Below are 144,179 nucleotides of genomic sequence, written 5' to 3' on the forward strand. Positions count from 1 at the left end.
CAGGTTAGAAGAGCAGAAAGTATAAACACCCTACCTAATCACTGGAAGTGATGAGGTCAAACTACTTCTGTATATTGCTTCCCGGATCCACCTATTCTAGCTCCTGAGGACACAGCACCATATGAGACATTGATTTGTTTAGCACATCCTGAGTGACAGTGCACCGCTGGTGAATGGTGCCATCCCAGGGCTGGCGTTGTTGCTAAGCCTTCAAAGTATCAGGACACCTGCTTCTTAGTGTTAGAACAACAGTATGAATCATGTGGTCATGAGCCCACTGTTGTATTTTCTTTTCAGTAATTTGGTCCTTTAGTCAGAAGCAATACTGCAGCAAATATTATGTCGGATATCGTATCAATAGGTCGTAAGTCCTAAGATGGTGGTACCAACAGAGATGCCACAGGTGACATGGCCAGATCCCTACTTGGAGCAGGTATCAATTCTTGTAAGGACCAATTGCTCTATACTCCATGTTAGGAGGTGTCCAGTGTAAACTCTTCACCAGGTAGATGCCTGGTAAAGGCCAGGGCAGCCACACAGAACCCCATGCTCAGAAGAACCCACACTTGGTTTGATATTCTGCTGTCTTGAAATTCTTAATAATTTCTGAACATGGGGTCCTACATTTGCATTTTGCACTGGGCCTCACAAACCATGTAGCACTTCTATGGCTAGTCTTGGAGAGAAGTCCATGCCATTGGCTTCAAGAATATCATCCATTCCTGCAAAAATGGACCAAATGTTTATGGTCCCATTGCATAAGCACCGATGTGGTTGAAGATAGAAGCTGGTCTGACATCCACAAGATGAGTTGTTCCATCCTCCTGCTAGTCCCAGTCTTCCTCTGGTAGGTATTAATACTGGATAGGAACCAGTTATGCTTCCATAGAAAGCCCTCTAGCACTCAAACTCACTTTCCTCCCATGGTGATCTTTGCTGCCAGGTGATACCAGCTCAGACTATATCAAGTCATCAAAGAATTTCTAATAAATTTGAAATTCAACAGGGAAGAGGTCAAGTTCCTTCCCTTTGTTTTCAGGAAACTCAGTGACCCATATTGACCCCCTCCCTGGAGACAAGTCATGTGCCTTCTGAGAGGCAGCCAAGTTTCAAAACTCCTATTATAATAACCTTCCCTCAAGGTAATGGGCATAAGCTTACCTAACATTTACATTAGAGACTACCTAACCCGCCGAGTGACTTTTCCCAAAGCAATATCTGCTCCTAATGATGCCTTCCATTTCCACCCCCAGACATATTAGAACTGAAGCCTTTCAATGGCAACTTTTCTTGCTTTAAACAAACAAATAAAAACAAAAACAAGAAAGGGCCCTCACCTGGAGGCATTCCACTTTATCATATTTACAAGATTGTAAATGGTATGATGAGCCATATTAGGCAGTTAGAATTGGAACTTGAGAATTTCAATTAGAAGAAAGACTCTGCTTACATTTTTATTTGGGGGGAAAATGACTCTAACTGCTATGTGGAAATTTGGATTTTAAAATAGCATAACTGGAAGCTGAGATATCTGTAAGAAGGTTGTTGGAAATTATGATAGGTAGGACCCATGAGAGTAGAGAGACCAAGATAATAGAAATAAGTGAACTGAGTGAAGAGATTTAATCTACAGGACTTATTTGTCCATGGGACATGAAGGAGAAGCAGGGACCAGAATAGAAATAGACACCCAGGTTTTTGACTTGGGTAACTGGACAAACTCAAGTTAGCCACTCACACTAGAAACAGCGGGGGTGGGGGGAGTGGCTGGTGGGAGGAACAGATAATGATCCATTCAGTTGGGATCCTTGGGTTTGGGTGAAGCAGGAGGGCGTTCTAGCCATGCTCTGGATTGAAACCAGGACCCCACCACCATAATACAGGCTGTCTATCGCTAACTGAAGGAACATCCAAGTAGACATTCCAAAGGGCAACTGAATAAACGGGTCTGGAACCAAATAATAATGTCTGTGCTGAAAATATGAATCTATACATTATCAGAAGACAGATAAGATACTAACAGAGGCTATGGGAAATGGATGAGCTATTCCAGGGAAAATGGGTAGATTGAAGAAATAAAATGGCCACTATCAGGGCCCTAAGAAACACCAGATAAAGGGAAAAGAGTCTTCATTAAAAACTGAGAAAGAATGGCTGGAAGTAGGAAGTATCCATGAGATCATAATATTATAGAAGACAAGATGGTATAATGTTTAAAGGAAGGAGAAGTTGTCAACAGAGTCAAAAACAATGAAATAAAGTCAGATCTGCAGCCAGGAGTTCATTTCCCGCCTAGACGCCTTCAAAGATTCACCTTTCCCAACAGAGAAATATTCATAAGCATAATGTAACTGTCGGTAACTGCTCAGGGAAACAGAGGACACATTAAGTGTTTTAAAGAGAGGGCATTTCATGCTATGGGTTGGTTATGTAAGTGCCGGAAGGCTGCAGGGGCAAAGAGGGAACACGGCAAACCTCTAGAGAATAAGAACTGCAGAGAGCAAACTTCCCTTCTAGGAGTGAGGAACCTAAAGGACAAAGACAGTGTTCCCAGAACTAAAGAGCTGGGGATTCAGACTTCTTGGCGGAAACTCCGGAAAGCTGGGACTCAGGCCATTGTGGGAGAAGAATCCAGCAGCGCTTTGGATTATCAAGGGATTTTCAGGCCCATCTGGTGAAGGATCAGGGGGCGGCTGGGTCCCTGGTTGCCAGTGGAGTAGCCACCCAACGGCTGCTGGCAACCCAGAGGCACGCAAACGTGCGGCCAACTCGAAAAACATGGACATGCATAGCGAAGGGGGAGAAATCGCTTTCTCCTGCTCTCAACTCTCCAGCCTCTTTCTAGCGCCTCCCAGTGGCGGAACCTCACAGAAAAGCAGCAGGCAAAGGAGTCCGGGAAATGCAATTTGCAAAGTCCCTGGCCCCGCACCACAGATATGGATAAAAGGCTCGATTCGTTGCTGAGAGATAACAGATTTTTTAAAAACCAGACCTCGTGGCATGTAAGACCCTGTGTAATCCGCATCCGCAAAATGATGTAGCTTGAGCTGGAAAAGGCAGCTTTACCATTGACCAGCTCTGCAAACCAAGAGCGAGTTACATGCATCCAAGCTCCTCGTTCCTCTTCTGCAAAATGGGAATTCGACAGTTCGTGTCTCCGATTGCACTCCATATATGATCCTGAAAAGTCTCCTGTTCTGCAAAAAATCACACACTAAAGGTAAAAGGACTGAAGGGAGACATAAAATTGGGCAGGTCTCTCCAAAGCTGAGAAGCTTTGCAACCAGAGCACAAGGAAAACAATAGTTGGAATCTCAGGAGGTAAGTCAGAGGCTGGAGGCAGGTCATTCAGTACACGTGAAGGCTGCTTAGGGGAATATTTTTAAAACAGAAAATTATAGAGCGGAGATGCTAGCCTGTAGCAGGGAAGGGAATGGAGACAGAAGCCGAGCTCTGAGCCGCGGGAGCAGCCGTGAGGGCAGACAGAGAGGGACGCGTACCCGCCAGGAGCCAGGAGCCTGTGCAAGCCGGGCTCTCTGAAGAGGGAGCCCCGGGGCAGGCTTTCATTTTTTTTTTTTTTTTTTTTTTAGATTTTATTTATTTATTTGACACAGAGAGAGAGATAGCGAGAGCAGGAACGCAAGCAGGGGGAGTGGAAGGGGGAGAAGCAGGCTTCCTGCCGAGCAGGGAGCCCGATGCGGGGCTCGATCCCAGGACTCTGGGATCACGACCTGAGCCGAAGGCAGACGCTTAACGACTGAGCCACCCAGGCGCCCCTCATTTTTAATTTTCTTAAAATAGAGCACAAGGGGCCCCAGCCGAAGCTACAGTTGTGCTGAAGGCTTTCTCATTTCCTGCTGAAAGTTCTAATTTTACTGCTGCTCTTCCAATTCCCCTTTGGGGGGGGGCGGGGAGGGATTGCGTTTCAACCAGCCCAACTTCATTGTACTGAAATCACTCCCCTCGTTTTCCAATCATGTGTGAGTTAGGTGTTATCGTAACACATATTATAGCAAAACAGACTCTTCCAATATCCAGAGTTTTGTGAAAAGTAAATAGGAAAGCCTATGAAAAGTGCCAAGCAGAATACAGGGCCCCGAGGATCCTGTTAACATTAGCGCTGTTGTTCTTAGGCGCCCAGCATCTTCTTCAACTGCTGTCTCTGGGGCAACCTAAGCTCCAGCCGACCTAGACTACTTTGTAGTAGCACCTGCCCCGGACTCACGCAGTCCCACACTTCTGCATGGCTCTTGCCTCTACCTAAACTGTCCCCCATCCCCACCCCAAGCGGGCTGGCTAACTCCCCCCCCCCCCCCCCCCGCCCAGGCTCTCCAGCCTAGGCTCCTAGAGACACCAGGCATTGCTCTCTTGAGCACTTACTACCAACCAGATTTGGAGCGGCTGGAGAGCAAGCCCTGTGTCTCACACATCTCTATAGCCCCAGGGAAACAAGATGCAAATTTGGCTGCTGACTCGGTTACCAGGCGGGGAGTAGTAGACAGTAAGCCTGGGATGAGATTGTGGAGGGCCTTACATGCCCATCTCTGGAATTCAGATTTTATTTGGTAATGCTGGATGCCTTGTGAATGTTTTTGGCAGGAATAGTCAAAACTGGCCCTCAGAGGGATGAAAGCAGCATCTCTGAGTTAGATGGACGGGGCGACAGAAGACTAGGAGCTCAAAACAGCTTAGGAGGCTTCGGGGTGAGCCGAGAAGCCACAGGGGGAAGGAGAGAGGATTGAGTGTCCCAGAGCCAGGATCTTCAGGATTGGACACTTGTTTAGGTGGGAGAAGAGTCAAAAGTAACTCCCAGATTTTATGCTTAGGTTTCTAGAAGGATAATGACCCTGTTTTCAGTAAGGGAGGCCGAGAAGAGTTCACTGGGAGTGTGAAGAAGTTGAGTTTGATTTCACTCAGGTGGTGTTTCATTTGCTAACAGGGAGAGCCTAGATTTTAGCTCCTTTCAGCTCAAGTTAAACTGTACAGGTTAATAAGTCTTAAATGTTGACATCCACAAGCCTCTCTAGTGGCAAAAAAAAAAAAAAAAAGTCCTTGTGGCCCCCTCCCTCTCTCCCTTGACTTTATACTGAATGGACACAGGTTTTCCCCACTATCCGAAAGTAGAGAGTTCCTATGAAAACCTTTCTAAATGGAAACAGCATAAAGCAAAGAAGCAATTACCATGAATTTTTATGAAAGCATTTTTGAGCTTTCCCAGACCCCCAAAAAACCTCTATTAGGCTTTTCTGATCCATAAGAACATATCTTGCCAACAGGTGCCCAGAATAAACGGAGATAAAGCACAGAGGCTCACAGACGCGGTTCAAAGCTATGGTGGCTGGATGTTGAGATTTCTGAGTGTAGTTCCAAGGGAAGGCGCTTGGTGGCGCCACTCTCCCTGCTCAAGGTGCTCACTGCCTCTGTTTAGGCTGGCTGCAAAATACACTCTGAACGTGATTTTCACTTTTTGTCTTTTTTTTTTTTTTTTTTTTGTAAAAACGAAAATCCTCTTCGGATTTCCTTCGGTTTTCAAAAACAGGTACTAACACTGGTTTTTCATAAAAGTGAGGCGGCATAACGCAGACTTTCGAAAACTGGGGGGTACCTGTGATGTCTTTCTAGCCACTTGCTTGTGATCATTTCTCATGACGATGGAAAAAGAGGTTGGGGTGAGGGTGGGACCATTACGCTGAGTGAGAAGGGCTAGGGACAGAAGTCGTGGCAGGAGATGACAGGTGAGGCAGGAATGACAACAGGTCGGGAGGGACACAAGGACGGTGCAGGGTCTCTAGACTCCAGAGCCAGCAGCCTGCCATTCCAGCTCAGCTAGCGACAGCATTAATGAGGCAAAGAGCTCCGCCACTGTCTTCAGACTGCTGATGTCATCCTACCCACAGCAAAAAAGTCCCAGGAACATAGGTCTGTCTCTGCTTAAGAAGCATTTTTTAAGTTAAAAAATATTACACCAGTAATAAATGTTCGCTATAGAAAAATATTCTCATCACCCCCAGATAAATGCTGTTTGATATTTGGTCTTTTATCAGAAATGTTATATTCTTTGTATATGGGTGAATATATGTATTCCCCAGATTTGGGGTGGAAAAAATAATGGGCCATCTTCTAAAGTCGTTAATGAATGGTTTCCATTCACCATTTCCATAACTGTTCCATGACCAGTTTGGAGTCTGAGTCTGAGAAGCCTGCCGACTTTGACAACCCATCTAGCTGAGGCCCTGGCGTGACCAGGTCAGCTGCTTGCGGACTCTAGCTGCACGCACCCCAAACGAGGCAGCTTTCCCTTGAGTAGGTCCACGGGCAGAGTTTCAGCCAGTGGAGTCCGAGATGCCAGCAGGAAGGCCCCAAGTCCTTGGGACTTTCAGGCCCTAAGTGTGCTCCAAATGGGTGGACTGCGGTGGCAAGCATTTCGCAGGGGGCTGGGGGGGGGGGGGGGCCCGCTGGGGAGGTTTGGTGAAGGGAGAAGAAGGAAAAAAAGGAAAAAAACTCTCATGTGAAAAACGCCCCCTGGGCACCAGTGCGGCACTGCTGGGCCCTCCATATGAACCAACCATCTCCTTTATATCAGACGTTCAGAGGACCCAGGGGAGAGGCCTCTGCCTGCATCCTGTTGGTAGGCTGGAACTTGAGACTGAGGCAAATGTCCTTTACTCGGAACTTTTCCGAGACGCCTGAAGAAATAGAGACGAACCAAGGGTCTAAAACAAACTCCTTCAGAAGAACTGCAGGTGGCGCTGTAGTCACTGCAGGCCTGAGCCGGCAGAGGGCCGAGCACCGACTGTGTGAAGCTTCTGTCTGCCTTCCCTTAGAGGACCAGCAGGTGGCAGCAGAGCACAACGCAAATCGGGGGGACCAGCCCGGGACTGTTTCCTAACTCCTTGGAGGATTTGGAATCCAGGGATCTTCTGTCCTCACCCACTGCCGTTCCAGATCTCGCACCCCAGTTAGGAGAGTATACCTATGAGAAGCATACTATTTGATAAGCTGCTTTCCATATTTATATGCCTTTAGACCCGACTCCTTTCCTTACGCAGCCACTTACTAGTTCTGACTTGTTGGAAAATGTACTAAGCCCCCATTTTCTTGCTGGGGTTATTAACCGTTATGAGGATTAAAATAGAAAGATGAAGTTAAATCACCAGCGCTCTGGCCACATGGAAAGTTCTCTGTAAATGCTACTGATCTTGCCCCATGCAAGACAACACAAGATGAGGTGAATAAAGAGATCATCCATTATAGGGAGGGGTGTTATTTCAAGTTTATAAGACATAGAGAAAATGATTCTCAAATCAGAATTTTCTTTGTTAATTTATTTTTAACTTTCCTGGGCAATGCAAGCAATGTCAACACTTCTTTGTCCTAAACACTTCCCTCAAAAATTGATTTTGTTCAATGTCACAGGTAAAAATTTACCAAAGACCTACTAAGCCCCAGGTGCTATCATAGATACTAAGGGTACAAATATAAGTAAAACATTTGATTTGTTAATATTTTCTTGAAGATTTTGTGTCTATATTTATGTCTGTGGTTTTCTTTCTTGTAATATCTGTCTGGTTTTGGTATTGGGACATTTTTAGCCTCTTAAGATGAGTTAGGTAGTATTTTCTCCTCTTTTTTTTATTCTGGAAGAGATGATACAGAATGGTGTTATGTCTTCCTTTCAAGTTTTCAAGAACTCACCAATTAAAACGTCTGGGCCTAGAGTTTTGTGGGGGGGGGGGGGGGAGATTTTTAAGAACAAATTGAATTTCTTTAATAGATTTAGTACCAGTCAGGTTAACTCTTTTTTTCTGACTAAGCTTTAGTAGTTGTTTGTGTCTTTCAAGGAATTGGTCAGAGTAACGCAAGTCTCCAAATTTTGATTATGTTGTACCACTGTGAGCTCTTGAACACAGAGCACAGGGAGCAGAAAATAGCACCGAGGAAAAGGCTGTGTTTGAGAAGCACCCAGCTTGAGAGGTGGCCAGGAGCCCTATGATTCTAAGATTAGGCTTCCGGGAATTCAATATGTATTTATTTGGGGAAAAAATGATGGGTTTACTTTGTTTCAAGCACCGTCCTGGGCATTAAGGATATAGAGTTGAAAAAACAATGCCATGCCCTCCTGAAGCGTATAAGCTAATATGGAAGTGAAATATACAAGCAAAAAAGTAAGCAAAATAAATATTCATATGATTCTATTTAGAGAATAGTTTAAAAAAAAAAAGAAGAAGTCACAACGTTAGGTAGTTTGGTCTTGGATGGTCTCTCTGGGTGAGGAAATGAATTCGAGGGGAGCCAGGCCTGAGGTGAGTCAGTGAGGCATGCAAACAAACATGGGGGGAACAGGTACGAAGTGAGAACCAGACTCTCATGTTCTGATAGTCTGACTCTACAACCTTATCCAGCTGAATGTATTTGACCTCAGGACAGGATTTTGGTGTGTCCTTTTTTTGTACGGGGGCTTCTTTAGCTTCCTTCTCTTTTTAGGAGAAGCATGAAAATCCTAGTGCCGCTCATTTTTCCATCTATACATTTCTGCCACATTGGAAGAAATGTAGCTTTTTTATTTCTACAAAAACACCAGACTTGCTTAGGAATCTCCACTTCTCTGCTGAGAGGAAACAATACTCTCTCTGCCTTTCGCTATCTGCTCTTTCCCTCTTTCTCACACTTCTCTTGGCCTCGGAAAGCTAACCCGTACGCACCGTATCGACAGGGCTCCATATGCCTTCTTTCTCGGCTGGGTCTGAGTAGCTGAACGTCCGGAAGGAAACGAGGGAGGTGAGGAGAGCGATGTTGAGGTAGTTATCCCTTTGGCTCTCTCCCTGCATAAAGCCAAAAGTGTGTCCCTCAACTGAAGCCCGGTGCTCCTCTCAAAGTGGCTCTTTCTTTTCTATGTTCTCTGGTGGGAGCTCAGTCCACTCATCTTTTTGGGCTTAGGGGTGGTAACAGTTTGGCTGTTATTTTCCTGACATCCTTATGAAAAAAAAAAAAGTCCAAAGTCTTAGAGATATAGGTAAGTTGGAATGGATCTATTATGTGCAACCTGCTCAACCATCTTTGTCATAGCCTCAGAGCACCAGAGAATTGTCCCTTCACCAGTGAAAAAATGTCCTCATGAAGGGGCCCCTGCCTCCTTGAAGACCTCTGTGGTGACGGTCCTCTGAGGCTGGAAATGACCGTGCAGCATGATGCAGTGGAGCTGGGTTCCTGACTATGATGGGGAAAAGAGGATGCTGGCCGGCGGGGGCGAGGTGTGGGCCCTTAAGAATCAGTGATAAAGTGGCACAAATACCTGAGGAAAGAAGGAAGGAAAGATAGGAAGTTAATCAGAGTGCTTAAAAGTAGCCTTAAACTGGCAAAAGAAAGCAGAGAGCTAGGAAAATAAAGAACAAAAGAATGAAGATGAACGCATGACAATCTGTGTCTTTTCTCATTGAATTTGGGTGGGAAACTGTCTACATTTCATGCAGTCCTTTACTTGGTTGCAAGGTCTTGGAGGGGGACTGTCACCTTCTGGGAGACCATCAGTTTCTAGAAGATAAGAACCCTCAGCTTGAGATCTGGTAGGAGCACCCATGGCAGCTCCCAGGTCTTTAATGGTGGCATTTATCTCTGCATTTGTCCCTAGGGGTGGGGCAGTTCCAAGGGCTTCCACTTGGCCTTTCTCACAATAACGGCTCCCACTCCCGGGTCAGAAAACAAACGTGGTGATTCTGACAGTTACAAAGAAAGTCTATTCCCACTCTGTAATCTGGGACTGGGGAAAGAAACACAAGACAAATCTGAGGCTCAGGCTAAGACTCCATCTCTCACTGACCCCCTAAACTCTAACCTGTTGAATGCAGGGGTGTTTCTGATCTCTGGGAATCAGTGTAAATTCAGAGCCATGGAAGGACTGAGTATTTCCCTGTCCCCAGTGCGCCATTAGTTTGGCAAATGGCCACAGTTGCTCTCAGTTGAGGGTCTTTGGTTCTGCAAACTGACTTATTTCTAGGAACTCAGTAAGAAGCTATGAATCTCTACAATAGGTCCTCATATCTTCTCTGCAAACCCCCAATTTTTCTTTCTATATATGTCAAGCCGCACCCTACGAGGCTCTCCATCTATTTCTAGAGACCCTGTGACCAATTAGCCACCACTACGCTGTGGTTAGAACAACCCAGCAGTTCTGTATTCCCTATCAAGTTAGCAGATATGATAGCACAGAGGAGGGAAGAATATTTTTGGTTAAAGATCTGAGGATGAGCCCAGTCTTAGGCTGGAACATGAGAAATCCCTGAGGATTATTAGAGGTCCCCACCATTTGGGTTTGTTGATTTCGAGGGAGAGGTGGTGAATTTGTGGTAAGGATTAAGGCTTACATGGTAGTGTCTATGTCAATAAAAAATGTGCAAGGTTATCCTTGAATGGAGAAATTTCTCCTGGTGAGTTAAGACAACATTTGTGTTATTGTTTGATAGAGTCAGTTTAGCCACATGCTTACTGATTTATTTGCTGAAGAATACAAATTGTATCTCACTCTGTCCTGGGTTCCATTTCTTACTTATTGGTATCATATGGTGGTTCCTCCGTGTAAGTCTACACGTGGCAAACCCTAGGTACGTTGTTATTTTCTCTCATGGCTTAATTCACAATGTGGGCCTGTGATTCCTGGATCTTAAAATTCATGTCTTTCATTCCTCAGCATGATGCATGAGCACCTGCCTTAGCCAACTCCTAGGGAGCCACACTGCGGTACAGGTGAGTTTGCCTGGAGAGCTGATGCATAACCTAGCTATCATAAAACAGACAACACAAACCTACAAGAACACCATCTTGGCCTGACTCAAATCAAGTCATCTAAAGCTAAATTTCAGCTTCTGCTAACATCTTGCCATTACTACAAAGCCAATGGCGACATTTTCCGATTTGTACATTCCTTGGCACATGCCTTCCAAAACCTGCTACTCCTTAAGTGCATAACATTTCCAAAGTAATGATCATAATTTGTTAGCTATTTTAAGTAGGATTAACATTACATATCTGCAAGGGATTTTTATTTTATTTTATTTTAAAGATTTTATTTATTTATTTGACAGAGAGAGAGAATACAAGCAGGGGGAGTGGGAGAGGGAGAAGCAGCCTTCCCGCTGAGCAGGGAACCCCATGCAGGGCTTGATCCCAGGACCCTGGGATCATGACCTGAGCCGAAGGCAGACGCTTAACGACTGAGCCACCCAGGCACCCAGGGATTTTTATTTTAGAAAACTAATTGTCCCATGTGTAATGTTTTAGAATCATACATTTTTCTGCCTTTAGGTGTATAGATTTCTGATGAAGTTAAGGGTGATATAGCTGACTTGCATCTCTTATACCCCCAGGTACTCTCTGGCATGAATCTCTTCTTTCTAGGCCTGATTTTTCTCTCTAAAAATTTTCTCTCTTCTACAATGCTCTACTCCCCACAGCCAATGCACCTCTATTAATCTCCTTATTCTCCAGCACTCTTGGCCTACACATCTGGCTGAGCTATTGAATCTAGCTGGAAATCTCAACTAGGAGCAGTTTCTATGGCCAGTCCTTACGACCACAGTCTGCAGCACAGACAGTCTTGTTCCAGGCAATGCTGGGCACATATTGCTGAAGTTGCTGCAAGGGAATAGAAGCAGTCAATTTGCTACAAGGACTCTAATGGGTCAGTTGCCCTGGAGAAAATAATTAACATTTCTCACTTCAAGTGCCCTCCACTGCAGATCAAACACATCCCAGCTCAGAAGGAATAGTCACCTCCTGTGTACCTCTCATCCACTTCACCAAGATTTCATTTCCTTACAGCCATTTTTCTACTTAACTAAGCCTCGCTTATTAGATATGAATCATCCCTTCCTCCAATGTTTGGATGACATTGTGAAATTTACAAGCTGTACCAGTTCGGTACTTCGGTGGATAGGGGCTTTAGAGCACATGGCACTCAAGATGACCTTCCACCTTAAGTTCCTGCCCAACCCCAGGCCAGGGAAGAGGCAACAGGTGATTCTTTGTGCAGCCATAGACCATGACAAGGGTGACAGGCATCCAAGCTTAAAGGACTGCATGCATATCAGTAGTGCTGGGAATTACTGAAACTAATTATACTATCTTCTTCTGTTATCTAGACTGGGGAATACAGAGCAGATCTTGAATCTACACATATTCAGAACTAAAGATGCCACCAGAGCCAGGCTGAGTGGGGGTTGGGACAGAAATCATGAACTTAGCATCTCCTAGAACTGCCTCAGGCTCTGACAGGTAGCTGATTCCAGTTCCCAGCTCCTGGCTAGATCAGAAGTAGTTGGCCAGATAGGCAGGGGCTCATGGATCATCGCTGGAAAATGAAGAGGGGCAGACGTAGAGCCCGGCCTTTAGTCTTAGGGTAATTCAGAAGATAATTTTTGAAAGTAAATCTAAAGTAGTCTCATTCATTCTATGAAATAACTTCAGTTCTACAAAGGTGAAAGATTTCACATTCAGTTGGAACCAACTAAAAGAACTAAGTAGGGAAGATTTTAGCACATAAAAGTTTCTTAAGTTTTGGAGATGTGTATTGGTTTTGAAATAGGTTGATAAAGTAACTCTTTTGCAACTTCATCATTCCAACATTATAGGGAAACATACCACAGAAGATCTAGCTGGCTAAGGTTATTTTCTGGAAATAAATACTTCTTTCTTTAAATTGACATAAATATCCTCTGAAATCAAAAGAGTTTAACTCACTCAGAAATATGCAACATCTAAAAGTATAGGATGGGGTCTAAGACCGAATAAAGTACAATCCAAAGATATCTATATACCTAAAGCAGAAAGTGGGTAGACTAGATATTCTCAAAAAGACAGACATCCCATTGCAAAACATCTACCTCTCAATAAAAAGTTAATGAAATATTCAAGGTCAAAAATCTTGAACAGGAATGGAAACCAAAAAGATATGAAAACAAAAATTCAGATAGTAAATTCAGAAGATAAAACTATAGAACACCTAGTTAATATTCACTTGAGTTTCAAGTGAAAAAAATATATATTTCATGGGCCATACTTGTACTAAAAAAAATTATTCATTGTTTATCTGAGAGTCGAATACAACTAAGGTGGTCTGTATTTTATCTGAGAACCCTATCCCTGAGTCAAATGGTTAATGTTTATTCAGTACTGGGAAATGAGGCTTTGTCATTGCAAACAGTGGGAGCTAAACCTGAGAGCTTCAGGCAAAGCTAGGACCCTCTTTCTGTCCAAGGAAACCAATATAAAAATTTGTCTACATCTCCTATACATCTCTGGGTAGAGAAAAAAAATATGTAGCTCTAATAACTCTCCCTATGAGAACATGGAACTGGGATTCAAATTCGTACTTACAATATGGTGGATGAAACTACAAGCTGAGAAATTAAAGTTCTAGAAGATTGGTTGGACCCCTGGTATCAGGCAGAATATGCAAATCCACTCTAAGGAAAGCATCCTTAACCCAGATCTTTTTAAGTTTCCAAAAATGAAGTTCAGCCAACTGATTCCATAATTAAAAACCCATAATTAAAAAAAAAAATACAAGAGTAAAGAAGTCACTATGAGTTAGAGCTAGCAGAAATAATCAATTTAGAAGAACTAGGACTTCAAATATTGGCATTATCTGCTACAGAATATAAGATGATTACTAAAAAGTTACATTAGAAATAGATATTGAGGGGCGCGTGAGTGGCTCAGTCGGTTAAGCGTCTGCCTTCGGCTCAGGTCATGATCCCGGGGTCCTGGGATCAAGCCCCACGTTGGGCTCCCTGCTCAGCGGGGAGTCTTTCTCCCTCTCCCTCTGCTAGTGCTCATGCTCGTTCTCACTCTCTGTTAAATAAATAAATAAAATCTTAAAAAATAGATGTTGAAATTTCAAAAAAATAAACATTGAACAAGATATAATGAAGATGACCAGCACATTTGAAAAAGAATTACTCAAATTAAAAAATGTCATTGAAATTTAAAATTCAGTAACTGTTTGGTAAGGCTAGGCTGCTCTAACAAAAACAGCCAATGATAACTCGATGTCTTAAGGGAGACGAGTTTATTTTCTTCTCTATATAATAGTCTGGGGGAAAGTTCAAGGGACACATTGAACTCACTTCATCTGACCACTCAGGGATATAATGTGCTGCTCTGTATCCTCTGAGTCCTTATTTTCTTCTACATTTTGGGGAGCGGGTTATCTTGGGTTCCACTAGTCAGAAGGGAGAAGAGAGAACAGAGCAGGTATATAGCTAGGCCTTACATTTCCCTCCTGGAAGTGGTATACATCTTCTCGGAGTTATATGGGTAAGAACTTAGACTGAAGTGTGCCCCCTGGCAATGTCTCCTCCCACCGCTGCCGACCCCAGGCAAACTGTGACCTACTTTCTATAACCATAGATTACTTTGAATTTCCTAGAATTTTAAATAAATAAAATCATTTGGTACCTACTCTTTTCCTTTTTTGGTCTGGCTTGTTTCACTCAGTACAATTATGCAGAGATTCGTCCACGTTATTATGTATATTAGACTAAGCACCTTAACTGCATTTCACAAATTTTGATATGCCCCTCAATACTGTCTTTAAGGACCAAACTTTTCCATTTTCCTCCTCTGCATTCCTCAGAATTTTGGCTTGGTTTTCCAGTCTCTGTGGTTCTGATACTGTCATCTGTCGTTCCTGCTGACTCTCCCTAATGGGATCTGTGTCCTTGTGTAAGTGACTCGGTCAATAACCGTGGTCATAACCCAATATGTTCCTTGGAACTTTGAGGTCTTCTGGGTCTAGGCTGAAAGTCGATTTACCCAGAGACCATTTGTATTTGCTTCTGTGATGGATCTTAAAGGCTCAACCAATCTGGGGCTCCTGAATGTGAATATTCTGCTTGTGTGTTTCTGGACCACACAAGTGGTATAAATTCGTGCCCAAAATCCATGTGAATGAAAATCTGAGGATAGAAATCTGAGTGGATACAAACCTGAGGGCAGGTAGCTCCCCCCCCTTTTATTTTTTCTACTCAGTCCAGAGTAGTGGCTTAATTAGAACATAAGCCCCAACATCTTCCTCTGCTGAGCATGATTTTATCTTGTTCACTTCTGAGGTTCTCTTTTTATGAAAGGTCTCCCTACTCTTTTTCTTCTGACATGTTTCCCTCTCAAAACTAGGCTATAGGTCATGGAGATCAATTGATTCCAAAGTTACTTGGGATTTCCTTCAATGTAGCCATACATTAAAATGATTTTTTAACCTATCAATTTTTAGATACGCTATACTGAGAGAGATTTCTCAGAACATCTAGTATACCATATTGCTGGATAAAGAAAGCTTTTATGTTACTTTTGAGAAGCAGACACGTGTACAAATAATAGCTATTTGCTACTAGATAGTTGTTTTCAGGTGTTACAATAGGAGAATTAAAGCAGTATCTTCATGTCCTTTAAAGTGCACCATGATTTCCAAATGCCCTATACTTGAACAAATTCGATAATCACTGGTACGTTAAAGAGAAAAAGCAACAATTATTGTCAGAGGTCTAGTCCTTTATATGATAACCATGTATTTACTTTGTCAAAACTGGGGCACTTATAAGAATGAAAGGGATCATTATATATACCTAAGGAAAGACTTGGACAGGCACAGTGGGATGGATAGTCACCCTACTTATAACCCCACATCTAAAGCATGAAGTTTAGAGCACTTACCACATTTCTATTCCCTAGTATCAAAGGTGGATTATGGGAGGAATTTAATATTGCAGCTATGATATGAATTATTTGTCTCATTATTTAGGAAGATACAAGTAACATTTCCCTCCTCAAATTTTTAAATTTTTTTTTTTAAGATTTATTTATTTATTTATTTGAGAGAGAGAGAATGAGAGACAGATAGCAAGAGAGGGAAGAGGGTCAGAGGGAGAAGCAGACCCCCCGCTGAGCAGGGAGCCCGATGTGGGACTCGATCCCAGGACTCCAGAATCATGACCTGAGCTGAAGGCAGTCACTTAACCAACTGAGCCACCCAGGTGCCCCAAATTTTTAAATTTATAGGCAACACTGGGCAACTAAATACTGTTGTGATAACATTTTTCAGTACTTTTATCTTAGCTACAATACTTTTATCTTAACTACAATTGAAATACCAACAGAATTATTTTTACAAAAACTTAATGATGCTAAAATTGCTCTGGAAGGAATAACAATGAAGTATAATGAGTAGGGTTGAGGAATCCATCCCTCCAGATATTAAAACATATTGAGTAGCTGGTGGTAATTAAGAAAGTTAGTACCAGATGAAAACAGACTAAACAATCAATGCAAAAGAATAGAGAGCCCAGAAATAAACACAAATATACTTGAGAATTAATAAATGATAAATGTGACATTTTATGTGAGTGAGAAAAAAGATTGTTCTCCCAGAATCAAATTGTGTTGGGACAACAGATTAGACCCTTGGAAAAAAAATAAAAGCTAGATCATTATTCCACTCCTTATAGCAAAATTAATTCCAAATAAATTAAAAATATTAACCCCAAAATAACAGCACAAAATACCAGAAAAAAAAGTAGTTATTAAGGAAGTCACAGTTGATCTACAGGACACGAAAGTTCTTTAGGATGAAGGGAAATTACCCCAGACGGAAGCACACACAGATGAAAGAAGGAGCAGACTACACTGCAAAGGGCAAATTTTAAAAACTATTTACTGCTTAAAGCAACAATATAACAACAGTTTAGATGTTTATGAAATACATAAGAGTAAGATCTATGACAAAACAGCAAAAATGGCACGGAAGGGGTTAATTAAATGTTACTCAAAATCATTACATGTTACAGAAGTGCAAACCGAAACCGTGAGAAACCATTGCACGACCATCAGAATGGCTAAAATTCAGAAGGCTGACAATATCAATGTTGAAGCAGCAGAACTCTTCTGCATTACTGATGGCAGTGTAAATTAGTCCAACCATTATTTGGCAGTATCTATTAAAGCTAAATTAGAACCTATCCTGCATTCAGCAATTTTACTCCTGGGTAAATACTCAGGGGGAAATGTGTAAAAATTCATTAAGCTATACACTGAAGGCTTGTGTATTTTACAGCATATAAGCTATATCTCAATTAAGAAAAACTAAGATCACATATGTAAAAAAGAAAAAGAATTATAAGAAATTAATAAAATTATAACAACCCAAGAGAATTAGGCAAAGAATATGAAAGTAGAGAAAAACAAATGGTTTATAAACATGAAAACAGGCTCAAATTCATTCATCAAGATGAAATTAAAATATCAAAAAGATACTTCAGACAATTTGAGTTGATTTCTTACACTTGTAACCAAGACTCCTGACAAGTAGATTTGTAAAAGTATGCCAAGACCATTATGTACAAGAATGCTCACTTGAGTATTGCCCATAATAATAAAAGATTGGAAACAAATTAAATGTTCACCAACTGTAAACTGTTAACATAAATCATTGTACTTTGATACAATGGAACACTATGAAACCATTACAAATAACGAAACAGGTATATATGGGTTTATATGGAAATATCATCAAGACATATTAAGGGAAAAGGGTAACTTTATGACAGCAAGTGGAATACAATCCCAACAATATAAATTTTTCAAGAGATATGTGATATTGTAATAACAGGTTATTCTGGGGAATAGGAACTGAGGGCCAGGAGGGGAGAGACACTTAGCCTTTTTATCTGATATTTCTTTGTACTGTTTGAAATTTTTCCTGTACATATTTGTTCTATTTACAATTTAAAATTAGAAAGCAAGAAAGAGAATGTGTCTGAATACTAGCCCAAATAGTGGTTAAAAACTCAAATTGCTAGAAACCTAAATGACAAAACAAATGTTCATAGATCACTAAAACAAGATTTCTTAAGGAAGTAAAGAATAAAACTAAAGAGCTCCTGATGTTTAAAATGAGCAATTTTTCATCACAAGTGGCTATAATGCCAGAAAAATTTGGTGTGGGGTGATGCATTGAGTAGATACCCTAGACAGTAACGATAAAGGGACATACTTGCATCTAAAATGTTTTCAAACCTCTTTAAAAGGCAAGGTATTATGTAAGTATTTTGAAGATATACTATCTCTTTTTTTTATTTTTTATTTACTTATTTGACAGAGAGAGAGAGAGAGCACAAGCAAGGAGGAGAGGGAGAAACAGGCTCCCTGTAAAGGCTAACAATGTATAAAAATTTTATATTAACTATTTATATAAACTACAAAGATTATTTCTTTGTATTTTCAAATCTTTGCTGAAACTAATCGTATAATAGATAAAATAATTCTAAAATAACTTAAATTCATAGTAACTCTATTTGGACATACAATTTCTCAAAATTCTGACATTGCTCATGATCTATGATGTTGAAAACATGAAAATATTCACAGTCATAATTTACTTTCCTTCTTTATGACTTTAGGGACATAAAGGAGAATTAGAACAATTACATTTTATAAAACAATTGGTGATCATATCTCAGCACTTGTGTTTATAACATTTATTAATGTACCAATTGTGGCTAAAGAGAAAGTGTTCACCGCATGCCAAGTACTTAATGACAAGTTTTAAAAGTACAGTATCTGCAATCTAGGTATTTCACTACAAAATTAGATAATTTTCCAAATTCTTTCTCAGTTCTAAGGTTTTTGAATGAACATTATTTAAAATATCCTGTCAAAGATCCTCACAAAATTGAACTTAATACCAAACATCCTAAGTATAATTTTGAAAAATAGATATCTTCAGCAGCTTTCCTAAGTATAGTTTTGAAAAATAGATATCTTCAGCAGCTTTCCAAAATAAATACTGAGTGATAAACTTCGTATAAAAATAATTTGTTCAATATAAGAACCCATGAAAACCATTTCTTGATGCTCATACAAATACATGGAATAATATCTCAGTTCTAATCCAGACCTTTGAATTCTCAACTGCTCCCCCCACACTGTGATTCAGTGCAGGAGTGCTTTACCATTTTAAATTAGTTGTTCAAGAAAAAATAAAACTAGTGACTTCTCTAGTTTCCTCTTGTAAATGTTTCTTCACTTTTTTTTTTTTTTCCTGGTAACTGTGTTTACATTTTTTCCCCCTCAAATGCAGCTTCTTTTCATCATAGTAGAGTGGACCATTTTAATTTTGTGTTTTAAATTTGAGAACGTATTGTCTCAATAATAAATCATTTGGAAAAGTCCATAACTATCAAGATGACCCTTAAAAGTGGAACAAATGTCTTTTAAAAAGTACAGGAAAGAATTTGGAAAGAGGTCTCTTTCCATCCACGTCTAGGTGACATATGGCTGCAGCATGTCCTGATCCATTCAGCATGTTGTCCAACTCCAGGTGAGCCCCGTAGGCACAGCTCTTATGGCCTAGCCTGGATCCCGAGCCAACCAAAGTAGCTTTGGAATCTGGTATCAATTTGTGGAGGCAGTTTATCTCCTCTTAGCTTTTGAGTCATCAAGATGAACATTCCTAAGGGAATGAGACCATATGTTTGGTATTTGGAAAGAGGGAGTTGGCTTTATTGGAAAGGGATGAGAGAAGGTAGCAGCTCATGGCGTCATCAAACCTTATTCTAGGTCCAGGATCACCCTCCGGTTTACGAATTTAATCCAAGTCTTCTTACTACTTGAGACTAGGTTTAAAAATAGAAGAATATCTGCTCCCATTCTTCTTGTCCATATGTAGCTCATCCCCAAATGTGAATACAGGGCTCCAACAGGAGGCCTCTGCTGTTACTGATAAGCGCACCTTGACTTGTTTTCTTCGTCTTTGTTCTTGGGGGTTTAACCTAGGAAACATATCATTTCATTAACCCTGACAAATGATTTACCTTCAGACAATCTGTTGAAATTTGCAGCCCTAGCTCAAATTAGTAACTTCTGAGTTTCTTTTCATTAAGTTCAGATTTAGAGAGACTGATTAGTAACTTGTATTTCAATTCAAGGCCTTCAGTGAAATACTAAAAATTCCAGATTTATCCTAAGTTAAAAGTCCAAACCCATATTTCAGCTCTTCTCTTCCTTAACATTTTTTTAAAGAATCTTTGGGAAGAAATGGAGAATACCTGACCCTCCTGAAGTACAAAAATTCTAAATTTTACCTAAATTTTTTATGAAAACACACGATTTAATGACAGATAATTTTCATAAAGACCCAGTAATATATAGTAATGCATATAGTGAAACAAACTTTCAAAAGTGAAAATCAGAGCCCTAACACACGGACCATAGAAAAGAACTAAATCTATATATACCAGTAGGCCAAACTGTACCACTTTAGCCCTCTCCGTGAAAGAAACTCCCTTGGCATAGCAATATTTGAGATGTTTTCACTTGTTTTTACGAACTGAACCTGCACCAGGATGATATTCATGATCTCAAGTTAATGTGCTGTGATTAAATTCCTTTCACACAGACCTACAGCACAACAGTGGTCCTGGGACTTTGAATTCACTACCGTGTATGCATAGCACGAAACCTTGGGCTGATTGGAACATCTATCAGTTTCTCTTCCCCACAGTTATGGGTCCCAGACCACAAGAAAATGTTGTGTCTCAGGGGACATGCTCAGTGTTTAATCTCTAACCATGTGCAGAGTGGAGCAAAATGTAATTTTTCTGTCTCTCCTATACCATACCCTCAATTAAATGTCTATATTCTATGAGCAGCATTCAAAATAATGGTCAATTTTACCAGAACTTCCATACATGCAATAATTTCCTTCTGTTTCTGAATCTGTAAACCACTTAAAACATCAGTGAAGAAAAAATATTCTCTCGATTTATCTTTGTATGGAACTAAGGCTTTCATTCCACACTAATTATTCAGTGAGTTGATATGAGCCCTCTACCTTTCTCTGGTGAGAGTCATCAGCTGAGCATGTGAGATCCTGAGCTAGCTCAACGATGCTTATGGTAGGAAACAGCTTTATTGCTTTCTAATTGGCAAATGATCATGAAGTGTAAAAAAATACCTGTTGGTTGGGGTCTGAGATCTTTGTCATTGTCTAGAAATGCTCATTTCATAGGGCCTCAACTAGCATAGAGATGGAGAGCAGGATTTTCTTTAGGGTAACAGTAAAATCAGCAGGATTCTCTCTCAGTATAAGTATGAAACTGGTGATGTTTAGCAACCCAATAGGCATATTTTTGAGGACTGAAGTATTTGTTTTGATCATACCAACCATCTTGAAATTCTTAATTATTGCCATTCAACATCTATCTCTGCAGGTTTCTTAATTTAGTTTGTTGCTCAATATGCTGTCTTTGAGTTTTGTTGCCATACCAGAAACTGAAACCAACAATAAATATTAAAGTTTTTAAGGGCAAAAACAACATCTGTGTAATTGTCACTTAATTTTCATCCAGCATTGTATTTCCACTTAATATTTTATTTAATTACAACTCATTTTTTTTTTTTTAATGAATGGCAATTTTAAGGTATAGGTTTCAAACATAATCACTAGCATTAAAAGATCTGGGTTTAAATCTGAATCCTGGTTCCATCACCCACTAACTCTGTGACCTTGGGAAAATTATTTAATCTTCTAATCTTTAAAATGGGTGTTACAGGAGTACATGTCTCATATAATTAATTTAATAATTAATTGAGTTAAAGTATGGAAAGATTTAATACAGTGGTTGGTTATATGAGAGAGAATGCTCAGTAAGTGAGAAAAAAAAAATAGCATACAAGCAAATGGGAATCAGGGAAGACAGTGATTCCAGAGTGAGATACAGTAACGTTTGGCAATCTAACTGTATCAGAAAGTGACCATTGTGACATCTTTTATAGAGAAGAGTTAAGACAGACATTATGTCTTCAAAAGTGCTTTTGTTGTCATCAAAGTATTGGTTGTGGGTATTGCCATTCTAATAGATAGTTTCATTCAATGGTACATATCTTAGATTTGATACATAAAGATTGGCTTACTTGTCAGTTTTCAGAAGTATATCCCCTAGGCCAGAGCTAAATCTTTTATTTCTCTGCAACATTTAGTGGAGTGCCTACCACAGAGTAAATGCTGGGGACAAGTTTGTTAAATTGCAAAATCTTAAAATCACACAGACAAGTAGCACAAAATACAAATACATCACATACTTTAAAAATGTACGAGGATGCCTCTTGGGTATAAACGGGTGTATGTGCAAATCAGTGGAAAACAAAGACAACTCAAGGGAAAACAACCACACCCTTGAAGCAAGTTACATCTCACAAGTATCAGTTTGAAGTCTTCTTTCAAACTTAGGTGTAACTGAGAAGATTAGCTCTTTCTACACAGGTCTAATGTTCCCAAAAGATGGTATTTGTTGGGCTTGTTTCCAGCTAGAAACAAGCCATTGGAGACCTCCCCAGTGGAGCTTGTTAATGGAATCATTAAAAGAGTCAGTCTACATTGCCAGGCTCTAAAGGCTTTCTCACATTTTTTGTCTACCTTACTGAGTGAGGACAGATACCACTGATTTGGGGACAATCATTTCCAATTTTGATAGTTTTCTTTCCTCTCCCATATCCACAACCATAGTGACATATATTACACTTCACATGATTCATTCTAACATAAATCTGAGAAGATTCTTGAATGAAATTAGACAGTTAGGTCACACATTTTGTTTTCCATTATCTTCTGAGTCTGAGTGGGACAAATCTGAAATTGAGGCATGTAAGATACAAAAGTCTTCTGACCGGAAGTTCCTAAATTGAAGTTATTTTCTACAAGGTGTGAGCAACTGTCCTGGAGGATTCTGATGTCAGTGAATAAACAGTGGGCTGGGAACGGACACAGCACTTGGGACTCGTCAGTCAAAAACACACCACTCTCTCTTTTTTTGATTGAGGTGACCCTTAAATAATAGACAGACCTTTCACCATTATTTTCTTCAGGGAAATTTCCCTCAAGTTTCAAAAGTTCATCCAATCCTTCTGAGAATGGAAGGTGTGGTGAAATTATATCGGGATGCTGATCTGATAATATAAAAAATGCCTGGGTTTCTATCTCCCATGAGCTGTTAGAAAAAGAACCCTTTGGTAGAGAATTTTTGCTAGAGAAGCATTTGCTGACTGAGCTGTTTATAAGCCCTTGCTCTTCATCAATTTCACTTGATTTAGAGCTGCCAAGGAGGGTGGCATATCTAACAGAGGGCGGCCTCCTGCTTTCATCCTCATGGGCTATCACAGTGCTCTCCAGCTCAGAGAAGTTAGCACTGGTGTGCTGGTCACGGATACAAACAGAACCCTCTTCAAGATCCGGAGCTGTCAAAAGCAGAGAGACCATAGCTGTTGGTACCACCTCATCTTTATTCTTCCATGATGTGTCAACACTGATATCTTCTGAAATGGTTTCAGGCTCCAAAAGAAGAGGACCAAATATCACTGATTCTGTATGCTTGATAAAAAGATGCTCAAATGTTTCTGGCTAAAAGAAAAGACACATTTTAATGCTCAATTGTATTAATTTTTTTTTTTTGCTTCACTATGACATCATTGCAGAAATGAAAGTGTGAAAGGTTACTACTAAAGGACATAAGTCAACCACAAATTAACTGGGGTTTGTTTTTTTTTTTTTTTTTGGACTGAAAATGGATATGTCAAAAATCATAAGGGAGAGGCAGAAGAAGATGGTGTTTAAAAGTGGGATGAGACAAACTTTGGTTTGAGCCCTTTTATGACCATGGACAAGTACATTAACCTCTTTGCCTTTTAGCCTCTTCATCTGTAAAAATGTGTTCAATATTTACTTCCTGGCATTGTGGTGAGGAATAAATTAGAGAGTGTCTGAAAGTGCTTAGCTCTCAATAAAGATTGGTTATTGTAATTAAAAAGGGCTGTATTCTGAAGAATTCCTAATATTTTACAGCAAATTAGATTTCCACAAACTGAAAATTTCAACCTCAAATAAAAGAAAGGAACTGAAATAAAATCAAATGAGCAAACCAACTAGTCCAAAGACAGTTAAAATAACTACTCCATGACATAAGATATGGTATGAGGGTAAGCTATTTGTGACTGTTAAGACTTATCTGCCTTACATCATACTGAAAATCTGTTTAAGACTACCAGAAGGGAAGAACTAATACCAATTTGTTGAAAACAGTGATGGTGAAAGACATGATCACAGACTCTTAAATTACTATTCCTTTTAAATAACTTCATCTAAAAACACATAGTATGGAATATGCGGAATGAAGACAAAGACGCAAAACAAATGCACATCGTATCTTTTATAAGAATGCTGGTTACATCACAATAAAAAATCCTGCCACGCAGCTACAAATCAAGAATCTGTGTGTAAAAAGCTCAACTCATACAATGTAAACATATTGAAAAAATAAATGCAAAATAAAGAATACCGTGGACACATCACACTGAAAAATTAACGCAACTAAATGAAGTGCTACTGAAAATGTGTTCAATTCGTAAGACATACATATGGTTGAACTTTTGAACTTTACAGTTTTTAAACCACTAGAATGAATTCAAATTTATTGCCTGAAATAACAATTTACTCAACTATTCTTCATAATGGCAAATATATTCCATATAAAAACATAATTCATTAGCATAGTTTTAAACTCTTAAATGAAACATATTGGTGATTATAACTATAAAAGAATAAATATACCAAACACTAAATATAATAAAAATGGAATAGACTTATATAGATATTATATCACTGCATAATGACAAATACCATGTTAACACAACCTTTTCTGTTATTCTATGAACATATATATGAAAACTTCCTATGCCTTTTCTCTTTGTGACAGAAATCTATCATTAGATTTATTATTTCCTTCAAATATTTACTTGCTCACTTTGCTTTTTCTTAAACTTACTACTGTATGTGTCTTGAATTTCTTAAAATTTAAATGAATCTAGAAGTTAAGATCACCAAATAAAGGCATTACATGCTATCGATATGAAAACAAAAAATACACACAAATAGCTAATAGCACACAGTCAAACTCACATATGCTCTTCAGATGATGTCTTTAAATATTGCATGCCCTCTAAAACTTTATAATCAGTAACTAATTATTGATACTGAATAATGTCCATGTCTTCAAATGCATTCAGATGGAAGATTTCACTGATAATTAATAAGAAATCACATACTCATATATTATTGAAGTGTATTTTATCAGTGGGTCATAAACTTTTATTAAAAGTATGTTCATTAAAAAAATCATTTCAGTCATTATATGTATCTAATGTTTCAGGATTTTAGAACGGTCTGGGAACATATTAAATATGTATTCAGCTGGTAAGAAATAAAGAATATCCTTTCATAATCTCACACTTAGATTTTACATTCCAATGATATCTATTAACAGTCAATGAAGGGGAAAAAAGGACACATTCTTCCTCATTTTTAGTGTTGTTTTCATAGCCAAATAAAACTATGAATGAAATCTAAATGTAAGCGATCAATATATATCCTAAATTTGAAATATTATTTAGGTTCATCAAACAGAAGCTTTGGTTTATTTTGAATGTGAACAACATAACACACTTAGTATGCTGATGTCATAGAAATAGCAAGGGTCTTTTTTCAGGAAGAAGTGTCTTGTCTTTGCCATGAACTATTTGTAAAAGCTCCCTTTTTGCATTGCTGTGTACTTCTCTGCCTGCCAGAAGCTTTGGGTGGTTCGGAGTAAATAAATTAAATTTATGGAAGAATTTCACAAAGAGGCTGAATTGGAGGCGGATGTGTTTTCTGATCTGGTCAATCTGACCTGAAAAGTCAGGTCATCCTGATATGAACTATAACTTCCACTGGCCTGTGACCAGCACACACCCAAACTTCTGGCTTTCCCTGAACTGAAATGGAAGTTAGTGCCCAAGCCATTTGCAAGACTACTAAGGATGGGAATTCCCAGATTGACCAAAGTTAAGACAGACATAAAAACTACAAGACAGTCAAAAGAACACCCACATAGGTCCGTTTATAAGCTCAGGTGTCTACAAAAGAATACAAAATGGAAAACTTTGGACATAAAAATATAAACTAAATAGTTTCACTGTATCTTGTAATTAGATTCATTATGTTTGCAAAGTTATGTGTCAGAAGCTGCAGGTTTTTACCTACTTACGGCATTGCCTACTACATACCTGATGATACTGAATAGATATGTGGTAAGAACAGTCATAGTTTTTAATGTTTTATGACCACACAAATGATAAATCAAAAGCCAGATACCATGAATATTACTTTATAAACTTTAGGTGACCTAAAAAGTAATCATACATTCAAACTAAATTCGACTCAGACCTATCTCTTGACCCCAAATTTACCCTTCTATTGTAAGTTCTAAATCAACATCATCCACCATATTTTAGTTCTCAATAGTTCAGCCAAATATTTTTTAGATTTGTCTCCCCTTCTTCAAAATGTAAAAATCTTCTAATACTCTACAGAATGTTGGGAAGGTGGTACATTGTGTTCATCTGTAGTGATCATGATTAGACTTCAAAGAATGTCCGTTCTCTGTTTAGATAAAATAAAACAAAATAAGAAAGCAAAATAAAAAATCACTCAAAAAGCAAAAGATAAAAGATTTCAAAAACATTTTCTGTCAGGCATGGCTTCCGGACTATTAATTCTTCTGTTAGACTAGAGTAATACATCTTTTTAGGAAAGAGTAAAATTTTGAACTGAGGTTGCCTCTTTTATTTTCATAAAGCATGCCTTAACAACACTCTAGGAACAGTCTTGGTGACCCCAGGCAAGGAAAAACTATAGAAGAATAACAGAATAAAGGAGAAAAAAAACAAAGAGCTGGAAAAGTAAAATGGAGGAAATGGAAGCAACAGAAGTATTGGAGAGCTTGGAAGAAGAAAGAGTAAAAGAGTAGAGCAGTAAAACAAAAATTTAAAAATTAAGAGAAAGAAGAGCTGAAATAGTGAAGAATACAATGACAGATCATTATCATGATTTTTCTAATCTAGAAAAAAAATCTGAGAAACCATCTGGTCCATGTGCCTCCCTTTTTTAAAACAAAGCAATTGGGGCTTAAGGTTACAGAGCTAATTAGAGCAGAGTGAGGACCCTGACTTAGTTCTTTAATTTTTTCCAGTCCAAAGATCTTTCTATAAAACAATGGAAGGATGAAAAATATCCTAAATGCAAACTTGCAGGAAAACATGTTCTTTGTTTTGCTTTTTCTACTTGCTGTGATAGATGTCAGCTGACTAATACATACTCTCTTCTGGTTCTTTATAACCCACGGGCATATCATAAATATTAAGAACATGAAGATAAACAAAACTGAAGTCCTATTTTAGGGGAGTGAGATACACACCTCTAAGCCCAATAATGTGCACTTCTACATAGAACTTTCAACTCAAAACTGCACCGGTTTTACCCACTTCTGCAAGACCATTCAAGCAATTTCAGGGGTGCTCTGCCTCAGATCTGTGAGACTGGTGTTCTGGGAACCTGCAGGTTGTTGAGCTGCTTTGGCAGACTGAGGAATCTTGGACAGTCTTTGAATCACAAGGCAAAAATCCATTTGGTTTTAGCTTTCACACCCCTAAGGTAGGTTAACTGGAGTATGCTCTTGTGAAAATGGACATCGATGTAGACAACAAAGAAGCGGGTTAGATCCCCCGCCATTCAAAAAAATTACAGATGATTTAGATTTAGAGGAAGAAAATAATAGATTAGGCAAAAATGCTAAAGAAAAAAGTAAAAAACCAAACTGGTGACAGTGTTTTAAGCACTGTGAAATTTGAATTAGAAGAAAAGCAAGTCTATTGTGTCACTACATTTTCCTGCAACAAGAATTCAGCCTTTGTTTAGATTCTGATTTCTATATTTATATTTATTTTATTTTTTGTTTTTTTAAGATTGTAATTTTTAAAGTATCAAGAGAAATGGTGTAGAGGGGTATTCCGGTTGAAGATGGCAGGTTGAACACGTTGCTCTCTCATCTTTGTAGAGACTCTATCAGAATGAAAGTACATAAATAACAAATATATACCCACAACACAGAAGATAATCTGAGAAAGCAAGAGGGAATAAGATTTTGAATTCATTTCTAAGACATGGAAAACAACTGGAAGAGTGTAGACCAAAGAGGATTAGCAAAAGAAGCTACAGACCAAAGTACCTCCAGAGTGGGCTGTGGTTGAAGAGAAAGCCTCTTTGCCCAGTTGAATACAGTAGACATGGCGAGTGAAGAAATGGCAGGTAAGAACACAGGAAGATAGGAGACCTGAGGCTGAAAACCAGAAACTATGCATGTGGAATGGGGCTCTTCCATTTCTCTGCTGTACACAGAAAATCCTTCATATTAGAACTACCTTCCACACCCAAATTGAGGTTTTGTTTTCAAAATCAACTAAGGACCTATCCAGGGAGTTACCAAGCAGCTATGGAGTATTAGCGCCTGTAAGTACATTTTTCCTCATCTAGCCAGAGCCCTATCTACCCAACCAAACAATAATTCCTGCCTATATGCACTGGGCTCCCAGTCAACTCATCTACTGTTTCATTCTAAAACATTCAAGGAAAACAAAGAATTACTAGATATTTGGGGAAAGTCGGAGATAAAAAAAGCAAAGCCAAGATAAACAAAAAGAAAACATGATCTTAGCAGAAAGAGAATTCAGAGAATAGGAAAAAAGGAGAATTTTTTAAACAAACAATGATCCTTTAATTGGTATTTCTAGTACGATTTAAGAAAATATTGCATGCATAAAACCAGAACAAAATACTCTAAAAAAACTTGCAAATTTACAAATATAATAGTAAATAAAAGTTCAAGAGAAGCATTAAAAGAATAGGATATGGCAAGTTCTCAAATGTAAAACAAAAAAAAACAAAAAAAGAACATAGAGATAAGACATACAGAAGATCCATGCCGAGGGTTCAAAATCTAACAAATACAGATTCTAGAAAGAGAGAACAAAAGAAACAGGAGGAGAGGAAATCAGCAAGGAAATAACATAATTTCTTGATATGACCAGAGTCATGGAATTGAAAGTGTCTTCAAATGGTGACCAAGTTAGGGGGTATAGCTCAGTGGTAGAGCATTTGACTGCAAATGGTGACCAAGTTAAATGTAAAAGAACATCCCTAGACCCATTAGTGAAATTTTAGAACATCAAAAATGGAGAGAATATTTTATGGATGCCTGGGTGGCTCAGGTGGTTAAGTGTCTTCCTTTGGCTCAGGTCACGATCCAGGGTCCTGGGATCGAGTCCCGCATTGGGCTCCCTGCTCAGCGGGGAGTCTGCTTCTCCCTCTCCCTCTATCCCTCCCCCCTGCTCCTGCTCTCTCTCGCAAATAAATAAAAAAATAAAAACTTTAAAAATAATGGTGAGAATATTTTAAATCAAGAAAATTGCAAGTAACCAGTGAGGAATAAAAATCAGAATGGCATCTGACTTCTTAGAAGCAATACTGGGTGCTAGATGATGAGGCAGGAATCGTTTCAAAGTTCAATTGGAAAGACTTGTCCAACCTAGAAATTGACACTCCACCAAACGATCAATCAATGAAGGCACAATAAGAAGAATTTCAGGCATGCAGAGACTCTGACCTGACACGTAACATTTCTTAGGAGATTATGTAAAGATGGAGTTTCTCAAGAAAGAGGAGGAAAAGGAATTTAGGAAGCAGCACTCACTAGAAACCGGTTAAGGAAAATCTGGAGTGATGGCTTGTAGAAATTTTAGAAAAGGCCCCATCCAGATTGAAGTTGGAGGGCCGAGGGTTTCCTGGGCAGAGCACACTGGGAAAAGGTATCCAGTGAAGAAGCTTATATAATTGCAGCACACAGAAATTCAAAAAAACTTCTAAAGAAGCAATTAGAAACTCTAGAAAAGCAACAACAACAACCCATAAGAACTAAATATGAAGCCAACTAAAACTTGGCACAATTGTGACCAACTGGTGAAGTATTTCTAATATCTTTAAAAAAGAGATTCTCCTGTGACATTAGAACTCCCAAAAGTGTCATCACATCTATTACTTGTTCTGCAAACAACAGTATTTACATACTCATAGCAGTGTAAATGCAGCTCACTGACTTTCTATTTTTTAAACGATTATAGCACAAAACATGCTATCAATCCTGACTTAAAGTGTAGAGTTATATTTACAGAGATTGCGAAGTGGAGGGAGAAATGGAGGGAAAGGTAAGAGTGCTAATGTCTTTATTTTATTTTTAAAAAAGGGGAGGGAAGGGAGCTCCAAGAAGTAGTCTCTATTCAATGGAAATAAATGGAATTTAAGAAGATTTTTCTGCGATTGCAGAGTAATTACTGAAAAAATTGATAAAAGTGACAAAACAGTATTGGTAGGAGTGTGGGGAAAGGAGAAGGGCAGGAAAAGTATGTGTATGAGTAAATCTTCATTATTGCCAGTAATCAATACATAATGACTACATTTCATAGTGGTAGAAGCATATTATTTTTAGAAATATAAAGGTGACCTGCCAGAAAAATTAAAAGCAAACCAGTTTAAAGTAATGGCATTTGGAGAGCAAGACTAAGGGTAGCTAGGCATAAAGGAGGACACTATATTTTGTAATAAATGTTCTTCCATACTATATCACCAGTAAACCATGCACACTGGTCATATGGTAATGCAAAACTTACTTTTTAAAATAATGGGACAGATATAGCCCCAGAGAACACAGAGACATATATGATCCTGCTTCCTGCGGCATTGTTTGTAATAAAGAAAAGCTTTTAAACGCTTAAATACCCATCAGTAGGGGAAGAGACATAATAATTGTGATATATTTACAGGATGGAACACCATGGGCCGGTCCACATGGGTACACTATGTTAACTGTATCCACATGGAGAGATCTCTAAAAACAATGCTGAGAACAAAAATAGCTCCTGAATGCTATGGAAGTCAGGTTCACATTCATTATAACCCAACGTGGTTTTGCTCAGTGGTCATAGTTGCGCACATGCCCGTGTAGGGAAGTATAAAAGACAAACTGGACAAATACACACTAACTTCTTGAAAGTGGGTAACCCTCAGAAGGGAAGGAGGCACTGAAACTACTGAGGGGAACAAGCAGGACTAACTTGATCTGTTATTTGTATTTAAAAAATATGAGGCAGGGGCGCCTGGGTGGCTCAGTCGTTAAGTGTCTGTCTTTGGCTCAGGTCATGATCCCAGGGTCCTGGGACTGAGCCCAGCATCAGGCTCCTTGTTCCGGGCTCCCTGCTCCTTGGGAAGCCTGCTTCTCCCTCTGATCCTCGCCCCTGCTTGTGTTGCTCTCGCTATCTCTCTGTCAAATAAATAAATAAAATCTTATAAAAATAAATAAATAATTAAAAAAATATGAGGCAAATATGCATTTAGATTCATTATAAACCAAAGGGAATGGGAATGACAGCTTAAAAAGTACAAGAGATTAACTTTAGGGACCATTTTAGAAATCAGGTTAGATGTCGAAGGAATTTTAACTATAGGTTACTTTCACAAATCAATGTTCAAAAATAATCTGAATTTAGGGCGCCTGGGTGGCTCAGTTGGTTAAGCGACTGCCTTCGGCTCAGGTCATGATCCTGGAGTCCCTGGATCGAGTCCCGCATCGGGCTCCCTGCTCAGCAGGGAGTCTGCTTCTCCCTCTGACCCTCCCCCCTCTCATGTGCTCTCTCTCATTCTCTCTCAAATAAATAAATAAAATCTTTAAAAAAAAAAAAATCTGAATTTGGAGAAGAAATTAAGGGAAATGCTTTATGTAAAAAATTATGATCTCCTTTAAAAATACTGTAAATGTCTTTAACAACAATGGGCTGTTACAATCCATTTGCTTTGCAATACGCTGTGGGTTGGTTTGTTTGTTGTTTCCTTTTGTTCTACAGTTGGATATATCACCCTTTGCTTATCCATTCATCATTTGATGGATATTTGGCTTGTTTCCACATCTTGGCTATTATGAACAATGCTGCTATGAACACTCATGTATAAATATCTGCATAAATACATGATTTCATTTCTATTGGATATATACCCAGCAGTGGAATTGTTGGGTCATATGGTAATACTATGTTTACTGAAAAACTGTAAAGACCATTTTCCCAAAGGGCTGCATCATTTTACATTCCCACTGGCAGGAGTTCTAATTTCTCCACGTTCTCACCAACACTTATTATCTGTCTTTTGATTAGCTATCCTTGCCAGAGCAAAGTGGTATCTTTTGTTTTGGGCTTGTATTTCCCTAACAGCTGATGATGTTGAGCATATATTCATTAGCGCTTATTGGCCACTTATATAGCTTCCTTGCAGAAATGCCTATTCAGATTTTTTACTCATTTGTTAAACTTTGTTAAAACATACATAACATAAAATTTAGCCTTTCAACTGTTTTTAAGTGTACAATTTAGTGGCATTAGTTACATTAAGCAGTACATTGTTAATATGGGACTGATGGCAAGAGTAGCAGTTTGAGTCCGATGGACCCGGGTTTAACCAAGGTTTTTATAAGGACAGGATAGATGATCAAGACAAGCCACTGAACCACTCTGAGACTCAGTGTGGTCATCAGAAAATAGAAGACTATGAGAGAATTAAAGAAAATAAATGAATATGAAGCAAAGAGTCAATAGTAAATTTGCCTTACCCTCTTTAGAAATACAGCATGAATTACACTATATTATTTTTCCCTAAAAAAGTATATTTTTAGTTATTTAGGAGATTAAAGTAGAAGATGAGATTTTTTTAAGTTATTACATTTTAGAAGGTTTGATTTTTATCATTAGTAAAAATCTTTGAAATTATATTCTTCACTTTTCAAATATTCCTATTATATTCCAAAAACTGATTTATTCCTAGACTATGTTATCTGTGTACCTGTTAAGCCCTAGAAATAAACTAAGTATCCTGAGGACTGGTTATGCTCAAATAATTATCTTGTAAGATTATAAAGTCAAATATTTGCAGAGGGAAAAAAAAATCAGTCTTAAAATAAGGATAATCACACCCACTGTAAGTATCTTAAAAATTCTTCACACTTCTTCAGTTTACCAGAACATGGAAAAATTGAGTGAGATTTCAGTCTCTTTGTGTATAATCTCTGTCAGATGATCTGCTGCGACATTGCGCTCATCTTCAGAGCGCATATGTGAGAGGGGAGCATAGAGTCTACAAACACTGACTCAACCTCTATCCATCAAGTGGTTCCTTTGTGCCAGCCATCTTCTGGAAAGGGGAAAGATCATTTGGTGCAGGTTCAAACTTCATTTGCTGAGGTGGGCCTGATCATTTCCCTGTCCTGGTAAACATTTAGAAACCATTTTCATGGTGGTGCAGAGGGAGATTTCAGAGCTTCACATGTTGAAGAGAGAGTATTTTAGCTTCTCTCAGAGAGACAGCAAGATGGTTATTCCCTGCATTCGTGTATACTCGTATAGTGAAGCTTTAAAATTTTTATTTACATAGATATTTAGTTTTGGTGACCAAAAAAACAATGCTCATATTAAAAGAAAGGGCTCCTCATATTTAAGAAAAATAATCTCCTCTTTATACTGTCTTTAATCTCCCTATTTTCAGTTTGTGAATGTGCTATGGTCCTTCCTACCTCCAGGCGTTGTGTTCGAAGTTGTCTTTGCCTGGGCTCTACCCCTCCACCACAAAACCTAGTTAATGACTACTCATCTTCCAGAGCTTAGCTCAGTTGTCACTTTCCTGTCTTCACTGCTCATCCCCATCCATCCCACGCACTAAGCTTGGCATGCTGGATCCTTTTCTTTCACAACATGTAGTTTATAATTGTTAGTAGATTATATATACCATATGTATATTGTTATTTCCATTATCGTTGATTAATGCTTATTTCCCCACTTAACTGTCCAGTCCAGGAGTTTCTATTTTTCTGATCAATACAACCTGAAGGTATAGCATAGTGACTAGCACAGGACAGGTATTTAATAAATAGCTGGGGCGCCTGGGTGGCTCAGTCGGTTAAGCAGCTGCCTTCAGCTCAGGTCATGATCCCAGGGTCCTGAGATTGAGTCCCACATCGGGCTCCCTGCTCAGCGGAGAGCCTGCTTCTCCCTCTCCCTCTGCCTGCCTCTCTGCCTGCTTGTGCTCTCTATCTCTCGGTCAAATAAATAAATAGAATCTTAAAAAAAAAAAAATAGCCGGTAAATGAATGAGTGAAAGAAATTAATGAATGAATTTTAAAATGAATAGACTATTTGGGAGATGGTAAAGAAGACAAGTTCTTTCTATTTTGCTTTCCACTCAGCCACTCCTCTATAACCTTACTGTCTTAATTCCCAGATAGTAAGGAAAATCTCTTAAAAATTTGTTTCCCGAGATCCTAGCAACATCCTGGACTTACGTGTAAATACTACGTGCTTATTTAATGAGTAAATGAATGAATGAAAGAATGAATGAATGAAAGGCAAATAAATATATATGGCTGAAATATCACTGTAGCTACAATAAATGTTGCTGTGTGAATTCATAATGGAAGAGAGAGGGGAAGAATAAATATTTTACTAATTGAAAAAAATCATGAGCTCTGTTTAATGAAAGGAGACTCCACGGCTTATAGCACCTAAGGGCATAGTTGAGAGGTGTATGGTGTGGGGCTGGTTGGGCTCAAAACAAAGTGAAGTTTCTATAAAGAGAATGATCATCTTGGGCTGCCTGGTCTGAAGATAAGACCGTGTCATTTCTGCTGAAAGGTTACAATTTAATCGTTTGCACTCCTGTATCTACATATATATTTGCTTATTTGTTCATTGAAAAACTAGAGAGCAGTGTTTTTCTCACTGCAAACCATAGGCCAGTAGTAAGTGAAATCAATGTAGTGGGTCGCAACCATTATTTTTTAAAGGAAAATAGAATTTTGAAAATAGAGAGTGCTATATATACTGAAATCCTTTCAGTTTTGCATATCTGCATCTATGCATGTACTAGGCTGCAAGGTAAAATGTATTTCTTACTGTGGGTCATGGTCAAATAAAAAAAAAATTGAAAGCCACTGTTATGGAGAAGAATGACTAATGGAATAGGCTCCACAGTCAGACAAATTGGCAAGCCAAGCCTGGTTCTAAAACAAGATACCTAACCACTATAAGCCTAGTTTTTTTCTTCTTTAAAATAAAAATAATGATACTTATCTCACAGTGTCATTGAAAGAATAATAATTTAAAACACCTAAATATGTAAAATAATGATAATTAATAGTTAATTGAGACTTTACTACGTTACAAGTACCATCTTCTTTAATCCCCAAAACAAACCTTATGAGGTAAGTGCCAGTAAACCTCATTTCACAGGAAAGGAAGCTGAGATACTGAGGACTGAAGCAGAAATCTTAATGCATATAAGAGTATGTGTCTCAGTGATTTGCACATAGAGGAATGGACACTATTATGAATTACTGGCATTACTTTAATGAATCCCTACTTTAATACTTCCCATGTAGCAGGAGTTCAACAAATATTTGTGAGGGGTAAAACATACCTCAGGAACTCAGAGCACTCTTCACAATAAATTAAAAGTAAAATGCTCTGGGAACTTAGAGGGGTAGAAATTCTTCTGAACTACTTTTGTTAAAGGAAGGTTTGGGGAAAAGGGCCTACAGTGAGGTCTTCACTGATGTGGTGGGGTCTGTAGAGGTAAAGGGAACAGTGAAGGCATGATCAAGGCCCAGGGACAGAAGAAAGAGAATACATAGGTTGGTAACAGATTGTAGAGAGAAGTCATTGAGTACGAGCTTAAAGGGACTGTACTTTATCTTACAGCTAAAAGGAAACCACTGAAGACTTTTAACAGTGACTAATGATAAAGATGCAAGCGTTGAGACTGCTTAATAACCTCCATATGATTACTGTTTAAACATTGTGTAGATATTTTGACATGAAAACTGAATTCTATCTTCTCAATTTTATGGGTGGAAACCCAACCTTGCTTCAGGGGAAATTATAAGAATTAATAAAACATTAGGTAATCTCTAGAGTTTTCTGAGAAATTCTATTATAAGATGTATGTACAAATTATTTTATTATAGCTGATCAATTTATAAAGTACTTTAGCTTGAAAAAAACTATGTGCTTAAATGTAAGTTTTATTAGAACAATTGCATTTTTTGGGTTGCAGAGTTTGAGGACAGGATTATTTATATAGGTTTTAATTGATTTAAATAATTATGGAAATAATTACAGGGATTAAAAATATTGATTCCAGCCTTTACCTAAAGAAATCAATTTATACCAAAAAAGTATATCCAAATATCTGTTCTCCAACAGATTTAACCCTTAATATTCTAATATTTATTTTATTATATACGGTGACACAGAAGATATATAAATACATACATATATTTAATTTCAATATAAATATATACATATATATTTAATTTTAATATAAATATATACATATATATTTAATTTTCATATGATGAACTACCTACAGAATTTTGTTTCATCCTGATTTCAAATCCCTGCATCCTGCTATTCTTGAAAATATGTAATAGATTAAACAGAATTCATATTTAAATGAATTGAATAAAATAAGATTTAAACCTTATCCTTAAAATATTTTAAACCTTAAAAATGTTTATATGCTATATACGGCATACAGCATCTAAAGTGCAATCTTACATATTTTGGGTTAAAAAAAATTGAAAAAGGGACCTTCTGAAAATTAAGTCCTTGTGCCCAGGAACAGTTCTTGGGGTTTGGAACATCCTCCCAAAACAGCTTTTTCATTCTACAAAGGAGAAACAAAAAACATTCATATTGAAAATGTTCACAGTTAATGAATACACAAACTAGAAATTAATCTACCAGATCAGCTATTTCTCAGTAGAATCTGATTCATTTTCACATGCTATTCCATGAAGATTTCCACCAATGTTTTATTTAGACTAAAGTTAATATTCATTATAATAATAAAATAACCAACACTTATTGAATGCTCTGTGCCAGGCACTATGCTAAACACTTTGAGTGGATTTTTCTTGGAGAAACAATATATTAAAAGTGGCCACCAGAGCATCTGGGTGGCTTAGTTAGTTAAGCATCCAACTCCTGATTTCAGCTCAGCTCACGATCTCAGGGTCATGAAATTGAGTTAAGATTCTCTCCCTCTCCCTCTGCCCCTCCCTCTCTTCCTCTCTCTCTCTCTCTCACACACAAAGAAAAAAAGGTGGCCATCAGTTGAGTTTCAGAAACAATTCCACTTGATATGGCCCCATCAGCTCACTTGACTGAAAGATATATTCAGAGTCTAAAATCTCCCATCCCTCTTTTTTGCTATAAGACAAAAGTTTCTGTAGAGATTTGATATGTGTGAAATAATTTCATAGGTCTGGGCCTCTCAGCACACGGTGATATGGCACCCTAGAACCACAAGAACTTCAAGGCCATTTGCCAAACCAGACAGACTGGAGAGCCACACAGTGCTGATTTTTAAAAACTGGAGTGCTTCCTAATCATAAATGAACTAACCACTCCAGGTAAATCTTCACCACTAAAAAGTCCTCAACCCAAATTGTACATCTCTAAAAGCCATTTTTGCTATCTCTGAGAACACACTGCCTAGGATTTCCTGTTATAAGCTTGTTATTTCCTGAATGTATTTACATATAAAACATGAATTTCGTCCATGATGTTTGTGTTGTACTAGCAAAACAGAATGTGGTTTCCTGAAAACAGGCCTTTTCTTTTTAGGCCATCTTAATTGTATACTGAATATACATAAACATATTTAGGAGACTTTAATGTTTCTGATTTGGGTTTTAAATCAAGGTTTAAATACGCTCAAGAGCTTTGGCCATAAAGATTTGTAACACCAAGTACAATACCTTTGGTGTGATATTAACAATGTTCCAAGCAGTAAGATTGAAGAGGAAATAATTATTGGCACAATTACATAGAACCCTGCATCATTCTGGTGTTTTTCAATGTCATCTGAAAAAAAAAAATACAATTCACATGATTCAGAAGCTTGAGGAAATAATAATATCTTTCTGTATCAAAAATTACAGCAGACTTTTTTCTGATTTCATCATAAATCTATATTACCTTTAAAGATATAAAAATAAAAAAGAAGATAAAAGTATAGCTATGATCACATTAATGAAGTGTTATTTTGTGCAGAATTATGCTTACTGTAAGTTGGCAAAACATTTTTTCAAAATTATTTTTTGCCAATTCCATGTGATCACTTCAGGTTATATGAGAAAGTGCCAATTAAAGTTGTTCCAATGACTCTCTGCCTCAGTATCGCTTCTGGATAGCCAACCTTCAACATCTGCCGATCTCTACCTTGTTCACTCCACACACATTGACCTTGCTTTTCTTGAGCCACCAAGCACGCTCATTCTTCAGAACCTTGGCACTTGCTATCCCTTTGTCTAAAATGCTCTTCTCTTTTGTACTTGCATGGCTTGAACTAAAAAAACCAATTCTGACCATCCTAACTAAAGCACCACATTTTAACTCTATCCTTTTACCTTACATTTATTTTGCTTCATGGCACTTATTTTTTATTATTATTAAATTAGTCCTTTTATTAATTATTACCAATTGCCACTCTTATGTTATTTTTTATTGATTTGGGGAGTTTTTTTGAGTGCAAGTAATTTTTTTAAGTTTTTATTTAAATTCTAGTTAGTTAACATATAGTGTAATATTGGTTTAAGGAGTAGAATTTAGTGATTCATCACTTACATACAACACCCAGGGCTCATCACAACAAGCATGGCACTTGTTTCTATCTGCCATTATATTATACATGATTTGTTCACTCTCACTACCATTAGAGCATAGGGATTAAGCTCCATAAGGACAGAGACTGGTCTTTACTGTTCAATCCCCAGTTCTTGTGTCCAGTCTGTATGTGTCAAATAATAAATGAATGAATTTTTATAATTATTTTCATTCTAAAACCAGGCAAAATATTTCTTTCTTGAAACTTCATTATTAGGTTGCTTGGACTTGAAGACAATTTGAGCCATAATAGCAAAATCAAAATGTTGATACTCCAAGTACAGTAAGATGAATTAGAAATTTAAGAGGCATAATGAATTTATTTCTGTAACTACTTCTCCAGTTTTATTTTTAGAGGAAAAATGTTTCCTTTAAAAGACTGATTAAAATTTAAAGGCTTGGGCACCTGGGTGGCTCAGTCGGTTAAGGGTCTGCCTTTGGCTCAGGTCATGATCCCGGGGTCCTGGGATCGAGCCCCACATGGGGCTCCCTGCTCAGCGGGGAGCCTGCTTCTCCCTCTCCCTCTGCCTGCCGCTCCCCCTGCTTGTGTTCTGTCTCCCTCTCTCTCTGTCAAATAAATAAAATAAAAATCTTTAAAAAATTTAAGGCTCGTAAGTATGTACCTCCAAAACATATTATTTGGAGGTAGATGCATTTATATGAATTGTACAGAAAATTAGTATTTTTCTATTTAGTCTTTCTGATGATGTATTTTATTGTATTGCTGCATATTCTCCTTTATTTCATTTCCATTAACTTTTTATCCAATTTGAGAATGAAAATGTTAATTTCCAATACCAGAATACCATGCTTGATTATTCTCCTTACTACCACACCAAGGGACCATGTAGCCTCCCTGACACATCTATGTAAGGAAAAGTCTTACCTTGAGTGAAACTATTAATTATCTTTGGTTTCCCCACTCCTTCCATAAATACTGGGTAAAGACTGAATTGATACTTCTCAATGGGGATAAAATGATCTGAAGAGAAAAATATATTAAAGGTCATTCTTACTGAATTCATATTAACAAGTGAAACCTATATAAAAAATTTAGGTGACTCTCCTATTTTTCTGAACATAGAAATAAGTTGTTATTTATGGATCAAAACTGATGATTAAGGGAGTTTCAAAAACCACCTAAGCATTCTAAATTCTTCTAGTAACGACAATAATTTTCAAATAATTTTTGAAAATATTACCCAGAGACATGAGATTGCAATTTTCAAGGGTATGTTCCAATGATAGCCAGTTTGTTCAAGCTCACAGTGTATGAACTTCCACTTTCCCTTTCCCTTTCCAGGACAATATACCCTACCTCCTCTCCCATATCCCCAACGCCAGCAATAGTCCCCTTTCACGGGCATTTAGCTTGCTTATTTTCCCCATTCAAGGCAGCTGTGAGACTAAAGTCTTATGACATGCAAAGAAATGGGGGTGGGGACCAGGGGTCCTCTTGGCTTATCCGGGGATCCCCCTGTCAGGGGGACAACCATCTGTATCGCAAGGTTCAAAATGAATCTATCAGTGACATATCATTTTTACAAATGTTAATAACATATAGATATTCCACAAGGGATAAATCTTGTTGAAGCCTAGATTATATATTTCCATGGCTTAAAGAAAAGCACAGAGAATAATCATCTGGACAATAGTGGTAATGAATTGAATTTAGTTCTCTATCAATCATTTCTACTTGCCCTGATGCTAAATTCTAGGGCCTCTGGAATGAAATAGAAGCACAAGTCTCTGGAGTAATATTGTATAATAGGGTCATGGCAATCGTTAGCTTCCCTACTAAAACCTTACTCAGACTTCAGATACTGCATTGTGTGGGATTACTTTGTACTTTAATCACCTCCTGGGGCAACTGGTCTACTTTGGGGAGTTATGCTGCCTACATCACTTAGTCCTACATTTGTAGACCTTCAGCCTGGCATTCCCACTCACTGCTAGTAGCATTATAAGTTGGTACATAGATTTGGGAAAACAATTTGGTGGTAGATATCAAAGGCCATTAAAAAGCAGTCTAGAGAAAAAAAAAAAGTAAAGCTGCTGGCAGCAACAAAAATGTTCTCAAATAAATAAATGGTTTAAGTAGACTATGGAATAAAATGCTATATGATCATTAAAAATCATGGTTAAAAGGACTGGGGAGAAAATAGAAATGTGTTTGTGATATATCAAAGGAACAAATCAGAAGAAAAGTGATAGATGATACGATTATGACTGTGTAAAATATTTAGAAAGGATCGAATGAAACAGAATTGAATGTTTATGACAAAGTGATAGAATTATATGTGGTAAGATGGTAGTATCATCTACATTTTTGAAGTTTTCATTAACTGGCTATCTTATTTAAATTAATAATCACTCTAATGCTAATCCATAAGAGAAACTTATTAAAGCACAGCAAACTTACCGTGGATATAATACTTCTTAACAGATGGAGGGATCCTAAGCCATTTAATTTCACTGTCTTCATTAAGAATTTTCCACTCAGTAACAAAATACATCAGATAGTAGTCACTGGGTGATAGAGTCCAGGAGAGAAGCACACAACTGTTGTTTAAAGGATAAGCACTGAGTGACTGCACGGTATTTACTGAGGGGAAAAAAAGGAAATTTGTTTTTAAATTCAAAATTAATTTTAAAAAAATCTCCTAATACATTTGAGGCACATATAACCTACTGGAGGAAGGGAAAAGGAAGAGAAGGCTGACATTTATATAGATAAATATAATACAATTATTTTTGTACCACAGAGTCATATATGCAGAAAGATGTGGGAACATATGCCATTGAGGAGAAACCAAAATGGGGTTTTGGGATAGAGTCAAAAAAGTTGCTCTCCACTGGAGTACTGCACAAGCCTATTCATCATCCTCTCTACTTCCCTCCAAACTCCTCTCCTGCTGATGGAGTTGGGCTTTCAAAGGACAAATCTGATTATTTAACACCCTCTGCACAAAGTCCCATTTAAAAGCCTCCACTGGATTTCCACATGTGAGGATGAACTGCCTACCATGTCTGTGAGGCCCAGGCCCAAGCCTCAGCCGACCTCCCAGCCTTTCAGGATTTTGTGCACCAGAGCCACCCTGGTCGTCTTCTGTCGGGTCCTCTCCCGTGCCATGAGGACTTTCGGTCAGACTATTCCTCTCTCAGGAGCCCATGCTCTCTCCCCATCTATACGGCTTCTTAAGAAAGCTTCTCTAACCCTCAATGCCAAGTCAGGTTCTATTTTCTTTTCTTTCATAAAATTACATTCCTTTCCTGGGAACACTGATCTCAGTTTGTAAATAGGCATTAACTTATATGATTATTTGATCAATGTCCGTGCATCTATTGGACTCTTCTGAATGCTGAGACCATTCTCATGGTCTGAATGCTGGTTTTTGAATGGTTTCTGAATGCTGAGACCATTAGAGTTTTTCTCACATTGGAATTCCCACCACCTAACACAGCACAGCATTCAATAAAAATCTCTAGAACATACTGGTTGAAAATATTTTTAGTGTAAAACATTGTGCAGATGCTATGGAACTTACAAGAAGCTTACACCATACATACAAAAGTAATCATAATTTAAGGCAAGATATAAAATACCTTAAGAAAGGTAGAAAGCACCCTGATTTAGGACATATCTAATTAAAGCAACAAGCAAAGACTTCATGGAAGAGATTAGTAGAGGCAGAGTAGATTTGAATTTTCCATTAAAAAGTTATACTTTGAATATGTAATCCAGATTAGGAGCTCCTATTAAAAGAAGTTCTCAATTCTCTAATTAATCAAATACATCAAAATTAATGAAAGAAGGTTCATCACTCATATGAAATGAACTACAGGTTAATTTTCAAATCTGAGCAATTATTTGCATCCATATAGTATGTAATACTATTATGTATATGTAATAAATATAACATACACATATACATGTACTTATTTTTATATATATATATACACATACACACACAGACCAGGAGAGAGACTGATTTACGTACAACTTCCACTGATGCAAAAGGTTTAAGTATTAGATTTACTAGAATATTCTCATTTATCATAATACTGTATCAACATGGTTCTATTACATGAAAACCCAAGGACCATATTACAAAATCAGGGTGCAATCTCTTTTGCCATTTTTCAGAAAAGAAGAGATAAGAGAAGAGAGTCCTTCAGGTTCAGAGAATTGCAGGCTTCTTGGAAGATCATTTAGAATGGGAGGAGTATGTAAAAATTAAATGCTAAAAGGGGCACAGGTTTACTACCCTGCACCCTTTCTTACCTTTGCTCATAGGCCATGAGAAGGTTAAATTAAAATTCACAAAAGAAGCACCAATTGAATTGACAGCCAGAACTGTAACAGAATGTGCTTGTTCTGTCCACAGGAAAGTGAATTTAGTGTGATTTCCCACATCTTCTGACCATGTTCCATTGCGGGAAGTATGATGTTTTACCACATATTTTCTCACACTGCACAATGAGTCATTTTTCATCAGAGGCTGTAGTAAACATAAAAATTGATTAGTTTAAGGGCTCCAGTGCTTTTTATACCAACCAAGCCCATGAACTCTTCTTATACGTTCCCCACCGGGCGGCAGAGTCAGACCAGGGCAAGCCCTGTCTAGTTCAAGGCTGAGATATGGGGAGGTGACGGGGGATAGAGCTCGTCTCTGACCACAGATGCAGTGAAGGCATCTGGGTGGGTATGGAGCATAGGAAATTTATTTTCTTCCTTTGGGGTTTTTCTCCTTAAGACTCAGAGAATAAATCACTTAAAGATAATTAAATATGGATACAATTAGGACACTTTTCTACCAAGAAGTTTCACACTAATTTTAGAGAAAAGAGAGACCAGCAGGGGGTCAAGAGTTTCCTTATGGAAAAAGCAAACAAGGAATAACCCTCTAGTTCTGTAAAGCAACAACAAGAAAGCTGAAGAGATGTTAATCACCATTTATGTTAATCCCAGTAAGATTTATCATTTGTTTGCTCCTCTTCTGATCTGTTGCTAATTCAAGTAGCAGAGGCTACCAGAACCGTGTATTCGGCACCCCAGAATTTCTGCCCCATAGTTTAAAAAAAAATCATACCAGATCACTGATGATTCCAATATAATATAAAATATATGTCTCTGCTCTTTCATTTTATAGAGTATTAACAATATACCCCCCTGCCCCATTACCACCACCTGTTTCAAATAAGATAAACCAGGGGTGCCTGGGTGGCTCAGTCGGTTAAGCATCTGCCTTTGGCTCAGGTCATGATCCCAGGGTCCTGGGATCGAGCCCCACATCAGGCTCTCTGCTCAGCAGGGAGCCTGCCTCTCCTCCTGCCCCTCCCCCTCCCCCCTGCTCGTGCACGCATGTGCACGCTCTCTCTCTCTCCCTCTCTCTGAAATAAATAAATAAATAATCTTCAAATAAGATAAGCCAAGCCCTTATAAACCCATAGAAAATGATTCTCTACGATAGACTGGAACAGTGCTTCTCAATATATTTGTTTGTCATCGAGATTCCTCTAAGTCAGGCATAACGGACAAAAATAAATACAAACGCATATACATGTGTCCCTGCAGGGTGTGGAACAATGTGGGCGGGGGGGAGTAAGATCTGAGCAGGCATCACCTAGTCCAGCCCTGCATTTTTACAGATCAGGAAGCTGCGGCTGAAGAGTCTAAGTGACTCCGCCAAAGTAATGCTGACTGAGCTCTAGAGCTCAGTTGAGCTGAGAACAGAATGAATTCCCACACTCCGTGCCAGGGCCCCCTCCACAGAGTTCTTTGCAATCCCATCTCAGAATGGAAACAACCAAGTCAATCTTTCGTGAGCATAAAAATAAAATTTAAGAGTAACATAAAAGCAGGAGTACCTTCCAAAGTAAAGTAACATTTCTCTCCTTTTTAGTGGTGTCTTCCTTAATTATTCTCCAAAATTCAGGTCCTCTGGTAGGAACTGCAGAACGACAAGGAGCCCAAGTGGTACACGTGTTCTCAGGAGGAATATGTTTGAGTCACATTTGAAACACGCCCATATGCTTGCATTTTTAAGACACATTTACAAAATCTCTACAGACCTTTTATATCCATGACAACTGTGTAGACGGGACTACTCCAATTACTCCAATACCCCAGGCCATCCAGCCTCCGGCAGCGCACCTGAACAGCATAGACCGCACACAGGTCTGGCACCAGGACGCTGGCCGACTTTGATTTTGCATCATATACCTCATACATCTGTAAAATAAGGTCAAGCGTTAGACTAATCATTACTAACACCTACATAGGTGGCGGGCCCGAACTGCATTCTATTTAAAACCTTAATGCCATTCCAAAACTAAGAGAGAACTGACTTTGTGTTTTCTGGCTTGAGAAATACTTGTATTGGACTTGGATCATGAGCTCCTTCAAGTTAAGGATTGTCTCAGTCATCTTGTTGTTTCCTCCTTAGGACAAGATTTGCACTGGCCTTCTTGCAACCTCGCTCCCCAGTCACTCTTCACTCTGTTACTGATCTCTGTCCACTAATTCCCTATCCACAAAAACTCTCAACAGTTTTAACCTTATGATTACATAGTGATATCTCTGTTACTCAGTCTCCTCAATAAGCTGGTAAACTGTCACATTCCTTTCAGCTAAAATCTTTATGATCTAATGACATAATATTTAGGGTTCCTGACGTTTCTGGGTCTTTGCAGGCTGCCATCTGAAAACTGACACGGCCAGTCATCATATACTCTGGGTGTGATTTTGGTTGTTTGATAAAAGCAGCTTCTTCCAAAATATGTCCCAATGAATATACACGTACTAAAGAATATTATTAGATGTTAAAGGAAAAAGGGTTCCTCGGTAAAATGAGTTTGAGAAACATAGGATGAAATTAAAGTCACAGATGTTTCTTTAATGCAAGACTTCTCCGAACCCTTAGTATGTAACACAGTGTGATTTAGTATGTAACAGGAACACACAGTGATGCAGGGTTTCCTAAGTTGATTCAGCCATGCAATCTTTTTTCAAGGAATATTTTATGGGATCAATGTTCTGTCACACTCATTTTGGGAAATGATGGTTTGCAGGAAATGTCATTTCTTGAAAGGGTTAGACCTATAGCAATCTACTTAACAAAAATAGCTACAGAATACAGGAAGAGGTACTTTTATGCCAATAAAATAAATCCTAATCTATACAGTTATTAAAACAGTTGTATGAAATAACATTTAGTGAGGCAAGCTGAAGACATTTCTCGGTAAAAGGTACCTTCCACTGTACTTCTTTTCCATTTAAGCCATAGCGAATCTGGAACTTAAGATTATTCTCTGGAAAGATTGGCTTTTCCCAAAATATTTTCAATAATCCAATTTTTACAGTAATTTCTGCTTTCACACTGGATGGAGGCAGTGGTTTCACTAGAAATTTTAAAAACAGGATACTATAACAGCAACTTAAACAGTGATAATATTTTTAAAACATTATTATGATGTTATAACTTTTATACTCAATATTTATAAAGCAACCTCTCCTTCTCAAAGTTCCTCATTCATTATCTCACTTGATCACCTACAATTTCAGGTGACACGTAAGAAAGGGATTATCTCTATTTTGCAAATAGGTTGATTGGGAAAAAAATCAATACAATGACCATGTCATCTGCAAGTAATAGTAAGATCTGACTAGAAATTGGGCCATTAGTTCCGCATGCAAAAGATTCCGTACTGAACACGTAAGTATCGATAGCATACTCTGTTCTACGTAGAGCTTTAATAAAAAGAAAAATATAACATGCACTGTATTTATTTCCACATGTGTGAGTTTCAAACTGTTCTACTCTTATTATTTCTAAGTCAAGGTCAGAGATAGTCTTACAGAATAAAGCCCCAGTTCTCTATCATCTGAGGAAAACAGGATTTTGAAGGGCAGAAGTAGAGGCAAAGATGACCAGAATGGCAAAGGCTTTAAAAAAAAAAAAAGTAAAAGACAATATGCAAACTCAACATATTTGGGAACTAAATGTCCCAAAGCCCCAGCACACTAGTGTGAACTTTGAAGCTCCGGACTTCATCAACAATACCTTAGACTGTTGATGACCAAAACCCCTGAACTTTTTCATTACTACAGTTTCTCATACTTATTCAATTCTTCATATATGAAGAAGACACTCTATACCAACCAGTAAGATGACACGCAGTTCATCTCCTGAAAAAATCATTCCTCCTCAGAAAAGGAAGTATGTATGTTTGAGAGACACTAAGATTGTACTTGACTGAATCATATGGATGTCATATGGATCCATTCCATGAATATCTAGTTTACAGAAAGGATGCTTTAAAGCATAAGAGTTTGCATGATCCCCACAGCACACACCCTGGGGAGTTAAGCAGAGCTTTCCACATTTTATGGGTGATAAAATAGTCACAGAGCACTTACATGTCTAGCCCATGTTTACAAAGCTAGTAACAGGTGGTGCTGCATTTGGATCCTAAAGTTGAATCTCCACATTGTTTCCTAGTACTAAGGAGTTGATAGAAGCCCAACTTAAATTCCTTATTTTAGTACTGAAAAGAATAACATCAAAGGTTGTTTGGATAGCATACAGAACTGAATCCATGTTGCATTTGTCATATATTACACGTGAGGTTATATCTGTGCATGTTTGTGGGGTAGAGAGTGGTAGGAGGGTTCTTTGCTGTCCCAAGATACTTAGTACCAGAGAAGTCCTGCTTACAGTAAAATCACTTTAAGTGGAACCAAACTAAATAGCGGGGGGGGGGGGGGGGGGCTGGCGGGCATGCTAGCTTTGGGAGTGGGGAATCAATTAATTGGGACTCTATAGTGATTTTAAAAAACCCTAAAAATTATGACTTTATGCTATATTTAACAAAATACAGGTTTTAATTCAGATGTGTACTAATTATTTGAAAATAGAATGAATCAAATATTGATTTTTGGCATAATTTCCCAACAAAACAGAATACAGCACCAAAAGATATTCTTTTACCTCTGTTGTATAATCATAAATGGGTCATTTCTCAAAGATTTCACAGCAATATTGGAGAGATATATATTTCAAGAGCTCTCTTAACTTCGAAATCAATATATCTTTTTAAAGAGTATTTAAAATTCATGATGGATATCATCATCCTTGATCTATTGTCTCTTCTTCACTTTAGTTATTTTGAATCCTTCTGCATCCTACACAGCCTCACAAATTAAACCCATGGGTTATGACTACTAGATTACAAAATCCATCACAATACCCAAATTAAAATTTTTAAATTAAAAACACCAAATGTTTTCATAAGTATATTGGGAGAAAAACAAAGCAGTGCATTATTTAGATTAGTATTACTGCTAAATTTTATTCCCAATGCCCAATATAACTCATCAGATTATATGCTGAAAATATTCCTATTGCAAAAATACTGTGCTATAAGTAACTTAAAATAAAATAAAAATGGCAAAACTTTCTAAGTTTGATTGTCTTCCCAATTCCACTGTAAACATGAAAAAAGTTTTTGTTTAAATATAGTGTGATCAGGAAATGGTAAAACACAACAGTTTCCATGAATCAATCTGCATCCAAATCTGCTAGTAAAAATGAAGACACACAACACAGTTTGACATACCCACGGAATCAGGAACAACACACGTTGGTGGAGAGTCAAGTGAACCCAAAGAGTGATTGATTTTAATCCACATTGTATAGCCGGATAATAGAAAGATTGGCTGAAATATGCATTCATAAAAACCATCTCTCTGCAAATGGCAATCTTTGGGTTCAGATATGGGATGAATAGATGGAACATCAGAACAGTAAAGGCTGCTCCTTAAAAGATATGAGAACAGTCAGTTAATATACAACATTGTTGAAAGCAGTAAGATATTTGAGAATACCATCGTTTCTGTTCCATCTAAAATAAATGTTCTTATTGGAAAGGCATTTTTGAATTCCCAGCTCTATCACAATTTTATGTCTTTCCATAAAAATAGACAATAAACCTTATTAAACATTTTATTAGGTACTAAGTGGAAATGCAAGTAAAATAAATGGCATTGCTCTAAGAAGGAGATAAGGATCCAATTAGAGGTAGGACCTACAACACTTTGAAAGTTAAGCTAATGTTATACATAAGTGATACCATTTTAGAAGTATAGATCGCAAGCGGTATTGGGACATTCCTGAGATGGGAAGGAAGATAAATCCCTTATGCTTTAAATAGGGATTAAATTCCACTACAACTTGAAGACAAAATTGATAGTAAATTACAGCTTAATTGACAATGTCCCAATATTTTCTAGTTCAAAGCAATATAATGAAAATAATACCAATTCTTGATTCATACCTGAATCATATGGTTAAATGTAAAACACATAAAACACATTTTCTCAGAGAAGAAAATTAAGAAAGTAAGTTTTATAACTGTGTCCCGATCTACACTCTACCTCAGAATATACAAAGCATTTCTCCTTTTCTTTGAAATAGCCCTGCTGCCACTATTTGCTCTCAATATGGCATTTAAATGGTTAAAGTAGCAGTTACTGTTTCCATAAAATTGGAGTTAGGAGGTTACAAGAAAATGAAAAATCTATATTCTTCTGTTTCTCGTTTTCTATTTTTTTGTGACACTTTTCCTGCTTACCCCCTCAAAATTACAATCATTGGGGTGTGGGTATGAATGAGTGCTGGCAGGGGGATGGGGGGGGGCGGGCAGGGAAGGGGAGGGCCAGAGATGAGAACAAGGCATGAGGCGTCCTCTGTGGGTAAGAAGAACTGTGACCATGTACTAAAGCACAGTAATACTCCACTTGGAATGCAGAGGTTAGTGTCTTCGTCATAATGACAGCAATAGCCATTTATTGAATATTTACCAGGAGAAATTCTATCGCATAATTATAATTAAATGGAATATATCATTAATTCTAACAGAAACCTTGTAAGTCCTGTTATTCTATCCAGCTTACAGACAAGGAAATCGAGTCTTGGAGAGGTTAAAAAAACCTGCCCGAGTACATGCAGGGACTTTCACAGTTCTTCTGTAACTGTTAGCAAGATAAATGGGACACAGAGCTTATGTGATGGTCATCCACAAACACCTTTTTTAATGTGAAAAATGCCATGGAAAGAAAGCAAAGATAGATTATAAAAGTAAAATGGCATCCATGAATATTCTATTGATTTCAAAATACTCCTATCAGGTAAGATAAAGCCAGCTATTATTCCTATGTAAGAAATGTAAAAATTGCCCCATTTTTTTCTAATACTACATAAGAATAGACTGGTCACTTTAGGAATAGAATTCAGATCACAGTATTTGAGGAGGGGGATTTGTTTTTCAAGTAGAAAATTTAGATTTTAAGAATAAATGAGGACAAGTGAAACAAACTGGAAGACCCCAGTACAAACACAAATTGAGACAGGGTGTTTGAGAGCAGTACACATAACTGAAAACTACTAAGAGAGATTATAAAAATAAAAATGTATCTACCTTCTCCTAATCAAGAGTGCTATTATTTCAGATGATACTATGGGAAGATGAAGTCTTGAATTCTTTTCAAAACAGGGAAGGGTAAAAATAAACAAGCACAAATTACTCTCTATTACAACCCTTCACTCCTTAAGTGTTTCTTTCTTAGTCTTTCCTACTTCTAAAAGTATTCATATTATGTCTTACAATCTTTGCGCCACTACCTCTGACTTTTTTCCAAAATATTAATCTTCAGCAAATTATTGGACTTTTATAATCGCTGATATTCTCCTCTAGTCAACTCTGAGAGAGTTCAAATTAACTCTCAGAGAGGTCAAATTAAAATGTACAGAAACCAGCTTTTCTTGGATTTCATTCTGTAGTTAAAATGTAATTATGGAAAATTAATCTATTATCAGAAAAACTAATTTGAGGTGAAAACGAATTATATGTTTCACCTCAATGTGAGTTCTTTCAAAAACCACCAATTTATTTGATCCCTTAAAAATTTCCTAATCAAGTAGATTCTACCTTCCTCTTTCAGGAAGAACGTCTACTAGAGGACTGTTATGAGGATATTTCTACAGGAAGTCTTATCTCACCATATCCCCAGAACAATAAAACGGCAAAAACAGTACTTACCTATGATACCTCAACTGCAAAGTACTTCCCATGAGTGATTGGATTGCATTGGTCGACCATCTGCAAGTCATTTTAGTTAAGTACCCATCAGTTTCACATGATATATTGATATTGACATCTATTTAAAACACATTAAAATATTAATACAAAGCAAAAACACCAAAGCAATTTTTAATGAAAATAACATGTCCTTACATTATCAATGGGACTCTAATATAGGGTCCCCAATCCCTGTGGAGGAAAACGGAGAGAATTGCAGTCTTCTTACCAATCACGTGTAGTTCCGCATAGCGATGGTGGCATTCCTGCTGGTTGCAGCAGTACACTGCGTCGTAGGTGAACTTCCCACGAGGCTTGGTCGCATTCAAATTTGGAAAGGTGACTTTGCTAACACGGTCACCCACCACGGTATACTGGCTCGGAGGGATTTTCTCAGCTAAATTCAGCCACCAAACAATCTTTTTTGAGGAAACAATCTCGTTTTCACTTTTATAAATGCAGTGAAAAGAAACGTTAGACCCGACACTTGTCAGAATTTTAGGCGGAAAGTATATGACATCTGCAATAAGAGAAGAAGGGGAGGATGTCAGATGAAGACCAAAAACATCCTGTGAGGAATTTACTCTAGTAGAAAGGCTTCACAATGCGTTCAGGATCATACTGCCAAAAATGAAATGAGTGTACTAAGAGACTGGGTAACTGTAATCGCCTGTTTATGGACAGTTACGTAGTATCCCAGGCACTCCCATTCCCAAATGACTTGAACTTCCAAAAACGTCTTCACTGTTTTCTAAACATAGAGACTTAGTACAAAATAGGTTTTAGTGCGTACTTGTCACTTGCTAATGGATAGGCCGAAAATTAATTCAAATGAAATATAATCTAATTCCACAATGACACGTTTTCCATCAGACTCCGCTTTAAGAATCAGTGAACTGTAGGGTGAGTTTTTGAATCAAATCACTCTAAGGCAAAATCCTGAAGAAAAAATGGTGGTTGCTATTGTTTCATTTGGATATATGAAAATTTCAAATAAGCAGGTAAAGTAGAAAAATAAGATTTAAGTAAGAAAACTAGTTAGGATATGTAAAATCAATGATGCACCAACGCACCAAAACAGGAAAAACTGTAAATACTGATCTGTAATATTTTAAGTTATTTAATGCCAGTATGCTGTGGTTAAGGACAAGGGGAACCAATATTTTTCTAAAATATTATTTTTAAGGCCTCTACACTATTCCATACTACTTTTTGGCCCCCTATTGTTGGAAACATAGTTTGCCTCTATTTTAAATTAGAAACAGAATAAAAGTAAATGACTGTTTACACAGGAAGAAATTATTTCTGCCACAATGCATTACAAAAACAGTATATTTCAGTTGTGCAATTTAAGGTAGGCCATTTTCTGCTGAAAGAATATGAGTATCTGTTTTCATACATATCATCCGGATGACCCCCAAAACAAAAACAAAAAACTTCATTTATTTATTATTTATTATTATTTATTATTAATAAATTTATTTATTATTATTATTATTATCATTTATTATTCATGTTTTTTTCTTTTTTGTAATAGCAAGCTAAACTCCCCTGTCCTTATATTTACAATCCATACAAAACCTCTGTACTTGGTATTTCTACAGTCAAGCATAAACAGGAAAAATTTTAGTAGCATGAAATCACTGGACAGAAGTCAGTCCATTAGATTTATAATCCTAGCCTAGGGTGACACTCAAGCTTCATTGGCACATTACTTACTACACACAAGTACCTAGCACAGACCTGAAAGATTATTAACCTACTTTCAATATGCTCCACATCTCATTACTGAACTGCTTCAGAAGTCTAAGAGTAATTTATTTTTTTAAAGAGTACAAATAAGACTTCAAAAGTTAAGCTGAATCTTTTAAAGATAATAAAAATCTCAAAGCACTTCACTTCAAAATTGAATGCCTAAGTAAGGCTTAATTGAGAAATACAGTTAAAGTCATAGTATTTTGGCATGATTAAATACTAAAATATTAGCTTAAAAAGAATAAAAACAAGTTATTAAAAACCTGATTTTGTAAAATTTACACTGAATATATAGAAATTGATATGAAGTAAATGTTAAATATTTAATTTTCAAAATAATACAAATATATATTTTATTCTCATGTGAGATACACAATATTTCATTTGTAAAATAAAATAATTTTCTTCTTATGACTAAGTACTAATACTTTTGCAGAATCTACACTAACGAATTTCATTAAAAGAAATTCTATTGATAAATATTAGTGAATTACTCAAATGAACATAACTCATAAATCAAAACATCTTAGTTAAAGTTATTTTAAAATGTGTTTATTATAGCACCAGAAAATAGATTTTTACATTTTCAAAGCAGATTTCCTATTTTTCTTTACGGGGAAAATATTTTCTCTAATACATTACAAGCACTGTCAAGTATGAAACGTAGAAATTAACTGTTTCTCCTCTTCTCTGGCAGCACAAGATTGCAATTAAGAAAGGTATTACAAAAAAAAAGAGAAAGGTATTACAAGAAGTCAGCACTTCTAAACTTATTTTCAGTATGTAGCATAACTTAATTGCAATATTCTTGGCCTTCTTAAGTTCTGGCAAGGTCCCGGGTATTCTTCTAAGGGTCCAAGATCTCCCAAATCCGTAAGAATTCCTTGATTAAAAATGGTCAATGCTTCTTTAACTGTGTACTTGGTAGGTATAGCTTTAATAAATCAATGAAAAACAACAACAAAAATCATTGAACAAAATGTAGTAGCTATAAAGGAACTGATAATTAGCATCTGTTGGCTCTGGCACCAATACATCAGACAGTCTCTGTTCCAAAAAAAAAAATCAATAAAATCCAGAGTGTTTGGAAATGATAAAGTAGATGTGCTAATTCATTCTAAGTAAGTTAATGCCTCAGTCTTACAGAATGTTTCTGTTTCGTGGATGCCAACAGTGAACAGCAGAGGATAATCTAATCATATTAAACACCTAGGTTTAAGGGAGAAGGATCCAAATCCTTTTACACAAGAAGAGGAAGCTCCCAAGTTTGGAGAAACATACTTCACTGGTGCACACGGTTCAAGAACAAGCCTCCAGTGCTGTAAGCGCTGGGGGATGTGGGAACTGCTTCGAAGGCAACTCAGCAAACTTGAGACCTGAAAAACCCAAGCAACGCTGAAACCTCATTTATCAGGAACCATGAAGGAAATGAGGTGTTCCGCTAAAGTGCTCTATGTAATTAAGCTTACCGCTGATTAGTGCCCAGGATCAATTTTTGGTGACATAAACATACATCAGGCACTTAATCACTGTATTAGTGTGTACAAACATGACTCTGGAATTAGACTGCCGGCTCTAGATTGTGCCAACTTTTACAATGTACTTAACCTCTCTAAATCCCGATTTCTTTGCGAAAGGGGAATATCAGCACCTATCTCACAGGGGATCGAAAGGATAAAATGATAATATATGTAAAGCACTTAGAACAGTGCTTGAAACACAGGAAGCACTCCATAACTGTCATTATCATTATTATTATTATTATTCAGTAGAGAAGTATGAACCTACTTATACCTTTGATTTGTGATTCAGTACCCATCGTTAACGTCGTTACTGTAGACGATCCTATAACAGAGAAATGTGCTTGGGAGCTACTGAAGTGTGGAAGCTCCTCTCCCCGCACTTGGTGTCTCTAGTCTCCTTTATATTTGGTAAGTTTCTGTCTTTCCCTTAATAATCACCTGGTACCACTCACTGGCATTTAAGCCATCCAAGCCTGTTAAATTAGTAAGCTTACCTTTACATTCATTGCTAAATCACAAATTCTGCCCTTGGGGGAGCTATTTACTTACTGTCTGGATTTATTTTTCACTTACTATCAGATATTTCTATTTGGGATGTCTAAAGTCACTAGAGGGACACACCTGTGGCGAATAAGTAAAAGGCCCAGTGCTAACTGCAATATTGTTAGACACTTTAGCAAGTAAATTGGCAAAGTTTCTTTTCAACAAAACATATCTTTATTACTGTCATGTACACAAAACCCTAAATATTTGCATAGGGAAAAGCATATATATATACATATGTATGTGCTTTATAATATATATTAATAAATCTGATTTATATCATGTATAAAAACATATAAATGTGGTCCAACATATTAAAACCAAGCAAATTTAATCCTACAGATATTGACGTGAACTAAGAAAGTAATAGTAGTCTAAAAGGGTTTTGTACTAAGTAAAACAGAACTAAAACTATGTCCATCCAAAGGTGTAAAAACCTAAGTTGAACACTCCAAAACAAAAACTTACATGAAATGTAACACAAATAACTATTATATTATACTGGATCAAAATGTTGATCTTAACCCCCCTGAATACAGAATTGCTAAGAATCATTATTCTAAAAAGGTATAATATATAACTTGAATATTAGCAAACCTTAAAAATAATAATGATCCTTTTAGAATTTCCCTCTTCTTTAGGGAGGGTAGGTTTTCAGATCTAATTAGAAGTAAAATCACAAAGAAGAAAGCCATCCCACTCAGGGTGGGAGTCAGGATTACTAGCCTCCTCTGCCACCCACTTTACCCCATCCCGTTCTCTTAAAAACCTCCACATGTTGTAATTTATCCCCCTCTACATAATTCACTGCTGGTCATTAAGACCTATTAATCAACGATAAATAATTGAATGTAGAAAAGCTGACCTTCCTCCGAAAAATTCCAGAAGCTGAGTCGTCAGCACACACATTGTGATGCTCAATAATTATCTGAGGAATCGTGATGAGAAATCCATGTCTTCTAAATCTGTTCACAGAAGGTTCCTGGCTTTCCTAGTGAGAACCAATCCTTCCCATTGCCTAGTACTTTGCTAGCTCTTCTGACAAGCTTGCTCATGCAATTAGTTATGTATCTTATCAACTTGAAACCTTCATTAGATGCTGAGATTTTGCATATTGAGATTGTGGCTGTGTAAACTATGATTGCATCTACTGTTTACTGGGTGCTTACTAAAGGTCAGGCACCGCAGCGACCACAGTAGGTGCACTGTTTCAGTCTATCCATAATAAAAATGTCCCTATTTTGCAGATGGGGCAACTGAGGCATAGAAAGGTGAAGAAACTTTCCAAACAAGTGGTGAGGCCAGTACTTCCATAAGATTCTGTCAGACTCCAAAGTCTGTGCTCTTAAACCACTAATGCTACTGGCTTTTTGACAAGTCAATGCTTTTTAAATAGGAAGTAACCAATAAATGAACTTATTTCATTAAATGTGTTGACTGTCTGCTTAGTGATTTTCAGAGGACTTGCTGTCTCTATATATCCATAATCAACCTGCACGAGTTTCAGTAGGAATCATTTTGCTCTTTTGACAGATCAGACAATGAAGCAAAGAACCCTGAAGTGTCTTCCTAGCGTCACAAGTTAGCATATGACAGGGTTGGACTATTCTAAGGTTCCTGGGACTATTTATAAACCACCACCTCAACTTCATGAGGAAGTTTTGAATAAACCACAGTTTTTCTGATGTTAAAGATTAAAAACATGAAAACTGAAAGTGAAAACTCTCAAAAGCCAGCATCTGGAGTGAAAAGAATTATTTCATTATGTTATTATTTATTATATTATATAAAATATAATAATTAAATGAAATTTGAATATTTGGAATTTATGTCAAATAAATATATCTGATTTTAAATGTAAATTAAGGAAACACTGATACCAGTAGCGTTCTGAATTTGTGAATTTGGAACCTTTCTATTAAGTCTATCTTTTGAATGGGTAAGAGTAATTCATGTACGCACATAAACTTGGGAGCTCTTCTATAAGTTGTTTTTACACGTTTTCATTCACAAAGTAACCTGCCAACACTTAAATAAAACGTTAATATTGTGTCCCTCCTCTTGGTTTACTGCTACGAAATTTAAGATGCTTATAACAGGCCAAGGGAAAAATCAGGAAGCATATTCTCCTCTCGATAGGAGCTACTATTACAAAACCTACCTTGTGTGGTAAAGATAAGAGGGGTGCTCCAGTCACCCCAGGTTCCTGGGCCATCCAGTCTCTTGCCCCTCACTTGAACCTCGTATGAAGACCCAGGAAGCACACTGTCTATCAGCAGAGATGTAGCTGAGACAATTTCATCAGCCTGTTAAATATTGTTTGAAAACATCAGAGCATCAAGTTGACATGGAACCTTCATCAAAACTGAGAACAAGCAGTCCCAACAAATTTCAAAGGATGAAAGTCTTACAGAATAGTTGGCCGGCCACGGTGGAATTAAACAGAAATCAGTAACAAAATAACAAATGTTTGCACTTTTGTCAATAAATTTTTTTTAAAGATTTTATTTATTTATTTGACAGAGAGAGACACAGCGAGAGAGGGAACACAAGCAGGGGGAGTGGGAGAGGGAGAAGCAGGCTTCCCGCCGAGCAGGGAGCCCGATCGATGTGGGTCTCGATCCCAGGACCCTGGGACCATGACCTGAGCCGGAGGCAGACGCTTAACGACTGAGCCACCCAGATGCCACTGTCAATAAAATTTTAAATAGCCCGCGAGTCCAAGAAGAAAATCACAATGATAATCAGCAGATATTTTTAACTGAATGATAACGAATATTGACCTTGTGAAATTTGACAGGTACAGCTAAAATCAGCTGGGAGTTTCAGGGCACTGCTGACATCTATAATACACACCTGATAGAAAATGATGAGCAGGAGCGGACACAGAATTAGAAACATTCCTAGAGGAAAGTGTCACAGAGGAGGGCGTGAATAATTTTAAGAACCTGAACCTGATAAGCTATAGTAAATCAAAATACAGTTTACAAACTAGAGGGTAAATATCTAAGAGACCTAATTCTGCAAGAAACAACTACTAAGAATTGCTTAGCGGGGTGCCTGGGTGGCTCAGTTGTTAAGCGGCTGCCCTCGGCTCAGGTCATGGTCCCAGGGTCCTGGGATCGAGCCCCTCATCGGGCTCCCTGCTCAGCGGGGAGCCTGCTTCTCCCTCTCCCACTCCCCCTGCTTGTGTTCCCTCTCTTGCTGTCTCTCTCTGTCAAATAAATAAATAAAATCTTAAAAAAAAAAAAAAAGAATCGCTTAGCAAATACATTCTATTTTCCAATGACGTACTCCAAAGTTATTGAAATCCCTGGCCTCTTAAACTGTGGGTTCCAGAAACCAAAAGGGTGAAAGCACCACAAATGTATTCTATAATAGAAGGTCACCTAGATTTCAAATCCTATTGTTTCTATTTTGCAGATGAGAAAGCTGAAGCCCAGAGAAGTCTTAACTCTGCTTTTCCCACACAGGACACCAAGGATTTATTTTCTGCTCTTAATGAAAATAAAGTCTTTACAAAATTGGCCCAGAGGTACAAAGACAGGTTTTTACTTCTAAATTATATAACAATTCGTTTCACAAAGGAAAATGCCAAAGTCCAAGCACGGCCCATGCTCTTTATGACGTCCTCCTTCTCCTCTCTTGCTCCTCTTTGATTCATCCACTGCAACTCTTGCCCTCACTGCCTACCCCGGCCTCCAGCTTCTTACCCGGCGTAGGGCCACTGAATTACTGTCTTCTCTCTTTGGAAACTAATTCCCCCAGATATCTACTTCACTAACCTCCTTCAGAGCCTTGCTCAAATGTCACCTTCTCCATGAGGTCTTCCCCACCTCCACTTAATATTACAACCTACCAGCTCTACCAGCACCCGTTAGCTCTACCACTCAGTGCATCCTGATGCAAACAGAACAGTTCCTAGCACCTAGGAGGTCCTCAATAAATACTGAAAGAATGCAAAAAGAATTTGACAGACCTTGTATTACAAATGCGTGTGCTGCAAGTAAGTATGTTGAGCAATAAAACAATAGTTGGAATCGTAAAATCAGAAATCAGAGGTCTGTAGGTGAGAAAATTATCATTATGAATTCAAGTTTCTATAACTGGACTTCCTGTAGCCATTTAGCTGTGTGTGTGTGTGTGTGTGTGTGTGTGTGTGTGTGTGTAAGGAAGAGAGAGAGGGAGGGAAAGGGAGAGACAGAGAAAGTTATTAATCTAACATAATTTTTTGGGGGGAGGAAGAGGAATTTGGAACTTTCTCTGGCACTAAAGTCTGGGAGGAATTTATCACACTCCTCAATATATAACACGGATCCATACATAAGAGATACTGTGCAACATCAAACAATTTCTCCAAAAGCGTTTACCGAAGATACGGACATGTTGTTCATGTGGTCATGTCCTATGCTGATCATAAATGAAAGTCAGTGATATAATATTAAATTACAGCTGATTTAGCTCTAGGAGGACCATGCATGTCTGGCATACAAAGGGCATTTTCTACTGGACCTGGAAAGGGTCTCTAGTTGTTTCTCAACCTTTCATTTTATTAAATTATACTTACTTTTCTCATATATGTTGAAGAATTCTCTGAATATTTCACTTGGTATTGAAGTTGAAATGGTACCAAGGTTGGGCTGGACCAAGAAATCTTTAAATTGCCAGCATCTGTGATTTCCATATGTAAACCTAATGGGGGATCAGGCTTCACTTAAGGAAAAAAGAGAACATTTTTAAGTCAAGCAATTTTCATGATAATCACAAAATAAAGTCAAAATGAATTATTAGCATATCCTGTTCTTTCAACTACTTAAAAGGTGATCTTTTTCAAAGGCTAATTCCAGACTAAAATATTAGGTCTACTCCTTGTACTTTTCCATAGCAATCCACATATATTCATTTCCTCTCCCTACATGGCAAAAACTGTAAACAGTAAAGAGGTTGTTTTGATAAATGTGAATTCCTGCTGTAAAAAAAGTCGGCTAACTTTATTTAACCTAGCATTCCCCAAACTTCTTTGAAGACTCCCCCCCACCACCCTCACCCACTGGTTTAGCAAGTGACAAGGAAAAACGGCATTTTGCAGAACACTACTTGAAAAAGGCATATGGAGTTTGCATGCAAAAATTCACGTAAATATGCACGCAAAACTCAGCAAATCTATTAACTTTGAAAAATAAAAATCTAGACACACCTACTCAAATAACCCACAGCATGCATATATTACATGCAATAAACATAGCATTCACAGGCCCTGGCTTGTCACCAGAAACGGGGATAGAGTTTCTTAGCCTAACAATGTGTTTAACTTAGTAAATGATTTGAGTTCATGTGTATATGCATGTGTTCATGTATGAATATGCATTTGTGTATAGGCTGTGTGTGTGTGTAGTTTTAAATACACGTAACTTTTAAATTATTCATAGAAACAATATAAACATCTTACAATAAAGGATTGACTAAATAAATAATGGTTCATTCCCTATAAGAGAAATCATATCGGAGAAGAATATTGAAAATGTTTACTATTGTTAGTTTTAAAAGTTTATTAAACATCATCTATACTTGAGTTCCTGAATTGTTGAAATTAACAAATAAAAGAATATTTATAAATATATGTTAAAATAGAAAACAATGCCAAAATGATAGAAAATAGACGATGCATTTTTCTTCTTGGTACATCTCTGTGTTTTCAAGATTTTAACTAGCAGGAGTTACATACATAGAAATAATCATTACATTGAAATGTTTACTGATTTGAATTTTATTTTCAAGAACTAAAATGGCATATTACTATAATTAACATACTAAATTTTCAAGAATTTAGACATAGTTTTTCTCTTTTCCTTGAGTCAAAATTAATAAAGCTTTTATTTTATGTGACATATTACAAATTTTAGCTACTTTAAAGCAGAGACAGATAAACACTAAAGTCTAGAAACAAGAGATGAAATTCACTGAGTTCTCATGAATAAAAAGAAAACAAAACAAAAACATCAAACAGAAATCATGAAAGTATAAACTATTGTACATTTCCTGCCTGCATACATATGTGCCCTAATATTAGAAATCTTAAAAATAAATCTTTCCCTGGACCGCCCATGTCCCCAGTCTTAGATACACCGCCAACTACCTGCTTCTTTCAGAGCAATATTCCTTGGAAGAGTTAGCACTACTCACTCTTCCCACTTTGTGTCCCATTTTCCTGACCGACCTACTCTGATCAGGTAGGTCTTCCTCCTCACCAATCCACGGAAACTGCCCTATCAAGGTCATCATCCTTTGCCAAATCCAATGTCAGATGTCTGATGCATTTTCCTCCAGCGCTCAGCAGCATTCCACATAGCTGCTCACTTGGTTCCACTAGGCTGCCAGGCCACCATGCTCTTTTACTCCTCTTTTCTCTCTGATTGCCTCAGTCTTTCTCTCAATGAACTCTAAGTGGGTGATCTCGGGCAATCCCATAAACATCTATATGCCAGATACTCCCATATATATCTCCCCTGAACTGATCATATGTCCAACTGCCTGCTCAGCATCTCTTGGGTATCTATAAGCATCTCAAAAATAATATGTCACACACCCGATCCTCCCCAAATTTCCTTATCTTAGTATCTGGCACCACTATTCACTGACATGCTCAGGGCCAAGTCTCGGTGTTATCTTTGGTTTGTCTCTGTCCATACTCCATACCCAATCCACTAGAAACTTCAGTTAGCATCATCTCCCAAATGAATCCCAACTATGATCATTTCTTTACTTCTCCACTGCTACATCCCTAAACCAACCAGATAATTCCAATAGCCTCCTCTTTGAGCCTTCTGATTCTGCTCTTGTAACCATCCTTCCTCTTTTCTCCATCAATTTCCTTCTCTGCATGCAGAGTAAATTTTAAACATGCACACAGACACACACACACACAGACACACACACAAACACACACACTTGACCATATCACTCTCCTGGTTCAAAAGCTTCCACTGTAATTAGAATAAAACCCAAACTCTGTAACCCTGGCCTACCATATGACCTGAATCCGATACCTCTGACCACATCGCCAAATATTCCCCTACCTCATTCACTGCAAGCACAAAGGCCTTCTCTTGGGTTCCTCCAACTTCCAAGCTCATTCCATCTCAGAGGTTTTACGGGTGCTATTTTCCCTGGTTGGAGCACCTTTTGTTCTGGATTTTTGCATGGCTATCTCTTTTTCATTCAGCCCAAATGCTATCTCCTAAAACAGGTCTTCTTTGACCTCTGTAGCTGAAATAATAGTCCTTACACCTACCTGGCCCTCTCCATGTCTTATTTCTTTTGTGGCACTTAACATTTTAGGACATTATCATATATACCCAAGTATAAGGAAAGATTTTTTTTTCTCAAAAAATTATCCCTGAAAAAAAGACAAAATTCTTTTTAGATTTTTTTTTTTTTAAAGATTTTATTTATTTATTTGACAGAGAGAGACACAGCAAGAGAGGGAACACAAGCAGGGGGAGTGGGAGAGGGAGAAGCAGGCTTCCTGCTGAGCAGGGAGCCCTATGCGGGGCTCGATCCCAGGACCCTGAGATCATGACCTGAGCCGAAGGCAGACACCCAATGACTGAGCCACCCAGGTGCCCCTCTTTTTAGGTTTCTTATAAAGTCTATCACAGCACCTTCTCTTAACTACCTTATTTTTTTTAATATTTAATTTAATTCTGGTTCTAAATCCTTCTAAAAATCACCTGACAGAATTAGTTTTAAAAAGAGAACATAATGATATTTTATAAATTTTATATATATTTTTCCTGTGCTATAACTTCATGACAGAATTGCTTGGACATCATTGTAATTATGTTGCAGAGACCACAAATATATCCCTAGAGGACAAATTATTTGAACGTCCTAATGTTAAAATACGATGTCATATGCAGATTCAAATAGTGGCATATCCCCAGAAACTTAGAAAGAAGCGAAGGTCAAGTTGTGTGGAAAACTGTATGAGATCCCTAGAAAACTGGCTCTAGTAATGTCAAAAACAACGATGCCAAGATGCATGTAAAGAGTTGGTATATAATGGTTTCAAGAAATATAAGTGGAAAATAGTAACGCTGTTTAATTTTATATTATATATAAAACACACACACAAAACGGAGTTAATAAATACTTTAAGTGAACATTGCCTATATTATTCACATTTGTAATCCTATGTTCAAGTTGATCAAAAGAAACTGGGAATCTTTGCATTAAAAATATGGGACACTACCTATTATTTGAGTTTTTATTATAATCAGATTTGTATAGCAAATTATGTAGGTGTTTACTTTTTTATTGTTTCTCTCTGCTCACTATTGGTTGTCTCCGACTTCTGAGGCAGGAACTTTGTCTCATTCACCAATGTTTCCCCAGCTCCGAGGTCAGTGGCTGACACACATGAGCTTCTAAGAAATATTTATTGAAGGAATATGTAAAGGTATAAAATAAATAAATAAAGGTAAAAAACAAGCTCCTAATTATTTTCGGAAACTGTTACCTGAGAAGCGAAAAAGTAACAACCGAACGATACATATCCATTAGATACAGGGTTGAAAGAAAAACTATTTTTAAGAAAGAATTTAAGGGGCGCCTAGGTGACTCAGTCAGTTAAGCGTCTGACTCTTGGTTTTGACTCAGGTCATGATCTCATGGTTCATGGGATCAAGCCCCTCATCAGGCTCCGTGCTCGGTGGGGAGTCTACTTGAAGAGTCTCTCTCTGCCCCTCCCCCTACTCATGCCTGCTCTCTCTCTGTCTCTAAAATAAATGGGTAAATCTTTAAAAAAGAAAGAAAGAATTCAAGTTACAACTACAGAGATCATCTATACTACTCTTAAAACATTCTAGAAGCTGCTTTTAATACTCCCCAATTCTACATTTGCTGTCCTGACCACACTGGTCAAAGCAAGAGAAGCTATTGAAAATTTTTGTAAGCAATGTTTAACCTGTTTGTGTGGCTGATGTTTAGATATAATACCTTTTTTATGCACGACTTACCAACATTTATGGGTTGAACCGACATTAGAGGTGATTGAAAATTTATTCCACCAGACGTGATTTTCAAATACAGAAGGAGAGTGTGGTTGAGTTTGGCGGCTGGCACAGGCACATGGCATTCACAGCTGTTGTGAACACTGCAGTTGCACTGAACAATCTGAAAACTGCCTTTCTGGGGGACCAGAGGTGACTCTTCTAACACTTCAGGCCTACGTGCAAAAGAAAGAGCTAAATATTAGCATAGGTGACAAAAATACACGACAAAAATCCAAACTGAGGTGAACTGTTCTGGACATCCAGCTTAAATGGCATCTAGAAAAAACTGGATACATTATATCAGAGACGCAAAGATAAGGGTTCAAGCAGGTTAGCATTAGAAATAATAGCAGCAAGAAGAGAGTGAAGCAATAGTCAAGTATCAAAAGGAAAGTAGCATTGTGATCCTAAAACTCTACACCCAGAGAAAATACCTTTCAAAATAAACATGAAATAAAGGCTTTTCTCAGGCATACCAAAACTGAAAGAATTTGTCACCATCAGATCTGCATTATGAAAAGTGCCAAAGAAAGTCCATCAGACAAAAAGGAAATGACAGCAGATGGAAATCTGATTCCACACAGAGAAATGAAAATAACTGGGATGCCTGTGTGGCTCAGTCAGTTAAGCGTCTGCCTTCGGCTCAGGTCATGATCTCAGGGTCCTGGGATGGAGCCCCGCATCCGGCTCCCTGCTCGGCGGGGAGTCTGCTTCTCCCTCTCTTCCCCACTCGTGCTCTCTCTCGCTACCTCTTTCTCTCTCTCTCTCAAATAAATAAATAAAATCTTCAAAAAAAAAAAAGAAATGAAAATAACTTTAAAAGGGTAAATATCTACTGACTGCTTAAAGCAAAAAAAATACCATGGAGTGTATGGTTTATAACACAGGTAGAAGTATAATGTGTGACGCTGGCTCTAAGCTTGGGGGAGAGAGACGTAACATAAGTGTGCGGTTTTAATGTTCTCGTACTATACATGAAGTGCGATAATATTACTTAGAGGTACATCTGTTGGATTGTAGTTAAGTTAAAAACCTACATCATAAATCCTAAAGCAACCACTAAAATAATAAAACAAGGAGTTATAGCTAATGAACCACAATAATCAAGCCAACAGAGTATTAGTATAAGGACAGAAAAATAGATTAATGGAACAGAATAGAGACCAACACCTATATGGACAGCCAGCTTCTTTCTACAGAGGTGCAAAAGCAGTTCTGTGGAGAAAGGGTAATCTTTTCATTAAGTCGTGCAGAACAATGGGATATCTATATGCAAAACAAAACAAAACAAATTTCAATCCATACTCACACCAGATTCAAAAATTAATTCAAAATGGATCATCAGTTCAAATGTAAAACCTAGGGGTGCCTGGGTGGTTCAGTCGTTAAGCGTCTGTCTTCAGCTCAGGTCATGATCCCAGGGTCCTGGGATCGAGCCCTGCATCAGGCTCCCTGCTCAGCGGGAGGCCTGCTTCCCTCTCTCCCACTCCCCCTGCTGTGTACCCTCTCTCACTGTCTCTCTCTCTGTCAAATAAATAAGTAAAATCTTTAAAAACAAAAACAAAAACAAATGTAAAACCTAAAGCCATAAAACTTCTAGAAGAGAACATGGGGACAAAAATTTGTTACCTTCAGTAAGGTAACATTTCCATAGATGCAACACCAAAAGCATGATCCATAAAAGAACAAATTGATAAACTGGATTCTTACCAAGATTGAAAACTCTGTTTTTTGAAAGTAAGACACTATGGAACAACAAGAAGACAAGCCATAGACTGAGAGAATGTATTTCCCAATTATCTATCTGATAAAGGACTTGTCTCCAGAAGATATAAAGAACTCTCAAAACTCAATAATAAAACAAACAATACAATTAAAAAACAGGCAAAGATTTCACCATGCACTTAGAGAAGATAAATGAATGAAAATAAGCGTGTCAAAAGAAGCCCAAGGTCATTTGTTATTCAGGAAATGCAAATTAAAACCACAATGATACCACTATCCACGTGTTAGAATGGCTAAAATTTTAAAAATTAATTTTATAAGGATGTGAAGAAATTGGAACTCTGATCCACAGCTGGTGGGAATGTAAAATGATACAACTTTGGAAAATAGTTTAGTAATATTTAAGTTGTTAAAATTACACCTATCATACAATTTACACATTCTATCCCAGGTGGTCATCCAAGAGAAATGAAAGTATATGTCCTCTCAGAGACTCATATACAAACAAACACAGAGACTTGTAGCAGCTTTATTTGTAATAGCCAAAAACTGTAAATAACTCAAATGTCCATTAACAGGTGAATGGATAAATAAATTGTGGTATATCCATATAATGGAATGCTACTTCACAATGGAAAGGAATGAACTACTAGTGGATGCATACAACATTAATGACTCTCAAAATAATCATGCTGCATGAAAGTGTGACAAAAGTACTGTATGATTGCATTTATATAAAATCCTAGAAAATACAAAGTAACCTGCGGTAACAGAAAGCAGGTCATTCATTGCCTGGGGACAGTGGAGGGTGATGAGGGTGATAGGGACCACAGGTAGAGGCAACGGGTGGGGTTACAAAGGGGAGGGAAGCAATTTTGTGATTGGCAATATATTCATTTTCTTTATTAGGGTGATGATTTTATGAGTGATTTCATATAGAAAAACTTATCAATTTATACTTTAAATATATAATAAGCTGTGTAAACATGTACAGTTTATTGTCTATTAATTTTATGTCAATAAAGCTGTTTACCCAAAAAAGAAAATTTAGGAAAAACTTTTTAAGCAATACTTTGCCTAACACTGTAAACCTACAAATGAATGAGCTAACCTTAAAAAGTAATTGCAGGGGCACCTGGGTGGCTCAGTCAGTTAAGTGTCTGCCTTCGACTCAGGTCATGATCTCAGGGTCCTGGGATCAAGCCTGCATCCGACTCCCAGCTCAGCAGGGAGCCTGCTTCTCCCTCTCTGCTCAACAGCCCCGCCCCCCGCCCCACCCTGCTTGTGCTCTCTCTCGCTCTCTCTCTCTCAAATAAATAAAATCTTAAAAAAAAAAAGTAATTGTAGTTTTTCCTTGACTTATGATGGGTTACCTCCTGATAAACTCATCGCAAATTAGAGATATCCTAAGTTGAAATGCATTTAATACACCTAACCTACCGAATGTCATAGCTTAGCCTAGCCTCCCTTAAACATGCTTAGAACATTCACACTAGCCTACAGATGGGCAAAATCATCTAATACAAAGCCTATTTTATAATAAAATTTTGAACATCTCATGTAATTTACTGAATATCATACCAAGAGTTAAAAAAAAAAGAGAGAGAGGATGGTGGAAGTGTATCAGTTGTTTACCCTCATGGTCACGGGGCTGACTAGGACTTGCCAATGCCCAGCATCACGAGGGAGTATCCTACCACATATCACTAGTCTGGGAAACAATCAAAATTCAAAACTCTACTCAATGGGTATTGCTTTCACACCATTAAATCATAAGTCAAACCATTGTTAAGTGGGTGACTGCCTATAACTAGCTGGGTTGAATTACCTAACTCAAAGCACAAAGAATAATAGCATGCAACCAAGACACAGAGTTGTTATTTCTGATTTATTAGTGTCGTTTTTTTAATCTGCATGGTTGCCTGGAGAGTCTAAGCCTAGGTGCAAATAAGAAGACTTGTTTGGGGTGGGGGGAGTCATGGGGGAGGAGAGGGATAACTAATATTTCCCTGTCTTGCTTGAGCCACCCCATTCCGTCCATAAACACCTGCTGCCTTCTATCTAAACCACTCTATCTTTTTTAAAGAATTTGGGGATGGAAACGGAGTATTAATATTTAGACATGATCACTGCCTTCAGAATTCTTGCAGTCCTTTTGGAGGGAAAAGATTGTAAGTGCTAAATATACTAATTAAAAATTAGTGTGGAGAAAGCACTGCTTTAGCAGCTCTGCTAACTAGCATATACCTGAGAATTCACATATAAATACAACGTGAATGAAATCGACCCGAATCTTTCATACATACACCACTAGTATTAAATGTGAATTCTGATAGATTTTCGTTTCCTGAGATAGACTTCAGTATGACTTTAGTCCTAAAATAAATCAATCAAGAAACAACATTTACAGTCCTTTCAACATGCAAAGCAGTCTACTGGGCACTGTGTCGGGGATAATATTATTGTTAGAAGCACACTAAATTAACACCAAGACTTAATATCAAGTCCTTCCATTTGCTTTTGAGCCATAAGACCATAGACAGGTAAGTTCTTCTTTATTAGCCTTGGTTTCCACAATCAGTAAAACAGAGAAAAATGCCTGCACCATCTTCCTTTACAATGCTGTTGTAAATATCAAAGACAATTACATAAAAGTATTTTTGAAAACTTTAAAGTGCTATACACCCATAAAATAACATTTTGAATTAGAGTTGGAATGACTTAGCACTTTCAATTTTATCTAAATCTCACAAAGCCAATGAAATGTCATTTTTTGAAAACATCACACTATGCCTTTTAGGTATTTTTTGAGTATTAAAATAAAAGCTTTTATGAAAAGGGTATGGAACAAATTGAGTAAATTGTGGTATTTTATGTCAGAAATATGCCTGTACAGTATTATGCTTTGATTGAAGAACTCCCAAATTTTACAGCAAAAATAAAACTAAACAGAAAATAAGGCATACATTCTTCACTAACGCTTTCTAAAGGACAGAAAATTCTAGTGATATTTTTTTTTTAAAACAAAAAGAAAAGTTAGAATTACACCGTCTTACTGTAGATGGTCTTGCCAATGCCATTTTTTCTAAATAGAGTGGATATTTGTAGAATCGGGCTGATTACCAATTAGATTAACTATCTGGTTTCTCTATCACTTTACTGTTGTGTGTTCTATTTAATCAATCTCATTGTTAATTTCTTTATAATTTCAATATACACAAAGAAAACATATATACTATATATTTATAATAATGACTATATGTAATATATGTGTTTATTCTAGTAATTCATTAATTGTGATTTTTTTTTTAAAGTCATCTCCATTCAGAAATTTCCCAAACCACCCCAACAGACAATCTCATTATGAAACTCTAAGAATCAATCTAAAACTAATTTTCAAATGTTCTACACAGGGGTGAAGAAACTACAGCCCACAGGCCAAATACACCTGTTTTTTGTACAGCTTGTGAGCTAAGAATGGTTTCTTACATTTTCAAATGGTTTAAAAAAAAAAAAAAGAGGAAGAATGTCCCATGATACATGGCAATTGCATAAAATTCAAATTTCTGTGTCCATGAACGTAGTAATGCTTATTCATTTACATATTAACTATGACTACAAGGTTGGAAGAAAGACCTTATGGCCTGCAAAGTCTGAAATATTTGCTATCTGGCCCTTAAAGAAAAAATTTTCAATCCTAGTTATTGGCCAGAAACATTTTATACTCCCTACTGGTGGGAACTTGATGGACAAAGGACACAAAAATAGAGAATCCACATTAAATATATCATCACATTTCCTTGTATAGCATATTTACAATTTACATATACATCTTGGGAATCACTAATTTAATTTTCAAAATACCTTATGAGGGAACTAATATCACCTACTTTATAAGTAAGAAAGTGAGTCTCAGAGACAATGTGGACCTGAAACTAGTCTGAAGTATTGTGCTTCCATGTTCCTTGCTCACTTCATTAAACCCAAGACGTCTTATTATCACAAGACAAATTTCCCTGTTACTGTGGCCACTTTATTATTTTATTTAGGGGATTAATACATTAGTGGCCACAACTAAAAAAGAATTATAATCTGAATCATCTTAACATTTCCATACATCAGAACTTTAAAGAATTAGAGGATTATTTCAAATTACTTTTTCCTTGAAGAAAACATGAGATATTTCTCATATTTATGAGAGCATAAACTGCAAAGTTTGTATGAAACCTGGAAAGAGCACATTCGATCCTCTGACCTTTGGTCATATTATTTGTTCCCAGAATTATTTTTCTACGAATATATTAAAACTTCTCTAAGCAAAGATCTATGCTAAGTTATTACAGGAATAACATCAAATGGGCGCTACGCAAGTTCATAACTGTGACATAAACTGAGAGCAAACCATGGTGGACAAATGAATACATGGGAATTGTTTAAAACAGTATTAGTTTTGTATATCATTTGATCAAGTCACTTATTTTAAATCTCAGACTGGTAATCTATACAAATGTTACCCAAAAAATCTACTTTGCCAATCCCCCAAATTTCAAAGACCAAATTAGTATCCCAGACTAGTCTCATGATCAGAATCACCTGGAGCCTTGTTAAAAATAGATTCCTAGACCCTTCATGGAGAATTCAGTAGGTCTGGGACTAAGGAACCTGTTTTCAATAAGAGCCATAGATTGGTTCTCAAAGAGTTATCCCCAAACCACTAGCATCAGCATCCTCTGGAACTTGATAAAAATGCAAATTACTGGCTCCACTCCAGAGCTCATGAACCAGGCCCAAATGAGAAGTAATGGCCTAGATAAATCTCATCAAGGAGACAAGTTTAAGAGGCATTTTGTAAAATACAAAGTACTCTTCAGATGTAAGATATTACCAAACAAATGGAAAATCAACAAGTATGAAAGGGAGAAAGAAAAGAGAAAAAGAAAAGAAGAAAACAAAACAAATGAACCTTAATGTATATCAAGTTAATAGTATAACCACATGGGTAGAGGGGGAGGGGAATCCTTTTTTTTTTTTAATTTTATTTATTTGACAGAGAGAGACAGACAGACAGCTAGAGAGGGGACACAAGCAGGGGGAGTGGGAGAGGGAGAAGCAGGGTTCGATCCCAGGACCCTGGGATCATGACCTGAGCTGAAGGCAGACATTTAACGACTGAGCCACCCAGGCACCCTGGGGTAGGGGAAGCCTAATTAAAAGTTTGGAACATAGTGTTTTGATCATGTAACTTTTAGCCTTAGCAAAGGCAAAATGAGTGTAAACAAATATTGTACTCTAGTTAGTATGCTTGTTTTTCACAGTAGTATAGGTTAGCAATTCCAAAACTACTTTACATGTGTTCTAGGACTAAGCAAATGGGTTAGATATTGTGGGAAAGGGAAGCCATGTTTCTTATTGCTGGGGAAAAAAAAAAAAAAGAGAAAAAAGAAAGAGGGAAGGGGGAGGGAAAAGGGAAAGGAAAGGGTGGAGGAGGAAATGGAGAGGAGAGGGGACGGGGGAAAGGAGTGGAGGGGAGGGAAGTGGAGGGGAAAGAGGGGATGGAAGGAAGAAAGGAAGAAAGAAAAAAGGCTAGAATTGATCCTATGATTTTGGGCTAAAATGGGAGATATTATGGGTGCCCAGTTGGCTCAGTTGGTTGAGTGTGAGGCTCTTGGTTTAGGCTCAGGTTATGATCTCAGGGTCGTGAGATCAGGCCCTGGGTTAGGCTCCATGGTCAGTGGGGAGTCTGCTTGAGATTCTCTCTCTCCCTCTCCCTCTGCTCCCCCCCAACTCTCTCACTCTCTCTCTCTCAAATAAATAAATAAACCTTAAAAAATGGGAGATATTAGTATGAATACATGCTTTTAATATATGTATACACAGAGATATAGAAATATAGATTTGTGCATATACATATACATCATGTGTGTATTGTGTATACACATACATGTAACTAGCTCTGTAGCTGAGAGGGTCCAGAAACAATGCCACCCAAGTAATTTCTCTCCTCGTGTTCATGTTTTCCTTTATATCCTTGAGCATGTGGAACATGGTAATGTCATCCTTGCCTGCTACTTTTATTATCCCTGTCATTTCTGGATCTGTTTCTATTGACTGATTTTTTTTCTCCTCCTGGCTAGGGGTTACATTTTCCTGTTCCTTCCCATGTGTAGTATTTTTTTACTAGATGCCAGACATTGTGAATATTACATTTTTGGGTGTTGAATTGTATTGCTCTGCTTTAAAGAATGTTGGATTTTGTTCTGGCAGTCAGTTAAGTTACTTAGGCACCAGTTTGAACCTTTTTTCTTTCAAGTTCTTTTGGGGAGAGAGTAGCCTTGACTCTAGGGCTAATTTGGCCCCACTTTTAGAATGTGGCTATTATGGGGTTTCTACTGACTGTCATTGATATTCACCAATCTGCTTGGTAGAAACTTTAATTATCCTGGTCCTATGTAACTTTTGAGAATTGTTTAGCTTATAGTTCCTGGTGATTGTTCTCTTCATAGTGTTTCTTGCCCAACTTAGTGTTTCTTACCCAACATCATGCGCAGATTGGTAATCAGTCAAGGGGACCCCAGTACTAATTCTGTGAACTCCCTGCTTCAAATAATCTGCCCCACAAATTCAAGCCTCCTTATACTCTCTGAACTCCTATCTCTGTCTCCTTGATCCAGCAATATCACCGGGATCCACTTGAGTTTCCCAGCCCTGTGCCAGGTTCTGGAAATTGCCTCTAGTCCAGAAAGACTAATTCAGGACTCATTTTGTTTCCTTTTCTTAGGAATAACAGATCTGTTCGGCTTTTGTCCCATATCTGGAAGTAGATGTTTCTTACATTTTATCAAGTTCTCTAGTTGTTTATGACAGAAGAGTAATCCCAGACTGTATTATTCCCAAAAATGGCCAGAAGCCATTTTTGTTGACTTTATATATTAACTTCTGAAAATATAATATATTCAAATCATTCAAAACTTGATTTTCTTTAAAGGAAGCAGTGAAATGGGGTGGTGACTTGATGGAATGTGTGATCTATGTCTTAAATGGGAGTTATTACAGCATGTTATCAGCTGAGAAGAAAACTTTTTTTTTTTTTAAAGATTTTATTTATTTGACAGAGAGAGAGATAGCGAGAGCAGGAACACAAGCAGGGGGAGTGGGAGAGGGAGAAGCAGGCTTCCTGCCGAGCAGGGAGCCCAATGTGGGACTCGATCCCCCATGAGCCCAATGTGGGATCATGACCTGAGCCAAAGGCAGACGCTTAACGACTGAGCCACCCAGGCGCCCAAGAAAACTTGATAATGCAAGAAAGAGAGGGGATAATTGCAAGGGCCAAGTCCTTGAGTAAACTACAGGGGATGGGACTCAAAACACATGAGAAAGTGTTCACTTTAGATTGGAGCACAGAGAACTCATCCATGATTAAAGAAGAGAAGGATACTGTGTGGGCACTGATATGAGCAGGCTGGTAGGTTTGGGTGAGAAAGCAATTATAAGAGAACCTCTCCCCTGCTCCTGTCTTCCTGCTGACAGTCAAAAGCAAGGTCATCAGGGAGTGTCTCTGGCTCTCTCTCAGGGAAGCCGGCAGCCAGGTTGTAGTGTACCCTATGGAGAAATCCACATGACAAGCAAATGAAGGAGACCTCCAGTCCCAGCCGGGGAGGAACTAAGGCCTTCCGTCCAATGGCCCATGAGGAAGTCGGAAGCCTGGGAACAGATTCTCCTGAAATTAAGCCTTGAAATAACTGCAGTTCTAGCTGACATCTTCATTGCAACCTTATGAAAGACCTCGAGGCACATGTCCCCAGCTAAGCTGCACCTGGATTCCTGACCCACATGGCCCGTGAGATGATAAATGATTATTGTTTTAAGCCACTAAACTTGGGGTAGCTTATTATATAGCATAGATAACCAAGGCAGGTATTGGTACCTGGAAATGGGATGCTGCCATACAAATACACCTAAAAATGTGGGAGTGGCTTTAGAACCAGGTGACAGACAGAGGCTGGAACAATTTGGAGAAGCATGCTAAAGAAAGCCTAAATTGCCTTGAATAGACTCGAATGGAAATGTGGAGTTTGAGGATACTGCCAGTGAGGGCACAAGAGGAAGTGAGGGACATGGACTGGAAACTGGAGGAAAGAGAATCTTATGTAGGGGCAGAAAGCTAAGTCTCACATAGCGTGTGCCTCCTGAAATGGGCGATCTGCTGCAGGAAATTGCCAGGCAGGTGTTTGAAGGTGGCCTCTTGGTTTCTTCTTGCCACAAGAGGAGAGCTACACATTGAGCAAAGGGCTGTTAAACACAAGAAACCAAGACTTGAGAGCTGCGAGATGCCTAGCTGTTAGAGATGGCGAAGATGTCACCGCCAGAAAATGGCTTCCAAGCAAAGATCAAAGAGAAGGTAGAGGAGGGCTTATCTCTAAGAGATCTTTGGGCTTTTATCTAATGGGGTGAACCCCAGTGAGATTCACAGGAGGCTGTGTGTTCTTGTGAGAGAACATGGTAGCAGAAACACTACTAGCTCAGACTGAAAGGGTACAAAATGAAACGAAGCCATTGGATTCCCAAACTGTGCTGACAGGAGGCATGCTGAGGAACACCTCCCCTCCACTGCAGAGATGTGCAGCCCTTCAGGAAAAAGAAACTCAGAAGGCAGAGCCAAGAAACACAGAGAATTATTCCTGAGGTTGAGGTAATAGAGGGAATAAGCCTAAGGTTAGGAGGAAGGGGAGATGGTCAGAGAGTGGGATCCTTGAAACTGAAATTACAGACAGAGCATGCTTACCAGTAATGGCAAGGTCTGGAGTAGGTCCACGAGAATGGGTGAACTACATGGGGTGAAGAAACAAGAATAGGGAAAGTAAAGCCTTCAAGAAATTGAAGATCATCTATATGGACATGGAAATCACCAAGAATGCTGATGGGAATAGTAAAGAGAAAAAGTAAAGCAGGGGTTAACAGTTACAGAAGTCCAAACCCCTTGGATGACCCTTACTTATTCATCCATCTCCATTTCTCACCATTCCCCAGCTTTATAACCCAACCAGACTTACCTTTTCATGTCCTCAAATGTTCAGATGTGACTGTGGGACCTTGCAAATGCTCCTCACTCTATCTGGTTCATCCTGTGTCCGCTCGTAATCCAGACAGATACTTCTGCTGCCTGTCTGTATATGTTTTCACAAGTCCCTGTGTTTATTTCACCAAAGTGATTTCAAACTTTGTTATGCTCCTCGTCTTCACTGTTAGCTCCAGGAGGGCAAGGGCTGTGTCTGAGCTGTTCAACATGGTTGCCCACCCTCAGCTCAGTGGCTGGTGCACACAGTAGACATCTCATAATGGAAGAAAAGGATTTCTCTTCCAGGTCAAAGATAAAGCAGTTATAAATAGCACATTTCTATGGTATCTCTCCTTTTGGATTCTTTACAAACATTAATATCTGAGCTCAAACAATGCTTTCCCTTATGGGACATATTCATAGGGCTTTAAATCCCTTATAAACATTAGGTTTTAGTTCTTTTAAAAAACATACTTATTTACACATGGAAGCATTTGAAAGATTTCTCTCAAGAATTCTCTAATGTCTGGAGAAGGGGATATTGATTTAAAAATTCTTCTTACAGTAACGACCTTTATGCATTTTCCCTCCCATGGAGGTCTTGTTCATTATACTGACCATCTCTTCCTCCTAATATGAAATTTCCTATTTAAATTATTTGGAGACATAGTGCCCAAAGATGCACACAACAGAATTCAAGACAGAAACAGCATGTAACAATGTGGTAAAATGGACATATTAACCAAATTGTATAAAGGAGAGAACAATTAATGTGGGGGGGGGGGGGAAGAAAAAAACCCACAATGTTTCTCAAATTGCATGCAATTATGATAAGTTTTCCTGTGCTGATATTTTTAGAAACCTGGGTTCAAAATAAAAGCAGGTCAGGGAGCCTGGGTGGCTCAGCCAGTTAAGATTTCCGCTCAGGTCATGATCTCAGGGTCGTGAGATGGTGCCCTGAGTCGGGCTCCATGCTGGGCATGAAGCCTGCTTAAGATTCTCTCTCCCTGGGGCCCCTGGGTGGCTCAGCCATTAAGCGTCTGCCTTTGGCACAGGTCATGATCCCAGGGTTCTGGGATCAAGCCCAGCATCGGGCTCCCTGCTTGGCGGGAAGCCTGCTTTTCCCTCTCCCACTCCCCCTGCTTGTGTTCCCTCTCTCCTGTTCCTCTCTCTGTCAAGTAAATAAATAAAATATTTAAAAAAAAAAAAGATTCTCTCTCTCCCTCTTCCTCTGTACCTCCCCCACCTTCTCTCTCTCCCTTTCTTTTTTTTTTTTTTTTTTTCTTTAATGAGAGACAGAGAGTATGAGAGGGAGGAGGGTCAGAGGGAGAAGCAGACTCCCTGCCGAGCAGGGAGTCCGATGCGGGACTCGATCCTGGGACTCCAGGATCATGACCTGAGCCGAAGGCAGTCGCTTAACCAACTGAGCCACCCAGGCGCCCTCTCTCTCCCTTTCTAAAAATAATAATAATAATAATAATAAAATAAAAGCAGGTCAAAAGAATCTGCTAAATTCATCATATGAACAAGTTAAAAATCTAGTTAATGTATCATTATTTTCTCATTTTTCTGGGTCTGACAATTTAGATGAATAGACCAGTGGCTACTTGGCTGAGTGAAGTGAAGTGAAAATTCTCAGCTGTAGTTAAGTTACTATGCAATTTTGTAATGTTCTGATATATTCATGTGTATCTTTTTCTGAAAATGCATACCTCAAGACATAACTATAACCTATACATAATAAAATTTAAATCCTTACACATAGCCACAGTGCTTTAACCCCAAACACACTGCCCTAGCTTCCTGATAATGTTTGAAATTGTCTTGAATAGGCACCCAGAGAATTTCTGATCACCATCCAAAATATTTAGGTCATCGTAGGAATGTGCTACATTGCAAAGGAATTCCTTTCTCTGAGCTAAAATCTATTTTGCTCAATAAAGCAGGAAATTTTCTACTCCAAATTTCAAATATATCTCCATCCAAAAGAGCGCTTCCTTTCTTTCCTCATTACTTACAGTTGAAGTGAGCCTCCTTCATTTTGAGACGAACCTTCCATCTGTGCTCTTTTCCTGGAACTTGCTTATTTACATATTCACTCTCTGTCATAGATCTTGAATGGGTCCCCTCCCACCCTATCTTCAACCTTTCTCCCCTTGCTGGGTCATTATCTACAGACTCGAAATAAGCTCATTCTTTCCTGTCCTTTAAATGTCCACCCTTGGCTGTGCTTTACCAATTATTACTCCAACCTTCCCACTTTACAACCTCAGTTACTTTGTGGGCCTCTAGAGATCTATAGCTCAGTCATTTCTGTTGTGAACATGTATCAGGGTTTCCTGGCTGCCCAGCATTTGTCTGGAAAATCTAACATTTCGTACAGCTCAAACAGTGGCAGCTAGGAGCACGTTTTCACCAGATAGTCCCATTCTGGACCTTGGCCCTAAAGAGAATTGCACAAAGAAGCAGGGGCTAGTAGGGGTTTCCAGGGTCATCTAGAATTCAGGGGCACTAGACCCCACCTAAGGCTTCCACAGCAATCTTGTGCTCCCACGGTTTCATGTACCTACCCAACATACAACAGTAACCACTAAAACTGAAGCCATGTGCATGTCTGCCCCAACCACTAGCCTGTGATGCCTCCAAGACAGAGATCACAACTCTTCTTTTTTTAACATCTTTAAGTTTCTTTTTTAAAATTATTTTAATTTACAAGGATATATTATATGCTGGCTAATTGAATTTAAATTAAAAAAATAAATTATTTTAATTTAAAATATGATTGTTCTAAATATATAATTAATATAATTATTTTATTTAAAATTTACATAACATAAAATTTACCATTTTGAGTGTACAGTCAGTGACAGTAGTATATTCACATGGTCGGGTAATCATCACCACCATCCAGCTTCAGAACTCTTCTCACCGTCCCAAACTGAAACTCTGCACTATTTAAACAAGAACTCCCCATTACCCCCACCCTTAGTCCCCGGTAACCACCATTCTACTTCCTATCTTGACTCATGTTTATATGGACAGTTTCTAGTACATCACCCCTCAATGGTATGATCTCAAAAACTGTAGAACTGAAAGAAATTAGTCTCTTTCTCCTTAAGCATCACAGAAAAGAATTAGAAAAAAAAATTTTAAAGAGCTAAAATTCACATAGAAATGATATGTATTATCACTAGAGTTTTTAGAAAACTTGAATGATGTCTTAGCTGGAATTATAAGTGTATGGCTATTTAAAACCACCATCTTGGCTCTCTAGCCACACAAATAAATATTGAGCACTTATATTTTTAAGCTAATGAAATGATCAAAGATGAGAAAAAAATCTACCTGAAAAAGAAATGTATAATAACTTTTTCCCCTCACTCAAATATCTAAGACCCCTGAACTGAGTTCATCCTTCTTTCAGAATATGCCCATCCATAACTGCAGTGGCTTGCTACCTTAATCAACAGGAGGAGCAAAGAGGAAACCTAATAGAGATGAATACTGCATGAAAAATATATAAAACTGCCTTCTAGAAATGTACATACATGCAAAAGGAAATATAAGGAGAGGAGAGTTTTCATAATCCACTTTTGTATACGAAAGCTCTTGCATTAAAAAAAAATTGTGTTGTCGAAATTTCCAAATTAATTTATTTGGTACTTACAGAATATATAAAAGGTGGACCTTCAGGTCATAAGTCTTGAAAGGATTCTTAAATAATGTCTCCATATAACAGATGAATAATTTCAAGTCCTCTTTCATCCAGCACTGTATGTTCCAGTTTGCACCTGAATTGAAAATAAACTACATTAAATCTGAAAAACATTCTGAACAACTCAGTGAAAGAGAAGAACTAAATTAAATTTACCAGTGTTCTGATACAATTTCCATTACCTATTCTGAGAGAAAAAGAACCAGCTCTAACCTGTGGTTATGTATCTGCCCAAGTCACTTAGCTCCTGAGGCCCCCAGTTTCCTTTTAGGTAAAATAAGACAGTTAAATTCTCAAACTTTTTTTTTTTTTAAAATCTTGAACTACTTAAGTAGGACAAAAAGACCTCAAAAGTCACCTAGCTCAGTTCATGCTTGCTTTCCAGGAGAAAAGAAAATATTCAATATCAAGGTACCAGCAAATGTGGAGCAGTATTTATGTGTCTGCTTTAGCAATAAAAGCACAGTGATTCACATGTGAACTATGATTCATGTCTTAAATTCTTGTTATTGTAATATTATAGGCCCCAAATACAACTGATGCAAGTGTACTTCACCATGCACTGAAAAACTCACCTGGTAATAAATTATTGGTGATTTGTAATTTAAAAAGCAAGAATAGCAAAAACTAGAAATAATGGCTAACGTAAAACAATGCTAACATATTTCCCCAAACCCGAAGGATTTCTAGCTGGTAGGGATTTTACAACACTGTTGAGCCCTTATGAAGTAAACAGCATGCCTGGTAGAATAATCAGTTGAAATCCTCAGTAACCACCACTTAACCTACTAATTTTAGTTAAACTCACTAAGAAGTGACTAGTTATGCAAGCTTTATTTATGTGTAAAATTTAAATCTACAGCATCATAATCACTCCTTTTGAAAACTGAAGAAAGTACTAAGATTTTTTGATCATTTCAAAGCTCATCACAAAGACCCTGCCTTATTAAATTCATCCTTGGTATATTTAATAATCGCCAAATGGCTAAGTTCCCCTACAAATGAAAAAAAAAAATGCCTCATTTAAAATTAAATGAATTGTATTAATTAAAGGCCATAGAATCATTTGGAGACACTAGGAGTTATTACTACTAACTTGTTTTAAAACTCTGATTTTATTGTATATTTATGCTTTATTCTTATTCCTAAGCTGATTTCAATAAACTGGAATGTTTCTTCCATCTAATCAGTGATACTCAACCAGGGGCAATTTGGCCCTCGGGGGCATCTGACAATGTTTGGAGATATGTTTTGGGGAAGGAGCTACTGATATCTAAGAGGCAGAAGCCAGGGATGTTGCTAAACATCCTACAATGCACAGAATAGCCGCCATAACCAAGAATTGTCTGGCCCAAAATGTTAATAATGTTGAGAGTGAGAAATTCTGATTAACTCTTTATAGGAGTGCTATACTTATGTGTGCCTCTGTTTTCATATTGTAGGTCTCTTTGTATTACTGAATCAATTGACTCTGCTCTGTTAGCTTTTCCAGAAGGCTTGGAAATAATTTTTTGGTTTTGATTTCCAGATGCAGAATTACTAACTACCCTAGCCACATTCAGTATGCATTATACTTAAACAACAAAACACCCCTTGATTTAAAATACATAATTGGCTACAGAGAGATTCCTCGCTTGAACAAATATTATTCATAAGTGTTTTAAAATTGAATTCAACAGTTGAATATTTTTTCAAGATTTTATTTATTTATTAGAGACAGACAGACAGACAGAGAACACGAGCCGGGGGTCCGGGAAAGGCAGAGGGAGAGGGAGAAACAGACTCCACACTGAGCAGGGAGCCCGACAAGGGGCTCAATCCCAGGACCCTGAGATCATGACCTGAGCTGAAGGCAAACACTTAACCTACTGAGCCACCCAGGCACCCCCAAAGGTTGAATATTTTGAATATTTTATCTATTCAACAAAATGAGGTGTGCTTTTTCTATTTTAAAGCAAATTTAGAAGGTTACAAGAAATGGATTTATAGGTAAAAAAAGTTCCCTCATTGCATTTTTATAAGATATAAAATAATTTGGGGCTCATTAGTTTGGTCACATGATGAATCATAATTTTATTACTATATAAAATGATGATATGTATTAAGAATCCCATCCATATTACATCTATTTCATACAGGTTTCAGAGAATGAAAACATTTTGTTTAAAACAGTTAATAGGTAATGCTTGGAACATCAATATACTTACCTATCTGTTGAAAAACTAAAGAATTCACTGTTGAAACAAATGCCTTCCCTTCAATGTTGTCTACATGTACAGAACAGTTTTTATCTTCCTTGCTCCAAAAGCAACAGTGGAAAGTTGTTTTGGAAGATAAGTTAGAAAAGTAGGTAGTACTCGAATTCAATTTAGCTTCGACAACTGCCTCATAATGTTCACTCAGATTGGAAGTGTTCTTTGAGATTCCGGTTGGCAAGAGGAAGTCATAGGTTGTATTTGTTGGCATGCAAGACAGCTTAAATCTCCAGGGAGTGATCGGATATGCCAAGTTAAATGCATTTGTCAAATAAATAAATTCTGTTAGGATATTAAAAAGACACACAGAAAAACAATCATTTTGACTAAGACATAAATAGGAAGTATCTAAGATTAAACCATGTAGTGCTCAATTATTTAACTTTCTACTTGTTCAGTCTCTGCCTGATGCAGAGCTCTGTGCTTCCATTATACAATGGAAGGTACATTAATTTACTGAGATAACTTCATCCGTTAGCACCTCTTTTTGGAAATTCATGCTTCATTTTCCTGATTAATCTAGCCTTCTATATTTATATTTTAATGAAAAAATTATAGCTAAATATTTCAATTACTTTTTCTAAAAAAATTATTCTAATGAACTTCCAGTATAAGTGGGAAATATCTGGATGTGCAATTATATAAACAAATATTAAAGTGCTGTTTTAATATTTCTTAAAGAAAATAATACCAAAATGTTAGCACTACAAGTGTTTTTAGAAAGGGTTTTTCTTCAGTATCAGGACAGCTGGATAATCTCTTGAATCTACCCATGATCCTCAGATATATGACACTGTCTAAGACATGTCTTTAATGCACTCTCCAAGAATCAATGTACAATGACAGGAATATTCCACTGCTGATTAAAGACAATTCTCACTTTTTTGACATATAAAAATTAAGAATAATTATATAATCTCATACCCAAAAAATTCTCAAAAGTGGTACTTGTTTTTTTAATAAGTAATTGTTTGAAAATAATAATTAATTCTCAATAATTCTTTCTTTTTTTTTTAAAGATTTTATTTATTTATTTGACAGAGAGAGACACAGTGAGAGAGGGAACACAAGCAGGGGGAGTGGGAGAGGGAGAAGTAAGCTTCCCACAGAGTAGGGAGCCGGATGTAGGGCTCGATCCCAGGACCCTGGGATCATGACCTGAGCCGAAGGCAGACACTTAACGACTGAGCCACCCAGGCGCCCCAAAAATAATTCTTTTTTTTACAAGCTACTCATATAATTCAACAGCCGTATTGCCTCACATACAAACCAAAGCAGAATGAGAATTTGGAGAATTTTGCATGGATTTTCATGGAATGAGAATTCTGAAGAATTAGGGTAAATGTAAAAATGTAAGAAAATAGCAATTTTTAAAAAATCAATTCACAAAAAATGTTTTAAATCATAAAGGTAATATATATGAAAATATCTACACAATATATAGGTAATGACTGTTAAAGTTTGATTTCTAAACTTCTCCATAAAAATAAACTAACATAAAAATATATCAGATGCAAAAATTAAAGCAAACATGACTAACATGACTAATACTTTGCCCACACTGATAACAATTAGGTATCATAATATCACCAAAAGTGACTCCTCATTACAATTGTGTTCCTTTGGACTTCATCTTTCTAACATATGTTTCTGAAATTAGCACATGTCAATAAAAATAGGTTATTTCTTTGATTTTACAAAACTATGAATATTTGTTGGTGTTAATTAAAAGCACCATTTTCTAGCTGCACATAGAATATTCAGTTGGCTGAACTGAAATGAGCCTAAAATCCTCAAAGAAGTATTTGAAATGTAAAATGTAATAATGAATGTCATAGACATAGCAACTATTGAATCAGTTTAATTAAAAGATGGTTCTATTTTGCATGCTTCTTTTGCAAATAATATTTCTTTCCCTCCAGATGAACCCTAAACAGCCAGGAGTCCAGAATTTTATCTGAAGGCATATGTTATCATGGTAACAACATCCCAAGAACTCTTCTGATTCACAAAACTTCATCAAACAACAAACCTTTCAGAAAGCCAATGTGAAACACATTGAGCGGAGCCTAATAAAAATTAGAAAATATAAGAGAGAATGAGTATGTTGTTACTTTTTGATAGTCCCTTGTGGCGTCGTTTTTTTGAAATCTGTTAACAGTGGAGTTATGCTGGGTATTTTCTGTAAATATATAGATAGCTACAAGGAGAACGAACAGTACGCACAAGGAAGACTTGTAGAGAAACTCTTAAGAGCACCTTCAGATTGGATTAGCCAAGGAGATGCTTAGGACACACAGGTGGACAGCTGGATAATCTCCCAATATGGTTGCCAGATAAAATGGGTTTTGTTAAAAATAGCCTGACTTTAGTTTTTTTTAAAATTTTATTTAAGGGCGCCTGGGTGGCTCAGATGGGTAGACGTCTGCCTTCGGCTCGGGTCATGATCCTAGGGTCCTGGGATTGAGTCCCGCATCGGGCTCCCTGCTCAGCGGGGAGCCTGCTTCTCCCACTGCCTCTCTCTCTCTCTGTCTCTTATGAATAAATAAATAAAATCTTTAAAAAAAAAGATTCTTAAAAAAAAAGATTTTATTTATTTACTTGACAGAGAGAGCACAAGCTGGGGGAGATGCAGGCAGAGGGAGAAGGAGAAGCAGGCTCCTTGCTCAGCAAGGAGTCTGATGCAGGGCTTGATCCCAGGACCCTGGGATCATGACCTGAGCTGAAGGCAGACGCTTAACCGACTGAGCCACCCAGGCACCCTTAGCCTGACTTTAATTTTAAAATACTTGGAACACAGCCTAAATTAGATGACTTGAGGGGTTTTTTGTTTTTTGTTTTTAATCAAAATATCTCTACAAGGCAGTAAGAAACAAGTGAGAATAGTATGCTCAATAATCATTGGTGGGGCACCTAGGTGGCTCAGTTGCTTAAGTGTCTGCCTTCCACTCAAGTCATGATCCAGGTTCTGGGATGGAGCCAGGCCTTGGGCTCTCTGCTCAGTGGGGAGTCTGCTTCTCCCTCTCCCTCTGACCCTCCCCCTCCCCCACTCATGCTCTTTCTCTATCTCAAATAAATACATAAAATCTTTAAAAAAAAGTCATTGGCAATGGGTGACTAATTTCAAACAGAAGCATGCTATGGTTCACAGTAGTTAAAATCACGACATTAAAAAATCATCTGTAAGCTTTCTCTTGAGGATATTCCTGCAATGGGTAGGAGGAAGACTAGCATACATTTAATTCTTCTTCTGGTGGTATTCAAGATGGAAATTTTCAATGTAAACATCATCCCTTGATAATATCCCCTTATAACATTACACTTGTGATTGTCTACTGGAGTTATAATGTGGAATAGCTTTTAAAATGGCATCTCCCTTCCATTTGAGAATAAATCCATTATTTTGTGTCATAGCGATATATTTTACATACTACCACCAAGTAAACTGCTCCTTGATACACAGAGTTAGTTTTAACTATCATCTGATATATATACATTTATAATTTAATAATGCTACATTTACTAAATTAAAATTAAAACATTCAAGTGTCACCATATCTTGCTTCTACAAATGTATAAGGGTGTTAGTGTACATAAATAAACTTTCTGTACTGTAAAAGAAAACAAAGTTAAGTAGCAAACAATGGGCAGGAAGAAAAAATTTGCAAAACATAATAAATTGTTAAGGGCTTGTGATGATTAAGGTTATGTGTCACTTGTCCAGGTCCATGGGGTGCTCAGTCATTTGGTCAAACAGTAGTTTGGGTGTGTCTGTGAGGATGCTCTGGATGAACTTAACATTTGAATCAGTAAAATGAGAAAAGCAGATTGCCCTCCCTAACGTGGACAGGCCTTATCGATCAATTGGAGACCTGAATAGAACAAAAAGGCTAAGTTAGAGGGAACTCCAGCTGCCTGACTGACATCAGTCTTTTCCTTCCTTTGGACTCAAACTGAAACATCAGCTCTTCTTGGGTCTTAAGCCTGCAGTATCCAGACTGGAACTTATCCCATCGGCTCTCCTGGCTCTCCAGCCTACCAACTGCAGTCATGGGACTTCCCAACCTCCACCATCTTGTGAGCCAAGTCTTTATAATAAATCTCTTTCTCTCTCTCTATAAATTCTCCTGGTTCTGTTTCTCTGGAGAACCCTGACTAATACCGTACTAAATATCAGTGACATTTTAGAAATTTTGAAAACTCATGAAGATAAAATCCAGCAACAAAATGGTAAAGTACATGATTTAGAAAATTGCATAAGAAATATAAATTTTCAGACGAACCATGAGAGACAATGGACTCTGAAAAACAAACTGAGGGTTCTAGAGGGGAGGGGGGTGGGAGGATGGGTTAGCCTGGTGATGGGTATTAAAGAGGGCACGTTCTGCATGGAGCACTGGGTGTTATACGCAAACAATGAATCATGGAACACTACATCAAAAACTAATGATGTAATATATGGTGATTAACATAACAATAAAAATTTTTTAAAAAAAGAAATATAAATTGTCAATAAACAGTGCTCAACCTCACAAATAATCAAGTAAATAAAACTGAAATGAGATGTCATGTTTTCCTTATCTGACAGGGCAAAAACGTGGAAGAATGATAATATACATCTTTGACAGAAATGCAAGGGATAGCATTCATGTACTTTGTGTTGGTACTGCAAATGGTACGAAATTTTGTGGAGAAGATTTCACAGTACCTATCAAATTTTTAAATGTGCATACTATTTAACATAGAAAGTCCTCTTTAATAATTAATCAACAGGAATATTCTTCCAAATATACAAAGATATATGTATGGCTTTCAATGCAGCATTATTTGTTACAGATAAAGAAATGTCTATCAATGGGGAATTGGTCAAGTAAATTAATAATTTAAGGTATAGTCGTAAGTTTTTTGTTATGCAACCATTAAACGAATAAGCATATCAGTAAGTACTCAGTAAAAAAAAAAGTTGTCATGATAAATTGAAAAGCTATTAAGCAGAAAAACACAGAACAATAGATATAGACCAATTCTATTTTTGCAACCATAGACACAAATTGTGTATGTTTGTGTGTGTTATAGTTCTGGAAAGCTACACATCAGGTTGGTCCAGGAGATTGAGAAGGGTTTTCATTTTCACACTTACACTTTTGTTTGGTTTGTATTTTTAATCATGAGCATGAGAATTTCTAACTGCAGACAGGAAATTCTGCTAGCCGATAAAAAAAACAGGATCCCTAAGGGCAAAATCTCTTATATACGGACATTTAAAAAGCTAATTACTTACCCCAATGTAACAAAGCCACACAGAAATTTTGACAAGTCATCTTACTTCAGAGAAGTAGACCTGAAAAACAGTACATCTAAAACAAATACACACACAAAACACACAAAACACCTGACATCTATCGATACAAGCTGTCTGGGAAAATATAAAAGGAAAAGGATTATGAATAAGTCTTTAAATTTTAATCCTCTATAATACTCTGCATCAATATCAGAGAAGTGTCTCACATTAAAGTATAGCTAGACATTATAGATTCATTCCCGTGCACATACTATCTTACACAGTTAAAATATAAGCCACATATTCATATATGGCATATTCAAAAAATTTTTAATGTTCCTTTATGCCATGACAAACCAGGACAGGCATCACAGGATAAGACCAAATTTTTAACTAAACAAAAGTGTTCATAAGTTTGATTCAATATGTACACAATCTAACATTAATTTTTTTATACTCAGTTCTTAAATTTCTCTTATTTTCTAAAGCCATTACATTTACTGTGATACTACAAAGCCAAACAGTTACAGCATAGGTATTGACTGTATATTTATTTCCAATAAAGAGGAGGAAATTTCCCTGTATGCTTTTGGAAACCCCTAGTGTTTATTTGCAGATGCAGTAATACTCACACTGGAGAGTTATCAGAGTAATCTAAGGAAAGGTTGATGGCTTAATATATCCAAATGATCGGGTGACTTCAAGAGACAAGCTTTCCCATGAAGTCTACTCAATTTGAAATACATCTTGAATAAGATTATTCGTACTACGACATCATGAATTAGAATGGCAGTGTAATTTTAATATATTGGGCTTCGATTTGTAATGAAAACCTAAAGGCTTTTGTTGTTCCAGTGTTTTTTGTTATCTCAAATTGGGGATTCAGTTCACTACACAACGTTAATCTGAGGTAAAAAGCTCTGAATTAGGTGTCAGGAGTCTTGAGTGCCAATCTAGTATCTTCAACCAATCAGCTGTAGGACTTGGGACTTCAACACTCTAGACCTCAGGTTCCTCGTGTACAAATCCCCCTGATGGATGAGCTGTACAATCCCTTTCAGAGCTTCTCATGATTCTGAGAGATTTTATTTTAAAATAGAAGTCACAGCTTTACCACAAAGAATATTATAAAATACGAAGTGAGAAACATGTCTCATAAGTCACATCTGAGAATTGGTACCATGTGATGAGTAAACAGGAAAACATGTTTGTTTAGTTCCCGACTTAATAACTCCCGGGAAGAAAAGGGATGAGCATAAACATTTTACAGTCTGATAAATTTGTTTTTCAGCCTCTCGGTTTTTCGTCAGAAGTTTGGTTCTTTATACACTGATATCACAATGTGTCTTTAGGATTTCTAAACATCTGTTCAGTCTTTGGACTCCTCATTACCGAATCATATGAATTTTTTGATACCTGTTTCTGATGCAAAATTTTCTCCTAAGGGGAGGTTGCTGGGGGGGGGCGGGGAATGGGTGAAATAAGTGATGGGGATTAAGATTGCACTTGTTGTGATGAGCACCGGCTGTTGTATGGAGGTGTTAAATCACTAAATTCTATACCTGAAACTAATATTACACTGTATGTTAACTAACTGGAATTTAAATAAAAACTTTTTAAAAATATCTCCTAAAATAAACCCAAGTGCAAGTTTCATAGTCAGGATGTGTCATAGATACAACATATCATTAGACTAAGTGTTTTGAATGAACCAACTGGTGGCAAATAATTCAGTCCAACAATTGATTTGACTCACTTTTAACTCAACTGATCTGCTGAGTCAAATGACCAAATAGATCAGTTGTTTTTGCTTATATAAGACAAGCGTTCTTTTATTTAATGTCCATGCAAAACACAAACTATTCTTATGGTTTGAATTCTTGCAGGCAGGTTTCACTCTTACATAACAGAGAAACAATCACAAAAGTGAAAAGGGCATAGATGCAACCTTGAAGAGAGTGTGAAATATGGTGCCTGATATAGACTCAATGAGGCAAATATTTATATGACCCTACATTGTACCAGAAAGGAACATAAAGAGGTTTACAAAAACACAAATAATACCAAAAAAAAAAAAAAAAAAGGCAGAAATCTTTAAACTGTGAGGAAAAAAACCAAGCAAAGGGAAAACTAATGGTAAGAAGACCAAAATAAGTGTAATATACAAAATACCATTCAGTTAAATTCACTTTTTAAAGATGAACTATTAATTTCCTTATGCTTTCTTATGATCAAATTGTTCAACCATAAATTCAGAGTACTTTTAAGTAATCTCTACACCCAACATGGGGCTTGAACCCACAACCCCGAGATCAAGAGTTGCATGCTCTACCGACTGAGCCAGCCAGGCGCCCCTTCAGAGTACTTTGAAAATGAAACCAACAGCTTAGGGGAAATGTTCAAATAATCTTAACACTAAGAACAGAAAGAAATTTTTGCCTGAGTAAATTCAAAACAGGTAACATCCTCATGAACATCCTAACAGTACCAGACTTTCATGGAAACGTCACACGATTCAACAGTTCCTCAGCCCCTCCACTGCTAGTACCCTATTCTAAGCCACCATTATCTCTTCCCTGGACAGTCAGAAGTACCTCCTAACTGGTCTCCCTGTTGCTACCCTTCCTCTCCAGTTCAGTCTATTCTCAGTGCAGCATCTAGAGTGGTCTAGATCATGTCTGGCTTGCCCCAAACACTATAGTACTCTCCTTTTCACTCTGAGTACAAGTCTGAGTCCTGCACAGAGCTACAATGTCCTGGATCTTGAGTGCCCCTCTGACCTCATCAACTACCGCTCTTCCTTTGTTCAAGTCACCTTCTCGGAACCTTTCCTGACTAGCCCATCTAAAATTTCAACACCTTCCCCACCCCAACACGCATATCTGCTGTTACTGCTGAATTTTCTCCTTATCACACTTATCACACTACCTAATGTGAATATGACTTCTTGTTTTTCTTGCTTATTGTCTAACTCTCCCCACTAGAATGTAAACTCCACTAGACCAAGAGATTCTTTTTACTATTTCCTTTTCATCATTATATCCTTCACACATAGAAGCCTGCCTGTCACCTACTAGGTGCTTTCTGTATGAATGCTGAATGAATGAGTGAATGAATGAATGGCATGATATGACTCTTGAAATATTCTTCAAAATAGTCTGGCGGCATCATACTAAGAAAATAACAATCTTCAAAAGATGCGTTCTATGGATAACAAAGATGTCACACACACCACACACACACACACACACACACACACACACACACACACACAGGAATATTATGCAGCCATTAAAAAGGAAGAGATCTTGCCATTTGTGAAACATGGATGGACAACATAGATGCTAAGTGTAATAAGTCAGACTGAGAAAGACAAATACCATGTGATTTCACTCATATGTGGAACTTAAAAAAAAACAAAACAAATGAATAAACAAACAGAAAGCAGAATCAGACATAAATACAGAGAACAAACTGATTGTTGCCAGGCGCCCCCTTAACCATTTTTAAATATGGATCTTGTTGGGGTGCCTGAGTGGCTCAGTCGGCTAAGTGTCAGACTCTTGATTTCGGCTCAGATCATGGTATCAGGGTTGTGAGATCAAGCCCCACGTAGAGCTGCACAGCAGAGTCTGCTTGGGATTCTTTCTCCCTCTCCCTCTGCCCCTCCCTTCCCTCACTCTCCCTCTCACACAAATAAATAAAATCTTTTAAAACAATAAATAAATATGGATATTGTTGAGAATTTGATAAGAGCAAGGTACCAATTGCCAGGAGGAGACACATACACCCAAAATTAGGGCTATAATTTCAGGGGGTTAACAAACTCTCTGAAATTTATCCAAAGCTCCCAGATTAAGAGTTCCTGATGTAGATAAATAAATGGAGTCCACATTCCTCAGGCAATCCTCCGTAAGTATAGCTCCTATAAATTGAGCCACTGATAAACATCAAGCTATGAGGAGTTTGAGATTATATTGCCTAACGTTCCCCCTGGAATATAGTCATTCTATGTTGACAGTTAAGACGAATAATGTGTTTTATTTGAAATCTTCATAAAATATACAGATTCATTCATAGACTGATCTAAATGATCCATCCATAACACCTAGATGTGCAGTCCGCAATTCAATTTTCATAATACACCAGAGTAAGCATATTAAACACATCACTGATTCTTGAGTTATTATTATAAACTTCAAACAAAAGGAAAAATCAAAATCTATATTCTCCTGAATTATCATATTATGGGTTTTCAGAAGAAAATCAGACTTTAACTTCTATCACAGAAAATTCTTTGTGTATCTTTATGTATCAAATTCTACTTAAATATAAAGCAGAATAGTCTCAATTAGTGTTTGAGTGGAAGAAAGGAAATTATTTACAACTTGCTCCAATGATCTCACAAAGTCTCTAGGTTTGTAGAAAAGTTTATGAGTTAGAAAAGCAATTCTGACAATTCTGTTGCCTTGATGAGTAAACTCAATGAGCGCCATCTGCCACTAATTCTTGCTTTTACTTTCCGCCCATTTTTCACTTAAACAACACCATTTAAGTATTTTATTTAAATATAAATGAAAAACCCTATTTCTTCAAGTGTCAAAATAAATATAGCCTGGTCTATCTCTACTAATTTTGTCATTCTTCATTTAAGACAGACATTGGTCATGCTATTCCTTCCCATCAAGTAGCTGTTAAAGACTTACTTTAAAATTAAAAAAAAAACAAAACCTTCCATCATCTTGGTATAAGCATTTGTCACTTTGAAAACTTAATTTCAAGTGTTTTAATTCCTGATATGACTCTAATTATGTGATCTTGTTGCACATTACTTCCTTGAAAATACAGAGGGATAAGCTAGAATTCAGAGACTTAGGTACCAGAAAGTCAACAAAGTTGAGTAGGAATAGGCATCTTACCTACAAAGTAATTTAAAAATCTGTACATAAATTAACTCATTTAATTATTAGCTAACTATTTGGTACAATATAAGTTACCACACAAGGGACTAGAAATATAAAAATTAATAGGAAATCATCATTTATTTTAACAAGTAACATTGTTTTATGACTTTTTTATGTATCAAAGTTCTATAATACCAATATGAGTAAAGTATCATGGGACTTCACATTCAAGATGACAAACTGAAGAAATAAACTGATCTTCTCTTACTCCTGAGATGTCTTTAGTATTACAGTGAAGTAAATCATTATCAACCAGTAGAACAGAGAATGAGAGGGGACCAGTAGCAAAAGAGAGATTTAAACAAATTTCTGGAAGATGAAGCAAAGATTAATGTAGAATGAAGGAAGTGACTACGTAGGATATTTGGGGAAGGGGCTGTCATCAACGAAGGAACAAATTTATTTAGCAAAACCCTGGAAATGTTCTGAATGGTAAAGGGCAGGGTGATGTGCGGCCAAAAGAGACGGTTTTGTTCTGCATATGAAATATCTGACTTTCTTTATCCCCTCATGAACAATTCACAGCAGCCAAATCTAACTCCCTGTAACTGTCAGAGGAGTGATTTACAAACAAGAGAAACAACTCTGGCTAGTTTAATAGAAAAAAAAATTAGTAAAATTATTGGGTACCTCACAGAACCTCAGTGACAGAGAACTGACTAATAAAGCACATAGCCAAGAACCTCACCCAAAATCTCATGAAAATTGCTCTAGAAAAGATAACCCTGCTACCATGCTAAGACATTGCATGTTATGACTGAAGCCTCAATGCCTACTACCTCTGAGTTCCTCTGAGCTCATCTGTTCTTCCATATCCCACACTTCTGATCTAAGATTTGGCATGAATGCCTCTCACTGATTCAGCCTAGTTCACAGTCTACATATAGGCAGCCAGGAAACTTGGGAAAATAGGGATTTATAAGGTAGGGAAATCCCCAAACAGAGACAAAATATCCAAAGTTGTCAAATAGCCAAAGAAAATAAAAAATTGTTCCATATACTCCTATATATTAAAGGAGTTAAAAAGCACAAGTTATTTGAGGAGAACTTGGGCTTTCAGTATAGACTTGACACGAACATGGTAAAGAACTTACATGTTCTGATATTTAGGGGGACTGACCTTCTGCATAAAAGGCAGCTCCCCGCTCAAGTGCCTAGAATAAAGCCTATCAGTTGACAAACACTGCCCATATGCACAGAATTCACATTCTTCCTGTTTTTCCCCTTAACAGCCATGCTGAATAGAGACGTGAACTAAGACATGAAGACTTCGGCACAATGAAAAAATTTTGTAAAAAAAAAGAAAGAAAACCTACCACAGAGGATATAGATAAATCAGAGTAGAAAAAATAGCTTTAACAAATGTTCATGAGTATCTTCAAGGACATTTTCAGAAGACGTTGCATCCATAAATTCAAAGATTGCTCTGATAAAGGAATCATCCTCAGAAGAAAGAGCTTTGGAAAATCACATGCATAGTTGCAAAAACATTTTTCAGTAGAAATGTTAGCAAACACATGTGCATAATTAATTCCTCCCCAAAAGGAAAAAAGAGGAAAAAAATGCTTAAAAAAAAAAAAAGGTCAAATGATCCATATCCAACCAGTAGTACTTCCAGAAAAAGAGAATAAAGAGAAAATGATCAATGAAATAATATGAAAAACTTTTCCAGAGCTGGTAAGAGACACAAGTTTCCAAACTCAAGAAAAAAAAAAAGTGTACCAAGTACAAGCAGTAAGAATGGAAAAAATATCCAATGCTAAACGTATCACTAAGAAATTACGAAAGAGCAAAGAAGAGAAGACAGGAAAGGTTTCCAGAGAAGAAAAACATCTCTAAAAGAATGAGAAACAGAATGGAAGCAAATGTTTTATACCAAAACAATGAATACAGTGAAACAATGAATACTATAAAACAAATGTTTTATACCAAAACACTGGAAGATAATCCAGTGACGCCTGATGGAAAATTACTACAGTAGAAAATTCTATTAGCCAGTCAAGCAAGTATCAGAGCAAAGCAAATATATTTTCAATAACACGATGACTAAATTTATATCCTATGAGCCTCTTTCTCAGAAGGAATTTTACAAGGTATTCCAGCAAAATGAGGAGTAAACCAAGAAAGAAGGATTCAGGGATTCAGGATTCAGAAAAGCATGACTACAACCCAGTTGATGGCTCCAAAGACTTGAGAATGACCAGTCCAGATAGCAGATGACCCCTGAAAGGAAATGGCCAGAAGGAAGGCAGGAATGGAGGTAATTCAATGTGTAATATGATTCTGAAGCTGCAAAAATCTGACAAAAACAAAAACAGAACCCACAGAATAGCACAAGGGAAAAAAGGAAGTCATATTTCAAAATTGAGGCCACTAGGCCAAATAAGAATATGAGTTCATGGTCGTCAAAAAGAAGAATTAAATGGATTCCAAAAAAATAAAGAGAATGAATAAAAAACTAAAAATTAAAGGTATAATGAAGAAGGCCCACCTACCTTCTCCCAACAAGAAAAAATAATTAGAAAAAGCTTTACAGAAAGTCCTGATCTAAATATGAATCAAAATAAAATATGGCATGCTTTTTTTTAAGTAAACTCTATACCCAACGTGGGGCTTGAAGTCACGACTCCAAGATCAAAGGTCACATTCTCTATGGACTGAGCCAGCCAGGTGCCCCATACATGGCACAATTTTGACCAAGTGCTGGAATTAAAGAATCCATTTGAAAGAAGGAAGAATCCCCTTAACCTTGATTCTGGGAAGATTCTCCTTTGGGTGGCTAAGGAGTCATATTAAATGAAATGTAATCCCGGGACACTTCTTGATTCTGCAGTGAATGATATTTACAGTCATAATAACATTAACGCTATTTATAGATTTTTCAACTTTTTTGTTCAACCATTTAGACAAAAATGAAAGATTCAATTAATTACAATACTAAACATGAAATATTAATAATATTCTCACTATATAGCTCTCAAAACTTGGGCGGTATGATTATATAAGGAGAGATAGTGGGAAGGCAAAGAGTGAAATATCGCAACCTGATGCTGTAGGAAGGCAAGAGGAACTGTCTGTAGTGAATGGAACAGAAATAGTGGAAGGAATTATAAATGTAACCAATTAAAAAGCTCAGAAAATTAATATAATTATATGCAGGAACAGAGAAAGAAAGAAGGCAAAACTAGTAAGCTAAATTCTCTTCTACTACAGTATCTGTTTATGGTTGATAAATGAAAAGAAGTCAGTGTAAGCATATTATCCAGCCCTTCAGAGGAAGCCACAGGCCTAAGAACCAAAACCAGAAATGGTTCAAGTTAGTTGTTCCCAAGGTCAGCACGGGCACAGTGAGGGTAGTGGGGCAGGGGACGAGAATTTTTTGATTGCAGTAGGTTTCTGTAACCATGTGCGTGGATTATTTTCATGTAAAATTATTATTGAGTCCTTTTAACTAAATAGAGGGCTACGAGATTTCAGAGAAAATAGCTACTAACAAAGTCCTAGGGGCCAACGAAAGGTTCACAGAAGTGAAATTTTAGTTGAACTCCAAGGAATACAAAAGAAGAGAGTAGTGTTGTATTTCTTCTATTTTAAGGTTCACAATATGTTAACACCTCTGACATCAAGATCTTTGTTAAAATCGATGTCATCTCACAATTACCGATGGCCTAGTAGCAGCTGTGATCGAGTTGTCATTGATTGCATACAGACAAACTGGGGCGCTTTCCTCATGACAGACTGGACAATTTTAACCCATCAATATTTCGGGCAACAAACTATTTAAAGACCATTTGAGGAAGGAATAGGAGTCCTGAGTGTTGTCTGAAAACCTTATGTTGACATTTTATGGGAAGACCATATAAAGAGCCAGCATCACGTTTGCAAAATGGACCACACTGGTAGAAAATCTAAGAAACAACAGTGAAGCATTCTTTTATGAAGTGCTATATCACAAGTATTCTTGATAACCCAGAATATGCTAGTGTTTGGAAAAATATTGACATCAACAGCACTGAGTTGAAAAGCAATTAAAAAAAAAAAAACTGATTCTGAATATGAAAAAGAATTCCTTAACCAATTTCTTTGATTTACACTTTCCTTATGAGAGCAATAAGATTTAAACAAAAATCTTTATTTAACTAATTCTAAAAGAGCTCTTCCAGTAGATATAAGACAAAAATTCTAAAGGATGAGAAAGCATTGTAAAATAGTTAAATAGGCAGAGCCTTTTCTTTCTTGGAGGTACAAAAATGGTAGTATAATATACTTAAAAATCCATGATGTCTAGATTTACAGAACTACAACTACCTAGAAAGAGGATAATTAGGAGAAATCAGAGAGATTACTTCTAGTTTGGGGAAATCATAACAGATATCATAGAAGAGTAATGAGTTAACTGCCCCCTTAAAGAATGGGAAGGCATAGGAAGCATAGATTCCCACAGAACCTATGGTCAGTAAAAACAAAGATCGGCCAAAGAATATCAGTAAAAGACAATAAGAACTCCTGTGTGTGAACTGATTTGCAAATTGGGAATCAAAAGACCAAGAAGCCACTTGCCCAGATGACTGCTTTTTATAGAAAGAACATTTTTTACATCCTGTTCATTCTGTGCAAAAACCTTCTCTCCCTCAAATCAAACCTGTGACTAGCAGTGTTGCCGCAAGACAGCCAGGTCACTAGAGAAATACCCAGCTACCTCCTGGGTAGGTCTAATATGGTAAGTATGTCATAATTCTAAGAGATAACATTTAATAACATGACAGCAACTGCAATTATTGGGTGCTTATTATGTATGTGTCAGTATGTTTTCTCTCTCTGTTGATATAATGTGTGTGTTTATCTATGTCTGTTTATAATTTATTTTCTCTTTTAGCTCCTAAACACCAGTTTGGTTCAGAAATTTTGTTGGTACATACAGAAATCTAATTGTTCGATTATCTCATGTTCATAGTTTCTCAATTTTCATAGGCTTAGACACCCAAATAACAGCTGCTGGATAAAGTAAAATGGGAAAATCTGAGTCTCAGGAAAACTAAGTTGTCCTATGCCTTCACAAAACAAATATTTGGTAGCAGCTGTTCTTAAACATGAATTCACACTTTTAAAGTCCATTATAATACCATTATAGAAGCTCCTGAGAATCTCTGTTTGTTTCAAATCTTTAGCTATTCTCCAGTACAAACAGATAAAACACGTATATGTTCCCATAAACCTTACAGAAACTATTGGCCCAGGAGTAAATCCTCTCTCTCTGCCCTCAACTTCTTCTCTTTCTCATTCACTATTTTACCCATATGTATACACATTTGTAAGTCTAGATTGTTTCTGGATTTTTTCCCACTAATTGGCAAAGACTTTTAAGATTAATATCACAATGCCCCTTAAGAGATTCTCTAGTTAGGTCATTTTCTTTTGCTAGTTCATGGTACTCCCGTGTGATTCAAATACACGACTCTCTTCCTCGAGATCATCCACCTGTCCCCCAGGCAGCGGCTCCCCATAGCTCTGTGCTCTCCTCAGCAAGTCTCCATGCTGTACCTGGAGCTCTCGCCCAGCTGAGCAGATCACTGAAAGACCGCACTGGCCAGGCAAACACTCTCCCGCACTAACTGAGTGTGGACTGTATTCACTTTTGGGGAGACTTTATTTGGTACCATAAAATTGTGTAAGGGGGAAGAACCTAGCCTACTAATTTTATAGACTACGTGAATTGCGGACTTTTATTCAGTGAGAATCAATATCCACAAAAGTTTCTCATGGTCTACCTTAAACATATTAAGTGTTCACAATTCTGAAAAAGATTTTAAACTCCCAAGTACGTGGCACTTAAATTTGACAGTAATTTTCACAACATATCCAGCATTGCCATGTCTAATATTTCTTATAAATACTTACTAAAATTTACTTGAAAACATTATACTGCCATTAACCACATCTTTTTAAGCTTGGCCTGTTGGCAATGTAGAGTTAAGGGTCACATTGCTGGGGGGAATGTAAAACGATGAAAGCTGCTTTGGGATGCAGTTTAGCAGATCTTTAAATGCTAAACACAGTGTTGCCATGTGACTCAGGAATTCTGCTCATAGGTATATACCCAAAAGAGATAAACACATACTTTCACATAAAAACTTATACACAAATGTTAGTAGCAGCATTATTCATAATAGCCAAGAAGTGGAAGCTTATCCAAATGTCCATCAACTGATGAATGAATAAACAAAAAGTAGTATACCCATATAATGGAATATTATTTGGCTATACAAAAAGAATGAAGTACAGATCCATGCTGTAGCATAGATGAACCCTGAAAACCTGCTAAATGGAAGAATTTGGTCACTACAGGCCCCATGGTTTTATTTATGTGAAATATCCAAAAGAGGCAAATCCATAAACACAGAAAGTAAATCAGTGGTTTTGAGGCACAGGAGGAGGAGGATTGGGGAATGAATGCTAATGGGTACAGAGTTTCTTTGAAGAGTGATGAAAATGTTCTCAAATTAGATAGTGGTGATGGCTGCATAAATTTGCATAAATCTGTTAATGTACTAAAAACCATGAGTTGTATACCATAAAAAGTTGAATGTTGGGGTGCCTGGGTGGCTCAGTCAGTTAAGCAGCTGCCTTTGGCTCAGGTCATGATCCCAGGGTCCTGGGATTGAGCCCCACATCAGGCTTCCTGCTCCGCAGGGAGCCTGCTTCTCCCTCTCCCCCTGCCTGCCGCTCTGCCTACTTGTGCTCTCTCTCTATCTCTCTGTCAAGTAAATAAATAAAATCTTAAAAAAAAAAAAAAGATGAATGTTATGTGAATTACAATCCAATGAAGCTATTATTTTGAAAATACATTTAAATGTCAAGTATATTTCTATATGGTATCAACAAACAGACAATGAATTTTTCTAAAGATATTATTTAAAATAAATTTTAAAACATGGGTGACTCATTTGGTTCAGGCCATGATCCCAGGGTCCTGGGATTGAGCCCCGCATCGGGATCCCTGCTCGGCGGGAAGCCTGCTTCTCCCTCTCCCACTCCCCCTGCTTGTGTTCCTGCTCTCGCTATCTCTCTCTCTGTCAAATAAATTTAAAAAAATTAAAGAATAAAAAAAAAACTAAAAAACAAAACAAAACCATGCAATTCCTGTGATAAATCTAACAAGAAGTTACCCAAGAACTCCTAAGGAAAATATTGAAACAACATTTACATTTCTTGTATCAGAGAAGACCTAATATACTGGGAGATAGTCATGGATTCTAGGACCAAATATTTAAAAGATATCAATTTCCTTTTAATTGTTTATAGGGTTGGGGCGCCTGGGTGGCTCAGTCGGTTAAGTGTCTGCCTTCAGTTCAGGTCATGGTCCCGGGGTCCTGGGATAGAGCCCCGCATCGGGCTCCCTGCTCAGCAGGAAGCCTGCTTCTCCCTCTCCCACTCCCCCTGCTGGTGTTCCCTCTCTCAGTCTCTCTCTGTGTCAAATAAAAAATTAAATCTTTAAAAAAAATAAAATAATTGTTTATAGACTCAAAACAACCTCAACACAACCTCCATTAAATTCCTAACAAATTTTATAGAACTTGACACGCTGATTCAAAAACATGTATATGGAAAGGCAAAGGGCCAAGGAATGCTATTGCACTCCTGAAAAAATTGCACAAAGTGAGAGGATTTGCTACCACACTTACCAGATAGCAAAATTTAATTTAAATCTTCAGTAATTACAACAATGTGATATGGGCAAAAATACAGAAACCAAAAGCACAAATACAGGGCACACAAACATACCTATGAATATATTAACTCTTGATGTTTGAAATAATAAATATTTGTTGTTTTAAGCCATTAAATTTTGGGGTATTTTGTTGTACAGTAATAGGTAGCTAATAAATTGCTGCTCACCAGTATTCCCAGATTTATTTTCCTTTTAGCACCAAAGAAGATTAACCTTCCCCACCTCCTTAAAGTTAAGCATACCACATGACTTCTTTTGCTCCTAAAATGTGAGTGGCAACAATTCATGTCACTTCCAGATAAATGTATTTAAAGTTAGCTCATGATTATCCATGCTTTTCTTCCCAGACTATACCAACTGGGCAAGGCCTGTGTTGCAGATTGTAGAACTACAGAATGATGGACATTCCCTGAATTTAGACCTCTGAGTTACTAAGGACAGTTGCCCTGGAAAGTTGCTTTAATCCACAGGAAACTTTGCATGAATGAAAAATAAAGCTTTATTATATATTAAGTCAATGAGATTTGGAGATCATTTGTTACTACAGCGTAACTTACAGATACCAAGCTCAATCTCACTAGTAATTAAAGAAACAAAAAATAATGAGATAACAATACATACCCACCAGATGGACAAAAATTAAATATTTTGATAATATTAAGTTTTGGCAAAACTGTAGAGCAATGAAAGCAGGAATGTAAATTGGTAGACCCATAGTGAAAAAATGTGGCATTATCTAACAAGGCTATTATCTGCAAGCCCTGTGATCTAGTAATCTGACTAATAGTTTTATACTCTTAAGAAACTCCTGCATCTGTGCACCATGACACTTGTAGAAGAAGAATCATAGTTGGTTTATTTATGGCAGAGAAAGAAAAAAAGGAAGGAAAGGAAAGGGAGGGAAGAAGGGAAGAGAAGGGAAGGGTGGAAGGAAGGAATGAAGGAAGGAAGAGAGAGAGAGAAAGGGAGGGAGGGGGACAAAAGTAGGCAGGAAGGAAAGAAGATGAGAAGGAGGAAGATAGGGAGGAATGGAAACTACCTGATTATTCATCATCAGAATCAGTAAACAATAAGTTATTATATATGAATATAGTGAAATATATCCAGCAATGAAAATAAACAACAACCACTGTCAGCAACAACCTTCAATCAATAAAAAAAATTACTGAGCATCTCTCAGGTGCTAGGCCCTATTTCAGGTACTGGGGATACACTAGTGAGCAAAATAGGAAAAAAAAATCCATTCTCACAGAGTTTATATTCTAACAGAAATAGAGGGAAAAACATAATAAATGAGAAAGGTGATAAGTAATATGGGGAAAAGCAAAGGAAAGGGAAAAAAGTGTATTGCAAGGACAGAGGATGTGTCATTTAAATGTGATAATCAGAGTAGGCCTAATTGAAAAGGAAGTATTTGAACATTTCAAGTGTATTCCAGGGAGAGGTAACTGAAACACAAAAGTGGTCTCTGATATATAGTCAAGGAGTAGCAAGACCAGAGAGAAGAACGGTAGGCAATGAGATCAGATAGGTAAAGGAGAGAGGAGAAAGATCCGGTAGGGTCTTGCAGGAGATCCTAAAACCTTAGTCCATATGAACTAGAAAGCAATCGGAGCTTTTGAAGCAGAAAGGTGACACGATTTGACATAGGCAGTAAAAGGAGAGCTCTGATTGCAGTTTTGAGAATAGACTATAGAGGGCAAAGGATAAAGAAAGGGAGACCAATTAGGAGGTCCTTGCAATAATTCATGTGGGATATGATGGCAGCTCAGACCACAGTGGCAGCCATGGAGGTGATGAGAAGTAATTAGATTCTGGATTGATTCTGAAGGGAGAGCAAAGAGGATTTCCTGACACATTACATCTCAGGTATGAGGGAATGGGAGAAACTAAGATGTCTCCAAGGTTTGGGGTCAGAGCAAGTGAAAGGGTGGCTGGAAGTGAAGAAGACTACAGATAGAGTAGACTTGGGCAAGACAAAGATTCTGTTTGGAGTAGGTAGAACTGGCGATGTCTACTGGATATCCAAATGGAAATGTTGAGTAGGCAGCTGATATAGACGTGTCCCTGAGGTCAGGGAGGGAGGTCAAGTCTTGAGCTATATATATCATTTTCAAGTCATCAGTATACAACTATAAAGATCAAAGAGAAAAAATAAGGAGATTGCATGTAATCATCAGAGTGTAGAGAGAAAAGAGCTCCTGAGGACTAAACCTTAAGGCATTTGAAGGGTAAAACCTCTCAGAGAAGCTCCTGATGGGCAAAGGAAACAGGAGTGGCCAGTGAAGAAGGAGGGAAACCAAGCGTGCGTGGTGTCCTGGAAGTCAATAAGGAAGGATTACATTGAGCAGACAGTGATACCCGTGATAATGTTATCAATAGGTAAAGGAAGATTAACATTGACAACTAACTATCACATTTAGGAAAGGTAATGACATTGGTGACCAGGACAGGGGTAGTTTTGGCAGAGTACTGAAAACAAAAGATTAACAGGAATGGGTTTAAGAGATAATGTGGGGGTGCCTGGGTGGCTCAGTTGGGTAAGTGTCTGCCTTCGGCTCAGGTCCTGATCCCAAGGTCCTGGGATGGAGCCCCACGTCGGGCTCCCTGCTCAGCAGGGAGCCGGCTTCTCCATCTGCCCCTCTCCCTCACCCCGTTCACGCTCTCGCTCTCTCTCAAATAAATAAATAAAATCTTAAAAGCAAGAGGTTTCTAGATATTGGCATGTTCTCTTATTGGTGTGGTGAATAATAGGGTATTCACCTTATACTTGTCTATTATAATCATGTGCTATTATTATTTGTACCTCTTCTCTCTTTTTATGTCCTATATATGCTCAAAGGGTTAAAAAAATTAAAGATTAATAAGATCATGTGCGTGAAAAGACAAAAGATAATACCACTATTGCACCACAAAAAGTTTTAATAAAAAGTATGTGAGAAGGGGCGCCTGGGTGGCTCAGTCGTTAGGCGTCTGCCTTCGGCTCAGGTCATGATCCCAGGGTCCTGGGATTGAGCCCCGCATCGGGCTCCCTGCTCTGCGGGAAGCCTGCTTCTCCCTCTCCCACTCCCCCTGCTTGTGTTCTCACCTCGCTGTCTCTCTCTCTCTGTCAAATAAATAAATAAAATCTTTAAAAAAAAAAAAAAAAGTATGTGAGAAGGAATATTCCAAATTATAAGCAGACCAAATTTGAATTGACACTCCAAAAGGTTACATGTACTATGTCTGGCCAGTAGGTGAACACTTGTGCCTTTCTGTTTTAATTAAAAGCGGAATTTGTAAATCACATAAAATTTTAAGAATTAGAGGAGACTATAAGCCCTTTTCTTCATTTTTAACTCCACAGGATATGTTTTTTTAGTATGTGTGCTTGGTTCTCAGTATGAAAAATGCAGTACAGTATCTGCCAAGACAATTCTTTTTTTTTTTTCCCCTGGATATTTTAAGTTTTATTTCCAAGGCCCCCACAGATATTGCACTTCACAAACAAAAACCATTTGATTACATAATAGTGATCTAAGTGTGAAGACATGACTGTTTTTTCTTGGTAAACTCATTACAAAAGAGGAGCAGAACTTCGGCCAACCATGGTGATGCTCCCAAACCATGAATGAATCAGGGATAGACCTTGAGCAGTCAGATTCATCTACTGTTTTCCAATAAGCACCTAGAAGTCAGGGTATTTGAGTTCTCCTACTCTCTGTGCATTCACCAACCAATTTACTTAACTCCTTGAGCATCTGTTTCAAAGGAGATGATTACCTACTTCACCAGAGAATATAAGGCAAGACAAATGCCTGAATGAGTAAGGACACTTCCAGCCCAAAGCGGAAAAGGCCATGGAAATGAGGGAATGTGTTCACAAAAGAGTACTGTACTTGAAATCCACTCTACTCTCCCAAACTACACACACGGCACATGCTGGGTGGGAACATATTATTTTATTTTATATCAAAGCCACCAAGAAGAGCCAGAAACACTTCTAAAACCTATCCTCACTACTGATGACTATGTCTCAAATAATTTTAAATTATAAGTAACAACAAAAGCCATTCTAACATCCTCTGTCTGCCAACAAGGCAACAGTTGTTTGTTGCTTGTTTTTAATCAAAACTAAGTAAAAGGTTCACTGACCCTTTGGGGCACACACTTCTTGTACAACTTTTTGTGTGGGCCAATTCCTAATTTCTGGTTTATCTGTTAAGTTAACCTCTGCTATTTTCTAGGCTTCATTCCAAGACAACTAAAATGCATTACTAAAATTGGCATCTCTGCTTTTGAGCTTAATTTCAGAGAGGCTTTGAAATGGTCTGAAGCCATTTTTTTAATATTCTGCACACAACTATGCTAAAAAGTAACACAGGTTGGTCAAGATCAGTAATTGATAGGAAAGGTACAATTTCTGTTTTCCTCCAAAACCATTTTTATTTCCTCCAAATATACAATACTGAAAGAGAGTAAGTGCTGTGCTAAAGCCACGTGTTTTTGCTGCAGTTTTGCCAAATATTGGCTGAAAAGTTGAACATAATTCCTTAAGGCAGAGTAAGAGATGATCTAAATATTCACATATAAACTATACATTTCTGAACTCTTTTATAAGCGTTTTTCTCTTTAATTTCTGGTTGGAAAACCCTAAAGACACAACTCATAAAGGCATACAAACAAAATGCCAAGATCAAAATAGATTTTTAAAGTTTCATGAAATCATGAACTTAGCAATGTTCGCAACATGTTAAAGAGTTACCGAATTATACATTTTTAAGTTGGGAAACATCTTAAATATTATTAAAAGGCCCCCAGAATCCAACCCTCTAATTCGACAAATGAGGAAAATGAGGCCCAGAGAGGTTAAGCTAACCACAATTGTCACGGATAATAAATGGCTAATCCTGCCAAAATCCAGATATTCTGACTCCAAATCCAGAGCTCTGAGAGAGCATTTCTTTCAATATACTTTAATACTTAACCGAAGTACATGTTAACAGAGGACACTCCAGGCAGGCCCTCAATAGAAGGAACTCTTACAGACTTAACGGAGCACCCTCATCTGTTAGCAAACACAAGTCCTAGAACTAACACTGGCAACAACTACTCTCTTAGGCGGCTTCACCATACCTGGGGTTTGCACTGATTCCTCAGTTAGGTCTATTTTTCTCACCTCTACGAACCCCTTTAGATAAGTGCTTTGGTTGGGTTTGGGTTCGTTATTTTGTTTTTCCCATTTCTTTGGGGAGAACGGGAGAGGGTTAAAAAGAAGCTGGGATTTAAACCACTCCAGCACAAGTTTGTTCTCTCGTCAGCCAAACAAACAAACGCTTCCCCGAGCCGCAGGGCTTACTGGTTTACGTCGCAGTCCCTTCAGTTTCCAAAGTAGGAAGGAGACCTGGAAAAGAAGTTGGCTGGGGGGCACGTCGTTTCGGGGGCACTCAGCAGGTGCGCGCCCGGGGGCGGCCGGCTGCCGTCAGACGCGCGCCCCGACCCTCCTCGCCCCGGGAGCCTCCCGATCCCCGGCCTGGGGAACCAAGAGTCCGCGCCGCCCCTCCCGCCACCCCCGAGCGCTGGCCCCTCCGGTGGCGCCGCCGAGTCGTCCCCGGACTCCCCGTCTCCCCCAGTGGCCCGCGGGCTCCGCGCCGACCGCGCGCGCCCCAGCGCTCCGCTCCTCCAGCTGCCGAGAGCGGGAAAGGTGGCTGTAGGGGGTGGAGGAGAGAGAAGGGCTCCCACCTCGTTGCCCGGGTCCAACCCACGCGGAAGGCAGAGATGGCGGCCGCGGCACCCGGGCTCGGACACCTGCGTCGCTCGCGCTCGGCGGGCCGTGGGCTCTGCGGTGGGGCGCCTCCGAACTCCTCGCTCAAGGTGCCGGGCAACTCCCCGGAGAGCCGAGGGCAGCGGAGTGTGGGGAGGAGGGGCCGGGGAGGGGGGGGCGCGTGGGGTGGGGAGAAGGGAGGGAAGAGCCCGTGGCCGCCCGCGCGCGCCCCGCGCCCTCGGCGACCGCCCCGGAGCGGCAGCAGAGGACCCCAGCGCCCAGGACGGCCGCGCAGGTGACCGGGGCGGCCGCGGGGAACGCCGCAGCGCGTGGCCGCGGGCCTGGCGGGAGAAGCAAAGAGCTGGCGAAGGAGGACGGACCCCTGGCTTGCGGGGAGGCCGAGGGCCCAGGCAATCCCAGCAGGAAGGCGGCGCCGCTGCTTCAGGCAGCTGTCAGCTATAGCGCGCCCACCCCGCCAGGGGTTCTCAGACTCTGAGCTAGGCACTGGGGTTCCCTCTGTTCCTCCCACTCCCAGACTTCCGGGCCTCTGCTCCATCACGCGCGCAAAATGCTACTATAAAGATTGCAATAATTGAGAGGAATAGAAAAGGAAAGCAAATTGGCAAAGACTAGAGGTAGTGAGGTAGTGAGTTTCCTGTCACCAAGGATGTTTCAGCCAAGCATGTTGGTCGGGTTTCTCAGGAAGGCTGAAGAGGGCATCTGTGCGGGGTCGGACTAAATGACCACTTACTTCTCTTTCGGTCCTGAAATTCAATGGCGTTTGACGTAGCAAACAAACAAACAAACAAAAAGAAAAAAATCTGTCCTTGAACAGATTCCAATCCCTAATAGACATTTTCTTACTCTCCATTCAAAATATTCACTCACTAATCTGTTTATTAATAAACGATTATTGAGGACCTACTGTGTATCAGGCAGCATGCTAGGTACAATTCTTATGTTCCTTGAACTTGGAGTTAGGACAAGCAAGTGTTCATAAAATTACCAATTATGATGGGTGATATGGAGGAATCCAACAGGAAAAAAGAAAGAATAAAGGGGAGTGGATATACTCTAGATTGCGGGGATGGTTAATTTTCAAAGGTCTCTAGAAATGAACTTGCCTTACGCCCTCATAGGAAGATGCATCAGAGGCAAAGAGAGAAAGTAGCCCAGAGATGGGTAGGGACGGAAGCAATGTGTCTTGGCTCCCTGGCTCAGCCACTTTGTCAACTTGTGGAGCTTTGTAAATGGAACTTTTCACCCATAGGAATATCCTCTCAGAGCCAATGGTACTTTTACAAAGAGCATTTAGATCTCCAGACTACTTGTTGAGGCCACTCATTCAGGAATTTCATATTTGTGCACTGAATGGACTTTCTGGGGCATCTGTGGCTAGAAGCACTAGCCTTTGGGTTTCATCAAACCTCAAAAAAACAGACAAATGTCTCCATTGGATAGAGACAAGAATTGGAGTAAAGATACTGACTTTCCCAAATTATTATAAACAGCACGACAGAATCCTTAATTAGACAATCTGTATGAACTAACTTATTTGTTTCCTAGGGCTACCTTAACAAATGACCAGACTTAATGCTTAAAACAAAACAAATTTATTCTGTCCCGTTCTGAAGGCTAGAAGTCCAAAATCAAGTGTCATCAGGCGGCACTCCTTCCCGAAGATCTATGAGGGAACCCCTCCCTTGCCTGGTCCAGCTTCTGGTGGCTCCAGGAATTCGTTGGCTTGTGGGCTGCATCACTCCAGTCTCTGCCTGCATCTTCCTATGGCCTTCTCCTCCATGTGTCTTCCTCTCTTCTGTCTCCTACAAGGACAGTTGTCATCAGATTTAGGGACCATCCAAATAATCCAGGATGATCTCAGCTTGAGATCCTTACTTAGTTACATCTGCAAAGACCCTTTTTCCAAATAAGGTCACATTCACAGGCTCTGGGATTTAGAGTGCGGACATATTTTTAGGGGGAAGCCACCATCCGACCCGCTAAAGCTAGTAAACCAATAGGGACCAAAATTATTGTCTACCGTGGTATCAGGGTATCATTTCAGCACCATTATACAAAACCATATTGATACTAAGTATAAGTTATCATTTCATTGTGAGCTACTAAAAAGAGGTATCATTAAACCTGAGCATTATGAGGAATAACTGCCATAAGGAAAAGAAGTACAGGGCCCCGAGCCTGAAGTTCATGTTTGTGTCACAGGTGATACTTGAAGGCCAACCATGGATCCTCAGCAGCTACTATTGTTCAATTAATACAGAAATACAGCCCACATCCATGGGTATGGATTTCTGATAATGGGATCCAACACATAGGAGTCAGGGGCTCCTATGGAGCTTTCATTCTAGGTTAGGGAACAGCTTTGAATCTCACTCTCTCTGCACAATGCCTGCTGCGTATCTGAAGGCTGATAAAGAGCTGTTAAATGAATAGATGGGTATAAATAAATCACTACCAATCAGCTAGGCAATTATTACCACATTGAAAAACATCTCTATAATAAGAAGATAGGATTTACCAGAGCAAAACAGATTAACACGCTGACTCATTCAGTATTTTCTTGAGTGAAGGAAAAGTCCCTAAAAGGAAAACTTTGATTTGAGAAAGAAAATAATGAGGTATCTTTTTCTTCTTCTTCTTTTTTAATCAATAATATGCCTATTTACACAGATACAGATCTTGCTGGGAACAATCAATCATGACTGAAGTTCTAGTTACTTGAAGTGAATAAAATATTTTGTCCAAGTATTTGGTTGATGCTTTCAAAAACATAAACATTATTCAACTGGTAATTTCATGATACTGATGCATCAATTCTTGAAACTCTTGCAATGATTCAATGACTCCACTTTCTCCTGGCTCACCTCTTCCCTCTCTGACTTTCCTTCTTACTTTTCCACTCTTACGATTTTAGACAATCAACCAATATATTAATAACTACCAAACTGGATTCTCATTCTTGGGCTTGCTCGAGTCATAGGCCTATCCCTGAACCAGTCATGGTGGCCAATGAGTTGGAATATGATGACTGTCCAGGTATGAGTCACCTGTGTACTCCTGGAAGACAAGGATTGGGAGGAGAGTTGATCTAACCATAACCAAATAACGTAAGTGGGGGAGTGGTATCGCAAAATAAACTAGGGTGCTCTTATGAAGAGAAAGTGGGCAAAAAAGCATAGATACCCACTGCAATAGACACTCAAAAAGGTTTGTTGTTAACTGAATGTAGTTTTAATTAAAACATCACTTCACCCTTTCTATGATGTTCTAGATGTTTTCCATAAAGTTTTTTTAAATGAATTGATAATTATAACTATTGATTACATATCTAATTACCACACAAATCTTTAAAATTTGCTTTTATAAAAGACTGTGAAAAATGTTTTTACATGCCTCTAAAGCCATCTAAAGCAAGCACGTGGACTCTGGAATCTGATTGCCTTAGTTGTTTTTTTAATGCACATTAATTATGAGAATAGGTTCTCTACCCTCTTTCTGCCTCAGTTTCCTTTTTTGCAAAATGGAGTTGATAATAATTGCCCCTCTGAAATGCCATGCAATGTAATGAGATAATAACTATGCCTTCATTATTGGGCTTGTTGCCTAGAACTCTATTATGTTTATTATTCATCTCAGTTAGCTTTCACAGCATCCCTGGAAACTATTTTGGGGAGTTATACTCTGATCATTTACTTTTCTCTTAATAAATAATCAGTATCGATTATGTATCAGGTACAATTACCAAGATAAACAGCATGGGTCCTTTCTACCCTGGAGGAGTCAAGTGAGGATTCCCATAGTTAACCAGGTTGGTGTAGGGCACTCCATGCAGGGGAACAGAGGATGGAAGGGAAGGCGCAGAGGAGAGAAGGCATAGTAGCTTTGGGGACTGCCAGTAGCGGGGCCCTGCGTATGTCAGGTAAGTGTACCTGGAAAAGTACATAGCAGTCTAATAGGAAGAACTTTGAAGCTCATGTGGATTTTGAAGTTCATTTGGACTTTCACCTCTACGCATGAAGAAATGTTGAAAACTTTTAGACTCAAGAATTGTTTTCAGGGGCGCCTGGGTGGCTCAGTCGTTAAGCATCTCCCCTGGGCTCAGGTCATGGTCCCAGGGTCCTGGGATCGAGCCCCGCATCGGGCTCCCTGCTCTGCGGGAAGCCTGCTTCTCCCTCTCCCACTTGCCCTGCTTGTGTTCCCTCTCTCGCTGGGTCTCTCTCTGTCAAATAAAAAAAATCTTAAAAAAAAAAAAAGACAGTAGGCAAACTATAATGTGCAACTGAGTCAAATGAGGGTTATTTAAAACATAAGTTCTGATTCCAGAGTGCTGGGGTGAGCCCTGGAGTCTGCACGTCTAATAAGCTCCCAGAAGATGTCAATGCTGCTGGTCCCCAGCAAGGCAACAGACTATCTAAATATTGCCAGTGCTGTTTCCAAAAAAAAGACATTTATATCTAGTGTACATCAAACTTTTAAGTCCCCATGGAGAAATAATGTGCAGCTCATAAAGATGTCATGACTAACTGAAGAACTCTTGTGTACAACAAACCAATATGACAGAAATATTTTATCTTAATTCTTCAGATATCTCTGAGAACAAGCCCCTTTGAAGCCTAAACATCCAAATGAAAATTACTAGGTTATGTGTGAGGAGGTTATGAGTTGTGGCGAGTGGAGAAAGTATAATATAGGATACCGTGATGGTCTTTCTGATGTTGTCAACTTGACTCAGTTATCTTCCCCAGTTACATGAGCAAACACTAATCTAAGCGTTGTTATGAAGATATTTGGTAGATGTGATTGAAGTCCATAATCAATTATCTTTGAACAAGAGAGATTATCCTAAATAACCAGGGAGGGCCTGGTTCAGTCCATTGAAAGGCTGTAAAAGCAGAGCTGAGTCTTCCCTGAAGGAGAAATTCCACCTGTGGACAGAAGCCTCAGCTCACGGCCAAGTGCTCCGGTGTGCCTCTCCTGACAGTCTGCTTTATGGATTTTAGACATGCCTAGCCAGTCCCTAAATCACAATAAATAGCTCCTACTGCTTCTGCTTCTCTGGTTGGACCCAAAAGAGGTTTTGGCAACTAAAGCCAGGGTGCTGCTATAACAAAGACCCAAAAAATGTGGTAATGGTGTTGGACTTGGGCAACGGGCAGAAACTGGAAGACTTTTGAGACACATAATGGAAAAACCTATCCTGTCTTAAATAGACTATTAGAAATATGGTGGTTAACAACTCTGCTAGTGAGGATGCAGAAGGAAGTGAGGAAGCACGTTTTCGGGAATTTGAGGAAGGGAGATCCTTGTTATGTACTGACAGAAAGGTTAAGAGAATTGTGTCCTGCTGTTCTGTAGAAAGCATAATTTGGATACAATTAAATTGGACATATAGCTGAAGGAGATTTCCAAGCAGAGTGTTGAAGATGTATTCTGGCTATTTCCTGCTGCCTACAGTAAAATGTAAGAAGAAAAAATGAACTGAAGAAAGAATTCTCAAACGAAGAGGAACCAGGACTTGATGATTGGGAAATTCTTGGCTTATCCAGTTTCTGAAGGGTACAGAAATTGACAGCTTTACTGCCAGGAAAGCATGCTGTAGAGAAAAAGTCAGGAATATGGCTGGTCACCCTTTTGCTAATACCTCAGAAAGATTTAAAAAATCGGAGTATTCAGTCACACAAAGGCTCTTTGAAGAGATTAAGTATGTGACTCATAAATTCCCTCAGACCTCCCAAGTAGAAATGGGATTATTTAGGGAAGATCTATGCATAAGCCTCTTTTCTTCTGAAGTGAATTCCTTTCAACATACACAGGACACCTATAGGGTTCTCAAAAATTTTATATCAGTGGAAATACTGCCATGTTGGATTTAAAGGGATAGAATATGGAACAAAGAAAGCTGTTGGACCCCCAAATTCTACATACAGAAAACAGGCTGATAAAACGACACAGCTTGTACTATAAAACAGACAAAAATCCTGGGGCCCATCATAGACCTGATGAATAAAAACCTCTGGAGGTGGGGAAACAGAACTCTATGTTTTAACAGGCATGCCAAGTGAAATGGGAGATCATTTGCTTTTGGAGAAAGGCAAGAATGATAGTTTGCTTCAAACACTGGGAAGACGATCATGAAGAAGATGGGGTAGATTTTTCTATGTAGCCCCTGTAAACCAAACTAACATCAGTGAATAGAAAGCACAGGTAGCCAGATTTAAACCAAATCAAAGGAATCCCTTTCTAGCTGCCAAAGTCATTCAAAGTGGAATGGGCTACCAGGTGAGACAATGAGCCCTTCATCAGTAGATATTTTTAAATAGAGACTAAAGGACTGGTCATCAGGAATATTGCAGGATGACACTGGGTGGGAAAGAGGTTAGATCAGAATGATGGTAATTAGGGCTGCACCATATCAAACAATCTATGGTTTGGAGCTGCAACTTCAGAGTGTTTCCATGAAGAAGGTTTGGGCTATAAATGACAAGTTATGTAGTAAAAACGTTACCTACTATCCACAGAGAGTTGATTGACCATTCACAGAGCATGAAAGATCTTTTCCCTCCAAAAGTGAGGATTGCCTTTACTTACTTTGCCTGCATCTGTTTTCTATTGCAATAAATAAGTAAGTACATAGAATGTGTGTGTCTGTGGGTCTTATTTTCAAGACAGCTGGGGTGAAACAGTAAATCCGAAACAGGAAAATTAATTGATGTGGATTGTTATTTAAACATGCATACACAGGTTTGATTTTAATTAGCTCAGTTAAGCAGCCAAAGAACTCAGTAATTTGACAGCTTGCAACGTAGAGGCTCTGCTGTGACTTTCAGATTGATTGCATATGAATCCTTTAAGTATGGGGTCCCAGTCCTCTGCAGGAACCATTAGTGTCTATGGGTATAGGGGTATTTAGCAAAGTTGTCTTGATGTTGACCAGCTTTATATTCCACACCCCACTAATAATGTCAAAGAGGTAATGAATATGCTGAGAGGTGAAAGGACATTATTATGATCATCTAAGAACTATGGGAGATTACCCAAACGTTAAAATTTCATGAGAGTAACTTGAGATGATTTGGTTATCATTGTCCTAAAAAGCACCACTTTGCTTGGCTTTTATTTTGTGATTTCTTTGTTGCTACAGTTGCCCTGATTTTCATGCCTTCAGAAGGGAAAAGAGTAATGAAGTCACAAAAATGGAATCTCAGAATATGTGACGAGGCTTTGTGAAATGGATACAAAGGCATTTGGATCTAACAGTAAGAAGGCTGTATTTGCAAACTTAAAAGGTGCTATAGTAAAAAATAATTCATCAATATAATCATCAATATTTGATTGTAATAAATTGCAATAGTTATATAAACAATATAGCTGCTTAATTAAATAATGGTTTCTGAGACCGAAGTAAACTTTAGAAGAAAAGACCTTTTACATAAGGGTGTTTAAATCTGGGGGTCACGCGACATGCCACTTGCAGCTAATCGGTAGGCCAACTTAGTTGGGTAAATGGTAGCCAGGACCTCTGCCTAAAGCAGAAATACATTAAACAATGGAAAGTTTAGAGCAGATAATGTAAAAGCTGATTTAATGAAAGCCTAAATTGAATTTTCTACATTAAGCACAAACAGTATCCCTAAAATACATTTTTTAAAAGGTTTTAGTAATTCAAAGTTAAATGAAATAGTAAAAATCAATGAAAGAAAAACACTTTAAAAATGTAGAAAGGAGGGGCGCCTGGGTGATTTAGTCAGTTAAGCATCTGACGCTTGATTTTTTTTTTTTAAGATTTTATTTATTTATTCATTTGACAGAGAGAGACACAGTGAGAGAAGGAACACAAGCAGGGGGAGGGGGAGAGGGAGAAGCAGGCTTCCCGCTGAGCAGGGAGCCCGATGTGGGGCTCGATCCCAGGACCCTGGGATCATGACCTGAGCCGAAGGCAGACGCTTAACAACTGAGCCACCCAGGCGCCCCTCTGACTCTTGACTTTTGGCTCAGGTCATGATCTCAGGGTGGTGAGATGGAGCCCTGTGTCCACTCCACACTCAAGGAGGAGTCTGCTTGAGATTCTCTCCCTCTGCCCCTTCCCCCCACTTCGCTCATGCACTCTCGCTCTTGCTCTCCCTCTCTTAAAAAAAAAAAAGTAGGAAGGAAACTGAAGAACAAATAAAGAAAATCTGAGGTTCCAAATATTTAACAAACAGGATAATTAGTATCAACTAATGAAGTTTGGCTATCATAAACGCTAGCAATTTATCCTTAAGTGTATGATATTCAAAATTCCTCTTACTCAAATGCTATCTCCAGGCCCAGAATTTTTAATTTTTTTTTAAAGATTTTATTTATTTGAGAGAGAGAGAAAGAGATAGCGAGAGAGAGCACGAGTGGGGAGGAGAGGGAGAAGCAGGCTCCCCGCTGAGCAAGGAGCCGCATGCGGGGCTCGATCCCAGGACTCTGGGATCGCGACCTAGGCCGAAGGCAGCGGCTTAACCGACTAAGCCACCCAGGCGCCCCTCCAGGCCCAGAATTTAATCCAAATTTTCCAGAAGACATAGATTCTATGATGCTCATTATATAATATTCTCATAAAGTTGCTCCATAAATGCTTTTTGAGTGAATAAAGCATCTTATGAAAGACAAAGGGAACAAATACATACAGAACAAATGAACATTACGTTGTCAAGTTATAAATAAAAAAAATACAACTAGGGGCACCTGGGTGGCTCAATCGTTAAGCATCTGCCTTCGGCTCAGGTCATGATCCCAGGGTCCTGGGATCAAGCCCCGCATCGGGCTCCCTGCTCCATGGGAAGCCTGCTTCTCCCTCTCCCTCTCCCCCTGCTTGTGTTCCCTCTCTCACTGTGTCTCTCTCTGTCAAATAAATAAAATCTTTAAAAAAAAAAAAAACAACTAATAAGGAAGTTTAGACATTAAATAATTCAGGAAATTCTTATGCTCTTCTCAGAAGTTCTAAAAGGTATTCTTGGGGTGCAGAGAGAAAAACAAAAACACATCTACAATTTACATTTTTTTAAAAAGGATACTTCAAAAACAATTACATGAACACCTACCCACACACAAATGGCCATATATCATTCCTTGTAGGAATTCCAGGTCTCACATAATATTCTTAAGATACAGACTTCATCATTTTAGATGCTGCTCAGAAATATCTGTGGTTCTCCATTGCCTACGGATTAAAGTTTAAACTTACTCTGGCATTCAAATTCATGCTCAGTGTACTGTCTGAAATGTAACTGACCAATGTTTTCTCCCACCACGAAAGACAACTCCTAGGTACCTAAACACACTTTTGCTTTTTTTTTCTTCACTTCTTGCTTTTGTACATGCTGTTCCATCCTGAATGTTCTTCCTCCATTCTACACCTCTCCCTCAACCATCACCCATCACCATCCTCTATCTGCTGGTCAAAATCTTAGCCAATATGCCAAGATCCAACTAAATCGAAACTTCTTTGTAAGCTCCCCAATTGGAGCTATGCTGTCTATGGACTATGATCATTTAGAAATTTATGTTGTGTCCATTTTATCATGATATGGTTAGTTGTGCATATATCTACATAAATGCCCTGAGGGCAAATGTTGTGTTATTAATGTTTGGTTTTCTATCCCCTAAAAGTATATCACTGTATCTTGGATTGCTCAATCAATACACATTGGACTGAAATAGAAAAGGCAAATCGTACAGTTTTCCATCTGTATTATTAAAAAGAACGAAAACAAAAACTGTTTTATTTTATGAATAATTACTTTACAATGATTATTTACCTACAGTACTGTTTGAAATTTGCATACAAGAAAGAGATTTTTATTCTAAATTTCTGTCAATTTTTTTTCATAGGAATTATATATGTAATATAATTTCAATGAATTTTTAAGTATACAGGCACAGGAAAAAATGAGGAGAAATATAACGAAATGTTAACAGACGGGAATCTTTGGATTGAGGAATAGATGAGTTTGCTTAGTCATTAATTTTTACCTTTCCAAATTATCTAGGATAATCATATGTTACTTTATAGTCAGGGAAAAAAAAAAGGCTATTTGAAAATATCTGTGTAAGATCATGTGTTCTTTGGAAATGATTCCTGGGAGCTAGAGCTAGTAAAATACACCTTATGGCCTGGGGCAGCCCAGTTACTGCTGGCTGTTACTCACTCACCAGCTGCCCCAATTTATAACTCATTTAGGCTCCCAATCTGTCAGAACACTTTCCCTTGCCCTTAGGATGCTACCGGTGTGCATGGGGATGAAATGTATTATCCTTCCTGCCTCAAAAGCTACATAACAGCAATGAAACTCACAGTAGCTAAATCAGCTGTGATGAAAAAACTGTGTAGAGTTGAAAGGCAAGTTAATTGGATTGTTTGCTTACAATTTAGTACCAAGGATAAATATGATTTAACTCCAAGGTTAAAATTAGTACCAGGACTTGGACTAAAATAGTTTTCTTCAAGGAATTTCTTTTCTACATTTTGTCAGTACTTCTTGCTCTATTCTTACATTTATTATCTATTTACCTCTTTATCAGAAATGGGTACCGGGGTATAAAAGAGATTACAAAATTCTCCAAGTTTTCCACTTAAGCCAAAGTAATTATTATTTCCTTGCATTTGAAAGAATATAATAAGAAGTAAAGTTAAGAAAATAAATGCAGAGAAATTACTCCGAGCCTCTTGCCTGAAAAGGCTGCTATGAATAAACAGTGGGCTAGGATCATTTCAGAATTATGCAGCCAAATGAAGTTTTCATAGAAATGCATTTCATATTGAAGTCTCTATGGAACTTAAAGGAGAGTGGCCAGTATTTCTGATAATCCTGAGGATTGGTACACACATACCATAAACTAATTTTCACATAGCACAAAGCACTTTGTCCTCTGCAGGCACTAATGAGATTTGAGAGCAAAAAACACCAGGCATATTCATGGCCTATTAGCCAAATCTTGTACTTGAGCTGCTTCAGAGTTTACACATTTACAATGAAAAGGCTAAGTGTTTTTGTTGTCATTGGTGTTTTGTTTTGTTTTGTTTTGTTTTGTTTTCGGGAGCCCAGTTTCCAGTTCTGACCTGATGGGTCATAAAAGACACAGCCAGTATCTTGTTAATCATATTTCTTACCTTCATCCTATGAATGTGACATTAGGAAACCTTTATTAGTGCGGTCCTACTAGACAGCTACCCAAGACAAACAGACCATGGAGGACATTTACAATTTTACCAGCCAGCTCCCCCTTTCCTCTTCTTCTGGTCAGAGTATTTCCTCTGGTGGGAGGAGGGCTCCAAGCACATGGATGTGTTCCAGCATCCTGGCTTCGGGGGCCACCTAGCACGTGGCTCAAGCTGGACTGGTCATAGTATCTCACAGTTCTGGCTCTGTAATTGGTCAGTGGGGTGGGAACATGACTAGAAGGAGAGTGAAGATGGATCTCTGAGGCTTTTCCAAGAGAAGCTGAGATGGGAGGACCAAAGGGTGGGTGTCAAAGGGGTAAAGAGCTTTTTCTCCTCAATGGTGAATATGTGCGATTATGAACTGCAACTATCAGCAGCCAGGTTCTCTGACACAGGGAAGAACAGGAGTCTGCAGGAGAAGCCAGAATTTTAATTCCAGGCCACGCAAGCAGGTGTTCAGAAAGTGTGGCCATTTTTTTGTACGCAACTCAATTTCTTCCGTGATAATCCTGTTTTACCAACAGATAGAAACTAAACCTCAATGAATTTAGGTTCCTCTTTCTTTTCCCTAACTTTTCTTCTAACTTCTAAGCAGTAGACAGTGGGAGAGAAAGGTAGGCGGATCCTTGGTTCTGATCCTTAGTCATCTGTTGAATTTCACATCTGACTCCTCATCCCGTCTGTTTTTCAGATGTTGATCTACATGGATCCATGCCAGAGGTCACTTCAGGATCAATGATTCTCCCTGCTTGCCCCTGGTGCCTTTCTGAAGTGAACCGAGTATTCTCCAAACACTGCCCTGGGCTGTGGCCACGTTGATGAGGCTTACCAACCCACAACCACGTCTATGCTATTCTCGGGAATTATGCTGCTCTCCTACACCTCAGTAAGTCAAGATGGAACTCTTCAAAGCTACTTCAGATTTGATTACTTTCATCACACGGACATTCCTACACGCTGCCCCATGCTATCCCAAGTTGCTGAGCCCCAAGGGTCTTCTCTCCATCCCTACCTCTGTCTAGGATGGGGCAACTACTCTTTCTACTCTGTGATTCTATATGCTCTTAGATTTCCCCAAAACTCATTGGAAGGGTCTGTTGCTGCTCCCCCATCGGGTTCAGTCCTCAGATATAAACTTCATAAGGCACTTCTAAACATTTTTTCAACTATAGGTTGGCTGTAATTGATATTATGAAACACATTCAGTTTAAAAACACCAGTAAACATAGATGCCCACAGTGTGTTGCTCAGTGACGGAATCATCTACAAGGGATGGGGCCTCTTTCTCAATGGTGCACCAACTTAGCTCTCTTTGTTTCCCTCTTCGCTTTCTTCTTTTCCCCTAATTTAGGATACTTCTGTTAGTCTTCAGAGCCTGAATTGAGCCGGAATTTGAGACTTAAAACAGTCTGTTATCACATCTTCTATGGCAATGGACACAAAAATGCCCACGAAGGGAAGAGTTGTTATAGTATAAATAAATGAAAAGTACTGGGGGAAAACACAGCAAGTAATATATCAAAATATTCCTCCACAGAGGGCATGATACCCAGGCAGAGAAGGGGCAGGGGTCACATGAGGGAAAACTGAGTCCTGATGGTACCCACCTCCTGGCCCATGGCTCCAAGTCCCTCCTAGAGAGTCTGCTCCTGCCTTCATGAAGCTTAGTTGATCAACTCTCCCTGTGGTACTGTCGGCTGCTTCAGGAACTTTCCTTAATTCCCTCCTTTTACTTAAGCTAATTCAAGCTATATATGGCTGACCCAATATAACAGCTTCGCCAAAAATGGGAATTTTTATTTCATGGAATCAGGAAGATTTGAGCAACTAAGTAACAGGACGAGGAGACATGTAGCTGGTCTTCAGGAACCCTAAAACCACCATTAACCTTCTCCATCTTTTATCTCTGCTTCTCAGTATGAGTGGGTCTCCTTCCTTCTTACTACGCCTCTCCACATGGTGGGAAACATGGCGACTGACCATTCCCAGGTTTTTCATCCCTAGGTTCCACCATCAGATAAAGGAAGAAATAAGTCAGGGTTTAGCGTTTCTATTAATGTGTTTTAGTAGTAGAAATGTAAAGAGAAAGAAAATTATTGAGTTCACCAGTTCTTCTTCCATGGAATATGGACAATAGCTTCTGTTGGATTATAACTGTGTAAAAAAATATTCCTATGACTAAGCTATTTGACCCTTCTAAATCCCTTTTTTAAAGTGTATAAAGGAAAGAATGAATTTTAAAAAATTGCTATGTGTCTTTTCTCAAGCTAAACACAGGAAAAGAAAATGAGAATATAAACAAGAATATATTTTTAAATAGATAAAAGCTAAAAAACAATCATGTGTTAATGTCTTTGCAGTCAAAATTAAATGTGATATAACATAACAAAGGAGGATATTACATTCCTAACATAGAAGAATTTTAAAGTCAAGGAGACTGAACTATGATAAATAGTACCCTGTGTTCTACCCTGCCCAAGCACAGGGTACTTCAAAAATTTTGTTTCAATTATAAATTGACTGTACTTGACATTATGAAACACACTGAATTTAAAACACCAACAAACACAAATGTCCCAGGCATGTTGCTTAGTGATAGAGCTCATCTATAAATGAACTTCTGCAATTATTTATAATAAAAAGAACTTGGATTAGTGCAAATACAAACATTCCTGGATCTGAGAACATGTGGGTTCTTAGTCACTCTCACTCAAACTTTGTGGAAGAGTCCTGTAAACTTTTTGCTTGGAACTTCCAGATGCACTCTTAACCTCTTCCTCTCTCTCTCTTCCCCCAGCAGATCTGCAGGGAAATGCAATAGTGAACAATGCAGAAAATAACCATTTTCGTTTTTATAGTTCCTTCTATTTTCCCCTGCTACTATTTCCCTCTTTACCAGGAGTGAGACCCTGTTATATAAACAAGGAAGCCCAGTAACTTGAGTGCTTGCCGTGACAGCGTCCACATTGGCCGCTTTCCCCAGATTTGTAAGATTCTTGTGGTAAGAAGAATTACAGCTGAATTTTCTTAATGTTTCAAAGTCAAATACTCATTGAGAGCAATGGTTCCCAGACTCTGGATTTCAAAAATGAAATTTCAAAAATGTGTGGTGAACCAGCATAGGTTTGCCAATTTTTTCTTTTGCCAAGAAAGGATTTAGGGAAAATAATGCTCTCTACTAGCAGCATCATTTTACAAAACAAAGGAGGTTTTTAAGGCCAAGGAAGTAAGCAGTACATTATGTCAAGTTAAAAAAAGGGGCGGGGTCATCATTCCCAAGAAGAGAGGGTAGACAACTAGACACTGATTGTATCAGTCAGAATTCTGACAAGAAGCAGATTTAACTCCTCAAAGGGGTTAAATTAAAAGTATTTCAGTAAGTGACTATTTATAGAGGTGTGGGCAAAATTTTTAAAACTCCAACAGGGGATATGAGTTACCCAGAAATAGCCACAGCAGGAAGCCATTACTTCTCTGGGGCCTGAAGGGGTGAGGAAAGGGAACAGTGTTTCCAGAGCCACGCCAGCACAGGAGACAAGAGGAGCTGGATCTGGGACAAAGGCCGTCACGGCCTGCCATGATGAGGAATGGAGAGAGTGGAGCTAAAAGGACCACATCTATCTCCTCCATCCTGCCTGAACTCAACTGGAAATCAGAGGGCAAGGGGGCCTGGGTTTTGCAGTCCACAGACAGCCTCTAAGGGCACAGAACAGGTCAAAAGGGTAAAAGATGGATTGGGCTGTGGGTCCACTAGAGCATATCAACATACTCTGGTGAGGGGCCCAGGGATCAGACAGAGGAAAGGGTGTACATGTGAATGTCATTTTTCATTTCAATTGTAGGAAAATTACAAGAGAAATTTTATTTTAAGATATGATATTGCTTGTAATTATATGCTTGATACATTGGTCATTTTGTGCCTCAGTATCTAATAGTGTAACATCAAGTGGTGTTCAAATGGGCAACTCGTTCCAGTACTTTATTTTTATCACACTCATTATTAAAAATTCAACTTCACATAGGTATAAAATGGAAGCAACACTCAACATTTTTACTTAGTTCAGAACATTCTGAGTGAACTAATGCCAAAATATAACAGCCTCTGGCCTCAGAGACTTCTCCTACCCCAGAGGTTCCCAGACTTTTGCTGCATATTGATACCATCTGGGATCTCTAGAAAAAAAAACAGTGATGCCTGGCTTATACCCCAGAAGTACTGATTTCATTGGTAGAGGTGGAACTTGGCAAAGGAATTTTTTAATAACTTTTTATTTTAGGAGTTTTCAATTTAAAGAAAAGCCATAAAGATAGTAGAGTTCCCATATATCTTCTCCTCGGTCTCCCCTATTATTAACATCTTACTTTGGTACGGTGCTTTGGTCACCATCAATGAACCAATCTTGAAATACTGATACATAACTTTAAACTAAAGCTTATACTTTATTCATGTTTCATTAGTCTTTACCTTACGTTCCTTCTCTGTTCCTGGATCCCATCCAGGATACCACATTACATTTTAGTCAGCATGTCTCCTCGGGCTCCTCTTGGCTGTGATAATTTCTCAGAATTTTCTTGTTTTGGACGGCCTTGATGGTACTGAGGAGTACTGGTCAGGTATTTTATATAGTATCTCTCAGTTTGGATCTGTCAAATGTTTTTCTAGTGATGAGACTGGTTCTATGTTCCGTGGGGAGGAAGACCACAGAGGGAAAGTGCTATTCTCATCACACCATGTCAAGAGTACATTCTATCAATATGATTTATCACTGTTAATGTTGACCTTGATCACCTGGGAGACACAATGTTTACTAGATTTCTTCACTGTAAAGTTGCTTTTTTTTTTTTTTTTCCTTTCCACCCTGTGCTCTGGGAGGAAGTCACATGTGCAGCCCACACTTAAGAAGTAGGGAGTTGTGCTCCTCCTCCTTGAGGACAGAGGATCTGCATAAATTATTTGGAGTTCTATATGGGAAATTTGTCTATTTCTTCCACAATTATTTACTGATTCAATCATTTATTTATATCAATATAGATTCATAGAGATTTATTTTATTTTATTTATTTATTTATTTATTTTATTTATTTTATATTCTGGGCTATAATCTAATGCCACTTTATTTTGTTGCTCACATTGTTCCATCTTTGGTCATTAGGAGCTCCTTCCATTGGCTCTTGTCTCCCTTTGATATGTTCCATCATTGTAAGGTGTTATTTGTTTGTTTTTGGCACTTCCATACTTTTTGGCACTATAAGATGCTCCAGGCTCATCTTGTGTATTTCCTGTATGGTCAGCCATTTCTCCAAGGATTTCTGATTCCTTTTATTGGACTATAGTATCAGAAACAAATATATGTGTATGTGTGTGTACCCTTGTTTCTAGGCCCTTTCAGCTGACAGAGCAAAAAAAAAATATGTGTGCATATAGCTAATTCCCATATAGACACATACCTATAATATTCTATATGTAAATATCTATATCATAGAGTTCATACTAATGTCTCTAACTTTTATCCATAACCACAGGGATCATTCCTGCCTCTGCACTTGCTTACTTGTAGGCTCCTAATATCCATTTACTTAATTATTTAATTCTGCTGTACATGTATATTGATTTCTGAACTGTTAACCCATGCCCCCATAGGAAGCTTTATCAGCTAGAATAGAGTGCTTCTGTACAATCCCTTTCTCCTTTGGTCTTCTAGTCACCACTCATTTCCAAAGTTATTTAGGTCAGGCAACTTTTCCCCTAGTCCTGGCAGTGAGGTTTTTTTCATACATTTGTAACATAGTTAGATTGTTTTGCCATATTCTGTATTCCATCCTGGGATCCCTTGACCTCCTAAATGATTTCTTTTAATTTGCCTACATTAAGGCTCACTCTTTGTGCTGTAGAGTTCTATGAGTTTTGACAAATGCATAGTGTCAGGTACCCAACATTACAGCATCATACAGAAAGTTTTCACCACCATTATGCTCATGGGTACTTCATCTATTCAACTTTCTCCCTTCCCTAAACTTCAATAATGACTAATTTATTTATTGTCTTTATAGTTTTGCCTTTCAAGAATGTCCTACAAAGTCATACAGGAGCCTTTTCAGACTGGCTACTTCTACCTAGAAATATCCATTATCATTCATCTGTATCTTGTGTGACTTGATAGCTCATTCTTTTTTACTGCTAAATAGTATTTCACTCATATGCATGAACCACGATTTGTTTATCCATTCACCTATTGCAGAACATATGGTTGTTTCCAGATTTTGTTGATTATGAGTTAAGCTGCTATAAATTTTCACATGGAGGTTTTTGGGTGGACATAAGTTTTCAAATCAACTAGGAATTTCTGGATCATAAAATAGATTATATTTAGCTTTATAAGAAACTGCCAAACTGTTTGCAAAGTGGATGTATGACTTAGGGATTTTTAAGAGCTTCCCAGATGATTCCAATGTGCAATAATGTTTAGGGGCTGATGTTCTACTCTGAATGGTTTGAGGAAAGAGTCAGTTAGGGGTAAGATGAATGTCTTATCCAAAAGAGAGCTGCAGTGCATTCTCCTCCTCAAGACTACTCATAATTCAAGACACTGATCATATAAACAGCAGTCAGGAATTTTTGTGGATATATAAATCACAGATAAATCTGGTGACAAATCTTGGAACTTCACTATTCCACCTACTCACCTTTGTGAGAGAGGTCAGATAAATGTTCATACTGCTAAAGATGTCCTCTGAAATGCCACCTGAATAGGAGATATAAACAAAAAACCCAAAGTGGGTAAGAAGGATGGGTTAGTCAGATGCTTTGCATGCAAATTAACAGAATCCCAAATCAGCTTAAGGAGAAAAAGGGTGGGAGCAGGAGGGGTGGTATTTATTGGCTTATGTAGTTGAAATGTGCAGGGGTAGTTGAGTCTCAGCGTGGCACAAATGATACCAACAAATTGTCTTTCCTCTCTCTGCTCCTCCATCTTCTTTTCCTCCTCTCTTTTTCTCTCCTCCTTATCCAACCCCATCTCCATCCCTCCAATCTTTTCTGTATTAACTTCATGCTGGGTTGTGTCTCTGTAGGTGTAGAGATCTCTTCTTACAAGGACACCAGTTAGATTAGATTAGGGTCCACCCTAATGGTCTCATTTTAATTTAATCGCCTCTTTGAAGGCGATATGTCCAAACATAATCACATTCTGAGGTATTGGGAGTTAGGTCTTCAAACTACAAATGTTGGAGGGGACAAAATTCAGTCCACAACAATTAAGCATCCAGTGGGCAATCATTTCTTGTTTTGTATATGAAGGAGAAAAAGATGAGGACTACTGCATATCTATCTCATATAACTTCCACATTTTCAATGTTGCCTTATTAAAATCTCTTATTCTCTTTTTTAAAAATAACATTCATTGGGGCACCTGGGTGGCTCAGATGGTTAAGCGTCTGCCTTCAGCTCAGGTCATGATCCCAGGGTCCTGGGATCACGCCCCGCATCAGGCTCCTGGCTCAGCAGAGAGCCTGCTTCTCCCTCCCCCTCTGCCTCTCCCCATGCTCATTCTCTCTCTCTCTCTGTATCTCTGTGTCTCAAATGAATAAATAAATAAAAAATAACATTCATTGAATTTTTTTTAAAGATTTTTTTTTTTAAATTTGACAGAGAGAGAGACAGCGAGAGAGGGAACACAAGCAGGGGGAGTGGGAGAGGAAGAGGGAGAAGCAGGCTTCCCACCGAGCAGAGCCCGATGTGGGGCTTAATCCCAGGACCCCAGGATCATGACCGAGCCGAAGGCAGACGCTTAACAACTGAGCCACCCAGGTGCCCCTCATTGAATTTTTTTAAAGAATACATCTCAACTGTGATTCGAAAGGGAAAGTAGCTATATTTTAGGTAAACATATCAGAAGACTGTATCTTGAGCATCTTACTTGGATCCTTGTGTTTTGTGAGTCACCATATTTGGTACTATCAACTTCTTTAATTTTGGTCATTATTTAAATGACTGCTAAGAGAAGAAAGCCTGGGAAATCACTCTGAAGAGCCCTAATATTTAAAAAAGAGGCAAAAGGTAGGAGCTCCATGGTTATGGGTTAAATTGTTTTCCCCAGAAAGCTGTTTCCTAATACCTGATACCTGTGACCTTATTTGAAAATAGAGTCTTTGCAGATAAAATTAATCAAATTAATATGTGGTCATTCTCAATTAGGATGGGGCTTAATCCAGTGTGATTGGGGTCCTTATAAGAAGAGAAAGCAGAGACACCAGGAAGAGAATATTACAGACAGAGAAGATGGCCATGTGAAGATTGAGGCCAAGATTGGAGTCATGTTGCCACAAGCCAAGAAATGCCTGGGGCTACCAGAAGTTGGAAGAATCAGGAAAGGATCTTCCCCTAGAAGCTTCAGATGGAGCATGGACCTGCCAACACCTTGATTTTGACTTCTAGCTTCCAGAACTGGGAAATAATAAATTTAAGTTGTTTTAAGCCATCCAGTTTGTGGTACATTTTCAAGGCAACCCTAGGAAACTAATACATCCACGAGGAGACTGAGAGGGTGAAGCCAGAGAGGAAGTAAGAAATTCACCTTTTAGACATCAAAGGAAGACAATGGATGGAGAGTCGTTTGTATTGTCAACTACTCTAGACAGGTTAGATAATATCCAAATTGTAAGTATCCACTGAGTTTAGCATTACACAGGTGCATAGGCATTTATTGTTAATATTATAAGGAATTGTTAAGCCGTTTCAGTAGCGTGATCACTTCTGTCTAAAGGATTAAGGAAAATTTCATAGCGGACATGGCACTGCAGCTGGAATTTAAAGCCTAAATAGGATTTCAATATGCAGAAATGGAAGGTGTTGCAGTGAGAGGGGGAGAAGTGGTGAAATTATGGAGAGAAAAAGATTCAGGGGGGCGCTTGGGTGGCTCAGTCCTTGGGCATCTGCCTTCGCCTCGGGTCGTGCTCCCAATGTCCTGGATCGAGCCCCGCGTCGGGGTCCCTGCTCCGTGGGAAGCCTGCTTCTCCCTCTCCCACTCCCCCTGCTTGTGTTCCCTCTCTCGCTGTGTCTTTCTCTGTCAAATAAATAAATAAAAAATCTTAAAAAAAAAAAGGAAGAAAGAAAAAAGAAAAAGATTCAGGACACATACAGGACATGACCAAGAGAACACAAGGTCTTTATAAAGGAGATGTTATCTGGAGTCCCATCATGGATGTCCTTAAATGCCATGATAAGAAATTTGAACTTTTCTCTAGAAAGTGCGATATGGCACGATATTAAGTATAAGTTAAGAAAGTTGTGTGGAAAATGTTATATAAATACTAGTAAATAAGCAAAATGGGCAAAGGGGAAGACTATAGACAATGAAAACTGGAAGCTACTAGAATGCCCAGGGGAGATATTCTGAGAATCTGAACTAAAGTGACAATGAGAATGGAAATATAGTTCCTATTTTTGAAGCCCTATCATGTACCAGGTCCTCTGTTGGCTGCATTATATATGTTAATTGCACTACCTCTGACAATTCCTCTCCTTGGTAAAATTTACTGTCCTAATTGTATACCAATGGAAACTCTAACTCAGAGACGTTAGGTATCTCACCCAAAGTCACACAAAGAGAATAAATGGTGGCATTGATATTTGTACACAGAAATTTGGTATATTTTTAGGCTCTTGTCTCATCAACTTACCCATCCTACAGCTCATGTTGCAAATTCCAGACATTATTTGGAAAATGTATGAAATGAGACCTCACACTTTGCAATTTTGCACGACCTCCTCCAAAAAGGGAAGAATATTGTGAAAACACAGCAATGCTCTTTGGGAAATCCACTGTGTGGATTGCAGTTCGTTTGCCATCTATTTTTCCATCTTTCCTATCCCCTAAAACACACTGTTTCACTATCATAAGCATTTAATAGCTTTTCTTTTCCCTCTGGTACCTGAGGACATCAGGTGCATTTTGACATAGGAAAGAAAAGTACCTTTTGAACTATCTTTGAGGGGCTGCTACTCAGTGCACATTGATTTTCCTTTTAAACTAGAATCAGTCAGTGTTTCTCTGTCAGACACTCACTGATGACCACTTATCCTTGAGACACACATGAATGAATCAGACAATTTTCTAATGATACTGAATTGGAAAGAAAACGGTACCTTGATTCCTGTTTGTAAGTTTATTGTATCAAAATACAGATACAAACTTTTAAAGAGGGCATTCTTCTAGGCTTGATAAAATAGAACACAAGCTATCCTTTGATGCGCTTTTAAAGAAATCTTTGATCTACTTATTTTTAATAATAAAATATTGGGAAGTCGAGTGTATTCCCGCACATCTCAGGCATTTAAGGAAATGATCAACATCATTGCAAGATAACTGGCTGCCATCTTTTGAGAATCTGAACTAGAAACAGGAGAACTGGAGGGTTAGGAAAGAAAAGCACAGGGACCGAATAATTGCCTTTCTCCTTCTGTTTATATAATAAATGCACTCATTGTTGCCATGGCAAAGGAGCCAGTCTGTTTTTCTCATTCCTCTGTTTCTACCCATTATTATTATATCCAACACCAGAAAATGTCATATTTCACTATCAACTTTCTTGAATCATTACGTTTATCTACTCTGCATTTACTAGTCTAGCCACAGTCTTTTTCATCGTGATACTTGGACAAAAAGTGATTTCAGGCAAGGGAAGTGGCTTCAGATGCAGTTCGAGGCATCAGGAAGCAAAGAATGAGGGAGGGGGGGGGGGGGGGAGGGAAGACAGCAGCTCTCTAGCCAGGAGGGCCTCCCTAACCTTGGAAAACCCCTCAGATCCAAAAGGGACAAAGTCTAAAAATGTCATTCAAAGCAAATTCCACCTTGTTGATAAACTGAATTGACTTTGTAGGCATCTATTTTGACTTTCTACACTCCCAAACCAACCATCATGATGGGGGTCATTAGTCTCTTTTGTCATGATGAGGCTGAGCTCATCTAAGCATAAAGTCTAAATTAGGGGAATTAATACTACCACCGCTCTAAAACAGTCATACGACAGGTGGAGTATTCTGCCCAATCCATGATGTCAGATTTTGTCAGAGACAGTGACTAATGTATTTTCCAAAAGATGACAACTAAGGTCTTGCAACCACGTCCCCCATTCATTAATGCATTTGTGTATTCAAAAATTGCTTATTAAAAGCATATTATGTGCTAAGCACTGACCTAACCTGAAATTCAAAACAAAATACTCCAGTATGACTTCATCCCCTTCTCTCAAAAAGTTTACATTCCAATCCAACCATGCAAGAGGCAGTTGAATGAAGAGGATATTTTTAGTTTAGAAAAAAGATGACTGAGTTTGAGGAACTATGCCCGAGAAGATAGCAGATTTAGGAAAATGCCACAATCTGTAGGAAACAATAAGGGTGAGATAAGTGGTTGCATCCTGTTTATATGCCCTAAGGCTGGAGTGTATAAACAATCAGCTCAGATGTTCTTTCTTGTTCATTTCCATTCCGCAGGCAAAAAGATGAGGCAGCTTGCCTTTCCTTTCATAAATCCCTCGGTTGCAGACTCTGATATTCTTGTTGAAACAATCCTACGGAGAGACACCTGGGTGGCACAGTAGGTTAAGGGCCCAACTCTTGGTGTGGGCTCGGGGTCTTGATCTCAGGGTCGTGAGATTGAGCCCCCTGTCTGGCTCCGTGCTTAGCTTCAGATTCTTTGTCTCTCTCCCTCTGCCCCTCCCGCTCGTGCTCTCTCTTTCTCTCTCAAATAAATAAATAAATTAATTAAAAAAAAAAAAATCCTACAGAACAAAGGGACCATGGGAAAGCTCAGGACAGAAAGGTTCCAGCCTTGAACAATTTAGAAAGAGTCCAGCCAACAGCCAACCTGGATTCTGCTTTTAAAGATTTGAACAGTTTTCATGTGCAATAAGTAAGATTCTAGACTTATATAAAATTGCAGGAAACTAAATTGAGACTAAATGAGTGGATACTATAAAAGTAAGCTTTCGGATCAATACTATAATAATAATAATAATAATAATAATAAAAAGCTCTAGAGTCATACTTCTCAAATTGTAATATGCATGTGAATTACTGGGAGAGCCTGTTAAATGTAGATTCTGATTCAGGTCTGGCCAAGGGCCTGGGATTTTTCATTTCTAACAAGAGCCCAGTTCGGGCTGATGCCTCCGGTCCTAGGATTAAATCTCATGTATCTCTGCTCTAGAGTCATCTGACAACGGGCTCTCTAGGATGCACTTACTGGGTTGCCAGCACTACAACTATTGAAACAGAAGCTGAGTAACCATTTGTCAGGCATGCCACATGCTTGTTCTCTATTGTTAAGAGTCTGTTCTTTGGTTAGTCTCTTTTTTTTTTCTTTGTTCATTTGTTTTGTTTCTTAAATACCACATATGAGTGAAATCATATGGTATTTGTCTTTTTCTGACTGACTTATTTTGCTTAGCATTATACTTTCTAGGTCCATGCTGTTGCAAATGGCAAGATCTCATTCTTTTTTATGGCTGAGTAATATTCTACTATATATATATAGTGGAATATTATATATATACCACATCTTTGTTATCCATTCATCTAGTGATGGACACTTAGGCTGCTTCCATATCTTGGCTATTGTAAATAATGCTGCTATAAACATAGGGATGCATATATCCTTTTGAATTAGTGTTCTTTGTATTCTTTGGTTAAATACCCAGTAGTGGAATTAATAGGTCCTATGGTAATTCTATTTTTTACTTTTTGAGGAACCTCTATACTGTTTTCCACAGTGGCTGCACCAGTTTGCATTCCCACCAACAGTGCACAAGGGTTCTTTTTTCTCCACATCCTTGCCAACACTTATTTCTTGTGTGTGTGTGTGGTTTTTTGTTGTTTTGTTTTTTAGCCATTCTGACAGGCGTGAGGTGATATCTCATTGTGTTTTTGATTTGCATTTCCCTGATGCTGAGTGATGATGAACATCTTTTCATGCACCTGTTGGCCATCTGGATGTCTTCTTTGGAGAAATGTCTGTTCATGTCTTCTGCCCATTTTTTAATTAGATTATTTATTTTTTGGGTGTTGAGTTGTGTAAGTTCTTCATATATTTTGGATACAAAACTTTATCGAATATGTCATTTGCAAATATCTTCCCCATTCAGTAGGTTGTCTTTCCATTCTGTTGATTGTTTCCTTTGCGTGCAGAAGCTTTTTATTTTGATGTAGTCCCAATAGTTTATTTTTACGTTTGCTTCCCTTGCTTCAGGAGACATAGCTAGAAAAATGTTGCTATGGTCAATGTCAGAGAAATCACTGCCTGTGCTCTCTTCTAGGATTTTTATGGTTTTAAGTCCCACACTTAATCCATTTTGAGTTTATTTTTCTGTATGGTGTTAGAAGGTGGCCCAGTTTCATTCTTTTGTATGTAGCTGTCAAGTTTTCCCAACACCATTTGGTGAAGAGACTGTCTTTTTCCCACTGCATATTCTCATCTCCTTTGTCAAAGATTAATTGACTATATAATTACGGGTTTATTTCTGGGCTCTCTATTCTGTTCCACTGACCTATGTCTCAACTTTTGTGCCAATGCCATACTATTTTGATTACTACAGCTTTGTAGTATAACTTTGCAATACATTCCTTTTTTTTCTTTTTCAAGATTGCTTTGGCTCTTTGGGGTCTTTTGTGGTTCCATATAAATTTTAGGATTATTTGTTCTAGTTCTGTGAAAAATTCTACGTCCTATTCTTAATCCCCTTTACTCAGCTAGCATCTCTGCTAGTCTGGGTAGCTTAACTGGTGGGTGACCCAGATTCACATTCTTGAAATGTATAAACCCCTGGTTACCATGCTGTTCTTCTTAGGCCATGGCTCACTTCACCTGTATATTTACTAGTGATAAGTAGTGATCAAGGTCAACCTCAACATTGATAATAAGAAATCACACTTTACCTCTGTGGTCTTTCTCCAAAACACATAACCCTAATCTAATGATGAGAAAAACATCAGACAAATCTCAACTGAGGGACATTCTATGAAGTACTTAACCAGTATTCCTTAAAACTGTCAAGGTCATCAAAAACAAAGAAAGTCTTAGAAATGGTCACAGCTATGAAGTCTAAGGAGACATGACAATTAAATGTAATGTGGTATCCTGAATGGCATCCTGGCATTAAAAAAAAAAAAAAAAGACATTAGGAAAATATTAAGGAAATCTGAATAAAATATAGGCTTTAGTTAATAATTATGTATCAATATTGGTTCATAGATTGTGACAAATGAACTACTGATGTAAGATGTTCATGATAAGGAAAACTGGGTGCAAGGTACATGGAAACTCTCTGTATTATTTTTGCAATTTTTCTTTAGATCTAAAACTGTTCTAAAATGGAAGATTTAAAAAAAAAAACTAAATCACTCTTAAGGAGATAATTATCTTTTTAATAAAAACAAAAAAATGTTTGCCATTATAATTATGGAACAATAGTCCCAGAGCATGATAGAAATTTGGGCAAGATAAACAGTGGACTCAAGTTGGACAAATTGTGATATTCCAAGAACTGACTAGCAGAAGGAGATTGGGGTCCCAGAGCAGAGCAATAAAGGAAATGGAATGAAATCAGTGACGTAGCAGGAGACCACGGATACTACAGAATGAAGTCAGTCCCCAAAATATTTCCAGGGGTAGGAATGGCCAATGAAGTTTAAGAACAGTATTCCTCATATCTCATTTACATTTTTCTGCACCATTATGATGTAAGTAACCTCCACCCTCGTGCTACCTCCTCTGTTTGCACTTAAATATTCCTTCTGGACAGTGCACGTGGTATTTTTGAGAAATCAAGGCAAATGGAATGCTTCAGGGCACACGCTGGCTAGAGGAGAGAGAACAACCACAAGAAGCAAAACGCAGGCAACAAAGAATTCCAGAAGCAGAAAACCAGGAGAGGCGACTCTAAGAGCCATCAGCCTTCTGAGAGTCTTCGGAGGTAATGAAGGCAGCGGGGAGACACGGGGTCTCTCCTCAGTCTGGAGACATGAGGAACGTGTACAGGATAATTCTGTGAGGCAGTTATGTAACAAAACACGTTCCTAGAAGAGTGCAAATTTATAGGCCTTTTTTTAACAATAGGAACCATGAAAGTATTTGCCACTTGGCAATTTCATGAGTGTAAAATGTTCCACTCAGTTCACATCCACCACTTCAAACCAAAGGAAGTCACAATTTATTTGTTACCATCTTAGTTAGAATAATATGCCAGCGCAGAAACTTCCTTTCAATTATGTGTTCCTGGCTTCCTGCCTTCTTAAAATAAATAAAACCGCCATATCCTACCTCTCAGAACAAAAACAACACCACGTAGCAGTTAAAGCAAAACCTCCGAAGCAGATCAACCCCTTAGGCCAACTTCTGACTCTGTGGACGCTCACCTCCCTTGCTTATATAAGTGGAAATGTTTTCAAAAGGGTCTCTGTTTCATTGATAGAAGGATACAGGTCTGTGAGCAGAGAAGGGTTCCTGTGGAAAGCAGGTCAGATGAGCACAAAGGGGAAATGCATCAATTCAACTTTGTGAAGTAATTATGAATTGATTATACCAGGCAGTCTGATAAGGGATACAAAAATCAGGAACACGGCCTTGTCCTCAAGAAACTTTCAGTCTAATGGGCAAGGTAAATAATAGGCAAGCAAAGTAATGGCTGTTTAAAAATATAAAGAAAGATTGCAAGACACAAAGAGTTCTAGAGATGGGTTGCATAACAATACGAATATACTTAGCACTACTTAACTATATACTTAAAAATGGTTAAGATGGTAAATTTTATGTTATGTGTATGTCTTCCCACAATTGAAATTTGTTTTAATTTTGAAAAGGAAAAAAAAGTGTAAATAAAGATAATTGATTGACCACCTCCCCCTGGTTTGGCACCAGGTAAGATTGGATTCTGCCCAAGAAAATCCACTTTAGGGGGGAAAAAAAAAGCACACAATTCAGTTCAAAATGAACGATGGACAATCAATCATCAAACACTAAGAGAACAAGTAGAAATACCAAGGAGCCAGAATTGGTGTGGAGATGCACAGAAGAGAGGACAGAGATGGGCAAAGAACTCGCAGGGTCCTTGGGACACCTGGGTGGCTCAGTTGGTTAAGCATCTGCCTTCGACTCAGGTCATGATCCCCAGTCCTCGGATCGAGCCCCGCATCAGGCACCTTGCTCAGTGGGAGCCTGCTTCTCCCTCTGCCTGCCATTCCTGCTGCTTGTGCGTGCTCTCTCCTCTCTTTCTGACAAATAAATAAATAAATAATCTTAAAAAAAGAAAAGAAAAGAAAGAACTCACAGAGTCCAAGAACTGGCAGAGTACCAAGTGTGCCAGAAAAAAAGAAAAGGCTAGCGCAATTGCTGCTGGCTGCTACGGGCATCACTGGCTCCCTTTCTAAGTTGTTACGCAATTGGGAATGTGAAGGGGCAGGGCCCGGAGAGCTACATAGTAAAGGCTAATGAATGCTGGAGAACAAAACAAGTTCCAAGGATCTGCCAAAGAGGAAGGACGAGGGAGATCAGGAAAAGCTTCCTGGAGAAGTTGACCATTAGAGTGAGCTTTACAAGACGGATTGATTTTGTCATATGGGATGATGGGGGAAAAAGCATTTCCATAGGAAAAGAACAACAAAACCACGGAAACTGGGAAAGGCCAGGGATTGTGGTTACATATCTAGTAGATAAATGTATCTAACATGTAGAGAATTAAGAAAATTAAGAGAGAGGGGTGGGCACCTGGCTGCCTGTCAGTAAAGCATATGACCCTGGATCTTGGGGTTGTGAGTTTGAGCCCCACATTAGAGGCTGAGTTTACTTTAAGAAAGAAAGAAAGAAAGGAAGGAAGGAAGGCAGGAAGGAAGGAAGAAAGAAAGAAAGAAAAAAGAAAAGAAAGAAAGAAAGAAAGAAAGAAAGAAAGAAAGAAAGAAAGAGAAAGAAAGAAGGAAAGAAAGAGAAAATTAAGAGAATAATGTGAGATAACCTTGGAAAAAAGGCCACACTATTAGGGGTTTGCAAATCAGAATAAAGCAGTCAACAAAATTAAACTGGCAATAGTGTTTTTATTATATTGAAGGGAGAGAGAATATATAAAAGACCTATTTAAGGCTTTGGCAGTGACTCAGGTAAGAAGACTGCACCCAACATAAGGGTTCATCTTGACTATGGCTGGTATTCCCAGCAGCGAATCCCTAGTACATAGTAGGTGAATAGTAAACATTTGCTGAATAAATACATTATGCATAATAAAGAAACATTTAAGTGGGGCACCTGGGTGGTTAGTCGGTTAAGTGTCTGACTCTTGCTTTGGGCTCAGGTCATGATCTCAGGGTCCTGGGATCCAGCCCCGAGACGGGCTCCATGCTCAGCACAGAGTCTGCTTGAGATTCTTTCCTCCTCCCTCACCCTCTTCCTCTGCTCCTCCCGAAGCTCCGGCAATCATGCCTGTACTCTCTCTCTCCCCTTAAAATAAATAAATAAATAAAATCTTAAAAAAAAAAGAAATAAATATTTAAGGGATGAAATCAGAGGGCCTGAGCTAAGATAATGACAATGGTAATGGAAAATGGGGGAAAAAATAGAAAAAATATTAAGATAAAGTCAATACGATTTAATATTAAATTAGAAGTGGGAAAAGAATATATGATCTTGAAGTTTGGAGCTTGGGTGCTTTGGGAGTGGAAGAAGAAGATAATGAGTCTTCTACCCCCACCTGTGCATAGAAAAGATATTTTAATGCCAATCTTTCTCATTAGAAGTATGATCTATGGTTGACCTTGGTAAACACAGTACAGAAAGGAGCACAATTAAGTAGATTACAACTGACATAACATTGAGTTTACAAATTATCTAGCTATACTTTTTGAAACAGCCATAAACAGTATTCTTAGCTAAGCTAAAAACCAAACTATATGCTTCAAAGAATGAATAGCTTAGGTCCTACTCCATATTTCTCAACAGAAAATACAAAAAGAAAAACAGCTAATTAAATAGAAATGCTGCCCTATAGCTCATCTCACAATTTTAAAAGCAATCCATTTACCTTAACTACTCCTAACAGATACCTTCTAAAAGGCAAGGATACAGGTTAAGCGAAACTCAATGTTCCCAGCTCACAATGTTTCTATCTCTGCCCGGATGGATGGTAAAATAAGCAAGATGATCTACATACTTCCTACCATAATATCCAGCTATTTGCTAAAAAGGATGTTTGCTTTTTACACCAGAGATATTCTGAGGTTCCCCTGGGCAGTCAATCACAGGAGAAAGTGGTTCTCTCGTAGCAGAGACAATGTTAGAGACTGAATCACATTGATAAACCTGACCGACCACGTTTCTCTTTGAAATCTTAAACTAAAGCGTAGATAAAGATAACATTTGGTTACTTAACAGTCAGTTACTTAGTGGGATATTCACTAAGAAATTTCATTTCTTGCTTCAGAGTAACATGAGCTTTTGAGATTTTTCTGAAGTTTTACGATCAAAGAACAATTAGACACAAACCTGTTAGCTGGAAATGGAGCCTCTTCTTAAGACTTCTTCGACCCACTTGATATAGTCTGAATATATAGGAAAATAATTGCCTGTACTGTTTACCATAAAGAGGTTTTAAGTATAGGGGCGCCTGGGTGGCTCAGTCGTTAAGCGTCTGCCTTCGGCCCAGGTCGTGATTGTAGGGTCCTGGGATCGAGCCCCACATCGGGCTCCCTGCACCGCGGGGAAGCCTGCTTCTCCCTCTCCTACTCCACCTGCTTGTGTTCCCTCTCTCGCTATGTCTCTCTCTGTCAAATAAATAAATAAAATGTTTAAAAAAAAAAAGAGGTTTTAAGTATATCACAAACATCAACCACTTCACATCTGACTAGCAGCAGCATATTTCCAAGGCCAGGATGATCTCCCCACCAGCAACAAGCACTTCTGTTAGGTAAGGATGTGGAAACACGTTATGCAACCATTTGTACAATCGTTATGTTGCTCAGCCAACAGTTTTCATCTTAGAGTCATAACTTTGTAATCACCTGGCCTACCTAACCCAACGCCCTGCTTTCCAAATTGTGTTCTACCTATTATTAAAAATCAACGGGCATCTGATTCCTCAGGATGCCCTGCAAGCTTGGCCCAGCATTCCACGAACTTGATCAATTATTTACACTTTGGGAATCAACTCTCTGCTCACAGTCCTTTCTATTTCTTTAGTTTAAGTCTGAGGAAACTCACTCAGGAAGGAGGTTGGAAGATACTTCCACAAGTCACCCAAGAGGGCTGAGACCAAAATACAAGCACCTCGGCCATTAAAGGCATGGCAGTTGGCTAGTAAGAACTTTTTCTTAGATTCAAGCATTAAACATACACCGGATAGGCCATTTTCCACAAAAGGGATAAAAAATTATTCTGGGATCTTAAAACACAGTGTTCACTGGGAAGAACTGCCATTTTTCATGTCTCCTTCCTCGAAATGCCATTCTTGCCACAGCCCAGATTGAAATTCCTAGGACTCAATGGGGGAAAGTTGAGAAAACCCATGGTGCATTAGGGAAAACAGAAATTCTCAACCAAGAAAACAGAAATTTAAGAAGCACAGGGGAGTTTGTTCTCACAGAAAAAGAAATCTGGGATAGTACTCATAGGAACACTCATATTATCCCCAGGACAGCCTGTAAATAAGTTGTGTTACCACTGACAAATTTTTAAGATTTTTCAAACTAACATCTGAATTCCCAGAAAATGTATTATGCTCTTAGGAAATGTTTCTCTCAGTCCTCTGCCTTGCACGTTGTTTTCTCTCTCTCTCTCCATGGGGTCATGGACAGCAGAGTCTCACAGCCATACAAACAGCAATAAAAGCCACCAGCTATTGAACACTTAACCACATGCCAGGCACTACGCTAAGTATTTGATAGACATTTGAGTGCTTTAACCCTCACAGCAATTCCTACAAGTTGGTGGTATTAACCTCATTTTCGATATAAACAAACTGAGGTACAAAGAAATTAAGAGAACGGCGGAAAAGTTGGATGGCTGAGAGGTAGCAGAGGCAGGATTCAAATCCCTTAGTTTAGAGCCATACTGTTTTTATTGCTAATAATTTTATTGCTAAAAATGGAGAGCGGGGCACCTGGGTGGCTCAGTCCATTAAGTGTCTGCCTTTGGCTCAGGTCATGATCTTGGGGTCCTGGGATCGAGTCCCACGTCGGGCTCCCTGCTCATCAGGGAGTCTGCTTCTCCCTCTCTCTCTGTCCCTTCCCGCCCCCTTGCATGCTCTCTCTCTCTCTCAAATAAATAAAATCTTTAAAAATTAAAAAGAAAGCAAGCAAGCAGAGGACAGACCAAGTATAAACTTGGCTACTGCATGGGCATTTGGACTATAGAAAAAAAAATGTGTCTTCTTTCTCATGTCCTTTCTTACCCCTAAAACTGAACCCACAAGTGATGGAGGCTGGTGTAAGGCATACGAATTGGAATTGCAGAAAAGCAGCTTAGAAATGGGTGTTCAAAGGTTGGTTAATTTGATTGAAGTAAGAGTGGAATGGAAGAGATGAATTAAGAGCATACTGAATGGCCAACTTTAATCTCTAGTTTTATTCAAGATGCATAATTAGAGAGAAAAAGTCCCAAGTACATCTGCTGGTCTATAAATGTAACCAATTTCATTTATTTAAATGTCATCAAAGCTTCTTCACTGTTGGATTCTGGTAGAAACCTTATTCAGTTTTTCCCTAGCTATGTAAATATATTTGGACAGAAACTTATGTGAAATATGTATGTATATATGTATGCACACACATAACCCCAGTTACCCAATATTTATTTACTACACCTTCGAAAACACAGAATCTAAGAGGAAAACAGAAAGTAGGCAAAATGTTCTCTTTGCAAGCAGCATAGACACAGTAAACATCATGTGCTTTCATCCCCGCACTTGCCCATGCTAAGAGCGTTAAGAACTTTTATTTTGCTGTTACTGCTCACAGCTCAGTATTTGGTAACCTGTTTTTCATTCCACTGCTGATAAGAAGTAAAGAGAAAGGGAGGATTATTTTTTTTTTAAAGATTTTATTTATTTTGACAGAGACAGAGAGTGTACAAGCAGGCAGAGGGAGAGGGAGAAGCAGGCTCTCCGCTGCGCAGGCTCTGAGAGCCCGATACGGGGCTCGATCCCAGGACCCCGGGATCACGACCTGAGCCGAAGGCAGACGCCTAACGACTGAGCCACCCAAGTGCCCGAGCGGGAGGATTATTAGAGGCAGCCGTCCTTGGAGGCAGCAGAAAGTGAGAACTGACAGGCAAATAACTAAACAATAGAAAGTATATTCACATACACATAGTTGCTTAATGTGCTGCCGTAGAATGAATGGGTAAATGAATGAACCTTCCCAAGAACCTAAATTACACAGTCAGTTTGACAGCAGTTCATGGGAAAAGACCTGGGCATTCTAGTAATGCGAGTACAGAATGTGAGTCAAGAATTAATGTTCTAGGGTGGCTCAGTCGTTAAGTGTCTGCCTTCGGCTCAGGTCATGGTCCCAGGGTCCCGGGATCGAGCCCTGTATCAGGCCCCTGCTCAGTGGGGAGCCTGCTTCTCCCTCTCCCTCTCCCCCTGCTTGTGCTCTCTCTCATTGTGTCTCTCTCTGTCAAATAAATAAAATCCTTAAAAAAAAAAAAAATTACTGTTCTACTAGGTTGAATAAACTGTTCCATGCAATGTGTGTGTGCATTTGTGTGTGTGTGTCTGTCTCTCAGAGTGGGACAGGGATGATCATAAGGATTTAGAGATCTCACAAAATTAAGGCAGCTGACCCTCGTGGAAACTGGAGCCAGGCACTGGAAAGCCATGTGGTTCACTGGCAGCCATGGGCTGTGTCTCTCCTCTGTGCTTCCCTCTGTGGACCTGCACTATTTTTCTTGCTTCTACTCCATAAGGCTATGACTAGTGACATCTCTACCTTCAGCCTCAATGCTGGGCCTTCCAGCTCCTCTCCAGGGAAACAGGGCTTCCACATTCCCAGGAGAGGTATCTAATTGGCCCAATAAAAACAAAACAAACAAAAAAATAAATCCGATATTTGCCTTTATTCCAACCAGTTGTGGCCAAGCGTGGCAGGGTCAAATGTAACACCGTAACCACCTAGAGCAGCCTTTAAGTATTTATTCATTCAACCACTCATTTATCTGTTTACATATGATATGTAGTCCCTGACCACATGGAGCTCACATTTGAGAAGTTAATGGTCACATTTCAAGTTTCACATTCAAAGAAATAGAATATTTTGTTGCAGTCACTTTCTGAAAGATATTAAGGAACTAGACCATGTTCATGGATGGATCACTAAGTCTCTGAGAAATTTGGAAGCCCTGTCTCATGAAGAATTGTTCAAGACTCTTAAGTTGCTAGTGTAGGAAAGAGAAAACTCATTCAGTCATTCATCAGGATATTTCATGAGTACCTACTTTATTTCCCACACTGTTCTAGATGCTGTGGTTGTCATGGGGCACAAAATGAGACCCAATTTGCTCATATCAAAGGAAGCCTGACTGCTGTCGTCAAACTTCAACAATTTGTCTTGTATAAAATACACACTTATTCTATTCTGCTCCAAAAGGCAGAACTCATCAGAGAATGAAAGTTACAGAACTGAAGATAGAAGAATGTGCTATCTAACCATTGGTGGGGTCTAGAAATAAAAAACTCCCAGGGAATTACGTCTCCCTGCTGGAACTATGGCAAGTGGGAGAACTATCAGGAATATTGTCAGTGATTCTGGCAGAGGAGAAAAAGTGGAACAGAGGTATTTGCTAAAGTCCCTTCTAAGTCTAAGACTCCAAAATGGAGCTTCAGAGAACAGAGTTCAGAAACATAATACCATATCTGAACCTCCAGTTTAGCTCAGAGAGAGGGCTTCCCAATAGGCTTCATTATGTTATTCTCTACCCTCATTCTTCTCAGATGCACTCTCTGTAAAACGGCATTGCAGAAATGTTCAGAGACCCACAGTGGCTCCAAAAGAACATTTTTATAAGTAATGTTGTAGGCTGACTGTACAAATTGGTAATAGGAGCACTATAGGATCTATTGTTACTAACCTGTTTTTAGAACAATACTGAAAAATGACACAACTTCTAACCAGAAAGGGAAATAAATAGGCTAGCCTCTGTGTGTGTCTGCATGTGATAGCAATAAAGGATTTACGTGAGTGACCTTGAAAATTATCTGTATCTACCTAAGATATGCTTTCTGTGGTAACAGTGGGGGACAATGAAGCTGAATTTTACATGCAGACTTCAGAGCCCATGAGATGTAGGATTGTGCCCCGACTCCCTCGTCTCTACTTATGCCTGTTTTCTCATTTGTAAAACGCATATAATCACAATGCATATGGTTAAAAGAGATCATTGTACAAACAACGCACTTAGCCCAGTGCAGTGCCTGGCCCAAGGTGAGCACTCAACATACACTAGCTATAATATTTACAGAACAATGAACATGTGGCGAGTATCCTTTTATGTGCCAGGCAATGAGCTGCTGGCTTTACATGTGTTTTCTCATTACTCTCCGTGTTGAATAGATAAGAAAATGAAGACTTAGAGGAGTTAATCAAATCCTTCAAAGTTAAACGGTGAGTGACAGGGCAGGAAATTCAGCCCAAGTAGTTTTAAATCAAGAATGTAAACCCAAGTAGTTTCTAACTATTGACTATAGCTCTACTTCCATTATGTTCTCTCTGCCAGCATCTTTAATATCAGGCTTCTGTCTGAAATGGTGTCTCATTGTGTTTTTAATTTGCATTTCTAACGAAACCAGAGAGGGGACAAACCATAAGAGACTCTTAATCTTAGGGAAACAAACTGAGGGTTGCTGGAGTGGAGGGGGGTGGGAGGGATGGGGTGGCTGGGTGATGGACATTGGGGAGGGTACGTGCTATGGTGAGCGCTGTGAATTGTGTAAGACTGATGAATCACAGAACTGTACACTGAAACAAATAATACATTATATGTTAATAAAAAAATTGCATTTCTAAGACTGTTAATGTGTCTGAGTGTATTTTCATGGTTTTGTCTTTATCTTACAGATTTGTACAAATACTGTATATTCTGAATACTAATTATGTAATTATTTGCCAGATACACACACTCTCACACACACACACACACACACACACAATTTTTATATATATTACCTTCTCCAAGTCTTTTCCTTCCTCTGTCTCTATGGTGTCTCCTCATGAACGAAAGTTCTTATTTAATGCAATTACATTCATCAATCTTTGTGGTCTGTGCTCTTTAGATCTTGTTCAAATAATATTTTCCTTCTCCAAGTCACAGATTTTTTCTTATGCTTTCTTCTAAAAGTTTTATTTAGCTTTGCCTTCCACGTTTACATTTTTACTAGATATGGAATCGATATTTATGGTCACTGTGAAGTACAGATCCAATTCCATTTTTTCCAATAATTTCAACCCATTTGTTGACCATTCCATTTTCCACAGGTTTCTGGTATATATCAAATTTATTATGTTCCATTGGTCTCTTGGTCCCTTAGTTCTTGCACCAATCACCCACTTGTTACTTAATATAATGTTATAATAAGATTTGCTTCTTCTTTTTCAGGACTATTTTGGCCATTCTCAGGCCTTCAGTGATCCACATAAATTTTAAAACCAGCTTTCAAGCTTTGTTGTGTCAAGCTTTCAAGGACAGCACAAATCATTTTTAGATTTTTATTTTAATACCACTGAATATGTTGTTCCATTTGACTAGACATTCAAGATAGTCTACTTATTATCTAATGTTAATTATGGTATTTGTAATACCATTAATAAATTTTATAATTTTCTCCATAAAGATTTTTTTAGATTATTCCAGGTGTTTGTGCATGTATGTATATAAAATTTCTACTATAAATAGAATTGTACGTTTTTATTTCGACTATTTTCTTTTATTTAAAAGATTTTATTTATTTATTTATTTGAGAGAGAGAAAGCAGGAGCAGGGGGAGAAGGGGCGGGGGGGGGAGGGAGAGGGACAAGCAGACTCCACGCTGATCCTGAGGCAGGGCTTGATCTCAGGACCCTGAGATCATGACCCCTGCCGAAACCAAGAATCAGATGCTGAACTAAGCCACCCAGGCGCCCCTATTTCAACTATTTGCTATATTTTTGTTGCTGCTGCATAGAAATACCATAGATTTTTGTATATTAAATTTTATAAACAACATATCTAAACTTTTTTTATCAATTTTAGTGATGTATCTCTAGATTATGTAGGTATTCCACGTAAATAGTCATATAATTCCTCAAAACTGTGACTTCCTCTCTCTAATTTTTATACCATTCTTTTCTTGTTAGTTTTGCTTTGTTTGTAGCATTAACAAATACCTGAAAGATCATGTGTTAAAGTTGTACCATTAAGTATGGTTTGCTGTAAGGTTTGCGGAGATACCTTTTCTCAGGTTATGGAAATTCCCTTTATTCCTAGGTTTATACAAGGTTTTTCTCCTCAATCATGAACAGATATTGAGGGGGTGCCTGGCTTGCTCAGTCCGGAGAGCACGTGACTCTTGATCTTGGAATCATGAGTTTGAGCTCCACGTTGGGCATAGAGATTACTTTAAAAAATAAAAAATAAAAGCAGCATATGAATAGATACTGAATTTTATCAAATGCTTTTCCTACATATATTGAGATGATAAAATCTTTTTTCTTTTCTAATCTGTTGCTGTGAATTTTATTAACAGACTTTTCCAAAGCTAAAGCATGTTTATATTCTGAAATAGATTGAACTTGATCAAGATGTATCAATGTCCTATTTACATTGCTGGATTTTTTTTTTTTAAGTATACTGTTTGGATTTCTTTGGACCTGTGTTTTAACATGAAGCCTATCATTTTTTTTTATACTTACAGTATCTACTTTCTGAATGAAAGAAGTTGGTCAACTGTTTCATCTTTTTCTTTCTGGAAAAACTACGTAATATAGAGATTTTCTGTTTCTTGGAAAATGTGTTGAGCTCACCTGTAAATCAACACGGTTTCAATTCATTGACGAGTTGGGGAGTAAAAGAGGAAGGTTGATAACCATACTGTTATTGATACATTTAATTTTCTATTTTACCTTAGGCCGGTAGTTCCCTCCCACTACCACCCTGCCCTGCGCCACCAAAATCCACTTTTCTAGGCTATTATGGGCTGAACTGTGTTCCCAGAAAATTCATATGTTGAGTCTCTAACACCCACTACCTCAGAATGTGACTCTATTGGGAGAAAGGGCCTTCGAAGAGGTGATTAAGTTAAAACGAGGCCTTAGGGTGGGCCTTAATCCAATCTGACTGGTGTCCTTCCAGAAAGAAGTTTGGCCCCACAGAGAAATTTGACAGAGAGCATGCTCTCACACAGAGAAAACACAATGTGAGGACACAGACAGAAGGAGGCCATCTGCAAGCCAAGGACAGAGGCCAGGCGAAACCAAACTGGCAAAGACCTTGATTTTAGACTTCTATTGTCCACAATTGTGAGGAAATTAATTTCTGTCCTTTAAGTCAGCCAGTCTGTGGTATTTTGTTAGAGCAGCCCTAGCAAACGAATACAAAGATTTACACATTTATTGAGATAGAAGCTCGTTGTTCAAAATATTTTCTCTCTCCCTTTTTATTGTGTATTTTGCCTACTCATCTCTTCACTTTTCTTCTTATCAGCCTTGCTGGAGGTTCTTCTGTCTTCTGAAAGGTAAACCAGGCCCCCTAGTTCAGATCCTGGTTCTGCCATTAACTAGTTGGATAACCTTCGACAAGCGACTTAAATTCTCTTAGTTTCATTTTCCTCTTTTGTAAAATGGAGATAATTATAATACCCTCGGGCACCTGGGTGGCTCAGTTGGATAAGCGACTGCCTTCAGCTCAGGTCATGATCCTGGAGTCTCAAGATCGAGTCCGCATCGGGCTCCCTGCTCAGCGGGGAGCCTGCTTCTCCCTCTGACCCTCCCCCCTCTCATGCTCTCTCTCTCTCTTTCTCTCTCTCAAATAAATAAATAAAATCTTAAAATTTTTTTTTTAAATTTTATTAAAAAAATTGTAACACCTCAATGTAGGGCTGTTAGGGGGATTAGATGAGCTAACATAAATAAATCACTTAAAACAGTGCCAGTCAGTGCTAAATATTAGCTCTTTTTGTTAATATTATTATGGTTATTATTCAAAGTATCATATTTGGGTATTATTAATTTTCTCTATTGTTTTTGTTTTGTATTATCTTTTTTTTAAATTTTTTAAATTTTTTTTAAAGATTTTATTTATTTATTTGAGAGAGAGAGAATGAGCTAGAGAGAGCATGAGAGGGGGGGAGGGTCAGAGGGAGAAGCAGGCTCCCTGCTGAGCAGGAAGCCCGATGCGGACTCGATCCCAGGACTCCAGGATCATGGCCTGAGCCGAAGGCAGGCACTTAACCAACTGAGCCACCCAGGCGCCCCTGTTTTGTATTATCTTTACATTATATTATTTCTTGTTTTTGTTGGCTGGTGGCTTTTTTCCTTCTTTTAGCTCACTCTTCTTTTTCCAGGTGAAGTTAAAATCTTTGCTAATTTATTTTTCAGTATTGTTATTTTCTGTTCAGAAAATCAACTCAAACTTATAAATTTCCTCTGCTTTGGCTACTTCCAGCAAATTTTGATACAAAATGCTTTATCATTCACCCGTTGGTATTTTGTCATTTTTTAAACTACCATTTATTACAAGTCTAACTTGGCACCCAATATTATTTTTTAGTTTGTTTCCAGAAATTTGGAGTCTTTTATCCAACTTCCATTATATTTTCGCTTTATTGCAGTCCCTCCTTAACACCTCTGCCTCCACCCAGCTCACCAGACTGAGGGCCTTCTGCTCCTCATGCACAGATGCCGTATCTTCTTGTACTTTTCTGAAGATGACAAACTATTTCTTAAATATTCTTCTGGATCCCAGAGTCCCTTGTTTTGAGATGTGTACTCTTCCCCCCAATTCTTCTCAATACTGTTTCTTTTCTTGCTGCACAGTACTTTTTCCACCCAATGGACCACTTCAATTTACTTTTTCTTCTCTACTTCTTCTAGAACAGGGCAAGACCCATTCAAACTCCGGGTTCCAGTAGGTAGGGTGTGTGGATTTCCCCTCAGTCCTGCCTGTTGTCCCTTGGTATGGATGTTGACTACTTTTCTCACATTTGCAACTGACAGGCAGATTCACCGACACTGCTCTCATTCCAAAATCTAGCTCCTAATCGACTTCCCTCTGCCTGGCCTACCTCCACTCTACGTGGTTATTGTAGTCCACTCACCTGAGTTGTTTTTTGTTTTTTGTTTTTTTGTTTCTTAGTCATCTGAACTGATTAAGTACCCACTAAGACCAAGTTTCTTCCTTTCAACTCAAACCTTCAGGACTGTATTCCTGGGAATACCTGTTTAGAATGCAGTGAATGCTGCCAATTTTCTTCCACTTTCTCCCCAGTTATTTCGGGGGATTTGTAGTTGAGTGTCTATCTGGCATGAAGAAGATAATGGTTGCACTGGGTGGTGGATACAGGGAAGATGGAGAAACGTGTCCTTTATTTTTTTTTAATCACTATAATTTTTTTTATTTTTAACTTTTTGGCTATTTAGATAATTCATTTCAAGAAATAATAAGCTGCAACAAATATAAGGGCTTATTTATTTCTTTGACAGTAAATATATTTTCTTCCAATTAATAAGATCTAATTTCTCATGAGGAAGTAAGAAAA

The 144,179-nt window shown here is 38.2% G+C and overlaps 1 protein-coding gene across 4 annotated transcripts; it reads right to left on the reverse strand.

Annotated features, from left to right (window-relative positions):
• Positions 1-21,447: 21,447 nt before the first annotated feature.
• Positions 21,448-104,339, reverse strand: LEPR (leptin receptor). 4 transcript variants are annotated; one of them, XM_032426989.1, is made up of 20 exons: positions 104,188-104,339; positions 103,805-103,849; positions 85,774-85,833; positions 80,445-80,774; positions 78,190-78,313; positions 63,707-63,915; positions 59,257-59,402; positions 56,851-56,995; positions 51,098-51,388; positions 50,830-50,947; positions 48,349-48,548; positions 45,983-46,131; positions 44,803-44,962; positions 44,599-44,681; positions 43,013-43,229; positions 41,150-41,332; positions 39,614-39,709; positions 37,821-37,926; positions 36,649-36,724; positions 21,448-23,443 (listed from the first exon to the last, which is right to left on the reverse strand). In XM_032426989.1, the coding sequence occupies exons 3-20, from the start codon at positions 85,811-85,813 to the stop codon at positions 22,616-22,618; spliced, it is 3,501 nt and encodes a 1,166-aa protein (XP_032282880.1). In that variant the 5' UTR covers positions 85,814-85,833; positions 103,805-103,849; positions 104,188-104,339; the 3' UTR covers positions 21,448-22,615. The 4 variants fall into 4 exon arrangements, with proteins under 4 accessions (XP_032282880.1, XP_032282871.1, XP_032282864.1 ...); XM_032426980.1 differs by lacking the exon at positions 103,805-103,849; XM_032426973.1 differs by lacking the exons at positions 103,805-103,849; positions 104,188-104,339 and having other exon boundaries at positions 21,449-23,443; positions 85,774-87,239.
• Between the last annotated feature and the right edge of the window lie 39,840 nt (positions 104,340-144,179).

This window comes from Phoca vitulina, unplaced genomic scaffold (assembly GCF_004348235.1).
Source record: "Phoca vitulina isolate PV1807 unplaced genomic scaffold, GSC_HSeal_1.0 scaffold2, whole genome shotgun sequence".
NCBI classification, from domain to species: Eukaryota; Metazoa; Chordata; class Mammalia; order Carnivora; family Phocidae; genus Phoca; species Phoca vitulina.

Coding starts and splice junctions, on each gene's coding strand:
- LEPR (XM_032426980.1), bottom strand. CDS start 85,813: ATGACTTGTCAAAATTTCTGTGTGGCTTTGTTACATTGGG. Junction 48,549..50,829: donor TTGCAGTTGAGGTATCATAG/GTAAGTACTGTT, acceptor ATATCTTTTAAG/GAGCAGCCTTTACTGTTCTG. Junction 44,963..45,982: donor GAAAAGAAGTACAGTGGAAG/GTACCTTTTACC, acceptor CTTATTTTACAG/ATGTATGAGGTATATGATGC.